The following is a 140,119-nucleotide window of genomic DNA, read 5'->3' on the forward strand; positions in this document are numbered from 1 at the left end:
TATTGATTGACATCTCAGAGAGCAAGGTTTTTGGTTTCAAAACAGGAAGACTGCTCAATTTTTGGGGTGGGCAGTGATTAGAAGGGGGCAAGATCGGAGTTCTTGGATTGTTCTGTTAATTGATCCAGTGTTATTCCTTTTGTCTGTGACTTGTACCTGTGACATAGCTTTACTATATGTACATTATACACACCTTGCCCTTTTCTTTTTTTGGTGTTGGGGACTGAAACCTGGGCCTCACGCGGTACATTTCAAAGGATTTTTTTTTTTTTTTTTTGATTTGAATTGACTGCTTGGAAGTTACTTTAAACATTTAAGACTTTGAGACTTGAGCAGCTGCAAGGTTCCGTCTGTTTTCTATTTTGATCATCCTGTTTTTCGAGATGACCACATCTTTCAGAGGAAATGAGTCAAAGCCACTCTGTCTTGCTTTTCCAGCTGAGCATGTTCAGTTTCAATGAAGTAATGAATGAACTTGGCCGCACCACCCCCAAGCCTACAACAGCAAACAGAGGGGCCTCGGCCAATCAGCAGGCACTCGAGATTTTCAAGTTGAGTTCGAACAGGCTCACTGGAGGCCAATCAGTGCACACAGCCCCGCCCCCAATGCCCGGCCTCAGCCAACCAGCATCCCGGATAAGCCAAAACACAGCGGCCGGCCAATACCGGGGAGCCCCACGGCGCTGAGCTCCGCCAATGGGCGCGGCTGGGTGAAAAGAGAAACAGTGCAGCCCGGCCGGCCGCAGGATTCGAATCGAACGTCTGTCTGAGAGTCGGACGCCGGCGGAGCGGCACGCCGGCCAATCAGCGGCGGCGGCTCGAGGCCCCCGAACGTTGGGACACCCCGGCCCCGCCCCGCGCTGTTGTTTGTGGTGTCGGCCGGGCCGCCGGAGCCGAACCACAACATTCGCCGGGCGGCGGCGGTGGCGGCGGCGGCGGCGAGCGCGAGCCGAGCTGCGGCCCCCGCGGCCGCCGAGCCCCGGATCCGCGCGGCCGACGCTGCCGGGCCTCGGGTCGCACCATGTCGGTGAACATGGAAGAGCTGCGGCACCAGGTCATGATCAACCAGTTCGTGCTGGCCGCGGGCTGCGCGGCCGACCAGGCGAAGCAGCTGCTGCAGGCGGCCCACTGGCAGTTCGAGGTGCGCGCGGGCCTCTGGATGAGCGCGCCCTCTCGGCGGGGCCGGTCGGGGCTCTGGGGGCGGGGGATCCGCTCGTGACGGCCTTGGAATGGGTCTGGCCTGGGCCGGGCCCGGGGACGCGGAGGGCCTGCGCCCAGTCAGTCCCCCGGGTGCGGAAGGCCCTAGGCCCACTTCCCGGGCCGGGCGGGGGACGCGGAGGCTCTGCGCTTAGGCCCCGGGACTAGGGCGCCCCGCACAGGCCGGGTTGGGGGCAGGGGTCGGGCGCGGGCCGGGAGGCTGGGCGGAGGGCCGGCGGCGGCTCCTGCGCTGCGGCCGGGCCGTGCTTATGCCGCTCTGCCCCGTGTTTGTCTACAGACCGCCCTGAGCACGTTTTTCCAAGAAACCAACATTCCCAACAGCCACCATCACCCCCAGATGGTAAGTGTCGCGGCGCGGACGCGGCCCGGTGGGGCCGGGCGGCGCGCTCGGCAGGACGGCGGGAGGCTGGCCCGGCGGGCGCTGTCAGCCCGGGTGACAGCCATGTTGCCGGGGAGCGCCGCGCCGCGAATGTAAACAAAGAGCCAAAATGTCTTCCTCGAAGGAGCGCTCGGGGCCGGCGCGGCCTCGCCGGACCTCGGGATCCGCCTCCTGGCCGCGGGACCCGGGCCTGAGGCCTGGTGCGGGGCGCTGCGCCCTGAGGGGAAGGGGCGGGTGGCGGCCCCAGGACGAGCGGGGGCTCCGGAGCCGGCGGGCAGGGGCGGGGAGGGGGCTGGAGGGACACCAGGCGGCCGGAGCGCCCGGGAAGGCCCGGGAGGGCGCCGGGAGTTGGGGTATTCGTGTGCTAATGAGGAGCCCGGAGCTTTGGAGCGCAGCCCCCTCCCCCTCCACACACACCCAGCGCTACAGGAAACGGGGAGGGGATAAATCCACCCACTCAGGAAGCCGGCTAGCCCTCCTAAAGCCCAAGGTATGCTGACCCCCCTAAAGCCCAAGGCGAGATACCCAGTGTGAGGAGGACAACAGATTTTGACCCAAGATAAGCCCAAGAATTTGCATTTAATATCAGTACGTTCAGAGACTTGCAGTCCAGGAAACAGAAGTGGTTCTGGGCCGGATTTGTTTTCTTTCCAACTTGGCCCCAGGAGGAAGCCTTTGCCCTCCTGGCCAGGGGGTACCTTGCTTTGTGAAGTCCCAGAATATCCGCTCTTCACCCCCACCCCTGGTTACCTATTAGCCCATTGGGTGGGAGGGATTGAGCTCAGTGATGGAGACTATAAAACATTATTCCTCAACGCTGCTGTGGCTTCAGGGTGCATTTTTGGCATTTTTTTTACACATGGGTGTCCTTGCCCATGGCTCTCTCCAGGGCATAGGCTGCTCCTAACTACTGCTGTGTCTTGTCCTTTACTGTTTTCATCTAGTCACAGAGGACAAACGGGTCTGCCTTGACTTTTTAAACTAGCTTTTCTCTTAGAGTGGCTCATGCAGAGGATAAATCACAGAAGAAAGGCATTGGAAGTACAATGGAAGACGGGTACTGGCTGCAAGGCTGTGGCAGTCCCTCTCCCCACCATAGTAAGCCTAGGAGGGGTTCATCTCCAGGAAACATACTCCTCTGCATCCAGCTGTGGAAGTCTCTGGGAGCTCCCTGCCTTTATCAGGTTCTCAAAAGAGCCTTGAGATTTGTTCCTTCCCACTTGTAGTCACTCTGAAATGCCCTGGGCCTTCAACATTGCCATTCTGAAGGGCCAGGACCTGGGATACTTGCAGGAAAGGGCCAAGACTGGTGTTCTGTTTGGTTTTTCCTTCCCCTTTGTCTGCAAATCCCAGGGGGATTGTAATGGCTTTTGGAAGCTTCCCTCAGGGGAGGCAGCAGGTTTTGTAATAGACATCATAATCAGTGTATCCATCAGTGACAAGTACTGGGCGCTTCATCAGGACGATCAGTCCTTGCCCTCAGAATTGGCAGTTCTTTTAGACAATAAATCAAAGGAAAAAGCGAAATAAAAACACCAGAGACTGTTCACAGAATTGCAATACCAGAAGTTACCAAGACATGAGTAATCTATAAATGATTGCCCTATAGATTCCTTATAGGATTGTTTTATAGATTCCCACAGTTGGAGGAAGATCCCCGGATAATAATGAAGGAGGTCAGTGAGACTGGAAGCAGGACGACTTTGACCTAAGGGGGAGGAGGAGGGGTGACGGGACACAGGGTTCACTGGAGAGCCTGGGGAGGGGGCTTTAGTACTCTGGTCCAAGCCCCTGGTTTTACTAAAGCAGAGAGAAGCTTCAAAGAGGTGCGGAAACTTGCCCAAGCTCACCTAGGCAGGCAGGCAGGCAGGCACAGGCCCTGTTAGCCATGGGGCTGTTCTCTGGAGCAGGGTGGCTGCTAGAGGAGATAGGCCCCACTGACTTGGTGAACTGGGGAAGTGGGTCACGATGCTGTGATGCAATTTGCCTCCACCCCCACCCCCCATTCATTGTTTCCTGCTATGGAGAATTCAGCCCTGATGGGGGGCAGGGAATCCCGAGAGGGAGGAGGGAAATGTCTGGGTGGGGCCTGGCTTCTGGCTGAGTTCTTTGGCCTCCCCTGAGGGCCCCTGGGAAGACAATGGTCAGAGTTCCCCTAGGAGCTGATGTGGTACCAGCCTCTGACCAGGGTGGGGTGGGGTCCCCCTCTCAGTTTCTGCCTTAGGTTTAACTGCAGAGCTGCAAGCCTTCTTCCTTCATGGTGAAGTCCTAGAGTCTTGCCCCCACCTCAGCCCTGTGCCTGGGGGTGGGGCCAGTGTTACTAAAATTAGGAGAAATTCAAAGAAGGACTCCCATGGCTTCCTGGGAAAGGGAGAAACGACTTTGAGGTCAGCCCAGTTTGTGTAGGTTTTGTTCTTTAGGCTGCCTGTTCCCTACCCCAAGGGCAGTGGCAGAAGACTACTCTTGTTGGACTGTTTGGAATTACCCCCATAAGAGTACTGGGAGGGGCTGTTTAGACTGAGCTGCCAAGCCTCTGGGCAAGGACAGGCAGGCAATGAGGCTGGAGACTCCAGACTTAGGGAGTCCAAATCTGGATGCTGCACTGGGAAGCTCTGGCCCAGCAGAGTGTGGCCTTCCCACAGTTAAGACCTTGAGCCAGCAGACCTGGGAGCCTGGAACGGGCCTTCTCCACTGCACCCTGCTTTTGAGTGCATTTTCTGTCATGACTTGACCTTTGAGCCTGTTTACTTGTTTACAATATGGAAAGAGTTCAGCCAACCAGGCCTCCTTGTGAGAAGTAAGATCTTGGAGGTGAGCGCTCCAGGGTTTTTTGACTGAGAATGTGGAATAAACTCAACACGAGAGTAGCTTTTCTGTAGCTGGCTGTTCTTTCTTACCCAGCACCCTGGGAACATCTTGAGGATGGGTGATGGAGGGAGCCGGCTGATTTTTCTGATACCCTTGGTGTCGTTTCCAAGGATGAACCTTTGGCTTTGGCGAGATTTATGTGTTTGCCCTGGTTTTTTGTTTTTATTGACTCTGGAGGAGAGAGAGGGTGCTTCAATCCTGTTGAAGCTGTGGGCTGAGCGATGGGAGTAAAGGGCTCTGGGTCCCTGCAGGCAGCCCTCCCCACACCTTCTTCTCTCCCTGCAGATGTGTACTCCCAGCAACACACCTGCCACACCGCCCAACTTCCCCGATGCGCTGGCCATGTTCTCCAAGCTCCGCGCCTCCGAGGGCCTGCAGAGCAGCAACAGCCCCATGACTGCGGTGGCCTGCTCACCCCCTGCAAACTTCAGTCCTTTCTGGGCCTCCTCCCCTCCCAGCCACCAGGCTCACTGGATCCCACCCTCCTCCCCAACCTCTTTCCACCACCTCCACTGCCCACAGCCCACGTGGCCCCCTGGAGCACAGCAGGGGGGCGCCCAGCAGAAAGCCATGGCAGCGATGGATGGCCAGAGATGAGACTGGATGCCTCCAAGTGCTGGGCTGGAGTGGGGGGCAGTCTGGGGTTGTGGGGACACAAGAGGGTCAGGGAGGGGGGAGCTGGGGAGGTTTGGGGTTTCCTGAAGATCGCACTGGAAGATTTTATAAAAGAATTTTTGTGGGTGGGGGGACAGTAAACTTCCTGGGCCACTTGGGTCCCTAAGGAGTTTCTCTTTGGGCAAGTTTTTTTCTCTTTTTAATATATAACTATAATATATATGAATATATAAATATAACTAATGTATGTGAGCATGAGGCGGATACACCTGAGGTGCGGGGGTCAGAGGGGAAGAGCCACGAGCCTCCTTCCCTGGCCAGCAGCTCTTCCCCCAGTCTAGTCTCTGGGCAAAGGGGTCTTTCAAAGTCAGAATTCATACCTGCCATCAGGAAGAAGATCCCAACTCTTCCCATCCTGGGGACAGCTACCTAGCAGCTGCAGGAGAGGTCCCAGAAGGGCCTTCTTGGCATCACGGGGCTCTCCCTGCCCCCTAGCCCCAACACTGCCATGCTCTTGATTCTTCCTCATCTCCTCTGCCACCCTTGTTTTGTGGCCCCTCTGGTGACTTTTAGCTGTTGTCACTATCTCCAGCTGGGTATGAAAGGCTTGTAGGACTAAAGAGCTGGCTTGGAAGGACAGGCTCTGCCCAGTGGGGGACCTGACTGTCCTCTGGTCACCTAAGCTTTCCCCATGTGTGTCCAGGGTTGGAGGAGCTCACCTTTGGGTGGAGTTCCTAAGTCAAAAATCTCATCTCACCAGAGTGAATTTTAATTTAAAAACGTAAAAAGACTTAAACTTCCCTGCTTTGCAGTGCCTTTATTTTCCTGGGTAGAAGCTATGCCTTTGGGGAGAGAATTGTGGGGACTCTGGTTGTGCTGTGGTCAGGGGAGGGGCCCCATTGAATTTGGCTGTTCTTTCTGGATGGCATCTGCATGGGGGAATTGATAGTACAAGCAAGAGTAGGGACAAGTCTGACTTGGATGTTGCAAGACTTGGTCCTTGTCTGTAGCTGGGAACAGCAGAACCTTTGGGCCTGGAGGGAAGCCATCCACCCCCAACCCCACTGGGGATTGAGCACAGCTTTATCACTGAGCTGCATGCATGCCTATCCCCTTCCTCAGCATCCCAAGGAGCTGGGCTTACAGGTGTGCACCACAGGGCTGGCCCTGGAAACCAATTCTTTTTGTTGCTAGGAAAGCTGGTGTCCTCCCAAATGCTGCTTTGCCCTAGGCACTCCCTGCATCTTCCAGTTGGGACCATCTTACTGTTCCTACCCTCAGCCTCCCTTGGGGAGGTGTGTCAATGAGTATGTATTTGTATGACTCCACAGCTGTTGGAGCCAGAGAGTGGGTGGGTTCCTGGAGACACTTGCTTCCATTTCCTCCACCTGCGCTGCAGTCCTCCAGGTATTAGAATGGGCAGCATTGGCTGTCCTTGGCCAGCACCTTTTCTTGCTGTCCTCCAGTACATGTTCAGGGGAGTGAGACAGGCTGAGAGTGAGTGACCTGCCACATGGTTGGAATTCCTCCTGGAGCCATGGACAACCACCATGTGGCAGCCAGTACCAGCAATGGTAGGGGCAGCCCTGCCTTGAGCTTTACTCCTTCCTGTGGCTTGAGGGGGACCAAGTGCTATTGAAAGGCAGAACTGCTGGGCTGGGGGCTGGAGGTTTTGGCCTAAAGTGAAGTGAAACTTAAGGGCCCCAGCCAAGTTGTTAACCACCTTGCCTCTGGGCCTTTTTGCGTCTTCTCACCCTGATTGGGGGCACCCCCTCCTTTAGTGGAGTGGAACAGTGAGCCCAACTGCCCTGTCTACTGCACGTGAAAGCTGGGTTTGTCCTTTCAGTTTTGTTTCCTGATTGGAAACCCCTGAGACTCCTCCCAGCCTCAGCTCTGCCCCTGCCCACCTGTGCTTTCCCAGGCTAGCAGGGGAAGCCCCTGGAAGGAACACGGGCTTTCAGGCTGTGACACCCCTAGAGGCTGCTGGGACCGGGGCTGGGGTGCACTCGGGTGTGTGCCAGCCTGGGAGAGGGTGGAGCGGCCATGCCCAGGTGTGGAATGGTGGGGGCCAGCCCTGGCAACTCGGGGAATGTGACTCCTGTCCTCTGTGGGTGAGGAGAGCTGACCTGCTCCTCCCTGCCAAGCCTGTGAATTTGGCTTCTAGACCAGGGAAACTGAGCTGACCTTGTGGCATTTCACTGCCAGGGTGGGGCTTTAGTGAGAGACATAGGAGCCAAGGGGGAAGGGATGACCTGGCGCTGCCTCCTGTGTACAGAGAAAAGGGTACTGGCCTGGGGTGCCCACTGTCCAAGCAGCTCTTCTTCCCACCCAGCCATGAGCATTATGTGATTACATAAAGATACATGGAATCTTGGGATCAGGAAGCAGGGAACCACCCTCAGGGTGCATCCCACCTCCCACAGCATCCCCCACCAAGCCCACTTTTGCCCACACCAGGCCAGGGGTGAGAAACCTATTTCTGGGCCATTTCCTGCCTCTCTTTCCTGTGTGATTCGCCCCCTCTTCTCACACCCCCAAGTGAGCCTCTTATCCGAGACATCCCTTTCCCATGTGAGGGATGATGGGAACTGGGGGTGGGGAGAGCCCCATCCTCCACTTTGGGCATTTGGTTCCCTCTGATGTGGGAAAAGACCTGAGGTAGAAACTGCTTTGATGATTCAGGCCTTCTTTGTCCCCAGCTTGCCTGTCTCCTGGGGGACCCCAGAATTCAGCCAGTGACCCAAGTTCGGGAGGTTCAATTGGGTGCTGGGGGCTTGTTCCTGGCAGCTGCTGCCGGCTCAATCACACAGTACTCCTCCATACCCTCCCACCAATAGCGGTGCATTTTTCCCAAAGGTTTGTAGGTTTGGGGCTAGTGAGGTGGTGACCAAATGGGCCAAGCAGCTGCCTGGAGCAGGTTGAAGGCTCAGCCTTGCACAAAATGCAAGCCATGCCCCTTGAACTCCTGCTCTCCATCTTCCAAGGCATTGGCCAGGGAAGCTTCTACTCAGCCCTTCTGCCAGGGGTTGGCCTTCAGGCTGTGGCTGGCTGTGGCCCACTCAAGGGCAGACAGCAGAGCATGGTAACCTTCCCAGGGACTGTGGGTTTTTGCTTCTGGTTCATGGCATTGCTTCACTGGGACCTGTGTGAGGACCCAGGAGCTGCTCTGAGCTGGCAGCAGGGTAGTAGCAACCAACTCTGCCCGCTACTCCAAGATACAGTTAGCACATCCACACCATGGGTCCAGGCCTATCCAGTGTCCTGGGCCAGTCCTCCACATCAGAAGGTAGGGCTGCATCCCTGAAGGCAGCAGCACACTTGGGCTGGCTGATGGGTGTGAGAGGAGGCCCAACCCAGGCTGCCCTGAATTCAACGGTGAAGCCCTCCAGGAGCCCCAGCACGCTCAGAACAGCTTCATCTGTGTGGTGGACTGGAGGTCTAATTCTCAGACTGAGAACCCTGGGGGCACCTGGGGCTGCCTGGCCAGCAGCAGGCACTGCCTTCTCACTCCATCTTCCCGAGGCAGGACTGACAGAGAAGCCTTCCCCAATATAAGCCTCTTTAACTTAAACATTTACTTAAAGCTCTATTCAGGGAGCAGTGGTGGACCGTGGTCCCCGAGTGGGCTCCTCTAGCTCCTCCTCAGGAGGTATGTCCATGTGCATTTCTGGTCCTGAACCGTTGTCCTGCAGGTGTTCCATCTCAGTGGGGCTGGGTGGATGGGCCATATCTGACTGGGAGAGATGTTGCCTCGAAGAAACTGCAAGACAGGAGGGCATAGATGGCTCCACCATGTATCCCATACCCACTAAGGCCCACTCAGCTCACCCAAAGCACACGGAAGTCAGGCATGGCCCCATTGGCCAGGCCGGTGGGGTTGGAGTATGCAGAGTACTTAGGAGCGCTGGAGCAGTTGGGGCTCCTTTATAATCCCTGTGAAGGAAAGTTAGTCAGTAAACATGCCCTCTTGTTGGGGCCAAAAGTCTGCCTCTTGGGTAATGTTAATACAGGACTGTTTAGGCAACATCACACAGATCATAAAGGCACAGGAATGTTTCCTAAGACTTCTCTGCGCCTTGGTATTCTCAGCTGTAACTGGGACTAACAATGGTCCCTACCCCTTAGTATTGGTGTGTGGATTAAAATTGTTTGTATGTATAAAAACTCCTAAATGCTGCCTGGACAGGAAGGCATCCCCAGTGAAGGCGAGGCACCATTACCAACAAAGCTTTCTCTTCTGTTTTCCCTTCTTCCTTTGTCACAGGCACTCACTGAATGTGGGAATGGAAGGGTGTTACAGAGCACAGAGGATTTGAGCCCTCAAGCTGGAGATGGGGATGGTGTGTGGGTGTCAGGGGATCCTTGAACCTCCTACAGATTTACTAGGTACTGAGGGTACGTGAGTATTTGATAAATGGAAGGTTGACACCTTTGTGACAATCTCACAGGGGCCCTAACTCTAAGAAGCATGCATCCAGCACCCCACCCCCTTGATGACAGATGAGGAAACCTAGGTCTGCAGAGGGGAGAGACCTGAATAGTTACCTGGTATTGATCAAGCCTTTTGGCCCCAGGATCCTAGCAAGGGACCCAGGCCCCTGTATGGCTAACCTTGAGGCCCTTTGCTCCCTGACCTTAAGATGTGATCTAGCTCCTTGGATGAGACCAGGGGCTGTGGGGGCTTTCTAGGCCTGGGGGTGGGAGGAATACCTCCAGGCAGCACCAGAGTGAGGGGTCCCTTGGGGCCTGATCATGGTCCCATGTCCTACAGGTGCTTGGATCCCATAAGCAGCAGCTCAAAGAGAATCCTGTTATGTGAGAAGGGAAGGATTGGGCTTAAGCCAGAGAAACCTGTGTCCTCTTGTATGAATCAGGAACAGCAGTAGTATCCACCCCATAGACCTGGCACATGCCAAGCACTCAGTAATTGACTTTCTCTTTTCCTTCCCATCCTACCCTTCAGCTCCCAGCCTTTCCTCTCTTCAGGGAAACAAAGGTATAAACTAGCTGGATAAGGGGGTGGTGGGGCAGGAAGGAGAGACCAGAGGACAGTGTTCAAGTCATATGGAAGGACACCTCATCCAGAAGAAAGCTACCTGAGTTGTTGCCAGCCAATAGGTGGGTGCTCTGAGGCCGGGAGGGCAGCTGTCCGATGTTACCCAGGGCCTGATGCCTGAGCAGGTGGGGCCGGGGCTGCTTGGTCTTGTGCTTTGACACTCCTGAGGCTGCAGAGGGCAGTGGAGGGAAGAGTCTTTTCTGAGACAGACCCAGGCACATGGGGAGATGGATGTAGGCTGCAGGTCACAGCCAGCCTCAGCGGAATGGTCAGAATTTGTAGATCTGCCCCTTCACCCTTTACAGGGACTTCACTCATTCACATGCCCACCCATCCACCTACCCCTGCCCCCCGCTCACCCAGCTCTTGACCATTACTCTTTCCACCCACCATCCATCTATGCATCTTCTATCTGTCCATCCTTCTACACTCACTCATTCTCTGAAAAACTACACACATCAGCTATGTGCCAGGTGTGGTGAGTTCTAGGTGCTCGCAGGGTTAAAATTAGGCACAATGGGAAGTGGTAAGCAGCCCGATTCAGATATGGGGAACTGGAAGCCAGCCTCCAGGGTCGTGGGAGATCACTAAGGGATGGTGTCTTGCAGGGTTTTAAAGAAGGGACCGGTACAGCTTGGCTGTGTTGAAGGGAGCAGCCTGAGGTGGGTCAGCTCAACAGTGGTGACAGGAGAAGACTAGCAAGAAAAGATGGGGCCACCACCTGCTGGGTGATTGGCTGAGGCAGGAAAGCTGTCTTCTATCCGTAAGCACTTACCTGGGGGCTTTTGGAGAGACCTGAACATCTGGAGGCAGGGAAATGAAGAAGGTGGCACCCACAGTCTGGTAGCCCAAGGCATGCTCAACCTTCCAGGAGATGGATGGTCCCTTAGGACTCAAGTAAGGACCCTGGGCTACCTGCATACTCACTGTCTTTGTTCAGGATGCCTGGCAGTCTCGTATCCATCCGTCCCTTGTAAATATGTCCATCTAGGCCCAGGATATCCACCTCGTCATGCTGTAGAGGCAAACAGTCTGTTACCACTATGACACCTAGACCTTTCCCTCTGCTCCTTCCCCTGTGAAGGCCTGGGGTGCAGAGCACTGTTCTGACTCCTGGTACCAAACAGTGTTTACAACTCTCCCTGTGGACCCTGGGCTGCACCAGGGCAGTGACAAGGTGGGAGGAAGTGGAAAGCACGTGGTTCTCAGGCCCTGCGGTGGCGGTGCCTGCTGGCAGAGCTGGAGTGGCAATCTTTTTCCCAAGGCAGGATGTAAAGAAGGGGCTTGAATCGGGTCTGATTAAGAAACCGCCCCAAGGCAAGGGGCACAGGAGGTAACTTCAGGTTGTTTTTCCAGAATGACTTGGAATCTGGGGCATGTCAGGACCTTCCTCCCTGAGGCTCCCTGGTAGGGCCCAGACCTTCATGGCTATCTGGATCTCCTCAGGAGCATACGGGCCCTGGGACAGGTGCTGCTGGCGGCTACGGCGGTAGGGGTAGGTGAGGGTGTGGCTTCCTCCACAGCGCCGGGGCACAGTGGAGTAGGTGTAACCCACCATCGCATCTGGCACCCTGTGATGCAGACAGCATGGAGTCACTGAGAGCTACCAAGAGTGTGACCTGGGACACACCTATGATGGGGCTAGCCAGAGACACAGAGGCAGCTCTCTTGAGGAGTCCCCAGGAGTCAGGGCAGGAGTAAGGGGCCAGGGACAGGTGGGTGAGTGAGCACAGCAACCTTGAGGCCACCACACATACACACAAGCATGTTCACACACACATGTTTTTACACACCTTCCCCTTTACCACAGTGGGGTGAGGCATTTGCTCACATGGTTGTGGGGTGGGCATAAACCAAGCACAGTCACCTGGACTCTGTCCCCTACCGTTTGTAGCAAGGGGAAGTGAGGCCCTGGGCCTGCAGCAGCTCGTGGATCATCTGACTGCTAGCCTTCACAGAGCCTCCAAAGTGGATCTGCACCTTCTCAATGTCCATCAGCATCTTGGAGTGCATGGTGCGCAGGCGCCCTGCACTCCGCTCCATCGGTGACAGGTCACCCCGACAGAAAGTGCTGCCTAGCTTGAGGCTGTGGGGCCCAGGTGGAAGGGAGGGTGGTCAGCCCAAGACAGACAGAGCCCCACATCCTCCATTCCTATACTTGGCGTAAATACTTCCTTACACCATGGGCCTTTATTCTGCAAAACCCTGTGCGGGCGGAGCTAGCACCCTTGAAAGGCTTGAGGCTTACAGGTTTGGGGCAGCTTGGTCCCAGGGCATCAGCCCTCTCCAAGGCACCCCTGAGGGGCCACACTTGCCCAGAAAGGTTTTCCCCAGAGGCTAAAGTATAAATGAGTCAAAGGGGAGAGAGCAGAAGGGCTAACAGGTAGTTCAGAACCCAACTGGTGGCAGGTTCTCACCTCAGGCCCTGTACAGTGCCCCAGGGCACCCTCTGGAGCCTTCTCTACCCCACCCTCCCACTCATCCTGCCCAGGACTCCACTGCCCCATACTTGCGGCTCTGCTGGCGGACCTGCTCCAGCTCGAATATTGTGTAGGGGCGAATGGACCGGTGTACTGGCAGGCCAGGACTCATAGGAATCAGAGGGATCATTCTGGACAGGGACACAGGTAGGGGGGCTCAGATTTGGACATTCCATCACTGGATCCACCTACCACTCCCATATTCCATCTGCCTAAAGGACCTTCCTAACCACCCCAGGCTAGCCAGGCCTGAGAAGGCGCAGGGTAGGAAGTAGGCCCAGGAGACTGAAGTAAAAGATAAGAGGTGAGGTAGGCAGATGGAGAAAGTGAAGCCCTGTATGCCACCCCACCATGGTCACCAGCTGCCCTGGGCCAGGTGTGAGCACTCACTGTCCAGTCACAGCTGTCTCCAGAGGCCGGTCACATGAGAGGCAGTGGAAATGAGCCAAGAGCTGCCTGTTGGGAGTGAGGTGCACAGAGGGGGAGAGCTCAGAGGGGTTGGCTGCCCACAATCCAGGCTGGCAGGAGGCTCAGTAGGGTGGCCCTGCTTTCGCACATGCCTGCTTCCACGCACACGGCCTGCACCTGCCATCCTTACTCAAAGTCAGCAGGGTCCCAAGGGTGCTCTTCATAGGCCTTGGGGCCCCTCTGGTGGCCAAGAATGGTAATCCTGGGCTTCAAGGCTACTACCACCCAGGTCCCCAAGAAACATCTCAATTCTGAGACTACAGACCTCTCCCTGTCCCAAGGGCCCAGTGCAACACACCTCACCAGGGAGTCTTAGCATCTCCCAACTCCCTTTCTCTGTGGTCATCTGAAGGGGTCTGAGCTAGAAGACTTCTTCCAGCTCTAAAATTTGTCCCTCCAACAATGGGACCTCTCTGGAAGATTCAGTTTGTTGGGGGTCCCCAGCCCACCACCTGTCCTCCCAGCAAGGTATGCCACTTCCCAGCTATCTCCGGACCTCACCTCCTCATGGCAGCTGCCTCATCTGCCTGGTAGAGTGGAGGACGCTCTTTGAGCTGCTTCCGGAGCGATCTCCACCGATCCTCCAGAAGCTGCTTCACAGGGTCTAGCTCCAGGCGGTCCAGCTGGGTGGGGGTGGGTTCCAGGTGAGACCAAGGCAGCAGATAGGGGTCTAGCCTTGAGGGCAGTGGAAGCCCCACCCATCCTGCAACCTTTCCTGCACTCACCTTGCTGTCCATCTGTACCAAGAGTTTGTCCAACATCTTCTGCCAGTCTTGCTCCTGCCCAGTCATCTTGGCCACCAGCTCCTGCATCATGTGGGTCAGCTGCTCTGTGGTGGCATCAAACTGGATACGGCTCACTTTGGCTGCTAGGGCACTCTTGTCTGCTTTCTGCATGAAGAGTAGGGGAGGCCCCACTTGGGAGAGGGCCATGACAGGGCCCATACCCCCCCCATGTCAACCCCTGAAGCACAGTTTTCCAAGAGCCCACATCTCCATGCCCTACACCACCAGCCCCTCACCCCTCTGGCCAGCAAGACCACCCTAGGGCCGAGGGCCCCTGGGAACTGGTGCTTACCACATGGATCTCCATCTCCAGGTGCTCCCTGTTGGCCTTTTCCTTCTCAAGCTTTTCCAGGCTCTGGTACAGCATCTGGAGGCCCAGAAAGTGAGAAATAAAGAACCAGCAGCTGAGCAGCAGGGGTGGGTGGTGTGGGCCTCAGCCTTGCCCTAGCTGCTCACGTTAATGTCCTTCTGCTTCTGCTGATGGTCCTCGATGAGGTTGCTGGTAGTGATGTTTAGCTTCTCGCAGTCACCCAGCACCTGCAGGATGGCGCTCTGTACATGGCCCAGCAGCTCCTCGTCCTGTGGCAGGGGGCACAGGGAGGATTCTCTGAGGCTGCTGGGTGGCCCTACACCACCCAATAAGGAAGCTCACTTCAGATCCATGTCCCTTTTACACAGTGACATTCAGTTTCCCACCAACAGTTGGGTCCTCAGCCAGACAGGGACAGCAATCCTCTACCTTCTCATGGATTTGCCCCAAGGTGTAGGGCCACCCAGCAGCCTCAAAGAGTCCTCCCTGTGTCCCCTGCCACAGGACAAGGAGCTGCTGGGCCAAGTACAGTGATCAGCAGAGGTGACTGAGGCTCAGGAGCATGTGCTGCTCTTGAGCTGCTTCTAGAGAGAGATCTCCACTGGTCCTACAGCAGCACTTCACTAGGTCTAGCTCCAGTGGCTGTAGTCTCTTCCCACCTTCCCTGATCTTGGATTCAGGATCCAAATATGAATTCCTGAGTCCAGGAGCAGGACTTGTGGAGAGAAATCTGGAAGGAATTGGGAAGATGGGCATGCCAGGGGAGTGGCTGTTTGCTCAAATGTGCACACACATGGCACTGCTCTACCCTTGACCAGCCAGGACCACCCCGCCCACTGAACCAGCTCTTCTCAGTCTCCTGTCCCCAGAGCTGACTCACAGCTACTCACGCTGTGACCCTGTGGAAGGATCAGGGAGTTTTGTAGGATATGGCTAAAGATGATCTCAAGCCTGAAGCTCCTCTTCTTGGGGAGAGCTGTCAGCTGACACTCTGCAGGGCCTCCAGGGCACTGGGAGGGAGGCAAGCAGAGACTCACCTGGCTCTGGAGCTTGGCCTTCTTGGAAGGCCGGGAGGCAGACAGGTTGCTGACTATGTCCTGGAGCTGCTCATAGCGCTGTACGAGTGTGCTGACCTGATGGCCCAGGTCTAGGCTGCAGGCCGGACAGGTAGCATTGGGGTCAATCTGGCCAGGTGTGAAGTAAGTCAAGGGCTTGTGTGGGGTCATGCTCATGGACAGTAGGGTGGAAGAGGAGGCCAGCATACTCTCGATGATTGTCCTCAGCTTGTCTAACTGGGTGAAGGAGAGACATGGGAGAGGGCAGAGACAGTCTCAGCCATATTCTGCCCAGACCACCAATGCTAGTGAGATGCTTCCTGCCTCTTCCTGACTGAGAGGGCAGTCACCACCAAGGCCTTTGGTGCCTTGCAGAATGTACAGAGTGTAGTAGGAACCCCATCTCTGTTGGTCAACCAGTGAACAGTGCTCTCCTTGGGGTCAGCCTGAACGCCACATAAAGCACTGGTGGCTGGATGTTGTGGCCACATCTGTCATACTAGGGACTCAGGAGCAGAGGAAGGAGGATTGCAAGTTTGAGGCTAGCCTCAGCAACTTAGTGAGACCTGTCTCAAGATGAAAAATTTTTTATTATTTTTTATATTTTATTTTTTAGTTGTAGTTGCACACAATACCTTTATCTTATTTATTTTTATGTGGTACTGAGAGTTTAACCCAGGGCCTCAAATGTGCTAGGCGAGAGCTCTGCTGAGCCATGACCCCAGCCCCCAAGGTGAAATATATATATTTTTTTCTTTTTTTAATGAGAGAGGAGGGAGAGAGAGAGAGAATTTTTTTTTTTAATATTTATTTTTTAGTTCTCGGTGAACACAACATCTTTGTTGGTATGTGGTGCTGAGGATCAAACCCGGGCCGCACGCATGCCAGGCGAGCGCGCTACTGCTTGAGCCACATCCCCAGCCCCATGAAATATTTTTTAAAAGGGCTGGGAATAGGGGCTGGGGATGTGGCTCAAGCGGTAGCGCGCTCGCCTGGCATGCGTGCGGCCTGGGTTCGATCCCCAGCACCACATACAAACAAAAGATGTTGTGTCCACCGAGAACTAAAAAATAAAATAAAAAAATAAAAAGGGCTGGGAATATAATGCAGTGGTAGAGTGCCCCTGGTTCAACCCCCTGTACCACCAAAAGTAAAAATTCAATTGAATAAAGCGTTTGCAGGTAGGAGGTTTCTGGACCTTTCTCCAGTCAGCCCATTGATCTGCTCTGGCTAAACCCTAAAGTGATCCATAGACATTCACAGGACTCTGATGACAGCCAGGTTGCTTGGGGGACTAGGGGTGTGAATGGTGGGCTTGCCCATGCTCTGTCCCACCAAGTATGTGCATAACTGACAATAAAGGGATGGGACAGTGAAGACAGTGCTGCAGGGCTCTCTCAGGGTTAGGGGGTATAAGCCCCTTCCAGGGACAGCTGCTTGGCCTGGCCCTGCTGCTCTCCTCTGCAGCCCCTTGTCCAGCTTGTTGTTGCTAATGACCGGGCCTAAGCAGAGCACAATTTAAGAGCAACCAACCTGGATTGGCCAGAGACCCTCAACTCACTGCCTGACTCAAAAAGGGGCACGGCCAACCTGTATCCCCATTCACCCATCCCCCAATTTGGTAGTGGGCAGAAAAGTCAAAAAACTACAGGGCTCAGGGCAGCCATTTGGAACCATGTGTAAGAGACAAGTTGCTTGGGAACAGAATGGAAGAGAGGTGGGGAGGCTGAGAGGGATGGGTGAGGAAAAAGACAAAGGTATGCAGAAAACCAAACATGGGGAAACACCCCAAACTGCCCGCTGTGGCCTAGACATACCCGCCTCCCAACTCTGTATATACTCAATGTGTCTCCCTTTTGCTTGAACAAACAGGACTTGCAACTGAATGGCCTTGGCTGAGGCCAGCACATAGCAGGCCTCTGGGATGCAAAGGGACAGAGTCATCCTCTCAAAGGGAAAAGGAACAGTCCCAGAAAAACGGGCATCTCAGTGATGCCTTGAAGAACATAAAGCAGCTCTCTGGGTAAAGAAGATCCAGGAGGAGAATTCCAGAACAAAGACAGCATGAGAGAGGGGGAGGGGGCTAAAAGACAGGCAGGAAGGCCGAGGGCTGGAGGCTGGACGTGAGGAAGGTTTGACTAGAGGAGAGGCTGCACAGGGAGCTAGGGCCAACCAGGGGGAAACTCCTTTCCAAAGTGTGGCCTGGGAGGTCCCTGCTGGTTACCAAGACCAGACATGAACTTTGGGCCAGCAGGTGACTTTGTACCCTCTCTGCCCCACATGGGATAATTGGCTCAGTCTTGAAATGTTACATGCCATTGCACCAACAGCTGGGAAGAGAGACCACAACGTGGCTCAAGGCACACAGGGATTCCTGACTAGAATCCCTGGGCCCAGTGGCTTTCCCTAGGTGGTCCTTCTGTGAGTGCTCAGGGGACTGCTCTAGGTCAGACACTCTTCACTAGGAAAACTAAGGACAGTGTCATTCAAGATTCAAAGGTAGACACTCACTATTGAGAAAGTGAGAGGCTGGGTTGTAGCTTGGTGGGAGAGCTTTTGCCTGGCCTGGGTTCCATCCCTAACACCACAAAAAAAGAAAAAAAGAAAAGAAAAGACAGCCTGCAGAGTGGGAGAAAATGTTTGCAAGTCTATACCAGATAAGCCTGGTATCCAGAATATGTAAAGAACTCGTGGAACTCAACAATAACAAGATAAATTACTCAATGTAAAAATGGACTAAGGATTTGAGTAGACATTTGTATCCCTTATCGATAAAAAACAAGGCATACAATTGTCAAAAAGCACATGCAAAGGTGCTCGGCATGATTAGTCATCAAGAAAATGCAAGTCAAAACCATAATGAGATACCACTTCACACTCTCTAGGATGGCTCAAATTAAAAGAAAGTAAATAACAAGTGTTGGTGAGGACAGGGAGAAAGTGGAACCCTCTCAACATTGCTAGGAGGAATGTCAGATGGTGTGGCCACTTTTGAAAACAGTCTGGCAGTCCCTCAAATGATAATTAAAGTTGTCATATGACCCAGCAATCCCACTCTTGGTATGTTCCTAAGAGAAATTAGAACATCTCCACATTAAAAACTTGTACAGGAATGTTCATGGCAGCATTAGTTCTAATTGCCAAAAGATGGAAACAAATCAAATGTTCTTCAACTGATGAATAGATAAACTGCGGTATAGCCACAAAGTGAAATTGTCCCGAGTAATAAAGAGTGAAGGACTGATACGTGCTGCAACATGGATGGACCTTGAAAACACTACTCAGAAAAAGAAGCCAGATGCAAAAGACCATTTATCATAAGATTTTGTTTCTATGAAATGAATGTCCAAAAGAAGACACTTCCAAAAGACAGAAAGCAGAAGAATGGTTGTCAGGGCCTGGGGCTTGTGTGTGGGGTCATGGGGTGTGGGAGAGAAACTGCTAACAGGATTAAAGCCTCTTTAGGCAGTGATGAAACATCTTGGAATTGGGTTGTTGTCATGGTTGAGTTATTACAAAATACCTGGTTCACTTTACTATCATTATTATTTTGGTACTGGAACCCCGGGGTGCTCTTCCACTCTGCTACATTTTTTCAAGTTTTAAGACAGGGTCTTGCTAAGTTTCTGAGGGTCTTGCTAAACTGCTGAGACTGGCCTCCAGCCTGTGACTTTCCTGCCTCAGCCTCCTGAGCCCAGGTATTAGAGGTATGTGCTACTGTGCCCGACTGTCTTGTTCACTTTAAAAGGGCAATTTTATAATATGTAAATTACATAATGAAAGAAGGACAGGGAAAGTAGATGAGTGGGAGGTGTACAGCACATCATCACCTTGCTCCAGGATGCCCATGCCTGTGCACCTGTGGCCCATTTCGGTTTTGCATTGGGAGGAGGCTGAATCCTAGACACAGTCACCTCCCCATACATGCTAAGGGGGACCTGAAAGCTTGGTCTCTGAGGAGTGAGAAGGCAGGCCTGTCCACTGTCTATAGCCAACTCTGAGAAGGGTGTGTGGTCCCTGGAGCTGAGGAGCACCAGTTCCTCACCTGGTCCTGCAGGTAAAGTGAGGCTTCCGAGACGGAGTTCTCCATGGCAGCCTTGCCTCGTTCCTGACTCTCCCGCAGCTCAGACAGCTCCTTCTCAATGTCAGCCACAGTGACTCTGGATACATAAGAGACCACCTAGTTCCAGGGCCAGCCCAGAGAACGGAGCCCAGTACTACCAAGCCTGGCCACCCCGGACGCAGGGGATGAGAGGAGGCTGGCTCTGTCTAGGGAGCCCCAGGTCCTACTTCTGTTCCAGGGGCTGCCCCATGTGTTGGCCTAAGGCTTCTAGGCGGTGATACAGGGCCCTGCAAAGAGGAGCTCTGAGGAGCTTGAGCTGCATCTCCCTGGGGACAGTGTAAAGAGCCTTGCACTCTTCTTAGACCTGCTAATGAGCTGTTTTAGGAACCTGGGGAACTTGTACCAGTTCCTTGAACTAGATCTGGCAACCTGAAGACTAGGTATGATCCAGGTCAAAGACAGCAGTCAGGTCAGAGCAGGAGGAAAAGTGAAGTCTGCCACCACCTTCTGGCTTGGGAGCACAGGACACCAGGACCGCAGTGCACAGGGTAGGGGCATCTCACCTGATGATGCCCAGCTGCAGGCTCAGCTGACTAGCCTTCAGCTCCTTCCCTGCTTCCTGGTCACTGTCACCCTCCAGGATTCTTTGTAGCTTATTCAGCTGCAAACCCAATGGAAGGGGAAGGTCAGGTAGGCATGCCCTCCCCCTTTCCTGCATGTGATCCTGCAGCCCCCACACACTCCTCTCCATTCTCTAATCTTTACCTAATGAAATCTAGGTCCTCTCTGGACATCCAGCCACCCATCTGCCTCCTGGATGTAGTCGTTGGCATTGAGAATGCTGAATTCCTAGCAGCCCCCTGCAATGACCTCTGTCCCCAGAAAGTGCCAAGCCTGCTTAACTCAGCTGTATCTTAATAGCTTTGAGGGTCAGGAAACAAACACAGTAACACCCAGGGTGCACTTTCTACCTGAGGGATGGCAAAGGTCCAATCAGATCTGAAAAAGGACTCTGTCACCCTCAAGCACAAAGCACAAGGGCTCTGACCCACCCCATCCAGAAGGCAAAGGAGGTTTACTCTCCCTTACATACTTGGGCTCTTTCCTGCCGAACTTCTTTGGCCAAGGTCTTTATGCTTTTCAGCTGTTCCTGCAGGTCAGGGGGTATGGTTTTTTGGACTAGGAAAAATGGAGACCTTAATGTCAAAAGGGTTAGATTCCCAGTGGGCTCCCACTCTCTATCCAACCCCACAAAATGAAGGACCCCAGAGAACACTGCCTTCCCTGGTGACTGGGGCGAGGAGATGAGGAAAGAGGGAAGAGGGTTGTCTTGCACCCATAGAAACCCCGCCCACTGACCCACGACTAAAATCTTACTTACTCCCTGGAACCTAAACTTGTGATTGGACCATTTTTCCTCCTATGCTGGGGATGGAACCCAGAGCCCGGCATAAGCCAGACAAGCACTCTTCTACTGAGCGACACCCCAGCCCTGAGCAAGTGTTAAGTTCAGTCCTCAGCATTCTCTCCCGACACCTGCCCCAGCTGCTCTCCAGGAGGACTGACAGAGGCAGAAGAGGCACTCTTCATCCCTCCCCTAGGCTCCATCAGTCCCGCTGGCCTGCCCCAGCCTTTGCCCGACCTGTTCATTTGGACCCTGAAGGCCTGTGGAGCCCAGAAGGTCTGAGAGGGACGCTATGCCTATAGTTGTGGCCAGGGGAAGGAAAGGATGCCACCGACTTAGAGTGAAAACAGTGCCCTCTCCTCCCCCACACCCCACAAGTGGTACCCACCCATCAGTGCGAGTAGGTACTCTATCTTCTCCAAGTCAGTCTGGCCAGCTTTCTCCTCATCCAGATCCTTTATTCTCTCCTTTAGCTCCACATAGAGACCGATCATCTCTCCCATCAGACGAAACGTTTCCACCGCTATGGGGAAGTTGGGGGCCAGTTTCTCCAGTGAATCATGTCGCTCACTCTGGACCTCACTCCTTTCGGAGTCTTTTTGACTCATGAAAGAGGGAACTTCTTGGACAGAGGCAGCCTGGGCAGGTCGCCCAGGTTGCTGTAAATCACTTGTTCTGCGTAGATCCAAATATTCCTGATCATGTGGACCAATACCCTCATAATCTGGGCCACCAGAGGCAGAGACAGAATATGCTCTATCTTGCTGAACTGCACTTGGGTACACCTGTTCTGGCTGATCTGGCCCAGATGATACCGAAAGCTGTTGATCTGGGGCTTGGTCCTGCTGCTCTAGGCCAGGATGCATCAAACTTTGCTGATAGGTTTCTGGTGGTGCCAAACCCCTCTGGTCTATAATTGGTGATGCCAAACCTCGACTGGGTAACAGTGATGACACCTGGCCACGTGGCTTTCGGCCAGAAGGTCCCATACCAGGTGGATATGGGCGAAGTGATGTCAAACCCTGAGGATCTCTCTGGAATGTTGGAAAGCCACGAGGTTCTGTGCCTGATGCCATCAAGCCTTGCCAATCAGCACTGGGTTGTCTCAAACCATGTTGATCCATTCCAAGTTGCACCACACCATGTGGATATGCACCAGCTTGAGCCAAACCTCCAGGATATGCACCAGCTTGAGCCAAACTGCCAGGATATGCACCAGGTTGGAAAACACCAGGTAGATAAGCATCAGGTTGGACCAAACCAGGTTGAGCTAAGCCAGACATGTATGCACCAGGTTGAACCAAGCCACGTGGCCCTGTACTAGGTTGTAACAAAACACGCTGACCCATTCCAGGCTGCCCTGTACCAAGCTGGACCAAACCACGTTGATCCATACCATATGGCACAAAGCCATGCTGAACCACCCCAGGTTGCACCAAACCACGCTGACCCATGCCAGGTGGTACCAGGCCATACTGATCCACAACAGAGGGTGCTACAGCACCCTGATCTGCACCAGGGGGTGCTGTAACACCCCTAGACTCTCCAGGGGGCGCTACAGCACCCTGATCCACACCAGGAGGCACTATAGCACCCTGATCCACGCCAGGTGTCACCAAGCCACGCTGACCAACACCAGGTGGTACTACCGCACGTCGATCCACACCAGGTGGGACCAAGCCACGCTGATCTACACCAGATAGTACTACAGCACGTTGATCCATGCCAGGGGGCACCAACCCACGTTGATCCACACCAGGGGGTACCAACCCACGTTGATCCACACCAGGAGGCACCAACCCACGCTGATCCATGCCAGGGGGCACCAACACACGCTGATCCACACCAGGAGGCACTAACCCATGCTGATTCATGCCACGTGGCACCAAGCCACGCCGATCCATTCCAGGTGGTACTCCAGCAAGTTGGTCCATGCCAGGTGTCACCAAGCCACGCTGACCAACACCAGGTGGTACTACCGCACGTTGATCCACACCAGGTGGGACCAAGCCATGCTGATCTACACCAGATAGTACTACAGCACGTTGATCCATGCCAGGGGGCACCAACCCACGTTGATCCACACCAGGGGGTACCAACCCACGTTGATCCACACCAGGAGGCACCAACCCATGCTGATCCATGCCAGGGGGCACCAACACACGCTGATCCACACCAGGAGGCACTAACCCATGCTGATTCATGCCACGTGGCACCAAGCCACGCCGATCCATTCCAGGTGGTACTCTAGCAAGTTGGTCCATGCCAGGTGGCACCAAGCCTGGCTGATCTATACCAAGTGGTTCTACAGCACGCTGATCCATGCCAGGGGGCACCAACCCACGCTGATCCACACCAGGTGGCACCAAGCCACTCTGATCCACACCTGGTGGTACTACTGCAAGCTGGTCCATGCCAGGGGGCAACAAACCACGCTGATCCACATCATGTGGCACCAAGCCACGCTGATCCACACCTGATGGTACTAAAGTACGCTGGTCCATGACAGGTGGCACCAACTCACGTTGATCCACACCAGGTGGCACCAAGCCACGCTGATCCACACCTGGTGGTACTACAGCACGCTGAGCCATGCCAGGGGGCACCAACCCACGTTGATCCACATCAGGTGGCACCAAGCCATGCTGATCCACACCAGGTGGTACTACAGCACACTGATCCATGACAGGAGGCACCAAGCCATGCTGATCAACACCAGGTGGCACCAAGCCACGCTGATCCACACCAGGTGGTACTATAGCACGCTTTTCCACTCCATGAGGCACGAAGCCACGCTGATCCAAACCAGGTGCCACCAAGCCACGCTGATCCACACCTGGTGGTACTACAGCACGCTGAGCCATCCCAGAGGGCACCAACCCGCGCTGATCCACACCAGGTGGCATCAAGCCACGCTGATCCACACCGGGTGGTACTATAGCACGCTGATCCATGCCAGGGGGCGCCAACCCACGCTGATCCGCATCAGGTGGCACCAAGCCATGCTGATCCATGCCAGGTTGTACTTCAGCACGCTTTTCCATGCCAGGGGGCACAAAGCCACGCTGATCCACACCAGACGGCACCAAACCACGCTGATCCACATCAGTTGGCGCTACAGCACGTAGATCCACGCCAGGGGACAACAAGCCACGCTGATCCAAAACAGGTGGCGCCAAGCCACGCTGATAGACACCCGGTGGCGCTTCAGCATGCTGATCCACGCCAGTGGGCACCAACCCATGCTGATCCACGCCAGGTGGCACCAAGCCACGCTGATCCATACCTGTTGGCGCTACAGCATGCTGATCCATGCCAGGGAGCACCAAGCCACGCTGATCTACACCAGCTGGCACCAAGCCACGCAGATCCACACCTGGTGGCGCTATAGCACGCTGATCCACACCAGGTGAAACCAAGCCACGCTGATCCACACCTGTTGGCGCTACAGCACGCTGATCCACACCAGGTGGCACCAAGTCATGCTGATCCACACCTGTTGGCGCTAGAGCACGCTTATCCACACCACTCGGCACCAACCCACGTTGATCCACACTAGGTGGCACCAACCCACGCTGGTCCACACCAGGTGGCACCAACCCACGCTGGTCCACACCTGGTGGCGCTACAGCATGCATATCCACGCCAGTGGGCACCAACCCACGTTGATCTACACCAGGTGGCACCAAGCCACGCAGAATCACACCTGGTGGCGCTACAGCACGCTGATCCATGCTAGTGGGCACCAACCCACGCTGATCCACACCAGATGGCACCAAGCCATGTAGAATCACACCTGGTGGCACTACAGCACGCTGACCCACGCTAGTGGGCACCAACCCACGCTGATCCACACCAGTGGGCACCAAGCCATGCTGACCCACACCTGGTGGCACTACAGCACGCTGATCCATGCCAGGTGGCATCAAGCCACGCTGATCCACACTCGTTGGCGCTACAGCACGCTGATCCACGCCAGGTGGCACCAAGCCAAGTTGATCCACACCTGTTGGTGCTACAGCACGCTGATCCACGCCAGTGGCCACCAACCCACGCTGATCCATGCCAGGTGGCACCAAGCCACGCTGTTCCACACCTGGTGGCGCTACAGCATGCTGATCCATGCCAGGGGGCACCAACCCACGCTGATCCACGCCAGGTGGCACCAAGCCACGCTGGTCCACACCTGTTGGCGCTACAGCACGCTGATCCACACCAGTGGGCACCAACCCATGCTGATCCACGCCAGGTGGCACCAAGCCATGCTGATCCACACCTGGTGGTGCTACAGCACGCTGATCCACACCAGTAGGCACAAACCCATGCTGATCCACGCCAGGTGGCACCAATCCATGCTGAACCACGCCTGTTGGCGCTACAGCACGCTGATCCACACCAGGTGGCACCAAGCCACGCTGATACACACCTGTTGGCGCTACAGCATGCTGATCCACGCCAGTGGGCACCAACTCATGCTGATCCACGCCAGGTGGCACCAAGCCATGCTGATCCACACCTGGTGGTGCTACAGCACGCTGATCTTTGCCAGGTGGCACAAAGGCACGCTGATCCACACCTGGTGGCACTGCAGCACGCTGATCCATGCCAAGAGGCACCAAGCCACGCTGATGTACGCCAGGTGGCACCAAGCCACGCTGATCTATACCTGGTGGTGCTACAGCATGCTGATCCACGCCATGTGGCACTAAACCACGCTGATCCACACCTGGTGGCGCTACAGCATGCTGATCTATGCCAGTGGGCACCAATCCACGCTGATCCATGCCAGGGGGCACCAAGCCACGCTGATCCACACCTGGTGGTGCTACAGCACGCTGATCTACGCCAGTGGGCACCAACCCACGCTGATCCACAACAGGTGGCAACAAGCTATGCTGATCCATGCCAGGTGGCACAAAGCCACGCTGGTCCACACCTGGTGGTGCTACAGCACCCTGATCCATGCCAGGGGGCACCAATCCACGCTGATCCATGCCAGGTGGTACCAAGCCACGCTGATCCACAGCTGCTGGTGCTTCAGCACGCTGATCCACTCTAGGGGGCACTAAGCCATGCTGATCCACGCCACGTGGCACCAATCCACGCTGATCCACACCTGGTGGCACTACGGCACGCTGATCCATGCCAGTGGGCACCAAGCCACGCTGATCCACACCTGGAGGTACTACAGCACGCCGATCCACGCCACGTGGCACTAAGCCACGCTGATCCACGCCACGTGGCACCAAGCCACGCCGATCCATGCCAGGGGGCACCAACCCACGCTGACCCAAGAGATGTGGTACTACAGCACGCTGATCCACTCCACGTGGCACCAAGCCACGCTGATCCATGCCAGGGGGCACGAACCCACGCTGATCCATGACACGTGGTACTACAGCACGCTGATCCACACCATGTGGCACCAAGCCACGCTGATCTATGCCAGGGGACACCAACCCATGCTGATCCACACCACGTGACACAAAACCATACTGATCCATGCCAGGGTACACCAACCCATGCTGATCCACGCCAGGTGGTACTATAGCACCCTGATCCAGGCCAGAGGGCATCATGGCATGCTGATCCATGCCAGGGGGCTCTAAGCCACGTTGATCCATGCCAGTTGTTACTACAGCACCCTGATCCATGCCAGGGGACATCAAACCACGCTGATCCACACCAGCTGGCACCAGGCCATGTTGATCTTTGTCAGGAGATACTACTACAGTACCCTGATCCACACTGGGTGGTACTACAGCACCCTGATCCACACCAGGTGGCACAAAGCCACGCTGATCCATGCCAGGTGGTGCCATGCCATGCTGATACATGCCAGGTGGTACAGCAGCACCCTGATCCACACTAGGTGGCACCATGCCACGCTGATACACACCAGGGGGCACCATGCCATGCTGATACACGCTAAGTGACACTAAGCCAGGCTGATCCACACCAGGTGGTACTACTATAGTACCCTGATCCACACCGGGTGGCACAAAGCCACGCTGATCCATGCTAGGTGGCACCATGCCACGCTGATACACACCAGGGGGCACCATGCCACGCTGATACACTCCTGGTGGCACCATGCCACGCTGATACATGCTAGGTGACACCAAGCCAGGCTGATCCACACCAGGTGGTACTACTACAGTACCCTGATCCACACCGGGTGGCACCAAGCCACGCTGATCCACGCCGAGGGGCACCATGCCACGCTGATCCACATCAGGTGGCACCATGCCAGGCTGGTCCATACCGGGTGGTACCATGCTAGGCTTACCCAGGGTGGTTGACACTATGCCAGGCTTATCCAAGGCAGGTGGTACCATGCCAGGCTTACCCATCTCACGTGGCACTGTGCCACGCTGGTCCACACTCGGTGGCACCAAGCCAGGCTTATCCACGGCAGGTGGCACTATACCACGCTGATCCTTAGCAGGTTGCACCATGCCAGGCTGATCCATGCCAGGCTTATCCATGCTGGGTGGCACCATGCCAGGCTTACCCACACCATGTGGCACCATGCCACGCTGAGCCACACCGGGTGGCACCAAGCCAGGCTTTTCCACGGCGGGTGGCACTATACCATGCTGATCCTTGGCAGGTGGCACCAAGCCAGGCTGATCCACACCTGGTGGCACTATGCTAGGCTGATCCACACTGGATGGCACCAAGCCACGTGGACCCACGCTGGGTGGCACCAAGCCACGCTGACCCATGTCACGTGGCACCAAGCCACGTGGACCCATGCGGGGTGGCAGCATGCCACGATGACCCTTATCAGGTGGCACCATGCCTCGCTGACTCATCCCAGGTTGCACCAAATCATGCTGAACTGTATCAGGTGATATCAAACCATGCTGATCCACTCCTGGCTGCACCAAACCTTGCAGATCTATGCCAGGCTGGGCCAAACCATGCTGACCTATATCGGGTTGGACCAAATGATATGGCTCTGCAGCAGGCTGCACCAACCCAGGTGGAAATGCACCAGGCTGCACCCAATCACTAGGCAGTTCCCCTAGTTGTGCCAGACCATACTGATCTACTCCAGGATGGACTAACCCACGCTGATCTCTGGCACGTTGCACTACACCACGTTGATCTGTACCAGGTGGCACCACATCAAGCTGACCTGCACCAGGTGGCACCAGATCATGTGGATATACACCAGGTTGGACAAAGCCAGGCTGAGCTGTTCCAGGAGGTGCCAAACCAGGCCTATGTGGACCAGGCCGGACCAAATCACGCCGACCTCTGCCAAGCTGCACCAAACCTTGTTGGTCTGTCCCAGGTGGTACCAAACCACCCTGATCTGCACGAGGCTGCACCAGACCACGCTGCCCTGAATCAGTTTGCACTAAACCAGGATGAACCATTCCAGGCTGCACCAAGCCAGGTTGATCTCTCCCAGGCTGGATGAAATCATACTGCTCGGTGCCAGGTTGTATGAAGCCAGGTGCTTCCAAAGTGGGCTGTAGCAAACCTTGTTGATCTCTACCAACTTGCATCAAACCAGGTGATATCAAATCATACTGATCTTTGAGAGGTAGAAGCAATCCTTGTTGATCTATTCCAGGCAGTACCAGTTGTTGCTGACCCATGCCAGTGGGTATCAGTCCTTGCTGATCCATGCCAAGTAGTCCCATATCACGCTCACGTATGCCGGCCTGTTCCATACTGAGTTGATCTGTGCCAGGAAGTATCATGCCATACCGATAGGCCATATCAACTTGGTCTATACCAAGTAGTTCCAATCTTTGTTGATCTCTGCCAGATACTAAAGGTGGCACAACACCATGCTGATCCATGCCAAGTGGTACCAAGCCCTGATAGTATATTTCAGGTGGTGGCTCACCAAGCTGACTCTCATGAAGCGGCACCACACCATGTGGATAAGTGCTAGCATATGGCAACACTGTGCCAGGTAGTCCCATGCTTTGCTGATATGGCCTTGCATAGACTTCGTCTTGGCTGACACGTGCCCCATGGCGCTGATCTGGATATGCATAATGCCGATCTCTGGCTGAGGGTAAGTCCTGTTGCGATGGGCCAGGGCGTGCATCTCGTTCATCTCTTCTTGGACGTGTTGAGGTCTCTCTACCTCTGCGGCGCTCTGGCTCTGCTTTTAACTGGGATGTAGCTTGGCGGGGTTTTGACATGCCAGCTTCATCACGGGCCCTTGCAAGGAATCTAGTAGTAGAGGGACCCCTGCTTCGTTCCCTGAGGGCAGCATCTTCAGAGGGGTATCCACTGGATTCTGATGACTGATCTAGGCCACCAGTGGAATCCTGAACCTGGTCAGAACTTGGATGCTTCAAAGAGGCTAGACTAGGAGCCTGATCACTCAATGTTAAAGCAGATGGCCCTCTGCGCTTAGGAAGTCCCATTTGGCCTAAGCCCTAGAAGAAGAAAGTCAATAACTTCAAGTCAAAAATACTGCAAGAGTCAAAAGGAAGGAGATCTGGGATAGCTAACTCTGGTGACTTAAAGCCCTTAATGAGAAAAACTATCTGGTCCTAAAAGCTAAGTTGGACATAAAGACTTTCACATTCTTTTTTAAAAATTTTATTTATTTTACTTGTTGACAAACCTTTATTTTTTATTTATACATGGTGCTGAGAATCGAACCCAGTGCCTCACACATTCAAGGCGAGTGCTCTACCACTGAGCCCCAGCCCCAGCCCCAAGACTTTAACATTCTTAAAGGTCATCAGGTTTTTGAGACTGCACCTGTGTAAATGGCATCTTAACATGCAATTTTCTTCATAAAAGATGGGAAGCTACAAATACAAGTGATCCTCCAGGCTCTCACTGAGTCACGAATAAAGGATGGAAGTCACTTGTTAAATTTAAAATCTAAAGTCTGCCCAGTTATTGGCCCATTGCTGAAGGTAGAGGCGCACACTGGAGATGAGCAAACCAAATTGTAAAGGATCCAAGCCTTGGGTTGGAACTCCACAGAAAGGGATTTTCTCTATGGACTGTCACACAGATGCCAGGAGGTATGTACAAAATGGAGCCTGCAGCCCTGCTCAGGGGAGAGATTATCCATACTTGGGGCAGACCCAGGTGGTGAAATACTATGAACCCACTCAAAATTAATGATGGAATATTTCCATTTTTAGCCAAGAGGGAGTAACAGAGACTGAATTTACCCTCTCACCTGTAACAGCCAAAACTAAAACATCGAAAAGTCATAACTAGGGCTGGGGATGTGGCTCAAGCGGTAGCGCGCTCGCCTGGTATGCGTGCAGCCCGGGTTCGATCCTCAGCACCACATACCAACAAAGATGTTGTGTCCGCTGAGAACTAAAAAAATAAATATTAAAAAAAATTCTCTCTCTCTCTCTCCTCTCTCTCTTTAAAAAAAAAGAAAAGAAAAGTCATAACTATGAAATAGTGGTTTTTCAAACAAGGGTAACAGGTAATGAAGAAATAGAAAATTCCTGAGACAATGGAGTGGCTGCAGTGCAGGGAGGAGGCTGGGATGGAGCCTACAGGATTCCCGGAGTAGAGACGGAGGCAACTCAGGTCCACAGGACAGAGTATCAGCAGGAAGAGAAATGCAGCCAGCACAGAAAGGATCCAGGTGAGGAGAGTACCAACCAACCTCGCACAGCTAGGAGAACAGGGCCCAGAGTCTGTGGGGCTGAGGAGGTGCCTGCTTTGTCCAGCCAGTTTGGAAAAACTCATCATTCAAGGGCACAGGGCAGTGTTCTCAGAAAAGGGTTGCCTCTGAGGTAGACAACAGTCTGCCCAAGACCGAACACTGCTACGGACCCACCTCACAGATCTAAAACAAGAGCTGAGAGGATCAAACTGTTTTTAAATAACTGCATTATGGTGAGGGATTATAAAAATGTTCAGCATCCCACCAATAAAATTCACAGTGACTAGCAAGCAATCAAAGATGACCAGGCATGGGCTGGGGATGTGGCTCAAGCGGTAGCGCGCTCGCCTGGCATGTGTGCGGCCCGGGTTCGATCCTCAGCACCACATACCAACAAAGATGTTGTGTCCGCCGAGAACTAAAAAATAAGTATTAAAAAAATTCTCTCTCTCTCTCTCTCTCTCTCTCTCTCTCTCTCCTCTCACACTCTCTCTTTAAAAAAAAAAAAAAAAAAAAAAAAAAAAGATGACCAGGCATGTAAACAGACATAAAAACATGACCCTTAATGAGGAGACAGTTCAGTCGATTGAAACCACCTCACAGTGACCCAGGGACTAGAATTAGCAGGAAAGGATACTAAAATAATGAACACAGCTATTAGTTGTTATGTTCAACAAGGTAAGTAGAGACATGGAAATTTTTTTGTATTTTTGGTGGTGCCAGTGATTGAACTCAGGAACTTGCATATGTTAGGCAAGTGCTCTGCTATTGAGCTACAGCCCCAGCCCATTTAAATTTTTTAAATTTTATCTTATTTTATATTTTGAAACAGGGGCTTGCTAAACTGCTGACGCTGGCCTCAAATTTATGATCCTCCTGCTTTAGACTCACGAGTCACTGGAGATTACAGTTGTGTACCACTGAGCCCAGCTGGAGGATATTTTAAAAACAATCTGAATTGAATTAAAGTCTGAGATGAAAAATAACTGGATGAGATTAATTACAGGTTAGGCATCACAGAAGAAAAGTTTGCCAAAATATAGTTTCTGTTGCTATATCTGGAGATATAGCAACAGAAACTATCTGAAACCAAATGAGAAATAAAAATTACAAAATGAAAAAGCATCAGTGAGCTACTAGGTAAATGTGTGCATGCATGTGCGTGTGCATGCGCGCGTGCGTATGCGTACACACACACACACACACACACACACACAAATTGGAATTCCTGAAGGAGAAGAGGGAGACGGAAGAGGAAAAAAAGATTTGAAGAATGGTCCAAAACTTCCCAAATTTGATGAAAACTATAAACCCAGAGATACAAGAAGCTCAATGTACTCAAGCACAGAAGACCATGACATGCCATGGCACACCAAAGCAGTGATGTAGAGGTAATCTTAAAACAGCAGAGAAAAGGAGGTGTACGCTGCAGAACCAAGCAGAGTGTGGTGGAGTGCTCACTGGGAAGAGGGCTGCAAGGAGGCAGCGGGTGACGCCCCCATGGGAAATAAAAGCTGTCCAAAGGCTGGGACACCATGGCACACACTGTAATCCCAGTGACTCAGGAAGCTGAGGCAGGAGGAGTTTGAGGCCAGCCTCAAAAACTTAGCAAGATCCTGTCTCAAAATAAAAAATGAAAAGGGCTGAGGGTATGGCTCAGTGGTAAGGCACCCCTGGGTTCCATCCCCAGCACCAAAAGAAAAACAAGGAGGGGGGATGCATTATAGTAGCCAAAAAAAAAAAAAAAATGGCTATACTAATATCAGACAAAATAGGCTTTAAAACAAATTTATTACTAGAGACAAAAAAATGTACATTACAAGGCTTTGATCCCCGGTACCACACACAAAAAAAAAATGTATTCTATAAACCTAAAGTTACAGCTAGTCAGACAACAAAGAAGGTAAAATGGAATGAAAAATACTCAGTTCAAAAGGGGGAGAAAAGAGGGACAAAGAAACAAATGGATCAAAAAAATCTTTTTTTTTTTTTTTTTTAGAGAGAGAGAGAGAGAGAATTTTTAATATTTATTTTTTAGTTCTCGGCAGACACAACATCTTTGTTGGTATGTGGTGCTGAGGATCGAACCCGGGCCGCACGCATGCCAGGCGAGCGCGCTACCGCTTGAGCCACATCCCCAGCCCCCCAAAAATCTTTTAAAAACCACTTGTTATAAAAAAATGAAACCACAATATTAATATTAGACAAAACTGATTTCAAAGCTAAGACTATTATTAGTATTAGAAGGTAATTACTGGGGCTGGAGCTGTGGCTTAGTGGTAGAACACTTGTGCGCGAGGCCCTGGGTTCAATCCCCAGCACCATATAAAAATAAATAAAGGCATTGTGTCCAACTATAACTAAAAAATAAATTTTTTTAAAAAGAAGAAGGTGGGCAGGAGGGCGTGTAGTTCAGTGGTAGAGCAGGTGCTTATTAGCATGCTTGGCCCTGGATTCAATACCCAGCACCAAAAAAAAAAAAAAAAAAAAAAGCAATTCCTTAATATAAAGAGATCAATCCATCAAAAAGACATCTGGGCAGGGCGTGGTGGCACACACCTGTAATCCCAGTGGCTCGGGAGGTGGAGGCAGGAGGATTGCAAGTTTGAAGCCAGCCTCAGCAATTTAATGAGGCGCTAAGCAACCCAGACCCTAGCTCAGTGGTCGAGTGCTCCTGAATTCAATCCCCTGTACTCCCCCGCACCCCCCAAGAAAGACATTTGTTCTAAATGTTTGTGCACCTAACAGAGCCACCAATTACAGGAGGTGGTGGATGAAGCCCCAGTCAGGGATTTCAATACCCCTGGTTAGAAGTAGGTAGAAAGTCGGGTAAGAACACTGCATGTTTCGTAGGGTTACCATAGCAAGTCCCATAACCTTTAATAGTAGAAATTTCTTGTCTCGAAGTTCTGGAGTCTAGAAGTCTGAAATGCAATAATGAGCGGGACTAGTTCCATCTGAGGCTGTGAGGGAGGTCTCCTCTTCTCTCCCAGGGCCTTATAGCCTCCAGCCTTTCTTTCTCTTATCATCACATCATCTTCCCCTGGTTCATGACTGTTCTATCCAGATCTCCCCTTTTATAAAGACGTAGTCCTATTGGGTTAGGGTCCACCGTAATGTCTTCATCTGAACTTCATCATCTGCAAAGCTCCTATTTCCAAATATGGCCATGTTTGCAGGTCCTGGGGTGTAGGATCTCAAGACTTGTTTTGAAAGGACAGTTTAACCCTAATATATATAAAAGATTTAAATAACACCATCAACCTGTTTGATCTGATTGACATTTGTAGAATATTTCACCCCAAACAGCAGAAGATATATTTCTCCTTAAGTTCACATAAAATGGTCACCAAGGTAGATAATAACTTTAAAACATTTCAAGTGCATAAATCAGAAACCAGTGACAGAAATATCCTTGGAAAATCCTCAAATATTTAGAAAAAAATGCAGATTTCCAAATATACCATGGATTAAAGAAGAAGTGAAAGGGGGTATAGAAAATACCTAAAAGGCCTTAGAAAGGCTACAAACCAATCACTGCAAATAAAGCAGAAAGGAAATGGCAGCATGGAAAGATTTTCAAAAGTAAACCTTTCAGAGACACCCAACACATTACCAGTGTCAGAAAAACACTCCAGAAGCAGGTGTGGCAGACTGTGTCCAGGTTTTCATCCAAATTTCAGAAACAAAAATAGCAGGAAAATGGCAGCAAAAAATTCAGGTACACTGTATATACTGCCTCTGGAGGATAAGGTATGTATGAGTATCCTACAGCTGCTGTAACAAAGGACCCACAAACTTGGTGGCTTAAAACAACATAAAAATGTTATCATTCTGGAGGTCAGAAGTCCAACTTGACTAGCAAAAGTCAAGGTGCCGGTCAATAGGGCTAGTTCCTTCCAGAGGCTCCAGGGGAAAATCCTCTTTCAGCTTCTAACAGTTGCCAGTGGTCCTTGGCTTTGGCCATATCACCTTTTCTCCTATAGGGCTATCTCCTTCTGCTTCCTTCTTATAAGGACCCTGGTGATGATATCACTGGACTCCCTTCATGACCAGGAGAATCTCCTACTCTCAACATCTTTCCCTTCACCACATCTGCAAAGTCCCTTTGCCATGGCAGATGGCATGTCCAGGTTCTGTGGATTATGACAGACATCCTTGGAGCTATTACTCAGCCACCCCACATCCAGTGACTAAAACCAAAGTCATGGTTCTATAGAACACTTTGAAATCCTGGAAAAATGGGTGCAACAGCTACAGAGATTGGGGGCGGGGAATGAGGTCCTAGAAGAGCTGGTTCAGTTCCTATTAAGGGCATCAGATGAGACCATTTCATTTCTGAGGACACTGGGGGCAAGTGCTGATGACCGAATGCAGACCACTCTTGAGAATTGTCCTTTAAGTATCCAAATGAACAATCAACAACTGTACAGGCTCTTCCCGGAAAGGAATCCTGGAGACCAGAAACACCTTCTGCGGTTCAGTCCCTTCCCCTGGCACTCCATGTCAAGGATGCAGAGTCAGAGACAGCAGGCACCCTCCACCTAGGACATTAATGCTGTCTGTCTCACCTTCTAACCCAGGCTCATCTCTCCCTGCCATCTCTGATCCACTAAGTCTATGATGGTAATATTTTTTAGAGCACCATTATTTTAGGTACCAATAGGAAAGATAAAACAGTTCCAATTAATGATGAAATGCCACCAACTCTTAAGACACATCCTGGTTCCACTAATGTTCATCTTAGAGTCAGTGGGTGTAGTCTGGTCTGAACCGAGATACATTTCTACAGAGCCCTCTTTCTCTGTTCACCTGTTAGGCTGGGGGCTCCTGAGCAATTAGGATGTGTGATGCTCCCCAAGCCTGAATGTGTCTAGCTGTCCCTCCCACACTGGGGCTGCATCCTGACTGTTTTAACAAAGACTCCAGCCCCGACAACCTGCTATTTCTGTGACCGCAGTACAATACAAAATTCTTATTTCTGTTTTCCTGGGAGGTGCCATGACATCAGATGTATTCATTTTGCCCAGTTAAGATCAAGTTAATTTTATGAAGCACCTTTCTGAATTCCTCCACTGGGCTTTGGGTCCCAAAGCCGGAGATATCCAAATGTTGATCCCAACCTAGCAGGTAGACAGAGAAGGATGGACTTAGGATAAATACAATTTGACTTGAAACATTGGTCCAAAATAAACATTTCCTCACCTAATTCCCTGCTTCAGGAATCACACTTCCAACTACACTCATTTATAAGCTCCCAAATCCTCAATATTCTCAAAATACATAATAGGTGGTTTTACTCAAGATCTTGACTCTGTTAATGTGGAAATATTACTTTGCAATCTAGTAGCTCATATCTGGCAAGTCCTGGAAGGCAAAGTCCCACCCAGCCCCAGTGCCCACCTTTGTCTGTCCTGCCTTCCAGTTTTTGCCTCCAAGCACCTGGGAAATTTGGACTTTGGGTTTCTCAAGATGATTAGAAAGAACAATGTCATTTCTGGCCATTTTAAACTTGTCCATGGTGTTAAAACTTTTTCTGTGGCCTTGTCCTCCACAGAGGCTGTGAACATGACTCCCTGTTTTTGCTTTCTGCTTTATTCAGCCTGTCAGGCCACCAGAGCTTCATAGAGAAGAGGTCCTTACCTCGGGCATACCATTTCTGCAAGGGAGCACTTGGCTCCAGGTCACTGGACCTAGTAAAAGGGTGGCTGGAAAATGATCAAACAATTCTGACCTCTCCCTCAGGATTGAGCTGTCATCTGGATTTATTGTCTTGGTTACAGGAAACTGAAGAAGCTTGGTCTCATCTTAAAAATAGGTTGTTTTATTTGGTTTTGTGGTACTAGGTCATATCCAGGGCCTTGCATATGCCAGGCAAGGGCTCTGCACTGACTATACGTTCAGACCTTTATTAAGCAGGTATTGACTATGCTCTGGCGTTGGATTTTCCTAGTTAATAAGATTTATTTTATTTTATTTTTTTGTCACTGGGTATTGAAACTGGGACACTGAAGCACTAAGCCACATCCTCAGCTCTTTTATTTTGAGACAGGATCTCACTAAATTGCTTAGTCCTCTCTAAATTGCTGAGGCTGGCCTCAAAATTGTGATCCTTCTGCCTTGGCCTCTCAAGTTGCTGGGATTACAGGTGTGCACTACCACACCCAGCCCAGTAACTCTTATTCTTTCTTATCATGAAGAAAAAAGTAGGAAGTGGAGAAAGAGCATCACCTTATCATCACCATCATCCTGTGGTACACAAAGTCATGAAGAACTGCCCAGCTGCCATTACAATATACTCTTGGCTGGGTACAGTGGGACATGACTGTGATCCCAGCAACTCAAGATGCTGAGGCAGGAGGATCACAAGTTCAAGGACAGCCTCAGCAATTTAGTGAGACTCTGTCTCAAAAAAAAGGGGTGGGGAGTGGTATTGGAGATGTGGATCAGTGGTTAAGTGCCCTTAGGTTCAATCCGTAGTAACAAAACAAAAGACAAAAATGGATGTTTCCTTGTCTCTGAAAAAGTAAAAATCTCTGAAGGTGTATAATTATGCTTAAGTCTTGGGGGTGACCTCTACAGTTACCCTGAGGAAATGTGTTGCTTGCTAAAGCAACATGGTAGTGGTACCCGTGTGATAAAGCTTCAACTTTATTTCTTTGTGGTACTGGGGATTGAGCTCAGGGGCTCTACCACTGGGCTACATTTCTGGTCCTTTTTAAATTTTTGAGAGGGCTGGGGATGTGGCTCAAGCGGTAGCGCACTCGCCTGGTGGCATGCATGCGGCCCAGGTTCGATCCTCAGCACCACATACAAACAAAGATGTTGTGTCCGCGGGGAACTAAAAAATAAATATTAAAAAAATTCTCTCTCTCTCTCCTCTCTCACTCCCTCTTTTTTTAAAAAAAAATAAATAAATAAATTTTTGAGAGAGTTTCTTTAAAATAAAAAAAAAAATTAAAAGCCACCTTTTTCCAAGGAACTCCATTTACTTTTTATTTTATTTTATTTTATTTTTTTTTGGTGCTGGGGATAAAACTCAGGACCTCATGCATACCAGGAAACTGCTCCACAACAGAGCCACATTCCCAGCTCCCTCTGGCAACTCTTTCTGAAGCTGTTTCCTCTGAGGATGGGCAAGGAACTCAGAAAACAGTCTTGGAGATTGGCAGGATGCAGATGGTATTTGGTATTCCCTAGGTGGCCACTGGGAGGCGCCAAAAGGCTCCTGCTTCACTCACTTCTGTGGGTACCTCAGGGGATCTGGTTTGAGGAGACCACTTGCAGAGTTGGGGGACAGAGAGCATGGAGACCAAAGGAGTAGCTGATCCTGGTCTGCGGGGACTGTTTGAAAATATCCAGGTGAAGAAAGGTTGAGGGTTTGAAAATGATTTGGTCTTCCCGTGCATAGAACCAGAACAGATGGCCACATGCCCATATGCAGAAGTCACCATCAGCAAGCAGCCTCCTGCAAGGGTATTATTTCCAGGGTTGGTCACCCTGTCCCATGAACAGTGAAGGGACTTGTGCATTTCGGAACAGCTTGAAAAACTACAAAAGCTATGAAAACAATCAAGTGGGTACTGTTTCCACCTAACCCATTGGCAAAGTTCCAAACATCAAGGACTGACACATGGGGTGGGGGTGTCATGAAATAAGTTCTCTCTTATGCTGCTCGTGGGAATCTAGGCTGGAACAACACCCATGGAAGACAATCTGGCAATAGCCAGCCAAACTCAAAGACACATTTCCATTTCTAGGAATTTACGCTCTTCACACATATGTCACCTGGGAGCACTCCTTATAAAATTGGGGAAAATATTTGTCTATAATATGGAACTTGTGAAATAAAGGATAGACATGCACACGGCAGAATCCCATTCTTGGTACAAAGAGAGGTTCTGGGGAGCCACACCCAAGACCACCACCAGGGACCCCAGTTTTTCACCATTTGTGAGCCTTTCCAGCCGTCAGCGATGGCTTGCTCCAGCTCTTCCCAGGTGACCATGGTGGCTTCTTCTGCACCAGGAACGGAACCCAGCTTCCAGTTTATTTGTTCCTGACAATAACAATAGTACACTTACACACATTACCCCAGGTTTGATCGTAGGACGGACAGCTTAGGAACAGGATGTGTGGGTCCATCCACAGCCCTAGCCCCAGGAAGAATTCACCATCCTTCAAGTGACCAACCAGTCTTGGGCAGCCAGTTCTTTGTCCCTTGTGAGTTCCCAATTGATGGTCAGGGATGGAAAGGATTTCCCCCTCAATCCAGGGGCACCACCCTGCTCTGGGGGAGTGGGGCCCAGTCCTAGAGTGAAGCCAGGCTGAGGACAGCCCCCCAGCCCAGAGAGCCTTTTCCCTAGAGCTCGCTCATATTACCAGGAGTTCATCTCGATCTTTGATTTGCTTCTCAAGGTCTTCAATTCGGTGGAGGACTTCCTGGAGACAGAGTTCAGAGAAGGAGCATCAGGCAGCTCTCCTGGAGCCCCTATGTGTGTGCACACACATGCACACACAGACACACTCACACACACTCCCAGTGACTCAGAATGAGGGAAAAGAAGGAAGGAGGTGTGTGTGGCTCTTAGGACAAAAGAGGGTTTCTAGTTTCTACCTGATTTTTTGCCTGGTCAGTAAGGCCAAGCTTCCAGGTCTTTCCCCAACCAACAGAGGAAGGGAAGTAGACAGCACTGAGGGTGGTACTGTGTGTAAGACATCATGCCAAGAGTCAGTGCCAGTGCAGGGGAGGGAACCATTGATCCTTGTTCATCTCATGCGACCCTCTATCAAAGCCTTCCAGCACTGCAGCAGGAGGTCCACCTTGCCTCACCAGGAGCAAGGACCAGAAACCTCGGCGGCGTATGCTGGCTGAGAAGAATCCTCAAGAGAATCCAAGCCAACTGCTAAAGCGTAAGTTGCACCATATAACTTGTGCCACCTCCAGGATCAAAACAAAAAGAAACAAACACACTGGATTTGAAAGTTTAAAAAGCAGAGAGAGAGGAAGGAGGGGAGGGAAAGGGGAAATAATGGGGAAAGATATTGGCCAAATTATATTGTTACATTGTGTGCATGTATGAGTATGTAACAGCAAACCCCATTATGTACAACCATAATGTACCAATCAAAAATGTGAAAGAAGAGCATATAGTTCTTAAAGTAAAGATGAGTGTGCTGGGCTCCCCGGGCCGTTGCTGGTGTGTAGGATGGCAGCAATGCCAGGCAGCCCTGGGGGCTTGGCTTCCTCCAGCCTTTCTGGCTTTCTCATTTCTTTTCCAGTCTCCCTCTCCCCCAGGCTTTCTTCCTAATTGCTCCTCCTTCTCTCCAGGTCCACTATCCACAACCTGACACATGCCTTGAAATAAGAGCATGTGTCTGTTATCACCTTTGTTGGAATTGCTGGGTGTTTCCTACCGTGCATCAGATATAGGCTATGCTGAAGCATTTACATATACTTCACCCTCCAGAAACCTGGAAGTCCAGCTGAAACTGACTGATCCCACATGCTGCAGCTCCTGTCTGTAACCAAGACATTGTTGTCTAATTCCTCCTCCCACCTCCCCTTCTGTGCACTGGCCTTTGGTCTTCAATGCCTGCCACCTGATTATTTAATATCAATCAATTTAGCAATACTAGGGATGGAACCCAGGGACGTTCTGTCTCGCTAAATTGTTCAGCTGGCTTTGAACTGCCTCAGCCTGCCGAGTTACTGGGATTACATGTGTGCACCACGGTTCTTTATTCAAGGGAAATAGGCTCTAAGAATAGTTGAGATGTTGTCCCTGCTGGGTCAGTCCAGAGACTGTGGGTGCCTGATAAGGGGTGGGTGGTCTCCAGAAACAAGGCTAAGGGAGGAAGAACTGGGGAAGAGGCCACTCTGTTCTAAGGTGTAGTCCCCAAGCACATTCACCTGAGGCCTAAACTCGGGAGACACCATTTTGTAGGCTTCTTTCAGGTTCTTCACATCTTCCACCACGTCCTGGAGCACGCGCATGACCTGCAAGGAAGAGCATGGGCCTGGTGGGACCAAGCTGCACCCAGGCCTGGTGAACCTGGATTGGCCTCTCCCTCTCTGTGGCAGCTCCCACAAGCTGAGGGCTGTCTGGAGGGACAGAGGGTCTGCAACGTCTGCACACTGACCTTGGGGGTGCTGCCTCCCACGGTGTCCTTCAGGACCTTCCCAGACCTTATCTGAGCTGTGTCCAAGGTTGGCATGTCCATCTCCTCCAGCCGCTCTGGGATGGCCAACTGTTGTGCGCTGATGAACTGCAAGTGGGTGGTGATGTCCTCCACCTTGCCGTCCATGGTCTTGAGCTGCTTGGTGAGGTCCTGCACCTGGTTCTCCAGCGCCAGGGAGAAGGACCTGCTCATACCTCTGCGTTTCTCTTTGGACCCGGGCGGTAACTGAGTGCTAAAGGAGCCCCGGAGGGACTCAAGTGAGCGGCCTGCCTCCGGGGACAAGGTCTGGAGGTCGATAAGAGTCTCTAGGATGCCGAGGTTCTTGAGTATGGCCAAGATGAGTGTGTGCAGGACAGTGAAGTTGACCGCGCCCACCTCCGGGGTGCCGATGGCCAGGTCGGCCAACTCCCGGAGGGAGACCTTGGTCGCTGGAATTGCGGGCGGCATCGTGCGTGCGCGGGTACGTGGGTGTGGGCGACCTGAGTCCCCTCACTGCTCGCCTCGCCTCCAGGGACTTTTCGGTCCTGCAAGGCCAAGGCGCCTGGGCCGCCCCTGCACCACACCTGGCCTCCTTTGACCTGGCCTTCCACAGTCCGCGCCCCACCGCCTCTGGGCGGGGTGAGGCCGGCGGCCCTCCCTGTCGGGTCTCCGGCCTCCAAGCTCCAGCCCGCTTCGCTCCCTCGCTTGGCCCAGGCCAGCGGCGGCCGTTAGGATCGCGGGCGCCTGGTTCTCCGCGGCCCCGCCCCCGCTCCGCGCCCGAGGGTTCCGTGTAAGAACAGGCCCCACGAGTCTGGGCGGGGGGCGCTGCTCAGACTCCCCCAAACCCCAGGGGAGCCCACAGGAAGGCAGCATTCGCATACCCCAAGCACCACTATTTTTTATTCCCAGTAAGTGCTCGGAGGAAAGGTGCGTGGGCGGCGCCAAGCCATGTGTACGACACCAAGTCTGGGGACGCGGTGTGGGGTGGCCTAAGGCTCAATTAGGCTCTGTCCATCCCCCTAACCTAGAAGGGCCCCCCACTTGTTCTTGAGGGATCGTTAAAACCCGAAAGATTTAAAGGGAATAGTAGCACCACGCTTTGTACCACCAATCGCCATTCCACCGCACAGGGCAGGGCCACAGGATGCAATCCTGAGCTTTGGCCCTGTGGGGCAGTTCCATTTTGTGAAACCAAAAGGCGACCTGGAAATTACCCACTACTCAGGCGGTTCCAGTTATCCGCCAGGTGGCAGACTTTCTCTGCCGCTTAACATCTCAAGACAAGCTTCATCTGGTCAAGTGCCAGCACCACAAGTTCATTAGGACCAGGCAAATCTGATGCAAATCCCATGCCAGTTTCTTCCAGAAGACAAGATTTTACCTGCAGTAAGGCTAAAGGAAGCCTATGGCAGTGTGTACACCACATCCTTCAACCATACCAACTCAAATTTGCAGTTAGTCTGGGTTGACAGTTTTTGAACAATTTCAGCACCCCCATGTTCCCAGTATCTAGTGAACAGCCCAGCCCCCATTGGTTGACAAACCTAAGAATCTTTTTGTAATCTTTTGTACATTTACACTGTTACCTTGAAAATTTAAGGCCAGATCACAAAGTTAAAGCCTTAGGAACAAGTGTGGGCTGCACGGGGGTTGTGGTGCACAGCGGGACCAGTAGGTCCACATGCTTATCTGCAACTTCAGGAATTTTCCAGAATGTTAGCAGATAAAATTACACTAGCTATAATCAGAATTGAAGTGTCCTCAAAAGCTCACTGTTGAGCCCCTGAGGCTTAGTATCTTTTTTCTCTCTAGTGGTAGGGATTGAACCTGAACTCTCCTACATGTCAGGCAAGTGCTCTACCACAAGCTACACCTCTACTCTCAGTATCTTGCTAAGGCATATTAAAACTAACAGTCGAGCAAGATGGTGCATGCCTATAATCCCAGCTGCTTGGGAGGCTGAGACAAGAGGATCACAAGTTCAAAGCCAGCCTCAGCAAGTGAGGCACTAAGCAACTCAGTGAGACCCTGTCTGTAAATAAAATACAAAATAGGGCTGATGTGGCTCAATGGTTAAGTGCCCCCCAGGTTCAATCCCTGGTACCCCAAACAAAACAACAACAAAACCTGACTAACTACCACACACCAAGGGTCAGAGTAGCATTTTCTAATTCTAGAAGCTATGATCTATTTTACTAATTACCTTTGCTAAATAAGTAGATTTGGAAATCTCTACCATTGGATACAGGGAAAGAAAAAAATGTTAACTGGAGATAGTTTTTAACCCCAAGTCTCCTTTTTCACAACTGAAGGCAGAGGCCCAGAAGGGGCCATCATCTGCCTACCCTTGACTAGTAAGAGCCAGGTCTCCCCCCAGCAGCCCACTGGCTCTTCCCTACCTCCATGCTAATTACTTTAATGACTGTCCTTTGCTCAAAAGAAGGGAACTTATTTGTGCTTAAAAAAGCAAATGTGGGTTGGGGACTTTGTCATTAGGAAAGGGATAAAGTCAAGGAAACTTTCTTGCAGAGAAATACAATTGTACAAATAAAAGAATCTTCCCTGAGGCCTCACAGAGCCAATTAGCAATTCCAGCTCATTTCCCAGCCAGGTCCTCCTTCCTGTGACAAGGTCCTGGGCTGGAGCAGCTTGAAGGCATGACAAGCTGTAGGAGCTTGCAGTGAGGCCTCCTGACAAAGGTGACAGGAACTTGGAGTAGTGATGCAGTTTAGAAGGGCCACGGCGTAAGAGCACAATCTATGGGGCATCATCATCTATCACAAAGGAAAGACAGTTCATTCTATTTCTCATTTAGATTTTAACAAGGATTCAACTTCAAGGCTTAGGAAGGAGATGGAATCTGCAGAGGGAGATACCTCTAGGCTCTGGACCCCCAACACCCCTCATTTTGTATCCACTGTCATCTGAACAGTCGGGACAGAAGTGAGTCACCACCCAGGCAGGAAACAGGGAGCTCTGCAGAGCAGGGACAAGACCAGTGAGACAATAAATTCTTTTATTTGCAACTTAGCAACGCAGATACCCAGGGGCAGGCTGTTCCTCTCCAACCTAACATCTGGAGGGGAGCAGTGACACAGTGCTCCACTGTGCAGGGGCAGCAGGCACAGCAGATTCTGAAAAAAAGATAGGGTTCTCTATAAAAGGCTTTTGCAAACTTGACTAGGGAGAGAACTGGAGAGAGACGGTGCCAGGGACTCAGCTCCCGACCAAGGTCAAAGTCACACTGCGCCCCAAAACTGAGACAACTGAAGGAACACTACAGAGCTAAGACTTCATCCACCTTGAACTCCTCTTCAGTATCAAGGAGACTCCTCAGAAAGCGGCTGTCATCCACTTATGGAATAGGGCTGACACTGCACGTTTAAGGCCGTGTTGTTATCTACTAGTTCTGTCTCCACTACTTAAGGCCCCTTTTCCACAGATCTTGGAGAGACTAGCTAACTCCACACCACATCCTGTCCTCCCTGCAAGGACACACTGTGTTCATAGCTGCCGGCACTGCTTGGTATGTTTTCCTTGGGAGTTCCAGGGCCAGGGCCACCATGAAAGCTAGTCATCCACTGTGATGTTTCGGAAAAGGTAGGCCATGGACTCTCCATTGTGGATTCTCCGAATTGCTTCAGAAAGAATCAAACTGATATCCACAGTCTTTATCTTGGGACACTGCAGCTTCTGGACCTCATGAGGGACAGTGTTTGTCACCACCACCTAGTCATATAGCAGAAGAAAATAAAGTTACCAAATGTGTGTGCTCTAAAATGGTTACTCAGAAAAGTATCTAGCATTCAGTACCCACAAGCCAAGTTCTAAGCTACAAAACTTCATTCTACTGAGCATGTTTTAAATTTTTTTTTAGTTGTAGATGGACACGATACCATTATTTTATTTATCCATTTTATGTGGTGCTGAGGATCAAACACAGTGTCTCACATGTGCGAGGCAAACACTCTGCCGCTGAGCCAATTCCAGCCCCCTCAGTACAGTTTTTACAAACTAAAGTTAACCAAGTTTCCACAAGGAAAGCTTACATGGCTCAGAAAATAAGACTCAGGCCCTGGGAATGTCACACTCTATACAGGGAGCCCCAGCATTGTGCAAAACTTTCCTATTATCAGGGACAAATTCAAGTCTCAAATGCCATTTCAGTGTCAAATCATATTAAAAAACTGAAACAAACATTTATGCAAATAGGCATATATTCTTAAATATGTTTCTACCCCAACAAGGCTGCTAGTCAGCAAAAAAGTACTGTTTCATAGGTACTCTAGAGGGATGAAGCAACTTAACACTGACTGGGTCATCTTATTATTCACAGAAACTACAGCAGCAGATCTTGACTCAAGCTAAATGTTTGAAGCCCTTTCTTTCTTTCTCCTTCCTTCCTTTCTCCTTCCTTCCTTCCTTCCTTCCTTCTTTTCTCCTTCCTTCCTTCCTTCCTTCCCTCCCTTCTCTCTCAGTCTCTCTCTCTCTCTTTTTCTTTCTTTCTTTCTTTTTTTTCATGGTGCCAGGGATGGACCCAGGGCCTCGTGCATGTCAGGCTAGAGCTCTACCACCGAGTCCGAGTCCTCCTCCAGCCCTGTCCTAGTCCTTCAGAAATAGACATACCTCGTCAATGGAGGACTCCTCAATCAGGCGGGGGGCATCTGCAGACAGGATGCCGTGTGTGGCCATGACATAGATCTTGTAAGCGCCCCTCTCTTTCAGGATCTCTGCAGCGGCAACAAAGCTCTCCACGTCATCAATAATGTCATCCTGCGAGAACAGTGTTAGTATAAGGAAGTGGCCTCTGCTCCCATCTATGGACACACAGCTCCCTGCTCTTTTCTGCAGTTGGTTCTGGAGGGTTTCCAAGTCTGGGCCTGAGTCAGAGATGGCAAGAGGAACACTTCAGCAGCACCTCGCACGACTGGCAGAAAGTGGTGAAATCTTCCAGTCAAGTACGTGTGACAGGAGAGCTCAAGCTGAGGACTGCCAAGGCTCCTTCTCCATTTTCAAATTCCTGATTCATCCCACAGAGCCAGTGTCCCACTTTTTTTCTTCCAGGAAAAAGTGACATATCAGGAAAACAGAATAAAGTGAGCTACCGTAATGACAGGTGAACCTCTTGCCAGCAAAGAAACTTGGAGCTAAGAGCCAACACGTCAGAATGCAGCGGGCAGGGGAACGGGGCTCTCTTCTCACCAGTGACAAGGGAACAGCACATCTCCAGTTCATCACATGGCCCCAAAGTATAAGGAGGATGAGGCGGCTGCTCCGGGGGAACTGGGGCCCGAGGTGAGGCTGCAGTGCTGAGCAGGAGGAACCATGCTCCTTTACACCTAAGGGTCATGTTCTAATCCCTGTTCAACTACCGCTGCTACTTCTCCTAAAGGAGTTGGGTAAGAAAGGATGGACAGACTCACTGAATCCAGCGCTGTGCTGGAAGTACAACCCAGAAGAGGACACCTTCTGGCTGAGTGCCAGCAGTGTCACCCATGCACCAAGGACAGCCACACGTCACCGTACCACTATAATAGCAATGCGTCCTCCAACATCCCCAACTACGGTGATTGGCGGCTTCTCTTTGGCCATCATCACTAGCAAAACAAAACAGATCACAAGACTTGTTAGTTATGTGTTGCTAGATAACTAAGCAATCCCAACCTCATCCCTGGGAGTGGGGCAAAAACCAGAGCACAGATGACGATGACAACCACCCATGCAGACTCCCCCCACCACGAGCCTGGAGTCTCAGAAACAGTTGAGAACAGCGCTGACCCATAGAAGTAGAAGGCAAGCCTGCAATGTAGCTTAAAAATTCCTAGTAGCCTCATCAAAAGTAAAAACAGGTGAAACTAATAATTTTATTTTACTCAGTATATCCAAAATGTCATCATTTCAACACATAATCAATATAAAACCCAGTTCTCAGTTGAGACTAGCCTGGTCTCAGGAGCTCATAGCCTGTGACTGTGGCCACATAGGGCATAGCACAGTGGAGAGCTGGAGAGCAGAGGAGTGGGATGTCACAGCGCAGAGAAGCAGCATCACTGAGAAGAATCCAGTGCTCCCAGTAAGTGCCACCCTGTGGGACACCCAGGGAAAGGCCTCCAGGTGGAGAGGCGGCTTAACCGCCTTTTTCTGTGTCACCTTGTTTTGATTATTTAGCCTCATCAAGTGACTGGCACCACTCAACCTCAAGACAGTCATTACAAGCCCCTCATCTTATCTGACTACAGAACCTGCATCTGGAAGAGGCCATAAGCGTACAAAAGGCAACTGCAGGACAGAGAAACAGAAATGGAATCACCTTCAAGAGGAAGTGAGGGAACTGAAGGGGGGTGCGGAAAGTCACAGAAGAACAACTGAGTATTCTGCTCTTTAGGGAAGCTTTTTATTGTTCTGAAATATTTTTATTAAAGTAGTAGTGGAGGAGAGGAAAGAACCCAATTCAAGGTGATTACACAGTTTAGTGATTAACAATCAATTCCAGCTGATCCTTACCCACAGGCACAGCTTACAGCAAAAGGCTGAGCTGAAACTGAGCACTGTTTTACTAACAAATTTTAATAGTTATTTCCTGACTTTCTATTTCAGCAACAATTTTTCCCTCTTTTTCTCGTGGCACTAGGGGTGGAACCCAGGGGTTTTCCACCACTGATCTACATGCCCATCCCTGTTTATTTTGTTGGAAGTTTTGTCTGAAGCCCCATTTGTTTATATTTGAAGTAGCTGAGCTGGTGTCCAGTTTGCAGTCCTCCTGAAAACGTGGGAAAGTCTTGTACTGAGCAGTGAAGAAGGCTCTGTGCACACCTCCTGAGGAGGGAGGGTGGGAGCCACCAGCATCAGGGCAACCTCCCAGGGTTCCAGCTTTCAAAGGTAAGGTTCAGACCATCTCAAGAGAAACCACAGCACCAGTTCTCCCTTTAAATTAAACCATTTGGGCAAGTGGTTATGCTAACCTACCCACTTCACAGAGATGTGGTAACTTTTCTTGAACATTTTTCTTTGAATTAACAGAAAAAGATAAAAGCAGATGACCCTCATCAGATCAACAGCAATTTGGCTCAGTTTGATAGAAAACAGGTCACAGTTTGTGTTTACTTTCTAAAATCCTCCCTCCCCACAAACACTGCTGGTGTGAAATGGAAACCCAGGTTGGGCTGGTGGAGCCTGCCCAGGCTGGAGAGGGCCCTTCTCCCCATAGAGGCCTTCCTCTTATGAACACATAATTTGATGGCTTCTCAAAAACAGAGATTGCCTGTCCTAAGGACAGGAACTGACACACACCTCACTACAGGCTGTTAAGGCCAACAATTCATAAGGCCCACCCAGAAGGAAACATGGAGTGCACGCCCTCCACAAGTCCATGCTGAAGGTGAAAGTGAAGGGACCTGAGACCAGTTATGCTTAAGAGTCTGCTCTCCTCCTGCATCGGGTCAGGCAGAACCTGATGGTCTCAGAATAAAACTGAGCTATGCCAAATCACTGAGGCCAGAAACTCTGTTAGCCAGGATACAACATCTTCAAAGGCTTCCAACGTTTTTTACAATAAGAGTAGGAAACTGCATTCCGCTTTTAAAATCAGCATTTTCCAAATAAAACAATGGCTTCATTTATAGGAGTCCTTAGTTACAAAAGGATGGAGCCCTTCCTCCAAGGCACAGCTCATCCACACCACTTCCCTCCTGCCTGGAGGAGCAAGACTGGGGTTTAACAGTGGTCCCTTCACCTTCTAAATACAGCCCTCATCGCTGGAAGACTTATTTATGTATTTATTTTAAAGAGGGAGAGAGAAATTTTTTCAATATTTATTTTTTAGTTTTCGGTGGACACAACATCTTTATTTTTATGTGGTGCTGAGTATTGAACCCAGGGCCCCGTGTATGCCCCGCGCATGCCAGGCAAGCACGCTACCGCTTGAGCCACATCCCCAGACCAAGACTTATTTTTTTAAAGAATGATTTTCCTCTCTTCTCCCCTTTTCCTCCTTAGGGAGACAGTGTTATCTTTTCTTCCCCTAATTAATTGCCCTTGAGCACACCCACTACAGGAAAGAGATGCCTGCTGAGGATCTAGGAAGTGAATATCTTCCAAATCAACAAGTGAATCCCAACAAGCAAACAGAGTGCCCTGGGACCCCCTACCAGAGCACACCTGGAATTGGAATGTAACCCTTGAAGAGTTCCTTTAAAAACCTCTGTCCCTCAGGATGGGGGAAGAGTCACAGCCTTTGGGATAGGAGGCCCCTGTGTTTCTCCTTTGCTAACAAAGCAATAAGCCTTCTTTTTCCTTTTTCTCAAAACCACGTACTCATTATTAAATTGGCATTGATTGGCATTGGAGACAGGGACTGAGCTTTAGGCTACAAATTCTGGCAACCCAGATGGGACCAGAGAGCAACCTCTACTCCAACTTTCTTGGACCAGCCTAGCACTCCAAGCAACTGCACTTCCATGCTGAGGATATAAGGCAACTTTTTGAGAGCTGATTAGAAGAGACCAGCAGGTGTGCCTCCAGTCACACACAGCTATTCCTGTAAATAAAGGAGGGACTGAGGGACTCCCAGCAGCTGCTCCCCTTGGGGAACTCTGGCCTTCCTTCCTTGCACTGTCAGGATTGCTCCATTTTGGTCTACTTTGAGAAAAAGGAAATTGAACGCAGTGAAGTGGTGACACCTTGGCCATTTGGTAAGTTCCTCCAGTATACACATTGAGACCCTTAATTCTACACTTCTGGTTCCCCTTTGTGGGAGCATCTGGCATGAGGCATGAGGACATCCGTGATACCACTGGTGTAGGAGTCATGTTAAGCGAGAGTTGGGAACTTGGTGGGGGAGATTTTGCCCCATCTGGTCTGTTTTAAAGGTTTCCCATCTATCGGCCATGGTTCGGGGATCCTCTATTTGTCCAACATTATGTTTTTTGGTTGTATTTGTTTCTGGCCCTTTAAGACATAGGCAATAGTGTGTTGATCCTATAGATTGTTTCTTGGGAACGATCTTGGCTGATTGAGCCACCTATAGATGTACACATGTCTAGGAAAAAGATGATGTTTTACTGTAATAATCTGGTCTTTGAATGGTTTTCTGAATTATTGTACAATCTTGTAGTTGGGAGTTGCTTTACTTAATAAGAAGCCTTAGCAGGCAAAAACTAAGTTGGATACAAAAAGATGCTGCCTCTAACATGTGACATAGCAGGACACCAAAAGAGGATCGAGGGCCAGTGCTGACAGTCTGGGCACCTCTTCTCAGCCTGGCCCCAAGCAACTGCAAAATATCCTGCTGTGGGTCAGGGACACCAGTCCTGGGATAAAAGAAAAACAAAAAAACTCAGGAAAAACTTTCCCTAGAAAATACAACAACAGGCTAGGGCTATAGCTCAGTGGTAGAGTGTCTACCTCACATGTGTGAGGCACTGGGTTCAATCCTCAGCACCACATAAAAATAAATAAAAAAAAAATTTAATAAATAACAACCACCACCACAACCCAGGAATAGCAAGCAATAAAAGGTAACTTCATCTCATTTTTTATTATCCAAACGCCTAATTTTTTTCTTCTTTTTTTGTACCTGGGACTGAATCCAGGGATTCTTAACCACTGAGCCACATCCCCAGTCCTTTTTATTCTGAGACAGGGACTCACTAAGTTGCTAAGGCTCGCCTTGAACTTTTGATCTTCCTGCCAGGCATGCAGCACTGTGCCTGGCTCAAACTCCTAGTTTCCACCACTGTGGCAAAGCATCAGCCATCTCTAGCAGAGGCACTGACATATAACTTACAATCTTTCCAAACTTGTTCCCTGTCCATCCTCAGGGAGGCAGCAAGTCTATTTTGTAAAATGGAAGAGCTTCAAGGTCCCACTCCTTCATTTACAACTTAACTTTTAATAAATCACTTTGTTGAAACAGGGCTTCTTGACCTTGGCACTGCAGACATTCTGGGATAAAGACTTGGGGTAGGGGGACGCAGCAGTGCCCTACCTCCCCTGCTATGACAGACTGAACCTGCTTCTAATATTGCAAAACATCTTCTGGGGACAAAATTGACCCTGGTTGAGAGTTACTGCTCTAATGAACAAGTTTCAGAAACATAATTAAAACATCTCTCTAAGAGCTGCAGACCCCAAGTGCAAGTGTTTGCTTTCCTCTGGCTTTGGCATAACATTCCAGTATCTTAATAAGTGAATCACTGAGGCATAAAGTACATTGAATTTGGAAGGCACAATTACATGTACAAGAAATAATGTTTTAAGCAGGGTGCGATGGCACATGCCTATAATATCAGCTACTTGGGAGGCTGAGGCGGGCGGATTACAAGTTTGAGGTCGGCTTCAGCAACTTAGCAAGACCTTGTCTCAAAATAAGATTTAGAAAGGACCGGAGACATAGTTTGGTGGTGGAGAGTTTGCCTAGCATGTGCAAGGTCCTGGATTCAATCCCCAGCACAAATAAATAAATCAGTTTTTCAGAATTCTCTTGGCAAGGACTGTGTGAGTGGGGAATCACAGGAGATAGCCCAGCAGCAACTTTGCGAGTTACAGGGAAAGCATGCCAGCGCCCCCTGAAGGGAGGCACTCTTCTAAAACGTTTCCACAGTTCATGAAGAGGACCAGGGAGGGAACATGCCGGCAACAGCAAACCTAACAAAGCAACATTCTTAGAACAGGGGTCCAAAGGATGCTCACCATGTAACACACCCTGGCAATACAGTGACATCCATCCAAACATCTCAAACCCGGCTGTTTTGTTTCTTGGTGCTACCCTGAATGATTCTCAATCACTCATGATGGACCTAAGACCAGGTGAGTCACGGGCCCCGGTGCCTGGCAACTGAACTTGTATACATGGAGCCCAAGGCTGCTTCTAAATACCTTCTCCACCAAAGCAACTGGAGATCCCTGGAGAAGTGGCTGATTCCAGGGCTAAGAAGGTACAAGAACATGGAGTGGGCTGGCACGGTGGTGCACACAGATAATCCCAGTGGCTCGGGAGGCTGAAGCAAAAGATCATGAATTCAAAGCCAACCTCAGCAAAAAACGAGGTGTTTGGGCTGGGGTTGTGGCTCAGAGGTAGAGCCTACCATGCATGAGGCACCGGGTTCGATCCTCAGCACCACATAAATATAAAATAAAGATATTGTGTCCACCTATAACCACAAAATAAATATTTTTTAAAAAACGAGGTTTTAAGCAACTCAGTCTCTAAATAAAATAAAAAAATAGGGCTGGGAATGTGGCTCAGTGGTAGAGTGGCCCTTAGTTCAATCCCTGATACCAAAAAAAAAAAAAAAAAGAACATGGAGCATCCAGATATACCAGGAAATAAGGAAGTATCGAAAAACAATGAATGTGTTAAAAGGAGGAGCTTGAAGAGTTTGCCTTGATCAAGTCCAAGATACTCTGAGCATGGAGAGAAATTACAGTATAACCCACTGAATTAAAGAGGATTCTATGGGGCTGGAGTGGTGGCTCAGTGGTAGAGTGCACGCCTAGCATGCGCAAGACACTGGGTTTGAACCTCAGCACCACATAAAAACAAACTAATGTTTCCACCTAAAATTAAAGATACATAAATAAATAAATATTTTTTTTAAAAAAAGAGGATTCTATGAGCCCACACATTCCAAATGAATGAACAGGGAAGAAAGGAAAGCCCACACTAGGATGCCAGCAGATAAACGTGAAAGGAACAAGGAACTTGGAACAGGACCACTGGTCCTGTGGGCCCAGCTACACAGAAGACTGCAGAGAGAGGATCTCCTGAGCCAGAAGATGGAGACCAGCCTGGGCAACAGACACTATCTCAAAAAATAAATACTTAAAAATTTGAAAAGACCACTTGTCAATAATCACAGTAATAATGGATTCAGGTGAGAATCTTCACTGGATGCTAAGTGCTAAGTTTGAGGATAAACGGGAAACAGGATATTTACAAGATCTTAACCTATGACACCACTAACTACAAAGAGAAGAAAGAGCATCCATCCAGGGGAAAACCTAGCTTAATCAAATGACCAAAATCAACTCTCCAGCAATAGATCATCATGTGCTTCCTGACATTCCTGCCAAAACCACACAACTTGAATCTCGGCATGAACACACAAATGGCCCAATTAAGGGGCAGCCTACAAAATAACTGGCCTGTGCTGTTCAAAAGCATCAAGATCACAAGGGACAAAGAACGGAGGAGCCATTCCAGATTGAGGCTAAAGAGAAATGACAACTGAATGCCATGTGCAACCCTGGATTAGGTCCTAGCCCCAAAAAAGTTCTTTTTTTCCCTATTTTGTTTAGGCCTGTGGATTAGACAATAGTACTGTAACAGCGCTCATTTCCTGAGTTGAGAATTATACTGTGGTTATGAAACAGAGCCTTTAGTATTTAGGAAATATATACTGAAGTCTTTAGCAATAAAGGAACATTATGTCTGCAACTCATTCTTTTTTTTTTTTTTTTTTTTTAAAGAGAGAGTTAGAGAAGAGAGGGAGAAAGAGAGAGAATTTTAATATTTATTTTTTAGTTTTCGGCAGACACAACATCTTTGTTTGTATGTGGTGCTGAGGATCGAACCCGGGCCGCACGCATGCCAGGCGAGCGCGCTACCGCTTGAGCCACATCCCCAGCCCACGCAACTCATTCTTAAATGGCACAAAAATATGTGTAGAAATGTGAAGTGTGGGACTCTTAGAGCATGGTGAACATCTGCATTCTTTACCTTTCTTCCATGTCTGAAATAAAAAGCTAAAAACAAGAGGCTGGGGTTGTGGCTCAGCAGTGGAGCACTCGCCTGGCATGTGTGAGGCCCTGGATTTGATCCTTGGCACCACATAAAAATAAATAAAATAAAGGTATTGTGTCCAACTACAACTAAAAATAAATAGCTAAAAACAAGCAAATGTGGCCCATGGAGCCAGCTGCCTCATCCCACAGCTGGTCCTGGCCATGTGACTGCTTCCTGGTCTGCAGAAGGATGAAGACAAGTCCCTGCAGGGATAGCTGTGGAGCTTTAGCACAGCTCTTGGTCTGCAGCAGGGGTCCAACAGATGCTCACAGTAACTGGAGCCTTGTTTTTCAAAGACTTAAAAAAATCTACACGCCTTTCAACTGTATTATGAGACCACCAGAATTATGATATCCATTCTATGGAACACTATGGAACTGCAAGAGACTGAGATGCCTTCCACTGTACATGCTAACAGGGAAAGAGGAACTGAATGAGAAAAGCAAGGGGCAAAATGAGGTGTACAACACACTATTATTTGTGTAGAAATGAGAGAAAAAGAAATACATATTTGCCAGTAAATGCAAAAAGTCTCTGCCCTGACACAGAAAACCAAGGTACTAGATATCCAAGGAGCTAGGAGAAGAGAACTTGTGGGTGGGGAATACTTCACACTGTGAAGAATTTTATACTTTTTGAATTTTGTAACACATGAATGTATTGTCTATTCAAAAATTTTAATTATGAAATCCTCAAAAAATAACATACTGATATCAAATATTAAACAAAGTATATTACTCTTATGTGAAAATCTTCCAAGTTTAAAACGAAGCAATGGCAAAGTTAGCAGGAGTAAAGGTTAGAATGCTCCACTGAGATGGGGCTGGGGATGTGGCTCAAGCGGTAGCGCGCTCGCCTGGCATGCGTGCGGCCCGGGTTCGATCCTCAGCACCACATACCAACAAAGATGTTGTGTCCGCCGAGAACTAAAAAATAAATATTAAGAAATTCTCTCTCTCTCTCTCTTTAAAAAAAAAAAAAAAAAAAAGAATGCTCCACTGAGATAGGAGCCTGCCTCGAACAAACCACCTGAGGCCCTGCCCCATAGCCCCTCCATCCCACCAACCACTGCGTGCTTCTGAGGCATTGCAAATAGATCTAGAAAGAAACTACCTGCTTCCTCTGAAAACTCTAAATGTATCTACACACACACACACACACACACATACACACACAAAGTATGCATGCACTCAGTGCCAAAGTCCATGGAAGTAAACAGCTTCTACACTGTTAGATGAGTAAGAGCAATTACTTGGCATCGGGTCAGAGAACTACATTCTAACATAAGTACTCAGAGTTACCTGGTGGCTAATACTCGGTGTCTGACTAATGGCTATTATCACCCATTTTACTGAACATAAAGTTTCAGATGTGACACCATTACACACATAACTCTGTTTTCTAAAGCTAAAATTATTTAACGCTGAATGCTACCCAGATCAGCTTAATTGTCCTTACACAGTCTGCAAATGTGTATAACACATGCAACCGCCTACAAAAGGGGAAATCGTGGCACTGCTATTCAATAATATAAAATACGTAATAAATATATGATAACAGTTATTTTGTGGTACCATGCCTGAATCCAGGGGTGCTCTACCCCTGAGCTGCATCCCCAGTCCTTTTTATTTTTTTTTTTTGGGGGGGGTACTAGGGATTGAACCCAAGAGTGCTGAGCTATATAGCTCCAGTCCTTTTTTTTGTGGTGCTGGGGACTGAACCCAGGGCCTTGTGCATGAAAGGCAAGCACTCTACCAACTGAGCTATATCCCCAATTCCCCCCCCCCTTAAATATTCTATTTTGAGACATGGTCTTGCTAAGTTGCCTAGGCTGGCCTTGAATTTATGATCCTCTTGCTTCAGCCTCCTGGGTCACTGGGATTACAGGTAAGCACCACCACACCTGGCCCATTCAGTTATTTTAAAATAGCAAGAGACCATGCACAGCAGACACAGGGGTTAACACCTAGCCATTCATATTAGCCATTAGAAATTTCTCCAATTTATAAATAAAATAAAAGTACAGAGCTAATCTTACACGGCAACTCCAGGCCCGGATGTACGGTAGCATTTTTGACCATTGGGGGAGAATGACGGCCATCATCCATGTCCAGCTCTGTGCACTGGGCTTCTCCATGGATCACAGCTAAGCCCAGACGCAGTCTCTCAGCATACGACTGGGCCCTACGAGAAGACAAAGGGAGAAGAACACCAAGGGGAAGAAGCATCACTCTACTACTCCACTTTCAGGAACAAAGGAATTACACACAGCAGGCCAGGTACAAATGCTTTCAGGGCACAGGAACTGGGTTCTGAGTCTAGATAATTTTGGTTCTATCCTTAGTCCAATTTTTTTTAATATACTCTTTTAAAAATACCTTTATTTTATTTGTCTTATTTTCATGTGGTGCCTGGGATTGAACACAGTGCCTCACGCACGCTAGGCAAACTTTCTACCACTGAGCTACAACCCCAGCCCCCAATATTTTTTATAATGTATTTTTCTTCTTGGCTTATTTTCTTTGTTTCGTCCAATATTCTAAAAGTCATTTTCAGGAGAATGAACTCTCTTTAAAATGGTGTCTTAAAAACCACTGCCTGAAAAACCCCACAGTCCCACTCTTTTCCTTCTGAGAACTTAGAGAACTCCGTCTTAGAGAAAAACCCAGAAACTCAGAGGCACCTTCCTTTGTGGCCTGGAGGCCAAGGCCAGGGGAGCTTGAGCCAGGGAGCTTGCTGGCCATGGGAGCTGTGGGTTCCAAACAGCTAATTTTGATCTCAGAGCACCCAAAAGGACTTCTCACCTTTTTCTTTTTGGAGACAAGGTCTTGCTGTGCTGCCCAGGCTGGCCTTAAACTCCTAGACTCAAGGGGTCCTCCCGTCTCAGCCTCCCAAGTGCTAGGACTACAGGTGCATGTCATCATGCCCAACTCTCAAGAGTTTGTTTGTTTGTTTTAAATAAATATAGGATTCATTTACCTTTTTGCAGCATCAGGTGACTTAGCTACAATGACGGCATTTCTGTAATTTGGTATCTAGATTTGGAGGAAAAATAGAAAATACTGAAATGTCATCAAAAAAACCCCTAGATGTTGGATAACACTTCTTCCTCTCATCAATGACCCAAACTAGCAACCAAATACGCCAGAATTTCATTTACACATTTAAATTTTTCATTGTTTATCAATTAACTTAATTGCAAAGGTACTGCTAGATCAAGAAGGTAAACAATATTTTAAAAAACCTTCATTCTACAAAGTGTAAGTGATTGCTAAAGGTACTTAATAGGAAATTCGCTATAATGTCTTTCAAAACTATGGTCCTGCACCACTAAATGCTGAATCTGAGGCTATGCGGCTGCCATGGGCAGTAAGTCTGAGAAGAGAGCATCACATGTGCCTTTCAATCATGAAATCTGGTGCCAGAGAAAAACTAAATAGGGTCTCTTTGAGGACAAAGGGGTGTTTGCTGGTGGCTCCTCACTTCTTCCTGGATATACTGAAGCAGGAAAGGTGAGGCTCTAAGGTTGTCCACGGGAAAGCTGAAAAAGCCTTGTATTTCCTTTTGGTGAAGATCCATAGTGATAATGTGAGTTAAACCTGAAATTTTAAAACAAAAAATTACAAAGTTCTCCCCTACAAGTTAATGGCCTCAGTGGGCAGATCAACTCCTGTTTCCCACCAGGAGGCTGAAGGCAGGAGACACTGTGAGCCAGTGCTGCAGTTACAGACTCGCTGTAAGACCTAAGGAGCTGAGGAGCTGTCCAACCTAATGCCAAAGAGCCTGCGCCCCACCATAGGACACAGCTAGGCTGACAAGTGTGCTCCTTCCACTCTGACTACTAGCCTGGTCCTGACTAGTGAGGGGAAACCGGGTGGAAGCAAAAATACGAACATGAATTAATAAATATCCAGGTAATAACAGATCAAGAAACAGACAGGCCTTTATTAAAGGACTGTGGCCTCAGCAGAAAGGAACAAGAAAGCAATGCAAAGGAATGCACACAGGAAGAAAAGAAATTCATACATCACAAGGATAAAATGCTAAAGGATGAGGTAATTTCTATATGTGATAAAATAACGGCTTAAGAAGTATTTTATAGAAAAACAATGAAAACATACTCAGAATAATCAACAGTGCTGAACAGAAAAGGATACATGTAAAGACACTGAGAATGGTCAAAGGTCAATGCAAAACCTCCAGAGTGAAGAACATATATATATATATATATATATATATATATATATATATACACACACACACACACACACACACACACACATACATACATACATACATATACATATTTGAATAGTACTGGAAATGGAACCCTCATACAAGGGCCTCATACAAGCTAGGTAATCCTCTATCACTGACCTACATCCCAACCATGCCCCCACCTTTTTTCCCCCTTTGAATTGGGTTTTACTAAGTTGCCCAGACTGGCCTTGAAGTTGAAATCCTCCTGCCTCAGCCTCCCAAGGAGCTGGGATTACAGGTATGTGCCACCATAACCAGCAAGGAACCAGTATTTTAAATAAATGTCAGACAAATAAAAATTCAATAAGTTTAATATTTTATTACATTTGAGTATAGGTCAGAAAGTATGCCACTACTACATAAGAAAAATAAAAGCAATAGAAATGGGGTGCTGTACACAAAGGCAACTGGAGACGAGAGGAGGGAAAGAGTATATAAACTAAAGAAGTAATAAAAGAAAAATAGTGTCTTAATTCTGTGAACATAAAAGGAACATGGCTAACTAAGGCAAATACACTCATCTAGACCCAAAGTTCAAAAGACTGTACAAGAATGCCAAGCCAGCCACTTTTGACTTGAAAATAGAAGAGAAGTGACAGAACCATAAAGCCCAGCCCAAGGTCAGAGAAAGCAGGAGCAAGCAGATCCCAAAGGCAACAGAGAGGAAGGTGGGAGCTGCCTTGCCTCACAGATTCCCAGCCCAGCCAAGCAACGGGAGCAACAGAGTAACCAGCAAACACCGCATAAAGAAGCAGGCCCAGACTAGACGCCCGAGGCAGGCTGCAGCCCAACAGCAGAGCCCGAGACCCTCCACCAGTGTCCCTGTGCGCTCACCTGCTTTGGCCAGCATGGATGCCAGCAGCTTGCACACGATGGACCCCCTCTTCCGCATCTTGCTCTGCTTGCTGTAGGGGAAGTAGGGGATGACGCCGATGATGTTCCTGGCACAGGATGTCTTCAGGGCATAAGCCATGATCAGCAACTCCATCACAGCTGTGTTCACATCTCTGGAATGGTTAAAATGCTTATTAAACCCTAGGAAGGATCTCAACTTCAGCAACATAACTTGGGCTGCCAAGATGTTGCCAAAGGGATCTTGTCACCATCCAGCTTGTGACGGCACCCACAAATGCAGGGAAAAGCAAGGCAACTGCTCTTTGTACAAGGTGGAGTCAGCCCTGGGTCCACTTGTGGTTACTTGAACCCACAGCACACTTAACCCACTCTCCTTTACCTGGATCTTCCATGTGGTGACAGCCCTTGCAGTGGTATTGGAGGCAGCTGCTGGTAGCCAAGGATACCTGAAACCTGCTGGCACTCTCCCAGAGATTCAGACTAAAGAATGCCAAGAGAAACCTGTCCTGCTATTTAGCTGTGGTTAACAGAAAGGATTTTGATCTCTTTTTGTTTGGTTTGGTACCAGGGCTTGAACCCAGGGTGTTTAACCACTGAGCTACATCCCTGGCACTTTTTATTTTGAGACAGGGTATCCTCTAAATTGCTGAAGCGGGCCTCAAGCTTTCGATCCTCCAGCCTCAGCCTCCAGATTTGCTGGGATGATATGTATATGCCACCATGCTCAGCTTGATCTCTTTTCTTTCAGGGCTTGAGGGAACAGGGAAGTCTTAGTGCCTCTCAAAAACCTCCTGTCAGCCAGTCCCTTCTTTCCCTGAGATGTACAGATTCCTGCAAAGACTACAGGAGGAAATATAGCCCCGAAAGACACTGGAGGGGAAGTCCCATCAGTGATGAATGTGGGCTGCTGCCCTTTGCCAAGGCTGATCAAGCCATGGTGGGCTCGGCCTTTCTGAGCACGAGAACCCCGTGGTCTGCCGGGATGACATCCCACATCCACCTGTGTGTCAGAATCCCTCCAGGGACTCTCCACGCTTCCTCAGAACCCCTGTCTGGGGTGAGGACTATTGCCCTCTTCCAGTAGCCAATTCCCAGGCCGGTAGGAGAGGGTTCTTGAGGTACCAGGCCTTGAATCCACATTCTGCCATTCACCCAAGAGGGACCTGGCCAATGATGGCTGAGAAGGTGGCTGGATGAAATACTGGTGACCCCACATCTCCTCCATAGGCTGCTATGACCCTAGAAACAATCAGAGCACTTCCTGACCCTCTACTGTGTGACACTGTGTGGTCCCCAAAAAATCTCCCCCTGGTGTAGCCTCTTGGGCTAATCCAGAGCAAGGATAGAGCTGAAGTTAGTTTAGAAAATTCTGGAAGAATGGTAGGCTTTTAGTTGGCTTTGGTATGGCATTAATGGTACACAACGGTATGACAGGTGAGTCTGCAGAGCCATCCCAAGGAGGCCCAGGGAGTGAGACATTACTGCATGAGACAGCTCCTGAGGAGTCTTCATTCCAGGGTGACTTGGCTTCCCTTAATGGCCAACTCCCCACACACAGGTTTCATTTTCCAGTTTTCCCTCTTCCTAATGACCTCTGCCAAGGAATTCAACATCCTTCTGCCTGAGGCTGAGAAGCTTCCAGGCCTCCACCCCCACCCCTTGCTGGGCAGGAAGGTGACAAAGGGGCCTTTGTCACACTGGTCTGACCCATTCGCTGAGAGATACTGGACAAATTGGACACAGGCGATGGTAAGTGTGAGCTGGATGAAGAGAAACTGGCTGGCAGACTGTGCTGTTTATCTGTACCTAAGAATGTCCAAGTACATCCTGGCTAGTTCGTGTAGTCTTTGCATCTAAGTAGGATAATCTTGACTGCTTTGTCAAGGGGCTTCCTCCCCTTGGGCAGTCATACCCTGTTCTGAACTCAGCCCCACTGCTCTAACATTTGAGGGCTGGGGTGCAGCTCAGTCGGCAGAGCCCTTGCCCAGCACACATGGGGCTCTGCATTTGAACCCCAGCACCCCCAAAAAAACAAACAAAACAAGGCGAGGTGAGCAGTGGACGCAGCAACACTGGCCATACTGCTCAGCACTGCAGCAGAGACACCAGCGAGTTGCAGTGACAGCAGCCTGGCGAGGCGTAGGGATTACCCCACCCCCAACTACTAATCATCTCAGCAAATACTTGCAAATGGTTTTTTGTTTTTTTGGTTTTTTTAGTTGTAGTTGGACATAACACCTTTATTTCACTTGTTTATTTTTTTATGTAGTGCTGAGGATCAAACCCTGGGTCTCGAATGTGCGAGGCGAGCGCTCTACTGCTGAGCCACAATCCCAGCCCCTGCAAATGGTATTTTAATAAGCTGTCTTACTTTGCATCAACAGGCAGAAACCTGTACATAAACATGAAACTTGTCTCTCAAAAAATGCCTTTAAGATTTACATTTATTTTACTTAGTTCCATGGCTCAGTGGATTTGAAATTTTGGTGATTAGCAGCCACAGTTCAATCACCAGCATACTCACTTCATTCAGAATGGCCTTCTGCCCTTTCCAAAAATTTAACGAGGAACAACCGAAAGCTTGCATTATTGGACTAGTCATAAGAAACACACTGCATGTCCTGAAAGCGGTTTCAGGAGTTCAAAAGCTATTCTGAGCAACACTAGCACTAAGAAAAGGGTTCACACAGTGCTCTCAGGATGAGCATTTTGCAGGAAATAAACTAATCTGAATGTCTAAGCTTTTGTTTAGAATCAGTTTTTTTTTTTTTTTTTTTTTTTGTACTGGGGATTAAATCCAGGGGCACTTAACCACTGAGTCACATCCCCAGCCTTTTTTTATTTTGGCATAGGGTCTCACTAAGTTGCCCAGGCTAGCCTTGAACTTTCTTTTTCTTTTCTTTTTTTTTTTTTAATACTTTTTAGTGTCAATGGACCTTTATTTCATTTATTTATATGCGGTGCTGAGATTTGAACCCAGTGACCTAGGCAAGTGCTCCACCTCTTAGCCACCACCCTAGCCCCTAGCCTTGAACTTTGGTCCCCCTACCTCAGCCTCCTCAATTGCTGGCACTGCAGGCGTGGCTACTGTGCATGGCTCTCTGTACTTTAACTTTGTTCCATTCTCAGGCAATAAAAATACTGGTTTATTGTGGCAAACCTAGTAACATTCACCCTCTTGGACCTTTCTCCAAGTTTTTCCTCATTTCTTCTATCCTGCCACCCTAGGACACTGCCAGGTAAGCCAGAGTTTGCTCTGATGCCACACTGAGCCACTGGGAAGAGAACTGTGGCTTCTGGAACCTCAGAGAGTTCGTGCGCTATTGCACCTGGGGGACTTAGGCCATCCTCAGGGAGACTCTGGCCTCACAGGCATACAGCCACACTCCTACTCCTTTCTCAAGGGGAAGGGTCTTCCATGTGTTGAGTCGTGTGTAGAATCCTCACAGCTGTTCTACAAAGTCCATCTGTGAACCCTTTGGTCCAAGTTTCTAACACTTTAGGTACGAGCAGAAAAAAACTGCAAAAATGTTTCCCCATTATTCATTAACCAATTTGCTTTTCCATGCTTCTCCGCTCCTTCCCCCGGAAGAAACCTGCTCATCAATGATCCTTCACTTGCAAAGTATGGCCTACACACTGCCCCAGGATCCTCTGGACTGCAGGCGTTAAATATTTATACTGAGCACTCATGACCACCATGATACTGAGACCAAGGACTATATAAAATGCAACCTTTTACCACAGAGGACGCCACAATGTAATGCTCCTACACTAACTGCAGCATTCTGGCTGACTAGCTTAGGACAACTTGGATACCAGGAAGGGATCACAGAGGATGCTGCTGTTAATGGTGAACGCTTTCTTGCCAAGATAGTAAACTGTGAATCTGCACTTACAATGACATGGTAAGGACAATCTGAGTTACAGTCAGGAATATCAAAGTACCAACTGGGGAAGGAAGGATCTTGCTGAGATCCAAGAACAGTACAAAAGGATCACAATTATCATGTGAAAATGCAGAAAAGACAGAGATGCAAAAAATTATGCAAAGTATTCATTAATTCACTCCACAAGAATTTGAGGGACTCGATATGCTAGTGACATAGGTCAAACCCATTCATTTCAAGGCAGAGAAGACAGGTGTACAAGGTTGTAGTGACACCTGCACACCCGCTGTCGTGTTCTGCTGGACTCAAGAGTGGGTCAGCAACGTCTGTTGTCTAGTGGGACCAGCAGTTTGTAATGGAGTTAGAACAACTGATCTTCTCAGATGACACCCAAAAGGAAGTTCCTATTCTGCCTGCCACCTGTGTGCTGCCCATCCCTTACCAGCCACTTCCATTTCCAGATTTACATGGTCCACAAAAACCTGTACCTCTCAGCACGTCCACAGCTAGCTACCCACAGTGAGGCATCTGGGAAAGACACACAGTAAGAGGCTTCCTCAAACAGGGTTCTGTGGGATCAAAACTGAGCAGTCAGCTGTATGAGACACTGGGTTCGATTCTCAGCACCATATAAAAATAAATGAATAAAAGTAAAGGTCCATCAACACTAAAATAAACAAAAACACTGAGCGGTCACAAAAGAAAGAATACAAGGCAGGAAGCGACTCTGAGACTGGAAGCATGCAACAGGACTGCCCAGTGTTTCCAAATTCAAGGCACTGTGTCTGGTGCTAGGAAGGAGGACAAGCAAAAGCAATGTGTCTGTCATCCATTTCCCTGGGTTTCTAGGCAGGCCCCCAGGTCTTCCTCATTCCAAGACACATGTCAAAATCAACTAAACAAAAAGAACCAGTCACCACGAGAGGAACATATCTATCAATACCACAGATACTGCAAATATCTATCAGTGCAGCCATATCTCCCCAGACACAAATGCACGAATCTTCCAAATAGCAATGCCACTTCTTGGAATCTTCCTATAGCTGGAAACAGGCGATGTGCTCACACACTGCTGAGTCAGCACAGGCGAAAGCTGGCCAAGACTGCTGGCTAGAACATGGCGCATCCACGCGATGCCATGCAACAGGACGACAGGAAGACATGGCTTCACCCCACCTCCCACCACAGATGTCTGACCTCAATCTCATCATCCCAACAGCAAAATGTCAAAATCTTCAATAAAAAGTCTTTAAAAATGTCAAAGTTTTGAAGGCCAAAGGAAGAGTGAGGATGAGTAGATCCAACTAAACACCAGCTGAGATTCTGAACTAGATCTTTCTGCTCCAAACATCACTGCAACAGTGGGCAGAACTAACATGGCCCGAGGATTAGACAGGAGTCACTTGTTTAATATTCTGATGGCCGTGTTGTGATTACAGAAGGAAAAGTTCTTGTTTACAGGAATTACACACTGAACTTCTGGGCTGGGAAGCCATCAGAGGGCCACATCAAGGCTGGGTAGAGCTCAGAGGGAGAGCACTTGCCCAGCATGTGCGAAGCCCTGGGTTCCATCACTAGCACCACATTAAAAAACAGAGATGGTAGTACAAGCAAGTTTCCTGTAAGTTTGATTGCTTCAAACTAAGAATTTTTAAAAGATGAGATAGCTCTTTTATACTGATATGCCTAGTTCTTTGTTTGTTTGGTACTGGAGATAGAACCCAGGGACACTACTACTGATCCATATCCCTAACCCTTTTGCCTCTCCTTTTTTTTTTTTTTTTGTACTGGAACTGAACCCAAGGTCACATAACCACTGAGACATAGCCCCAGACCTTTTTTAGAGATAGGTCTCACTGAGTTACTTGGGCCCTCACTAAGCTGCTGAGGCTAGCTTTAAACTCTTGATCCTCCTGCCTTCAGCCTCCCAAGCTGCTGGGATTACAGGCAGGCACCACCATAATCACCTGTCTGTATTTTTAGTAATTAACATTGTTATTGTTATGATCAGAAAGAAAGCATTAAAAATCAAATATTTGGGCTGGGGTTATGGCTCAGCGGTAGCGCACTTGCCCGATATGCATGAAGCACTGGGTTTGAGTCTTAGCACCACATATAAATAAATAAAATAAATAAAAAGGTCAATCAACAAATATTAAAAAAAAATACATCAAATATTTATTACCTGCCAGTAACACTGTGTAGGAGATTTGGTTATATTTGAGTGTATATAACTCCATGACCCTGCTGTTCTTGGTCTCCTGCAGACCCAGCCCTCTCAATTCCCTCAATGGCGGCAAAAACAGCTGTCAGGTAGCATTTAAGGATTAAACATGAAACACACAAAATGCCTGGACACCACAGGCACTCAGTGCCAGTCTTCTTTTTGGGAGGAGCGGGTACGAAAGACTGATAGGCCCATGCAGGGTGTACAGGGCTCTACCACTGAGCTCCATCCTCAGCCCTTTTTGCTTTGAGACAGGGCTGACTAAGTTACTCCCACAGCCTCAGCCTTCTGAGTACGCGAAGTCCAAGCGTGTACTACTACACCCAGCTTCAGTACCATCCTCAATGCTAACAAAGCCTTAGGAATGCAAAGGGGATCAAGAATCCCATTGTACAGGCAATGAAAAGAGAAAGAATCCCAGATGTATGACCACAGGCCACAGGCCCCTGGGTCAGCCCTCCTGTGTTATGGGAAGGAGTGATGATGCCGTCTGTAATAGAGATGGCCAGAAGAGGCAAACAATGCACAATAAAATGGTGTTCAGGGCTGGGAGGTGGCCCAGCCATCCAGAGCTTACCTCGAATCCAGGAGGCCCTGGGTTCAATCCCTAGAAGACCAAAGAGTAAAAAAAAAAAAAAAAAGAAAAGAAAAAAAAGAAAAGAAAGGCCATCTGTGAACCAGGAGCAGTTACAAAGCAGGTTCAACAACAAACTCTTCTACAGAGTGGAGCTGGCAAACAATGGCCTGGATTTAGTGCACCCAGAAACAAGAGATCTTGTCCTTGAGGTGTTTAACGCTTGGGAAGAGGTCAAGTACACTGGTACAGTATAGTGCAACAGTGTAGGAATTCTAGGAGACCAGAAATGTGTTCTGGGAAGTATTTAACATGCTGACAAATTTATAGTTTAGGAAAACCTTGACTTGCTCACATGGGAAAAAATGGTTTTTAGAGGAAAAAAAGAATTCATCAAATAGTGCTCTTACCTGGGTATTGTCTGTATAATGAAAATGTCTTGGCCACGAACAGATTCTTTTATTTCAACTCTTGTTTCTGAAAAATAGAAATGTTCTCAAGTTTTAACAGCAGCACTTCACAATGCAATGATTAGCAGCTGGCACTTAAAGGGAGCAAAGAAAACTCCAAATCAACACTTCAACTCCTAAAACAAAGTCAATTCCTGACGGACTCAAGAATGACAAACATACACATCAGGACAGTCAAGCTGGTGGGGCATGGGGGTGCTCCTGGGAGGCTGAGGCAGGAGGATGACCAGTTAGAGGCCTGCCTTGAAAACTTAAGACCCCATCTAAAAATAGCATTTATTAAAAGGGTTGGTGGGGAAGCAGAGATCAGTGGCAGAGTTCTTGTCTAGCAAAGTGTGAGAGCCTATGTTCAATCTCTAATGCTGTGCAAAAAAAGAAAGAAGTAAAGTCAAGCTAGGGAAAAAATAAGCCAAAAGTAGAAGATAAAACTAACCAGCTGGGCATGTTGGCACACACCTGTAATCCCAGCAGTCTGGGAGGCTGAGGCAGAAGGATCACAAGTTCAAAGCCAGCCTCAGCAATGGTGAGGTGCTAAGCAACTCAGTGAGACCCTGTCTGTAAATGAAATATAAAACAGGGCTGGAAATGTGGCTCAGTGGTGGAGTACCCGAGTTCAATCCCCAGTACCAAAAAAAACCAAAAAAAACCAAAAAACTAACCAACAGATTCACATGAAGTCTCTGTCAAAAAAATAAAAAAGAAAACCAATAAACAAAATAAAATGGAAATACCCCCAAAACTATCACTGAAATAAAGATACTTGTACATAAGATGCTTAGGAGGTTCTGCGGTTGTGGCTCAGCGGTAGAGTGCTTGCCTAGCACTGGGGTGGCCCTGGTTCGATCCTCAGCACCATGGAAGAAACAACAACTAAAATAAAGGTTAAATTCTTTAAAAACAAAAAGATGCTAGGGGAGTCTATAGCAAATAAAGAGATCAAAGGCTAACACCCTTATTTTCATTCAACAAACGCTGAGGTCCTAAAGTAGAGGACAAGGACCAAAAGGATGAAGACTGACCCGAGAGACAACTCAACACAAAGGCCAGCTAACCCTCCAGGCCAATGTGCTGGAGGCTCAGGAACACACAAGGAGGACGGGCATAGGAGTCCATGAGGAGACCAGGAAGGGGGCAGAATGTGCCAGGCAGATATATGGTCACTGTGGCCACTTGGAAAGCAGGGCAATTGAAAGAAGAGGTAAAGCAGGGGGCCGGGAAGCCAACAGAGGCCCAACCACATGGCACTCTGGCTTTTATTTTATGTGTAACAGGAAAGCAACTCCACTGGACAGTCTGAGGGTGGAAAGAGTTTGACTAACTTGTTGTAAAATGATGGCCAGCTACTGTGAGAAAAGTGAGAGGGCAGAAATGTCCTCAGGGAGGCAGGGAAGTGCACAAAACATGGTGGTGGATTTGAGCAAAGATCAGGCAGGTAAGGGGGCAGAATAGGATCCCAGAGGGCCCCGTGTGACAGCCAGGCAGACTGGTTGCCAGTCTGTGGGTTAGCACGGGTTGAGCAACCCTAACCCAGAAATCCATGCTCCAAAACTTGAAACTTTCTGAGTGCTGATGGTGCTCAAGTAGTTTTGGATTTTGGAGCGTTTCAGGTTTTTGGATAAGGGATGCTCAATAGTAAAGTCTATGCAAAATATTCCAAAATCTAAACAACTCGAATATGGAACACTTCTGGTCCCAAGCATTTTAGATAAAGTGTAATAAGGAAGGAGTAATAAGTCAACAATATTTCCATTTTAGAAATACCCTGGTGGAAATACCAGCTACTCAGGAGGCTGAGGCAGGTGGATTGCAAATTCAAGGCCAGTCTAAGCAATTCAGCAAGACCGTGTCTCAAAATAAAGAACAGAAAGGGCTAAGGGTGTAGCTCAGTGGTAGACTGCCTGCCTGACACACAGGAGGCCTGGGTTCAATCCCTAGCACCCTCAAAAAATGATAATAATAAATAACTACCAATAGAGGTGAAGAGAGTGGATGAGAGAGGCAGGAAATGAAACAGGAAGGCCACCGGAAACTATGGCTCCAGAAAGACCATGAGGCACACAACCCATCATGAGGGAAGGGTGGGAAAGGGTTTTCCTTACTCACCTTCTCCTCCCCAAGTGCTTCATCTCATGAGACCCCCAAATGTAACACTATGATTTAAGCTGGAGACTGCTAGAGTACTGGGCCCACCCACATTCAGCTTTAGATTTTAAATCTCTGAATTCCCTCGCAGTAGATAAAGTCCTAAAATCACCCAGTACACCATACCTATGCCTATAATCCCTACAGCTCAGGAGGATCACAAATTCAAAGTCAGACTCAGCAATTCAGCAAGATCCTGACTCAAAAATAAGAATCGAAAAGGCTAGGGAGGCTGGGGTTGTTGCTCAGTGGGAGAGCACTGGGTGAGGCACTGGATTCAATCCTCAGCACCACATAAAAAATAAATAAAGACATTGTGTCCACCTACAACTAAAAATATTTTTTAAAGTGGCGCTTAAGAATGTGGCTTGGTGATTAAGTACCCCCGGGTTCCATATCTGCTACCAAAAATAAATAAATAAATAGAGTCACCAAGTAAAAAGTTGCTAAGTGTAGAAGCCGGGTGAAAGGTGCCAGGTGGTAAATTAAAACACAAGTGAGGGCTGGGCTGGGGCTCAGCGGCAGAGCACTTGCCTAGCTTGTGTGAGGCACTGGGTTAAATCCTCAGTGCCACATAAAAGTAAACAAATAAAGGCATTCTGGTCATCTACAACCATGAAAAAACAAACAAACAAACAAACAAAAATCCACAAGTGACTTATCCACGTCTGGGAACACGTGCCTTCCACACAACAACCCACTGAACTCCATTCCATGTTCCTTCTGCAGTGCTTGGCCAGCTTAGACCCCATTGTCACTGTCCTGGTAACTCCTCCTCAAGCTACTTAAGTCAGTTATAGTTACATCTTAGAAAAAGAAAGGGAAGCAGAGAGTCATGTACCTAGTCTTTCAATTTTGTAGAAACAATCTCAAATTATTGTATACTAATTTGCCTTTGCAATTAATAGGAGCAGTATAGTCTGAAATACCTGGCCCCACGGGGACGTTTCTGATCCAGCACTGAGAGAACACTGGCCACCACAAAACGCCTTCAAGTGCTGTCAATTTTGTACAGTTCTCTGCACACCGGTGGGAAACAAAAATGGGTCACCAGCCCACCGTGAGAGTCTAGAAGACTTGAAAAAATTTAAGATGGAGCGAATTTAAAGACAACTTTTTTTTTAAAATTTTTTACTATTTATTTTTTAGTTTTCGGCGGACACAACATCTTTGTTGGTATGTGGTGCTGAGGATCGAACCCGGGCCGAACGCATGCCAGGCAAGTGCGCTACCACTTGAGCCATATCCCCAGCCCTTAAAGACAACTTTTTAGTAAGTCATTATACCTAGCACCCAATGGCTCTTGACGTCATCTGATGACAAATGAGACAAACGTAGAAAGTATTTATCAACTACAACCTGATGTAGAAGAAAAAACATTCTATGTGTCTCCTTGTTTTATTCTAAAACAACAGATGAATATTTACATCATCATGGAAAAAAAGGAAAGGAGACACTGTGGAAAAGAAGTCAGATCTCAAGGGAAGCACAGAAGGACAGTACGTATACCTCTGACATTGCCGTGTTCTACTCTCTAAAAACACGCCAGCTAATTCAATAGCTCAGGGAAGAAAGGATCTTCAGGAAACACTAACTTACCTCCGTTAGTCTCCTGATATACAACAGACTTCCCCAACTCAGCACCAAGACGCCTATAGCACAGATAAAACAAGACAAAAAGGCAATTAAGAATTCTCTTCCTAGGCAAATCCAGTTCATGTGTCTATTTTAACAGAAAGTAACTAGAGGGCACTAGAGGGAAGCCCAAGCTAAAACCCCACCCCTGCTCCCTAAGCAGAGTGCCATTTTGTAACAGTTTTATTGGAGAAAGCCCACAACCTATATTTAACATCAGGGTCACTGTGTTTTGTGGTACTAGGAACTGATTCCAGGAGGCTCTTCCACTGAGCTATATCCCCAGATCCTTTTACTTTTTTAGATTTTGAGACAGAATCTAAGTTGCTCAGGCTGGCATCAAACTTGCAATCCTCCTTCTGGGGTTGTGGCTCAGTGGGAGAGCACTGGGTGAGGCACTGGATTCAATCCTCAGCACATAAAAAATAAATGAAGACATTGTGTCCATCTACAACTAAAAATATTTTTTAAAGTGGGGGTGGGGCTTAAAAATGTGGCTTGTTGATTAAGTACCCCTGGGTTCAATATCTGCTACCAAAAATAAATAAATAAATAGAGCCCAAGTAGCTGGGATTACAGGCATGCACAACTGTGTTAGGTTTGGTTTTCTGATTTTGTTTGCAGTACTGGGAACTGAACCCAGGGTGGACTACCACTGAACTATCTTATCTCCCTAGTCTGTTTTATATTTTATGATAGGGTCTCACTAAATTGCCTAGGCTGGCCTAGGACTTTTTCTGTATCAGCCTCCCAGATAGCTGGGATTATGTGCACAAACCACCATGCCCAGTGATTCATTGTTTTTTGAACAATAGTTGTCTTGGAAAATCATTCCCAAATACATGGTTACCAGCAATGACTTCAAAAACACAGTCACACATAAATGCCTCAATTGTCAAAAGCATTATATATAGATGGAGTCTGGCATGACAATGCACACCTGTAATCCCAACAACTCAGGAGGCTGAGGCAGGAGGATCACAAACTTGAAGCCAGTCTCAGCAACTAAATCAGTCCCTATCTCAAAATTAAAGAAAAGAGCAGGGGATGTAGCTCAATGGTAGGGTACTTGCCTAGAACAACAAGGCCCTGGTTCAATCCCCAGTACCACACACACAAAAAAAGGTTTGTAGGGCTGGGCTGGGGCTCAGTAGCAGAGTGCTTGCCTAGCATGTGTAAGGCACTGGGTTTGATTCTCAGCACCACATGTAAACAAATAAAGATCCGTTGACAACCAATAAAATATTTTTAAAAAAAGGCATGTAGATGAAAAGGAACTTTAGTGCCATTAACCAGATATAGTATGAATCTTGCCTGGATATGTTATATGTCACAAGGGTAGAATCTATTTAAAACCACTCCAGCCAGGTTCATGCATACAACAGAACCTCACCAGCCTCTAGGATGAAGCTCTAATATGTGCGAAAGCACAAATGAAACTTGAAAAATACCCAAGTAAAATAAGCTGGACACAAAAGGATAGATATTGTATGATCCCATTCAATAGGCAGTACCTAGAACAGGCAGATTCACAGACAGAAAGCAGAATAGAGGTTACCAGGGGTGGGCTGGGGATATAGCTCAGTTGGTAGAGTGCTTGCCTTGCATGTACTAAGATCCTGGGTTCTAATCCCTGGCACCACAAAAAAGAGAGGTTACCAGGGGCTGTGGAAGGGGAGAATGGGAGTAAGTATTTCGTGAGCACATAAAGAGTGTGTTTGGGGGCTGGGGATGTGGCTCAAGCGGTAGCGCGCTCGTCTGGCATGCGTGCGACCCAGGTTAGATCCTCAGCACCACATACAAACAAAGATGTTGTGTCCGCCGAAAACTAAAAAATAAATATTAAAATTCTCTCTCTCCCTCTCTCTTTAAAAAAAAAAAAAAAAACTCCAGCCCCCTCCCCCCAAATTATAATAGTAGAACACATGTAAAAAGACTTCTAGTAGAAGCTGGATGCAGGGCACCTGGGGAGTAAGTACAACACACCTCTAACATATATTATGGGAATGTAAGGCACCCAACTCTTTGGCTGATTAAAGTGCATTAACCAAAAATCTGAAATTCCTTGGCTGGGCTCAGTGGCACACACCTGCAATTCCAGCTACTTGGGAGGCTGAGGCAGGAGGACAACAAATTTTCCAGCCTGGCAACTTAGTGAAATCCTGTCTCAAAAAATAAAAAAGAGCTGGGGCCATAGTTCATGGTAGGGTACACCAGGCCTCACTCCAGGGCGGGTGGGGGTGGGGTCAAAGATCCTTGGTTGAATTCAGAGCTGAAAATAATCAGGAAATAAAATATGATAACCTCAAAGGTCAGTCATCTTCAAACCCTGTTTAGTGGCAAAACTCTTTCTTCAAATAAAATGTTTTGGAGAGGATGGGGGTGTAACCCAGTGATAGAGAGCTTGCTTAGCATGTGGAAGGCCCTGGGTTTGACCCAGACCAAAAAAAATATTATAAAGTATATACACACACAATGTTACTAGAAACAATATATAGAGCAAATAAGTATTTGCAAATATTTGTTATTTACAGTGACTTCAAACCTTTCTAGAACATGGCAGAGAACAATCTAACATTAAAAACAAACAAAAACCACTGTCTTTAAATGTGCCCTTCTCTCTTAGCTTCTCAGGCAAGGTCATGTGTGGTAAATCTGACCCAATGTAAACAAACACAACCTTCAAGTTTAAAGTTAGTGTTTTAGTTGGCCTCAATAAGACAAATAATAGGGGCTTAGAAACAGAAGGTAGTAGACTGCAAAACAACTGTTTTTTAACACTCTTCCAATCTCAAAACTCCAACTGAAAAACAGCTGAAAAAAGTGTTAAGTTTTGTTTTCCTCTACAATTCCATCTAGAATTTTACAACATTATGAATGTAATTGTCCCCAGCCCTGAGAATTCACCCAGGAAACCTAACATAAACTGTTTAAAATGTGAAAATGACTGGGCCTGGGATTGTGGCTCTGCCATAGAGCACTCGCCTAGCACATGAGAGGCTCTGGGTTCGGATCCTCAGCACCACTAAAAGTAAATAAATAAAGGTGTTTAAAAAATGTGAAAATGACTAAATATTGCAAGACAAACTATTGGCTTTATCTTTATATTCCTAACAAGTTTGTTTGGAAAGGGTTCTTCCTGTAAGGTTCTTCCCATTAGAAGTCTGGGCTTAAATAACAGGTTATTATCAGAGGGCCACTAGGAGCCCCTGCTCTGCTATGTATCTGATGATCTTCATTATCACCGTCATGCTCACAAAAGCCCTGTCCAATAGACAGAATCATCCCTTGACAAATGAAGTTCAGGAAAACCAAGTCTTTTGCTCCGGGGCACAGAGTTGGTAAGTGGCAAGAAGCCAGGGAAGGTATTCAGAGCTGTCAGACCCAAAAGCCACTTGAGGCCACAGGCTCCGAAGGGCGAAGGCTTGACTTGAATGCTCCAACCTCAAGCCGCCTCAGAGAGCACGGTTAGGCCTATCTCTGCTCCGGCCAGCCCCGGCCAACGCGCTCCCAGAGCTGCCCCTTCTCCCTGCCCTCCGCACCCCCTCGGTGTGTGGCCCGACACAACCCCCACCCCGTCTCGCTCGGATCCCAGGGACAGCGGCGATCAGCTCCAGGGGGCAGCTCCAGCCGCGGAGCGGGCCGCGCCCTGACGCGCCGCGCCCCCGGGCTCAGCAACGCCCCCGGCGCCGGGGATGGGGAGGCGGCCCGCTCTCCTGGGCCGGGCTGTCACGCCGGGCGCCGAGGGGCAGGCAGCCGGCCCGCCGCGCGCTTACTCGGTGATGCGCTTGGCCAGCTCGGTGCAGGCGGCCGTGGAGTTGGCCGAGAAGACGCGGTAGCCGGTGCGGGCGGCGTTCATGGCCGGCGCAGCGGCGGGGCGGGCTCCCGGGGCGCGGAAGGCCGAGCACGCGGACAGTGGGGGCAGCAGCAGCAGCTTCTTGGGCATCGTCCGGCCCGAGGCGCGGTGGCAGCGGCCCACGAGGGGCAGAACCCGGAGCGGTTGTGACGGCCGCGGCGGCGAGTCGGCCTAGGGCTGCGGGACGCGCCGCGGAGCGCGCGGGAGGGGCGAAATCCCGCCCTCGGGCCGTGCTCCTTGGCCGCTCCCGTCGAGCCCAGCGCGCCGCCCCGCCCAGCCGGACGCCCGGCCACGCCCCCTGAAGAGCTCGCCCCAGCAGCCCGCGGGGCGCCGGCTAGAGCGCCCGCACCGCCGCCATATCTGGTGAGGGCAGGGCGGCGGCGACGCTTTGGAGCCTGTTCTGCCGACCGACGCATCACCGCTCTCTCCGCCGCTTGCTGTTGCAGCTCTCGGAGGAGCTCTAGCTCCCCTACCGTGCTGAGTAGTGCATTCAGGTTAATAATGTCCCCAGCTGTTTCAACTTTTCTGCCAGAATCAAAAATGTCTGCCCCCATGGAAGTAAATGACCTAGCTCCGCGTTGGCGAGGCGCATGCGCACAACTGAGATTTATTTGAAAAGTGGAGGGCGGAGTAAACGCCAATTTGGGGACTGGAATTCTAAAACGCCGCAAAGCTGGCCTGCTCCTGAGCCTGGCGTATGAGGTTTCCGCGTACTCTGACCTTGTACGTGCGTGTAAGGCAAGGTTCCCTGGACGTGTCAAAGGCTCCTGAGGGTCTTGGCTCTCACACTTGTCCCAATCACCGCAGCCCCCTTGTTCCCCTTCCCTGTGCTCCGGTCCCTCAAAGACCCCCTGCATCCTTATGCACCATCACCTCAACCACCCTAAACCCCCCAGCCCGCAGGCCTGCACTGCGTGTAGTGGCTTGTATTTTCATTTACCTTTGTGCACGTCTGTCTACGCACTAAGCGCAAGAGCAAGATAGGTATTGCTTACTGTGGGAAGCCATTCTGACACGTGATTGGGTGACTCCCATTAAGGGCCTGAGGCACTTTGGCTCTGTCGAAGCTTTCCCGACCCTTTCCTGATGAGAGAGCCCATCTGTGTGGGGGTGTGCCTGACCACTGACCCCGGGGACCCAATCACTGACCCTGACCTTGGAGTGCAGCCCCCCCCTCAACCTTCATTGGATGGAATTCTCCCCTGAATCTCTTGTTCCCCAATAAAGGGCTACTCCCAGGCGTGTTGGGGCGCTCTCTCTCTCCTGCTAGCCCTGAGTAATCCTCGCTGCCCTGCTGGGCGGCTAGAGGTGGGAACCAGAGAGGTGAGCTGGCTGGGACCTAGCAATATAAATAAGGTAACTGGTCTGTGTGTTTTATTTCTATCTCTTCTAACTAACTTTATGCCTAGAACCTCATTAATGAAACCACTGCGCAGGCCGAGTGGTAGAGCTTACTGCTTAGCATTTCTCCCGCAGGCTGTGGTGCTTATTCAGTACCGTCCAAAAGGAAAGGAAAGTGGAACCACTAGTTATGGCTGCCCCACCACCTGGAGGGGATGGAGTGTCTTGCTCTTGCTCATTGACACTACCATCTCTGAGAAGGTCAGCCTATTGTGACAGAGGACCTAAGGGAACAACAGATGATGACTCAGCCTGTCTTGACACTTGAAAATTTCGGGATTTGGAAATGGAAGGGCCCGGGGATCTGCTGCAACCTGGCCCCTATTTTGGCTGGGTCTCCAAAATTACTGTCCCACTCACCCCCTTGATGGAAACAAAACATGGTGTGGTCAACTTAGGCCAAATTAGTAACCATTGCAAACATGGACGCAGACATAAAGCTTGTTGCCTTTTAAAACCCGTGCACACACACACACACACTGCTGGGGATTGAACTCAGAGCCTTGTGCACGTGAGGCAAGCACTCTACCAGCTGGGCTACATTCCCATCCCTCATCTGAATGTTAATACACACTCAGCACCTACTGTTTGCCAGGGCCATATTGGGTGCTCAGCTTTTTCAGTGAAGAAAAAGACAAAAATCCCTACCTTTGAGAAGCTTTATAGCAGGGAAAAGATCAAAAAAATAACAATAATAAAAATAAAAAGTCGGGCTGGGGATGTGGCTCAAGCAGTAGCACGCTCGCCTGGCATGTGTGCGGCCCGGGTTCGATCCTCAGCACCACATACAAAGATGTTGTATCCACTGATAACTAAAAAAATAAATATTAAAAAAAATTTTTTAAAAAAGTCATCCTAATAAGCAAGTAAAATTATAAAGGATGTTAGAGGCACATCTATTTCCTATTGCTGCAGTAACAGTAACCACAAGGAAAATTCATGATCTTATAGTTCTGAAGGTCAGAAGTCCAAAAATCAGGGCTGGGCTCCTTCTGAAGGGGTGGGGTAGGGGACGGCACACCCTGGCTTTTTCCACTTTGTAGAAGCCACTCGCATTCCTCAGCTCATGGTCTCCACCCTCCATCTCCAAAACTTGTAGTGTAATAGAGAGGAGTTTGAATGTTTCCAACCCAACAAAATAATAAAGCTCTGAGGCGTGTTCCTGGAGAGTCAGTATCTTGCTACCTTGAGTGTGGCCTTGAAGCACTTGGCCACATGTTCTCTTCACCAGTCTCATGGCGGGAGGGGCATGCAGAGAAACTGAGGGGGCTGCAGAACCAAGGAGGTGGCAGAGTCCAGAAACCAGATGTCAAGAAACCAGACCAGGAGAGCAGGGGGATGCACTGGAATGTGCCTGACACTTGGGAAAAGTGTGAATCAGTCAATACTGGGACCACACACTGGCCACTGACAGAAGTGACCCCTGCTCTTGTGACTTCATTGAGACTCGTTACCTGAATGTGGAGATGAAGTTCATCAAGAAGTGGGTGACCATGTAGCCAACTTGCAGAAGACAAGGGCCTGGAATCAGGCATGACAGAATATCTCTTTGACAATAACAAGAAGAGCTAAGCCTTAGACCACCAAGTGACTGCCCTGGCCACCAAGGCAGTGCATGCTCCTCAGGGTTACCTTTTCCATCAGTTGTACCAAAACATCCATAAAGTCCTTTAATTTGTAACATTCCTTTAAATAAAGAAATTTAGTAGCCCCGAAAATGTCCAATATGATATATACACCAGTTGCCCTAATTTACACATTGTATTCTTCAAATGTTACATCGTACCCCATAAGTAAGTACTATCACTGTGTCAATTAAAAATAAATACAGCCAGGCACAGTGGCACACACCTGTAATCCCAGTGGCTCAGGAGGTTGAGGCAGGAGGATCATGAGTTCAAAGCCAGCCTCAGCAACAACGAAACACCTAGCAACTCAGTGAGACCCTGTCTCTAAATAAAATACAAAATAGGGCTGGGGAAGTGGCTCAGTGGTTAAGTACCTCCAGGTTCAATCCCTGGTACCAAACCAAATAAATATTTGTGTGTGTGTGTGTGAGTGTGTGTATAAAATTTTATTATATATATACTGTGAGATCAGGCAAGGGGGGCAGCAACCAAAGGAGGCAGATTTAAAAGGACCACCAAAAGAGGCTTTATTTGAGATATCACTCCTGGACAGAAATCAGTCAGACCTACAGAGTGGACAGGAGAAGGATCTGAGGAGAAACCACTCAGAAGCTCGACCAGACTGGAATTTCGTGGGGCTTAGGCAGGAAGGGAAGGTCTTGGGACAGGAAAAGGTGTTTTTAGAGTCCCTTGTCCCACTGGAGTTGGTCGGGGGAACTGGTTGAGATCCAGGATTGGTCAGGAGGTCTTGCTGATCGACAGGCGTTACCCAGGAGATCCCACTGATTGACAGGCTTTTGGTGCCTGATTGATGTTCCTTTCCCACACCGGCTGCTTTGTCCTAAGTCACTGCCACTGACCTGACATATACTTTTAAAAATAATTAGTAACAGACCATCATGCTCTGATAAGGACCCTTGTGCTACATTAGACCAAATTAGATTGTTATGGTTTGGATATATAATGTCCCTGAAAAGTTCCTGATTGACGGCTTGGTCCCCATTGCAGCAGTGTTCAGAGGTGGGGATTTTAGGTCTGAGCTCATTGACAGATTAACCCCTTGAGGACTTCACATTTGATGGCATTACTGGGAAGAGGTGGGAAGTGTAGACAGGGGAGCCTGCTTGGAGGAAGTAGGTCACTGGGAAGTAAGTGGGAGGAATATATCTTGTCCTGGACCCTTCCTCTCCCTCTCTCCCCTCAACCCTCGGCTTCCTAACTGCCCTGAGCGGAGCAGCTTTCCTCCACCACCCCTTTGTGCCATGATCATCTGCCTCACCTCGGGCGGGCCCAGAGCAATGGAGCCAGCTGACCAAGACTAAGACCTCTGAAGCAGAGAGCCAAAGTAAGTCTTTCTTCCTTCAGTTGTTTTTTTTTTTTTTTTTGTTTGTTTGTTTGTACTGGAGATAGAACCCAAGGGTGCTCTACCACTGAACCACATCCCCCCAGCCCGTTTTATTTTTTATTTTGAGACAGGGTCTCACTAAGTTGCTGAAGCTAGCCTCACACTTGCGAACCTCCTGCCTCAGCCTCCCAACTAGCTGGATTTCAGGCTTATGCCACCAAGCTGGGCCTTTAGGTTGTTTATGTTGGGTATTTTGGGCCATAGCAATGGAAAGCTAATCCATAGTAATCCAGGATAGGCTCCCCATCTCAAGATCCTTTTTTGGGAGGGCAAGATGGCCAGCATATCATTGGGGGGGTTCTTCTGCCCGGAGAAATCTAAGCCACCCAAAATAGCCACCCTAAATCTTAATATCTCAAATAATTAACAAATAATAAACACCAACACTCAGAAATATATTTACAAAAGTGAATCCCTGATAGAGCTAGTCCACATGGGTTCTTAAACTAGACAAAGACAGATTGGCTCCTGTAGTTTATTTAAGGGGTAACATCAAAGGCAGGGGTAAGGTTTTGAGGGCAGAGTCTTGCTTTGTGATAGCTCAGCAGTCAGCAGGTTGATTGACATCTTGGCCATTCACACCCATCTCAGGTACTGTGTGGGATTTCAGGCAGAGCTTGAGGCGGAAGTTCCTCTGCACCAGGCAGTCAGTCTCTGTGGGGAGTGCACCAGGGAGTTCCCAATGCCAGATTCATCCCCTCTAGAGGCTACTCTGCGCCACATAGTGCACCCACAGCCTACTGATGGCTGGTGACAATCCTTAACATTTTTTAAATAAAATTTATTTTTAACTGATGTCTGTATACATAATAATTAATGGGACAAATGATGTTTTGATACAGGTTTATATTATGTAATGTTTAAATCAGGTTACACATATCTATCTCCTCAAACATTTATCAGTTCTTTATGGTAAAAACTTTCAAAAACCTTTTTCTAGTTTTCAAAATGTACGGTACATTATTGTCATCCATACTCATCCTACTGTGCAATAGCACAGCAGACTTCTTTTTTTAAAAAATTTTTAATTGTAGTTGGACACAATACCTTTATTTATTTATTTTTATGTGGTGCTGAGGAGCGAACCCAGGGCCTCATGTGTGCTAGGTAAGTGCTCTACCGCTGAGCCACAACCTCAGCCCCCAGGAACTTCTTGCTCCTACCTTCCTAGCTATAACTTAGTACCCGTGGGTCAACCTTCCCCAGAGCCTCCCCCCCACTCCTCTGCCTCTGGTCCCCACCAAGATCCTGAACTTACACCGGCGAAGTTAGGACACCAACATCTTTCATCTCTGGGGGACCACTATTCTCCCTGACAGAGAAGGTAACAAAATAAAAAGGGGAGACAGGGCAAGGAGGTTCTATCATGGGTTAACAAACGGGTTTTGTCTCTTGTGCGACCCATCTCATCCCCTTCACCCCTTTGCAGGTCTCTTGCTAGGACCACCAGGTTCTCACTGAGGGGTTCTGTCCTTATTGACCTCCCTCATATAGGATCTCCCTCCCCTGCAGATGTGAGAATCACCTGGGAGACCTGAACCTATGTTCCTGACCATGATGATCCAACAGGTTTGGGAAATACCTTATGTCCATTCTGCACCCTTGGGCTGGAGTGAGCTCCACCTGCACAGAAACCCATTAGGACTCCACTTAAAACCCTGTTGCCTTTAGGATAAAAACAAAACTGCCTACAGGATTGCAAGGTCTTCGCTTGTCATCCTGTCCCATAGGAAAATGAAACAACAACAACAGTTTTCTTCTGCTGTAATCCACAGGGAAGACCTCTGTGACCTGAAAAGGTATGGGGTCTTCCCACCAACAAGCAAGCAATTCTGTAGTGGGATGTCCACTAACTCAATTCAATTCTGACACTGTCTAGCTGGAGATGGTGGCTGATCCTATGGAGAGGGCTTAGTCCCCAAGATTGCCCTTTCTTTATATGCCAGGCTATAAATCGGTGTTCCCTAGCATCTGACCCAGGGCCCGATACAGAGCAGCAACTCAGTACATGTTTGTGGGTTTCGCAAGTGAACCCACTTCTTTGTCCTCAGAATCATACACCTCATTCTCTGGATGACCGAAGGCTGATCCCTGAAGCCTGAATGTTCCAGGTTCTGCATCTTCTGGCCCACTTTGGCCAATAACAGAAGCTGGAAGGAGATTGGGGTGGGAGAAGAAGGGAACTGGGATATTTCTTCCTTTAATCTTCCCTGGACAATGTCCTGAGCATGAACTGCACCTCCCCCATGCTTTCAGCATCCTCTGCTTGACTGCTATTTGGCTTCTCAGCCTCTTCCAATACCTGTATGACCAATTGCCTACATTAAATTCCCTCTGTTCTGTGTTAAATACCCTGAGTGATTTCTCTTTTCCTAGTTGGACCCTGACTGGTAACTTTTCCTTTTCCCCCACTGAACTCTTTTTTTTGTTGTTTGTTTTTAAATAAATCTCATTGTAATAAAATAACTTGCAGGGGCTGGGGTTGTGGCTCAATAGTAGAGTGCTCACGTAGCATGCAGGAGGCACTGGGTTCGATCTTAAGCACCACATAAATGTAAAGATATTGTGTCCACCTAAAAACCTTAAGAATAAATAGTTTAAAAAATAAAATAAAAACAATTTGCAGGCCTATGTCTTATTTAGTGAAGGCCAAGGACAGATTGCAGTATCAGAAAGACCCCATAACATAGGGAGGACTTAAAGAACACCTGCGTTTCTTCTTTTGTCGAAGTAGGCAGGCTCTGCTCCAGGAAGTCATCCAGGGATCCAGGTGTGGGAGGCTCCACTGTTTAGGGCAGAAGAGGCTGGACCTTGAGGAATTAGCAGGTTTATTGGCTGCAGCCGGGTCCAGAGGAAGGCTTTTGCCTAAATCAATTCATTCCTCTGAATGCTGAGTGCAGAAATGTTTAGAACTTTATACTCAGTGTGTATGGGGAGAGGGAGCTCAGAGGCTCACAATCTGCAAAAGTCCACATAAAAGTAGTTTTTTTTTTTTTCAACTGTTCTGGGCAATCAACTCAGGCCTGGATTTCGAAGTAACCCAAGGACACCCCCTAAAAAAAAAAAAACCAGTACCTGGGAAAGGGAGAGTTCCCCTTCCTTTTCAGCCAGCTGGTTTCCAAGGAACCTAATTTGCACCGCTCACTTTCCCTAGGATCTACCTACTTTCTTTTGAAACATAAACACCTCAATGAAGGCTCCAGCCCAAGGCTAGAGGCCTTGTCCCCCTTACCTACCGAAGTCTGCTTTTGTAAACACACCTTCCGCCTGAAAACTCTTTTGCAGAAATTTTTGCTGATAGTCTAAGAACAATTATGGAGAGGGTCTCTGGAGAAGCTTAAGGAAGATTTTCTGTGGAGGAGGGGTGCCATCTCACCCTCAGCACACGCTTCCAAAGTGCCCCAGTCATCCCCCTTTCCCACCGTGGCAGAGGAGTTGGGAAGTGCCGAGGAGCCACAAATGACTCCTCTGGGCATCCCACTGCCAAAACTCAGTCCCTGGGTCAGCCTGGCTGCAAAGGAAGCTGGGAACCGCTGTCTCCACCTGGACAAGCCCATGCCCTGGAATAAGGGAGAGCATTTGGTCTCCACCACAGTAGTCCTTAAGCTGCACGAGAAGGTGCCATGTGACCCTATTACAGGGTCCTTGCCCACTAGAATACCCCCTCCCCCCGGGACATAGAAGTATGAGGACAGGCTTTCAACTATATTGGGATGCCTCAGGCGGGCTGATGATCATGGACTGGAGGTTTGTGTCCTTCCAGGTTGAAGTCCTACCTGGAATGTGGCAGTATTAGGAGGTGTGGCTGTTGGGAGGTAATTGGGGCTCAGTGAGGGTGGAGCCCCATGAAGGCATTAGAGCCCTTATGAGAAGAGGAAAGGACACCAGAGCTTCCTCTGTCTGCCACGTGAGAATACAGTGAGAAGATGGCTGTCTGCCACCAGAAGAGAGCCCTCCAGAACTGGGGAAAACAAGTTTTTGTTATTTAAGCTAGCCCGTCAGTGGTATTTTGTAGCAGTACAGACAGTCAGATTGAGCCTGGCTACAATGTCACACCTCTATGTTCTGTCTGACAGGTGGGCTTCACAGTGGCCTGGTTTGTCTTTCCCCAAGAGAGTCATGTCCTCATCCCCAGAAGCAGCTGATACTCAAACCACTTTGCAATACCTGTGCTGTGTGGCCCCCAGACAGCACCCCATTGCATAGCACCATTGCTAGGTCCCTTGGAGAAGAGACGATATAACAGCTCATTTCTCAATGCATTGAGCCTGAGGAGCAGCTACTCAATTTAGCTACAAGAAGAATTAGAAGTAACCTGAATGCCCAAGAATAACAGGGCAGCTGAATAAATATGATCCCTCCACACAATGCAGTACTTGGCAGTCATCAAAGTTAGCTTTTTAAAGAATCATTGATGACTTGTTCATAATATAACACTGACATGATTGTAATGTAACGTTGCATAAATAAAGTGATAAGATAACCTGTTTTAGAAATTATCTGAGTTGCATTTTCCTGCATGTCTCAAGAGAAAGAGAACACACACAGGGGCATGTCCCAGGGACTTGATATTTCAATTAAAGTCTAAATTCTCAGAGACAAATAACTGGAGTGTTCCTGGGTACCCCAGCTCTGGAGAGAGGGGAGTCTTCCCAGGTTGTAGGGATGGTGCAGATTGGCAGGTGGAGCACGTAGTCAGGGCCTGAGGACCCTCAGAGGAATCAGGAGAAGTGGAAGACCAGAGGCTCTTCCTGAAGCTCAGGGTTTGGTGGCAGGCTGGGTAGGGGTGGTGGGGGTGATGGGGCTCTTTTATTTATCAATTCTAGCACATGGGGACTTGGAGTCAAATGTAATTTTTTTTTCCAGGATGAACCTGGGATCTTGTGCATGCTAGGTAAACATTCTGCCAGACCTTTAAAAATTTTTTATTTTAGGTATGTTCTCGCTAAGTTCCTCAAGCTAGCCTTGAACTTGCCATCCTCCTGTCGTAGCCTCCTGAGTACCTGGGATTACAGGTATAGCCACTGCACCTGGCCAAATTTAATCTTGTTAAATAAAATTTATGAGAGGCTATTGTTTGGACAGAGCTTCTGCACTAGCCTCCAACAGACCAGACCAAAAACAGAATGTGTTATTTGTGTTATATAAGGAAACTGAGGGCTGGGGTTGTGGCTCAGCAGTAGAGCACTCACCTAGCATGAGTGAGGCCCTGGGTTCGACCCTCAGCACCACATAAAGATAAAGAAATAAAATAAAGGTATTGTGTACAACTAAAAAATAAATGTTTTTTTTTAAAGGAAACTTAACCTTAAAATAGGTCAGTATGAAGAAAGAGATAGCTAACGGGTAGGGAAGGGGGGGTGGTTTGTACAAGGGATTGAACCCAGGGACTCCTAACCACTAAGCCACATCCCCAGTCCTTTTTATTTTTATTTTATTTTTTTAATTTGAGACAGGATCTTGCTAAGTTGCTTAAGGCCTTGCTAAATTGCTAAGGCTGGCTTTGAACTTGCAGTCCTCCTGCCTCAGCCTCCCAAGTTGCTGGGATTGCAGGTGTGCACCACAGTGCCCTGCAAGACAGAGATTTTTCACAGCAACCAATCAGAAGGAACGTGGTCAACCTAAGCAAGAGAAGGAAGTGCCTTCTGCTTTAACACCGTAAAGAAAGTGATTTGAAATGATCACTCTGGCTTTTTGTTGTTGTTGTTGTTGTTGTTCCTTATTTCTGCTTTTTGCAGCCCTTTCTTTACCTATGAAACCCACCTCTTCTGCTCAACGGAAAACACCCTTCTCTTCCATAGATGGGACGCTACCACATTCATGAATCACTAATAAAACTCAATTAGATCAGGAACTAAACTTGCAGAAATTTAGTCCTTTGACAATCTGATTTTGACTAACAGAATAATGAATCATGTCATGAATTTTGAAGTATCCTGGAGGAAAACTGATGTCTATACAAAGGATTTTTTTTTTTTTTAATGCTGCTGGGAATGGAACGAAGGGCCTCAAGCAGCTGGACAAGCCCTGTACCACTGAGCCACATTCCCAGGCCACAAAATATTTTCAAAGTCATCCCCCAGTGCCTACCCTCCCATTTTGTCACCACTTCCACCCCCAGTGTTATGAATCGAGTTGCTTAAAACACAGCACACCCATTCATTGACGTATCATCTGTGACTGCTTTCGGCCTATATCAGCTGAGTTGAGTAGTTGCAATAGAGGCTGTCTGGCCCACAAAGCCTATAATATTTACTGAATCTTTGTAGAAAAGTTTTGTTGATCTCTGCTATATACAATGATCTCAATGATGTAAAAATAAAACGTCTGTGTGTGCGTGCACATGTGTGCATGTGTCATGTAGACAGTGGTGATCTCCGTGGTGGCACTGGAACCCATTTTTTCTATTTCTGTTTTTACACTTTTTCTGAAGTTATATGGGTTACCCATTCTTTATGAAGTTTATTAAAGAATGGAGCATCGCCTGGCGTGTCTGCAGTCCCACTGACATGGAAGGCGGAGGAAGGAGGATTGTGAGTTCAGGTCCAGCCTGGGCAACATAGGGGGAGCCTGTCTTAAAATAAAATGACAAAAAGGGCCGGGGACAGCACTTGCCTAGCATGCACAGGGTCCTGGGGTCCATCCCCAGTATGTCAAAAATACAAAAGAGAGAAGGAGAGGTGGGGGAGGGGGGGTGGGAGGGGGGGAGAGAGAGAGGGAGCCGGGGAGGGGGAGAGGGGAGGGAGACTGGAACCCAGCATCTGTTTTCCCTACTAAAGACTTAGTGGTCCCAACACCACAGATTCCCAGTGCCAGAGGGCTCTGAGGTGCTGGAATGGATGGGACCTAGAGCTCTTTTGAGCTGAGACAAGAGACTACCAGCTGACTCAGCAGGCAGTGATGCTGCAGGCTGATCCCAGTTCTGATTTCTTCTTCCAGCATTTTGTCTTCCACATTTTGGAGGGGGGAGGTTTCAACAAACCCAAAGGCGCGAAGATTTCTAGTGAACAGCACACGCAGCACTGGAAATCTATCGGCTGGACATATTCTGGTAGTGTCTTATCCCATCCTGGATTTTTTTTGGGGGGTGGTACCAGGGATTGAATTCAGGGACATTCGACCACTGAGCCATATCCCCAGACTTATTTTGTATTTTATTTCAAGACAGGATCTCACTGAGTTGCTTAGCGCCTCACTGTTGCTGAGGCTGGCTTTGAACTTGCATTCCTCCTGTCTCAGCCTCCCAAGCCTCTGGGATTATAGTTGTGTGCCACTGTGCCGGGCTCCACCCCTGGATTCTTCTTCTTTTTTTTTTTTTTTTTAAAGAGAGAGTGAGAGAGGAGAGAGAGTGAGAGAGAGAGAGAGAATTTTTTTTTAATATTTATTTTTTAGTTCTCGGCAGACACAACATCTTTGTTGGTATGTGGTGCTGAGGATCGAACCCGGGCCGTACGCATGCCAGGGGAGCGCGCTACCGCTTGAGCCACATCCCCAGCCCCCCTGGATTCTTCTTTACCCCTGCATAACCAGCTTCCCCCACCTCCCTCTCTCTGTCCCTAACTGATTGAATTGTTCTGTTATGGCTGCTGCACAAAATACCCCAATCTGGCAGCTTAAACCACAGAAATTTATTTTTGCACAGTTCTGGAGGTTGGAAGTCCAAGATCAAATCAAGGTATGGGCAGGATTGGTCTCCTCCTCCTCCTCCTCCCCCTCCCCCTCCCCCTCCCCCTCCCCCTCCCCCTCCCCCTCCCCCCTCCCCCTCCCCCTCCCCCTCCCCCTCCCCCTCCCCCTCCCCCTCCCCCTCCCCCTCCCCCCTCCCCCTCCCCTCCCCCCTCCCCCTGCCCCCTCCCCCCTTCCCCCCTTCCCCCCTCCCCCTCCTCCTCCTTTTTTTTGTACCAGGAATTGAACTCAGGGAAACTTGACCACTGAACCACATCCTCAGCCCTATTTTTTGTAGTTTATTTATTTATTTATTTATTTTTTTTTTTTTAAAGAGAGAGGAAAGGGGGGGGAGAGAGAGAGAGAGAGAGAGAGAGAGAGAGAGAATTTATTTATTTATTTTAGTTTTCGGCGGATACAACATCTTCGTTGGTATGTGGTGCTGAGGTTCGAACCCGGGCCGCACGCATGCCAGGCGAGCACGCTACCGCTTGAGCCACATCCCCAGCCCCTTTGTAGTTTATTTAGAGACAGGGTTTCACTGAGTTGTCTTGCAGTTGCTGAGGTTGGCTTTGAACTCGAAATTCTCCTGTCTCAGCCTCCCAAACCATGGGATTACAGGTATGCGCCATAGCGCCTGGCTCAGATTGGTTTCTTAAGGGCCTTCTCCCTGTGTCCTCCCATGGTCATCCTGATCTGTGTGTCTGTATCCTGATCTCTTCTTATAAAGACACCAGTCATACTGGGTTGGGGCCCACCCTCGAGACCTCATTTAACTTAAATATTTCAACCCAGGTGAAGTGGCACACATCTGTAATCACAGCTACTCAGGAAACTGAGATGGGAGAAATGGGAGTTTGAGGCCAGCCTGGGCTACAGCAAGACCCTGTCTTAAATACACACACCTATCTCCAAACACTCACATTCTGAGGTCCTAGGAGTTAGGATCTTAACATATGGATTTAGGGAGGCACACAATTCAGCCCATGACACTGATTATAATGAGGAATTGAAGTTTATTTTGAATTATTTCTCATTTTTATTGAAAGACATGTTAGGCTTCTTGCTGTTAGTTTAAAAATCGAGTTAGATGGAGCTGGGGATATAGCTCAGTTGGTAGAGCGCTTGCCTTGCATGCACAAGGGCCTGGGTTCAATCCCCAGCATGCGCGTGCGCGCACACACACACACACACACACACACACACACAATTGGGTTCTTGGAAACAAAACCCACACTTAACTGGACTTCCAAGTGCAGTCCCTGCCTGGCTTGGCCATGTGGCTTCCACTGGAGTCCAGTCCCCCTTCCAGGACAGGCAAGGAGGGCCAGGGAGTGAATGGTCAGCTTCCTAGCTGCTCACTAGGGGTGACTCTGCAGCTGCTTCCCACAAGTCCCCAGGGCTCCCCAGAGGGGACAAGCCTCAGTTTCCCACAACCACCTCCTGCTCCCCACACATCCCTCCGCCATCTTGATTTTCCTTTCTTCTCTTGCTGGTGCTTCCTGGTTCATTTTCCAGATTAACCACTTGTGTTATGGAACCCAGGGAGGGCCAGAGGCTCTTCCCACGGAAAAAACAATGTCTGAGATGAGTGCTGGGGAGAAAGAAGGGCTTTTTTCAGAGACTAAAGAACAAAGAACAGGAGCTATGCTCCCAAATCAGCCTCTTGGCTCCAGGGTGTGGAGGGATATAGACACAGGCGGAATAGTGAGGGAGAGAGGCCAACAGGAGAGGAGTGCCCATCTCTCTGGGAACAGGACCCATCTCTTCCAGGAACTCGGGTGCCATCTTTCTGAGTCGGGTGTTTGTGCTCATGGCAGCTGGAAACTGGTCCAGGTCAAGCTAGCCCTGTATTATAACGCTGGACAAAACATTTCTCAAATGAGCAACACGGGGCTGGGGATGTGGCTCAAGCGGTAGCACGCTCGCCTGGCATGCGTGCGTCCCGGGTTCGATCCCCAGCACCACATACCAACAAAGATGTTGTGTCCGCCGAGAACTAAAAAATAAATATTAAAAATTCTCTCTCTCTCTCTCTCTCTCTCTCTCTCTCTCCTCTCTCTCTCTCTCTCTCTTTTAATAATAAAAAAAAAAATGAGCAACACGGCTACATGCAGTGCTGAAAGCTGGCCCAAAGGTGGAGGCCGCGAGAGGAGACAGGCCCCATAGGAAGGCAGAGAGGCCCAGCCTCCTCATCCCTCCCAGTCTCCCACCAGTCAGCTACAGATCCAGGTGATCTTCAGGTCCCTGAAGAGTGAGCTAGGGCTGGGGATGTGGCTCAAGCGGTAGCGCGCTCGCCTCGCATGCGTGCGGCCCGGGTTCGATCCTCAGCACCACATACAAACAAAGATGTTGTGCCCGCCGAAAACTAAAAAATAAATATTAAAAACTCACTCTCTCTCTCTCTCTCTCTCTCTCCTCTCTCTTAAAAAAAAAAAAAAGAGTGAGCTAGGCAACCGACATCCTGATTACATCCGAGCTGTGACCTACGACACAGCCAGTGGGGGACTAATAATATACTGCCCAGCTGTGTGACCTCCAAAACCAGCCATTGATTGATTGATTGCTAGGATTGAACCCAGGGGCGCTTGACCACTGAGCCTCATCCCCAGACCATTTTTATTTTTAGACAGGGTCTTGCTAAGTTGTTGAGGCTGGTCTCAAACTTGAGATTCTTCTGTCTCAGCCTCCTGAGTCACTGGGACTATAGGTATACACCACCATGCCTGGCTCAAATTAGTGATCTTTAAGTCAACTACGAGCAAGTGAAACAGAGTTTGTTTAGGTGTCCCCGTAACACCTACACAGCATTCTTGCCTCAGTATCTGGGTGATCTCCGGCTGTGTCTAATAGTTTCTGCTGTTGTTTTCTTCCTAAGTGTAAACTCCTTGAGGTCTGTGACTGATAATTTTCTGAGTCCAATGGTTGGGTCATGTTGCTCAAATAGTTGGTTAAATATTATTCTGGATGTTTCTGTGATTTTTTTTTTTTTTTTGTGTGTGTGTGTTGCAGAGTGATTTTAACATTTAAATCAGTGAACTTGGAGTAAAGCAGATTACCTTCCATAACATGGATGGGCCTCATCTAATTAGTAGAAGACCCAGATAGAACAAAGACTGACCTCCTGGGAGCAAGAAGGAATTCTGCCTACAATGGCCTTCAGATTGAGGGTCTGGAACAAGGAGAAAGAGTCTTTAGCTCATGTTGTAAAAAGTGCCTTAAAAAATTTTTTTTTTTAGTTGTTGATAGACCTTTATTTTATTTATTTATTTATATGCGGTGCCAAGAACCCAGTACCTCACGCAGGCCAGGCAAGTGCGCCACTACTGAGCCCCAGCCTCAGCCCCAAAGTGCCTTTTGTTGTTGTTGTTTTTGAGACTCCACGTGGTCATTTTCAGATTTGCTTAGTTTTGTTTCTTTATAAAGCCAGGCTGATCCTTGAGCCTCCACGCTTGTTGGAGACCTGAAGGAACAAAACCAGCTCTGCCTGCTTCAAGGTGACATTCTCCAAAGGCAGCTGGATTTTAGTTTTCAAGTTAAAAAAAAAAAATCCCCCATTGTTAACCAGACTGCAGGCTCAGCATAAATTATGGAAAGATGATCCCTCCCTTCTAAAAACTCAATGACAAAGAGTGGCAAGGGTTCAGGCCTGGGAACAGACAGGACAAAACAAAGAGGGATGTGTTAGGATGGCTCCTCCGTCCCCAGGGACTGTTGGGAAAGCAAGGTCAGTCTTTGCAACAAAAAAGAACATTTCAGCAATAACTTGTTTTTTGATTTTTATTAATTAATTTACTTTTGGTGCTGGGATGGAACCCAGGGCCCCTCACAGGCTGAGCTCACACTGTACTGCACTGAGCTACACTCCTGGTCCTAATAATTCAGGAGTTTTGCACCCACACTACCTTACTCCAACTTGAACTTTGGAAAAATATGAGGACTTTATCTGCTTTCATTCTCTGAACAGATGATCTCTATTTCTAAAAATAATATCAACTTGGATCTCTAAGCTGATTCTCTCTATAGGATACCAGAAACCACGCTGGGGATGAGGGCCAAACACTGGGCAGAGGAGCCAGGCCTGCTGGGAGTGACCCTTCCCAACTTCAGCAAGGACAGTGGTAGAGAGTGGCTGCTGTCATGGTCGCAGGAAAATCCGGGGTGGACTCCCAAGGTCCAGAGTCCTCCACAGGACAGGGGTCTTGCCTGTGCGTGGGTCCTACTAGCTCCTGACAGAGGCCTCTGGAAGCATTCAGGGTGTCCCAAATACCCAGACATTCTTGAAGCCATCTAGGTTCATGAAAACCATCTAGAGCCTTTTAATGCACTCCAGAAACTCCTGCCAATGAGAACTGCTTCCTGGACATGTGGCTAGATCTACGGCAGCACTGACAAGATGGGACAAAAGAGAAAGAAAAGAAGGGAGGAAAAAAGGTCAGGACCATAGGGGCTGAGAAGGTAGGAGGGGAGCTGGGCACAGTAGCCACACCTATAATCCCAGCGGCTCGGGAGGCTGTGACAGGAGGGTCGTGAGTTCAAAGCCAGACTCAACTATGGTGAGGTTCTAAGCAACTCAGTGAGACCCTGTCTCTAAATAAAATACAAAATAGGGCTGGGGATGTGGCTCAGTGGTTGAGTGCCCCTGAGTTCAATCCCCAGTATCCCCCCCCGCCTGCAAAAAAAAAAAAGAAGGTAGGAGGGGAACTCAAGGGAGACAGGTTATACATCATGAAGCAAATAATGCAGGAAGGGACAAAGCTTGGCTCAAGTGTTCCAGGTTTGACGTGTTGTGGGAGACCCAGGTCCTAATAGCCAAAACCTCCAAACCATGAATGTACAATGACAGCCGTGGTCCAGCCATAAGCTGGAGTACTACGTGGTCACGTACTGCCATCCAGGGACACTCTGCGAGGCTGCAGGGCGGTACGTAGGAATGGTGTCTCCAGAGCTGGGAGCCAGCTCTTATCAGGCCCGTGACCTTGGCAAACAGCCCTGCCCTCCTGTGCCCCCTCTGCTCTTCTGGATGGTGGTAACAATCACTGCAATCCCACAGGGTTGTGAAGGCTGAGCACGTTAGGACTTACAGCAGGTCGGGTACGTTCTGGTCATTAGGTGGCGGGAGATGGAAATATTTATACCTATATTAGCCAGGGGCCAAGCAACCTCTTGATGTTGACCAATCATTTAATATAAGGAATTGGGCAGATGGAAATTGCAGGACAGAAACAGCAGGAAGCAGACATTGGGGCACAGGGGTGGAACCCCAACCCTGCAGCTGGGAGAACAGGGGAGCTGTTGGAGTTACAGGAGGGAGCAGTGCCCGGTGGGTCCTGGGATCTTTGGCACAAAATTCCAGCTCCATCTCCAGCACCGCAAAACCGAACTCTGGACACCAACACACATTCAGTGTGCCAGGAGGGACGCGTGTCCCTGAGGATGACAAAGCTTTGCTTTTGGGACCCTAGCAGACTTGGCTCCATGCGTCTCTCTCCCGAGTTTGGTTCTGGTTTATAGTCTCTTGTCTGATAAAACTGTGGCAGTGAATTCAGTGCTTTCCTGGGGGCCGTGAGACATTCCAGTGGATTTTTGGGCCTGCTTCGGGCAGTGGGAATCCCCAAATTTGTAGCCAACTGGGAAAAAGTGAGAACCCCTGATCTGCAGTGGCCGCCATCCTGGGAGGACTGTGCCCTTTACATGTGACACTTGGTCCAACTCCAGGCAGTTGGTGTTAGGAGTGCTTGTACCCTGCCCCCAGAGAAAGGGAGGAGGGCCATGAGGTCACATTTTGGGAGGCCAGTTGTCCATGACAGGAGGCCTCCCTTCTCCACAGGACAGGACTGGTTTTTCTTGAAACCAGGTGGGGGCTGGGGGCTGGGGACACAGAGGAGTCATTGTAAAGTGTGTGGGAAGATAGGCAGGAAGACCTTGTACCCATATGGTGTCTACTTGGTCACACACTGGCTGCTCTGCCCTGGGGCTCCTGAGGGTTAGAGAGCACTCAGAGCAGCTGGCACAGCGAGTGGTTATCCAAGGCTGAGGGTGGGCCCATCCAGGCCCTCAGAAGGTGGGTGCTGCACCCACAAGCCCCAGAATTGGGATCCAGAGCTGGAGAGAAGCCCAGATTCCAGGTTGGGGGTAACAATGCATAAGGCCACCTCCCAGAACCAGCAAGAACACGCGACTCAGGAGTCCTGGGCCAGAGTCTCGCGTCAGCTGCCCTGTGGTGCTCCTTGTTCCCACCAAGTATGTAGAGTGGTCATTCTCAGTTGGGGCAGGCTTGTCCCCCAGGGGTATCTGGCAAGGCCTGAAGATGTTTTGGGTTGCTATGACGTGGGGGCTACCACTGGCATCTAGTGGGCAGAGGCCAGCATGTTGCCAAATCGTCCACAGCACAGGTTCCCACAGAAAAGAATGGTCCAGCCCCCAAAGTCAACAGTGCTGAGGGGGTGAACCCCCGCCCTAAGGAATGAGCTGGGTCTTCAGTGGATGAAGACCCCCCCAGGGCAATGTCACCGCAGCAGGAAACACATCTGTTTTTCATTTCTCTCCTTCCTGCCTCCACCTCAGAGAAGAAAACACAGGGCAGGGGGCGGCCAGTCAGCAACACACAGGGTCCCCTGCTCCAGTGTGGAGCCTCTGGCCTGGCCCGTGTGGGGAAGATGGGGGAGGGGAGTCTTGGACAAGTCTTAAAGCCCTCTGTGAGCCAGGGGTGCCTCCACAGAAGCTGTGCCAATGTGGCAAAGGGGGTTTTGACCGAGCACAGCTGGTACAGTTACTAGAAAAACAACAGCTTTTCTTCTGGAAGCCTCTCACGTGGCTATATGTGGGCCCTGCCCAGCAGAGTGTCAGTCACAGGACTAGTGAGCCACGAGGTCGGCCACCGGCTCCAAGGAGGAAGTGGGGCATCAGTGGCCTCCTGGAGAGGGGCTTTGAGGATAGATACTGTCATGCAGGGTGGGAGGGCTCAGTCACAGCACCAGGACCAGGGGGGCATTTGGCCACCAAGGCCCTGGGGTTTCTGAAAACACACGCGAAGGGGTCTCCACTTACACTGTCCACTTCCTGCTTCCTGAGCTGAGAGCCTCCACCCCTCTCTGCCTGCAGGCCACTCTGCTCCTCACAAGGTGGGGAGCCTCACTTCTGCCCCTGGCATCTAGGCTGGCCTTGGTGATTTGCTTGACCAACAGAGAGAGGCAGAGATGAGGTTCTGGGGCTCCTGAGGCTCAGACTGGAGAAGGCCTGGATTGCCTGACTGGGTCTGCACATGACCACTCAGGAACACTCCCTCTCAGACCCCAGCTGCTTGTCACACAGAGGCCATGCGCCAGTTGACAGTCCCAGCTGGCAGGCAGCATCTCCCTCAGCATCGCGGGGAGCCATCTCAGATGTTCAGCCCCAGTGACATGGCAACCAGGCGAGACCCCAGTGAGAACGACCCAGCTGAGCCCCGTGGACCCACAGCCCACCGTGGGAGATGGGAAATGGTTGCTTCAGGTCACTGCATTTCAGGGTGGTATTACTCAGAAACAGATCATTTGGATGCTCCCTCGGGAGTCAAGTGCTTTCAGGAACATATGGTCCTCTCTTGGATGAAAAATGGATTTCTAGTGGCTCTCCAGGAAGGGTTCACGCAGTGCCATGTCAGGGCTGGTGGAAAGACACAAGCCAAGTGCCACCACAGGCCAAGTCCAGGTATGCACACAATTCTGACTCACCAGGCAGGTAACACCCGATACAAGAGCATCCCAGGGTCTCCCTACCCCCGTCCCCTGCCCATTTCTTCCTCCTTCCCCTGTCCTCCTGTCATCGCTCTCTGCTATTCCAAAGCGACCACCACCATGGTTCTCAGAATCCAATCCAGATCAGAAAATGGTGTGGCGAGAATTCAAGCCAGCCACGAGGGTGCAAGGAGGGAAGGCAAATTCATCTTCATTTGCTATCCAAGGGCAAATGGAATCCCCCAGTAATTAAAAGCCAATTAAATATTAAGAAGAAGCCTTTCCAAAATTGCATTACTGTTCAACAGGGACATCGGATGTAATTTAGCTTTTTAATTCAGGAGAGCACCTGGCGTTGACACCATCTAGTGGGAGGGACTGAAAGAGGCGCAGATCCGGGGATGGCCCCCCTTCCTAGGAGCCTGGGTGGCAGCCAGCTTTGTCACCATTCCCACATTCCCACGCTGGTGTCTGGGAGGAAGTGGGGGGAGATTGTAATAGTGTGTGTCATTGCTGCTACGCCTGATTCATTTCCAGATACGACATTGTCAGAAGACCATTACAGTCCGTGAGGCCCTACAAGAGTTTTCTGTGCATGCCCAGCGATGGGGAAAACAGGCTTCGGGTTCTCATCTGATGCTAAATTGGTCATTCAGTATATGCATTAAAATCTGATGTTGAACCAAAATTCTGGAGACCAAAGGATCTCTGAAATAAAAAGGTTTATAGAGCCATTACAGATGCCAGCTAGGAAAAGGACCAGGTCCCCAGACGGTTCCTGTAACTTCCAGCAGCAAAGTGAAAGAGCGGCTGGAAAAATGTCCACCAATGCTAGAACGAAGACCATTTTTGTGACAAAGAAACAGAGAAGGAAAGTACACGTTGTCATGATGAACCAGTGTTGGCTAAAGGGAACAGGGTAGCTGTGCAGAGCCAGGAAGCCTCAGGCTAGGACAGCCCGTGAGCAGGGGAGAGTGTGGGCACTGCAGCCTTAGAAACAATGGACATTGGTGCACCACAGAAGAATCAGACCCTGCCTGTTCCTCCAGGTCCCTCCCTAAGTTGCTGAGGCTGGCCTCAAACTTAAGACCCTCCTGCATCAGCCTCCTGAGCCACTGGAATTATAGGTGTGCACCTAGTCGAGTGTCTCATTTGAAAAAATATCATGAAACTAGAGCTGTGGTGAAATCCAACAACGTAAAATTGTGGCTGGGGTCACAGCTCAGTGGTAGAGCGCCTGCTCGCATGTGTGAGGCATTGGGTATGATCCTCAGAATCATAGACCAATAAATACATAAAATAAAGGTATTGTGTCCATCTACAACTAAAAGTATTTTTTAAAAAAAACAACATAAGGGGCTGGGGTTGTGGCTCAGCAGTAGAGTGCTCGCCTAGCATATGCAAGGCCCTGGGTTTGGTCCTCAGCACCACATAAAAATAAATAAATAAAATTTAAAAAAAACACATATGAAATTAACCATCTTAAGTAACAATTTAGTGGTATTAAGCACATTCATAATGTTGTGTAACTGTCCCCTTTATCCAATTTAAAAACACTGACATCACCCCAGAATAAAATCCCACAGCCACCGGGCAGCTACCCACACTCCCCTCCCCAGACTTCGCAGTCACCCCTCTGCTGTCTGTCTTTAAAGGTCTGCCCCTTCTGGGCATTTCTTAGAAATGGGTGCATAGGATATGCGGCCTTCTGCATCTGGATTCTTTCACTCAGCGGGACATGTTTGAGGTTTATCTACATTGTGATATGCATCTGGACTCCATTTCTTTTTGTGACCACTGTGGTTTAGGTGAGTGTCCCCAAAAGGCGCTGGTGCTACTGGGAGGTGGGAGAACCTTTAAGAGGCTGGGATGTGCCCTTGAAGGGACATGGAGACCCAGCCCCTTCCTCTTGCTCTCTTTCATTCCCTGGCCATGAGGTCAGCAGGTCAGTGGTTTTTTTCCACTACGTGCATCTATCATGATGTGCCACCCCAGGCCCTAAGCAAAGGGGCCAAGCATGGACAGAACCCTCGAAAACTGTGAGCCAAAATAAGCCTTTCTTTTTTATAAGTTGAGTATCTCAGGTATTTGTGACAGTAACAGGAAGCTAACACAGTGACCAAATAATATTCCGTTGTATGGCTATGTCACACTGTGTTTGCCCACTCATCCACAGAGGCGCATCTGGGTCGTTCCCAGCACTTGGCCATCGTGAATAATGCTGCCACAAACACTCCTGCCCCAGTTTTTGTGTGGACATGTGTTTTCATTTTTCTCAGCTACATACCTAGATTGTTGAGTCATATGGTAATCATATGTCTAATTTTTTTTTTTTTTAATGAGCAGATTCTTGCTGTGTTTCCCAGGCTGGCCTTGAACTTCTGGGCTCAAGCAATCCTCCTGTCTCAGCCTTCAGAGTAGCTGGGACTATTGGCATGTGGCACCACATCTGGTGTGTGTGTTTAATTTTTAAAGGATCTTTAAGTCTTTTATTTTAAGATCTTGTCCTCAAGGACGGGTTGGCACTGCTGGCTTAGTATCTGCCATGTTTTCCTGGTCAACATGCCAGCCTTTGTTAGATGCTCACAGCACACAGGGTCCTGGTGCAGAATTGGAACTAGGTTCCTGCTTTTGTTCTCAGGGGCCACAGCTCGTCAAACAAAGCTGAGACCTCAGAGAGCAGCCCTTCAGTGTCCTGGGGATTGCTGTGGCTCCAGGCTCCTGCTCGGCCTTTCCCTGCCAGGGTGTCTCCTGTACCACTGATGGCTACAAACTGGACCACAGCTGGCCCTGCCTGCCAAGAGCCAAAGGAGGCAGATCCGGTCCACGCTATCATTTTTTGCAGTTATTGAGTATTATTGAGCTCCCTTCTGAAGAGCTCCAAGTTCTCATTCTGAGAACCAAGGAGTTACAGATACTTGTCCCATGGCAATTGGAACTCAGCCTAAAATGGTTCGTGCTTGTTTGCAAATGCCAAGTTCTGATGCTATGGATTTTTCTAGGCCATGCAGGGTCAGGAAGACTGATGTGTCTTTTTAACTGTACATTAGGACCATCTGCCCGTCTGGAACCCCCCAGCCTGCCGTGCCCAGCTAGGAGGAGGTGGGGTGCAAAAGGTGCCCTTCCTGAGCTCACTGTATCTCTGTGGCAGCACTTCACATCTAGATGCAGCCTCGTCCCTGGGGGTTCTGTGGCATCTGCCAGAAGAACGTGCACCGGAGGTCAGTCTGCAGCGCTCTGCTTGAGGACTCCGGTGCAGGAACCTCCTGACTGCAGCGTTCCAGGCACCTATGAGCTCCTGGTTGCTCTAGAGCACTCTCCAGGCCCTTTCCGTTTTGATTTATTCATATACACAGATACACAGAGAGAGAGAGAGAGAGACACACACACACACACACACACACACAGACACACACACACACACGTATGTTCTAACCAGTCTGCAAGTCTTGAAATATCAGACATTAAAAAAAAAAAATCCTCAGCACTGAGACAGGTAACCAACCACCTGGCTACCCATTCAGTTTTGAAATGGGGGCTATCAGAGGAGGCTCCTGGGACCCTCAGAGGGTGCCTTGAAGGAGAAATGACATCTTAGCTCATCCTCAACATGACAGTCCTGTTGCGGTGATCAGGACTTTAAGGCAATGAGCAAAGAGAACAAGCAACTCCAATTCTAGAGAGGCATCCTGTCGGATCACCAGCACGGCTCCCCCTGCACAAAGGGTCGGAGCCACGGCACCCATGGAATCAGGCAAAGGCATCCTGTCCAGAACACAGGTCCCAGGCCCCAGCTGTCCAGCCATCCTGTGCAATCATTACTTCAGTAGCTAGGTTTGTGCTTGGAAATCATCGAAGAGCTTGACCTTCAGGAGGTGAGCCTCCAGGGAAGGGGAATTTCTATTTTCAGGATGTGGATAATGAGCATGAGGAGCAGGCAAGCCTCACGCCAGGCTCCCTGTCTCTTCCCAGCTTGGTGAAATAGGGCATCTATCCCTTGCTTGTCCCTGCTAATTGGCTTTGAGGAAGCCAGAGAGGCTGCTTGTTGGTGTGAAAGAGGAGACAGGTGTACCCGGGATGGCTACCAGGAGGGCCTCGCCAAAGGCCCCTATGCTGTCTGGGAAAGAGTGAGAAGGACTTCACTGCTTAGCGCAGGTCCACCCTCAGGTGGGTAGAAACAGCCCCAGACCATTGAGCAAAAGCATTGCCTGGCTGGAGCCCATATTCAACCTGCTGTCTGTTTGCTTTGGGAACTACCCAAGGACACATTTGAGCTTCTGAGATGTGCAAGTGGAAAACATTCCAAAACAAAAAGCCCCAGGAAACTGTGCACACCATCCCCAGCCTCTATGATCAGGGCTTGGCTGCTGAGATAAAAGCAGCTTTGCTTTCCTGTTCTGTGACTGCCAAAGCCATGTGACACACAGCCTTTGGGCTTCTCCTCTCTGGACCAGGGTCCCAGGATACCTAAGCAACTGAGCAACAGGTAGAGGTGGGTGGACTGGGACCTGGCTGTATCCTGGGCAGAAGTGTTCAGGATGTGGGGTTGGACATGGAAGGCCAGGCCAGAGCCCACTTTGGGCCTGAATCATCAGAACTGGTGGTCAGCAGGAGCCCAGGAAATGCTCCCAATGAATGACTCTTCCCTGGGGCAGCAGTGTCAGTGTGGCTGGCCGGATCCAGCCTTGCCACAGAGGAACAGAAGCAGCTGGACTGCCAGGTCACAGGACAGGAGCTGGGAGGGCCACACACATTTGCTGTTGCCCAGGGGGCTGTGCCTGGGGGCAAGCCCTTCCTGCAAAGCAGTGTGGGGAATTCTGCCAGGCTGCAAATGGATGGGCTGGTCCATTTCCAACACCTCCCGAGGTGAAGAGCTGGGGTTTTGCAATTCTGTAATTACTGCTTAGCAAAGATGCCAATTTCTCCCTCTTGGGTCATTTCAAAAAATGGAAATGAATTTTATTTGTGCTAGATGAGTCAAAGACCACAAAGTCTATAGAATCACATCTCGATCCCCAAAAGGATGTTTTTAGCCAAATCGGGATATGCTTATTTGGGGGAAAGCAAGGTCCTGGTAAACGTTCACTTGAGTAGAGCTGGGGAAGGGAGGAGGTACTGGAAAAGAAGGTTTTGGAGCCAAGTAAGGACACAGTTTCTGGATTCTATTCGTCTGTGGTTGGCAAAGTAATGGTCTCTAAAGGTGTTCCTGTCATAATCCCAAGAATCTGTGAATGAACATGTTACCTTATATAGCCAAAGGGTCGCTGCAGAAATGATGAAGGACCTGGAGGCAGGATGTTATCCTATGCTCTCTGGGTGGGGCCATTGTAATCTCAGGATCCTTACAGTGGGCACAAAGGCCAGAGAGAGACAAGAGACAACAACCCAAACAGCAGCCAGAGATAAGAAACAGCAGCCAGAGATAAGATCTGCTGCTGAGGTGCTGCAGGTCTAGGAGGTGGAGGAAGGGCCCTGGGCTGAGGAATGCAGGTGGTTCCTGGAAGCTAGAAAAGGCAGGGCTATAGAATCCCACAGGTCCACTGTGACTTCTGACCTCTAGAAATGTAAGACAAATTGATGTTGTTTTTTTTTTTAAATTTGTGCAGTAATAGGAACCTAATACACCATCCAACACAAAACTCAGCTTTGTTCTTCCAAGGCCTGGGGAACGAACCCATTTGCTCCAGAAACTGAAGTTGCCAGAAGCCAAGGTAGAAGCCAGGATCTGAAGGTCAAGGTAGCTGGGATAGTGTGGTAGCCTGGCTGTCAACAGATATCAGCTCCTCCCAACAGATGCACCCTGGCAACCCTAGGAGGAGAGCAGCCCTGGCTTTCAGACACCTCGTTTCTCCAGTACCTACAGAAGCATGTACAATGTACACTACTTTCCTCTTTCAAGATACCTTGAAAACATGAAGCCAGGCATAGTGGTGCACACTAGTAATCCCAGCTACTGGGGAGGCTAAGACAGGAAGTTGAGGCAGGAAGATCATAAGCTCAAGGCCACCATGGGCAACTTGGTGAGATCCTGTCTCAAAAAATTTTTTAAAGGCTGGGATGTAACTCAGTGTTAGAGCACTGTGGGTTCAATCCCTCTGCATTGCAAAATAATAATAATAATAATAATAATAATAATAATAATAATAATAATAATAATAATAAAATAAATATTTTTTTAGTTGTAGGTAGACACAATACCTTCATTTTATTTATGTAATGCTGAGGATTGAACCCAAGGCCTCACACATGGGAGACGAGCACTCTACCACTGAGCCCCAGCCCCAGCCCTACATAGCAAATTTTTTTTTTAAAAAAATAAAAAAGATGGGCTGGGGATGTGGCTCAAGTGGTAGCGCGCTCGCCTGGCATGCGTGCGGCCCGGGTTCGATTCTCAGCACCACATACAAGCAAAGATGTTGTGCCTGCCAATAACTAAAAAATAAATATTAAAAAATTCTCTCTCTCACACACACTCTCTCTTAAAAAAAATAAAGAAAATCTGAAATATTGGTTCACACTAGAGTCCTTACAACTTATTGATTTTCCCTGCCAGTCATTTGCATTTGAGAAAGAACATGCCCATAGAAAATAATTCCGAACACATCTAAATCTAGACAATGACTCTTGGGATATGCTTATTTGGGGGAAAGCAAGGTCCTGGTAAACGTTCACTTGGGTAGAACTGGGGAAGGGAGGAGGAAGAACTCACTGGTAGAGCACAAACTCAGTGTTGGCAAAGCCCCGGGTTCTATTCCCAGCACTGTGTGCACATCTGTGCATACACACATACACAAACAAATCTCAGCCAACTCTTTCAAAGGAAGATGGCACGTGAAGATGAAGGCAGAGATCAGGGTGATGTATAGGTGAGACAAGGAACATCAAAGAATGCCTGCAAACCATCAGAGCCAGGCTAGGCACACAGGACAGATTCTCCCTCACCGCCTCCACAGGACCAGCCCTGCCAACACCTGGAGCTAAGACAGTAAATTAGCTTGAGCCACCAGGGAGTGCATGCAGGTGCCTCCAAATGCTGGCAGGCAGCTAAAATGAGAACCGTGGGTATGAGTACAGTGGGTGGAAGCTGAGGTACCTGAATTGCAGTCAGGGTTGACAAGCCCGAGGATGAGGCTGTGTGGGAGGCAAGGCCAAAAGCCCAGCCGAGGCCAAGTCCCAGTCTCAGCAAGGACATCCGTGAGGACACCACCAAGGCTTGAAGTCACACCACCACACAGAAACAGAAACAAGGCAAAGCCCACAGTCCAGCAGGCAGCCAGGAATCCCGTGTGGCCAGTCTGCTCCTCTCGATCCCCACAAGTGGCACCCGGCACCACCAACAGCAGGCGTGGTCAACAGGAAAGAATATCTAGGGGACAGAATGGAAAGCCATTCTAGGGCAGTCCTAGAACACTAGTCTTAAAATAATCTACAGAGCTGGACACTTCCCTTCCCTCCCAACCTGCCAAGCAATAAACTACCATAAAAAAGGGAAAGAACCTGAGGTCAAGGGAGGCCTGGGGCCCTGCAATTGGAAAGCTGAACTCATGAAGGGGTGAGGTAGCAGGAATCTTCTCCTAACAAAAGCAAGTCATGTACCTACCACCTGGTCAGGTCCAGTGAATGCCTGCTTTTTTCTCTCTTAAAAAAGTGTGTGTGTGTTTGTGTGTGTGGGTTCCCTCAGGTGTGTCTCCCTGGGGAGGCTGCCCACAGGAGGGGGAGGCTGAGAGACAGTGCAAAACAATTCCTTTCACCTGTGAGACAGGTATGACCTGAGAGGCCAGTCCTGCATTGGCAATCAAGTCAGACCCCCCTGGCTGGCCCAAGCCTGATGCCAGGAGCATGGTGGGCCTTGCTGGACACAGTAACTGGTTGTTTAAACAGAACCTGGGGAGTGAAGCCAGAACAGGGCTTGGAGATGCTTCCTCTTTGGAGACTCTGCGACCACTGGGTTTCTGGGGCAGCTCTGTGGCAAGCAATCCACCAGGCCAACAGATGCCCAATATCCTGGAGAAGCTGGGCAGGGGGAGGCTGCCAGCCTATCCCAGTTTGGCCTCCTAGGCTGGGGGCAGGGCTGGGGGTTTGCTACTCAACTCCCCAGGGAAAGGATTTGGCTGCTTGAGTAAACCCTTTCAAGTTTCAGTTCCCCCAAGTGTCAAGAGCAGAAAGCAACTTGCTTGTGTCCAATCCTGTCTCTTGGGTCAGGAATGCGGATGGGTGAGTTTCTGAGAAGGGATGAAGTTCTTTAGACAGGCCGAAAGGGAAAGGGGTCTGGAAGAGGCACCGCGGTGGGGGGAGATGAATGACCAGAAGGAGGCGGGGCAGAGCAGAGGCTCTTAGAACAGAGGGGTGGTGGTGGGGAAACCCAGGCAGGACAGAGGAATCATTGTGTGGAATGGCACCGGGGCCAGAGGGCTTTGCCCTTTGCCTCTCTCCCACTGGGCCTTCCCCAGCTGAGAGGGGAGCTGGGCCCTCCGATGGCCCAGGGGATAAAGAGCCCAGCAGGCTGCCCTGCCTCCCTTTGCAAGCTCCAGCTGTTTCCAGTCAATCCCACCCCCTCCTCGCCAGTCCTAGGACCCAGAGGTTGCAGCCTGTCCCCCCACCCTCCGCCCTCCCGCGAGAGAAACAGGAAGCCCTGTTCCAGGCGGGCTTCATAACCCGGTGCCTCAGTTTCCCCTCTTCACCGCTAACAAGGGCGGCTTGTCAGGCCTGACAGAAGTGTTCTGAGCCAGGAAGCAGAGGCGGGAACCCTGGGTCGTTCTCCGCAGTTGGTCCCTTCCAAGGTTGAGATCCTGGGGTGCATACCTTCCTACCCGCGTCATCTAGGCTCCAAGATCCGGACCTGGACCCTAACGGGGAAGGAAAAAAAGGGGAGAAGGGAGTGGCGGGAAGACCTGGCTCCTGGCTCCCGAGCGGAGACCCTCCTCCAGCCGATGCTCGCGTCCCCGTAGCGCAGGACCGCGGCACTGCGGCTGCAGCGCTGCCCTCCCCTGCCTGCGCGGGATTCCCGGGGTCTGCGCCATAGGGGGCCAGGGTGCAGGACGCAGTCTCCGCGGATGCGCGGCGCTGGGAGTCAGTGATGACGCCCCTGCTCCTTCTCCAGTTTCTTGTTTCCGGGCGTTTCTCCACCCGTGAACGCGTCGCTGAGTCACCTTCTCAGGGCGCTCTCGGAACGCTGGGGACCCGGCCCGGGGCTGTGCCGGGACCGCGCAAAGCGGAAGCACACACTGCTAGGACGCGTGCGGACCGCGGCTTGGGAAGTCCCATCCTGACTCCCACGTGTTGGGAAAGGGGGTCGGGCTGTGGGGTCCACTGGAAGAGAAGACACCACCGAGGCGTGCCCGGATTCAGGGCGCCACCGGGCAAATCGGCTCTGCGTTCCTCCCGGGCCAGCCTCTTTAGGAAGCTATAGAAGAGAGGTGTGGGGGTCGGGCAGGGGCCGGCGAGGGACGTGGGCTCTCCGCAGCCAGGGCCTGGCCCGTCTGAATCTCCTGCGGGTCCCCCTCCCAAGTGTGGCCCTACCTGGTCAGGTTATCAGTTCGGCCTTGGCAACGTCTTCCTCCCAGTCTCCGCAAATAACCTTCCAGGGATTTAATTCGAGTTGTTCACGGACACGTTCTCGTCACTTGCCGCGGAATATTTCAGACACGGACACGCGTGCGGTTTGCCAATTGAAGCAGAAACTCCCTGGCGCGTTTGCGTCTTGGCGCGGAGCCAGCGGGAGGGGCGCGGGCGGCGGGGCCACGCCCTCCGAGCTTGCCTCTCGGTCGGGATCTGGACCCCTCGGCCTTCCACTCTGCTGGACCTCTCTCCAGCAGGCGAGGAACGCGGACCTGGACTGCTAGCTGCGGACAGCTTCTCTGGCCCAGGTGAGCCTTGATGACGTTCCCAGGGAAAGGTTCCAACTTTGGGGGTTGCTGACAAAGCTCCCTCCTCCCGACCGCGTACTCCGACGCGGAGCCCCAGGGCCAGTCCAGATCTGCTCGGGACGGCGCGCCCGGCTGCTTTGGGTTGGTTGTGGGTGTGTGGCCCAGCGGCAGTCAGGAAGTTAAAAATAGCCCTCCGCGGGAGACCTGGGGAGGAAGAAAGAGAAAGCCCGCGAGTGGCTGGTGAGATATCCCAGCTCGGGAGAATGGGCGCCTGGCGGGGTCCGGGACTTCGAATTCCGGGTGGGCGTGCGAAGGAGTCACGGCATCCTGGCTTCGAGCAGCGAGGATAGGTCTGCCGGTAGCGCTGGGGGCTGCGAAATCGCGGTGTCCAGGCGCAGTCTAGGGTCTTCCCAGAGCTCAAGATCACACGCGCCCGGTGCCCACTCAAACTCTGGGCACCCAGACGTATTCGCGCGGGGCTTGCACCTCGGCTTGTGCGGCGAGCTCACCTTCGCGCGCCGGGGACGCTGCGTCCGCGCCTCGCCGAATGCTCCTCCAGTCCCTCGGCGGCGCCACCTACTATGAGCGGCGGGAGCGCGCATCCGCATCCCAAGACTCTGTCGAGAACCTGCGTGTGGCGATGGGCGCGGACCGTGCTGGGGGTGGCGTGGTGAGGCCAGGGTTCTGGGCCCGGGTCCACATCGAGCTCCAGTTCCACCTCCGCTAGCTGAAGCAACGAGGGGCGTGGTTAGGCCGGCACCCAAACAGAGAGCCCTCCCCACGCCGCGGCGCCTCGCAGTGAAGTTGAGCGAAAAGTTTGAGGCCAGAGGCAGCGAGACCCGGGAGTCTGTACCAGCCCGGCGCTTCAGTTGTCACTCAGATGCGGGGCTGAGCCTGGAACGAGCCTCGTTCCGCCCCAGGCCACTATAGGGAACGGCGTTTTCGCCTTGCCAGCAAACCAGACCGACTGGGTAGGGCCGCCCGCCCTGCCCTCCCGTGGCTGGTGGCTCCTGGGCGGCCCGCCCTCGCGGGGCCCTGGGGAACTGGGCCACGCACCGCGAGGTCCTGTGCCCACTTGCGCTCCGGCAGGGCAGGCGGCAACTGTTGGCTCAGCTCCGGCTCGGCTCTCGCGCTACGAACGCTGCTCCCACCAACGCAGCGAGCGTCCAGGCGGAGCAGGGTTCTTGGAGGTGTGCCACGGCCCCAGCTTCTCTGAAACTCAGGGCCGGGGACGCGAGGACCGGGCTGTCTGGGACTGGGATCTTCGCTCCATACTTTGTGCCTCACGATGTCCGCTCAAGTTCTGGGATTTTTGCGCAACTGGACTCCCCTCTCCCTGGCAGCCCGACAGGGTGAGGAGCTGGTCCGACAGAGAGAGCCATGGGGCTCTGACTCATCCCTCGGGCCGGAACCCAAAGCCCCAAAGAGGAATGTCCTGGGGAAGAGACCCTTCGTTTCGAGGGGTTGGGGACTCAGTTGCTTGGTGACACCAGACGTCCTTCCAGAAAGCTAGGTCCCCACGGGCTTATGGCGATTCAGAAGCGCGCCACTCCTGAAGCGTGGTCCCGGCATCTGGCTGGGCGCCGCCTCCCGCACCAGGAGCTGCTGCCCTGGACTCCTCCAGCGCTGCCTCCTCTTGTCCCGCAGATCTGGCCGCTGCAGGGAATGACGCGGTTACCCCCACAGCCCCGGCTCCGGGCGGAGAGGGCGAGCCCCACAGCCAACCTCGCGACGCCCTCCTGGGCAGCACCGATAAGGAGCTGAAAGCACGAGCCGCGGTCACCGAGGGCAGCGCCGCAACAACGCTGGGGACCCCCTGGCAGCGGGAGCCGCAGGTCAAGGCTATGGATCCAGGTTTGTGGGAGTCTGGGAAGAGCTGTAGGGTTCTCTCCCTCGCCAGAAATATTGGAACTCCGAAAGAGAGGATCTGGGGACTCTGGAGAGAAATACTTTCCCCCTGGAGACTGGAAGCCTACCGGGCCTGAGCCAAGAAAAGGGGGATCGGGGCAGCGCGCCCCACCCCAGAATTCCCCTCGGGAGGTCGTGTCCTCTGGTTGGGCTCTATTGGGTTAAGTACCCGGGTATTGCTGGCGCTGCGTTTCCACCCCACTGCCCATGTTGCTCTTCTCGGCCCCCTAGTGGCCGGTTGGGGGCGCGGCTTTCTCAGGTTTGTTTTTGTAGCGAGTGGCCCCCGGAGCCTGCTCCCCCGGCCTTGCCGTGTGTTGGTGCTGCTGAACCCGCGCGGCGGCAAGGGCAAAGCCCTGCAGCTCTTCCAGAGCCTCGTGCAGCCCCTTCTTGCCGAGGCTGAAGTCTCCTTCACTCTGATGCTCACTGGTGAGTCTCCTTGACACCGGCCGAGACTCGGGCAGCATCCCCTGCCAGAACCAGCCCTGAGAACTGCATGTCTCCCACAGAAAGGAGGAACCACGCACGGGAACTGGTGCGGGCGGAGGAGCTGGGCCGCTGGGATGCTCTGGTGGTCATGTCTGGGGATGGGCTGATGCATGAGGTGAGGCCTGCACCAGAGGCTGGCCGGGGGTTGGGGCATGGGTGGGGTGGGGCTTCCAGGGCTGAGCCCTCATGCCAACAGGTGGTGAATGGACTCATGGAGCGCCCAGACTGGGAGACGGCCATCCAGAAACCCTTGTGTAGCCTCCCAGCAGGCTCTGGCAACGCTCTGGCAGCTTCCTTGAACCACTACGCTGGGTGAGAGCCCAGGGCCGGAGTGGGCCTCCATTTCCCGGGGTGCCCACTTCTGCCAGGTTTTCTTTTCTAAGTTCCCATATACAGGAGTAACGTCCACTTCACCTTTATCCCTCCAGGCTGGCTCTCAGTTCTGGGGCCTGCTCCTGGTGGGCCAAGCTGGCTGCATTCACCTGTTCTCTATCACTGCCCCTGCTAACTCTCTAGGGAGTGTGTGTTGCTGTGCCTGCAGGCAAAAGGGAGGAGGAAGGGAAGGATGCACGGGGTTCCTCCCCTGCCCCATCAGACCCTTTCCCCTGCAGCTATGAGCAGGTGACTAATGAGGACCTCCTGACCAACTGCACGCAGCTGCTGTGCCAACGGCTCCTGTCACCTATGAACCTGCTGTCTTTGCACACCGCCTCGGGGCTGCGCCTCTTCTCTGTGCTCAGCCTGGCCTGGGGCTTCATTGCTGATGTGGACCTGGAAAGTGAGAAGTATCGGCGCTTGGGGGAGATGCGCTTCACTCTGGGGACCTTCCTGCGCCTGGCAGCCCTGCGCACCTACCGGGGGCAACTGTCCTATCTCCCCGCAGGAAGTGCTGTTTCTAAGATGCCCACCTCCCCTGCTCAAATGCAGCAGGGCCCTGTGGACGCACACCTTGTTCCCCTGGAGGAGCCAGTGCCCTCTCACTGGACTGTGGTGCCCCATCAGGACTTTGTACTGGTGCTGGCGCTGCTGCACACCCACCTGGGCAGTGAGATGTTTGCTGCACCCATGGGCCGCTGTGCAGCTGGTGTCATGCATCTGTTCTACGTGAGAGCAGGGGTGTCCAGGACCATGCTGCTGCGCCTCTTCCTGGCCATGGAGAAGGGCAAGCACATGGAGTATGACTGTCCCTACTTGGTGCATGTGCCTGTGGTTGCCTTCCGCCTGGAGCCTAAGGATGGGAGGGGTGTGTTTACTGTGGATGGGGAGTTGATGGTCAGTGAGGCTGTGCAGGGCCAAGTGCACCCAGACTACTTCTGGATGGTCAGTGGTGGCTGCAGGGGTCCCCCACCCAGCCAGGAACCCCAGCAGATGCCACCTCCAGAAGAGCCTTTATGACCCCACGGGCTTGCTGTGCCTTTGTCTGCTGCGTGTAGGCTGAGCTTGGGACCCTGTCCTTCCCCCAGGACAGGGGACCTCTCCACAGCTTCTGGGGGTGATGGGGCCTCCTCTGGAAAAGGGTAGGAAGGTGGTAGAGGCTATGCTTTGGGAAGTTCAGGCTCTACCCACCACAGGTCAGAACAAGGCCATAGGCAGGAGCCCTGCTGGCTGGACCAGTTGTCTGTGGAAGGTATTTCTGTTTATTCTGGAGGCCCTGTCCCATGAATCAAATTCAAATAAAAGTGACATTCTTAGCCTGCTAGTCCTGTCCTGGGGACAGGGAGGGAATGGGGTCTTGCTCTGCCCAAGGCTACATAATTTAATGTTAACGATGCCTAATGGCAATCCCTGGATTGGATAGCACATGGCACGGCCACCTTGGCGTTGGGCACACAATAGACCACCCTCAGCCTCAGAGCTTGCAGATCACCTGACCTCACAACTGGGAAGATGGAGACTCCTAGCTCCAGCCTCTTGACTGTGGGCCACACAAGCAGCTGGTCAGCAAATGTGGCTGGACCCTTTTGTGGGTTTCACAGGAAAGGAAAAGCTCTTGTTGAAGGCATGGGGGAAACTCCAGGGAACAAGACACAAGGCACCCCGGAGGGGCTCAGCGTCCAGCCTCACTCAGCAGCCTCTGCCCTTCCCCACTGGTCCTCCTACAGGAGTGCTGGGTGGGGGTTAAAGGGAAGAAGCAGGGAGGAGCAGATACCAATCTCTCAGCTGGGCAACCATTTTGGCTTGCAGCCCAGGAGAATGACACCTGCCTGCCACCAGATGCTGTGATGTCAGCTCTCCCAGAACTGGAAGGAGCTGAAAGGGCCAGCTGGAGGCTGTTGGGGACCACAGCTGCTCAGAGGCAGACACTGCTGCTGAGAACTGGCTCTTGAGGAACACCACACAGGCCAGGTACAGAGCCCAGCTCCAAGGGAGGAGGAAGCCCCACTGAACAGGCCCCGCCTCCCAGCTGTGGCTCCTACCACTGGAGAGGCCAAGGGCCTTTGGGCAGAGGGAGCCAGGACCTGCTGCCACAGCCTTCCCTTCCAGGGAGGTAGTGTGTGAGGGACACTGGCCCGTGAGGAAGAAAGGCACCAGAGCTCAGATGAATGGCAGAGGCAGGTTTAATGGTGTCACCTTGTCTTGTTAATGAGCCAAACAAACAAACAAACAAACAAAAAAAAATGCAAGTAAAAAAAAAACTTTAATCACACAGCACTTTATACAGATATTGTAAGCAGTGGGCATTCACATCTCCACACAACCCCACCGGGAGCTGCAGCCCCACCAGACACTTGATGTTCTGAAGACACCAGTGAGTGCCTGAGTGTGGCCCAGCTCCGCCATTCCCATGGCTCTGCTGCCTGGGTGGTCCTCACAGCACAGGCGTGGAGCCCACTTAAGGCTGACAAGACGCATCATGCTTTGGCTTTTTTTTTTTTTGTCTTTTTTTTCTAATAAGAGTTAATATCTTTTGCTTTTGAGATTTATTTTTCCAACCTTAAATATTACATACATACACCAGAAATTACATAGCTGCAATGTGCTCAACAGCATCCTCTGAACCTGGAGCTTCACATTATCAAAAGCTTAGAAAACTTGTAAACCTCTGGGCCCGTCGCAGGAGGGGACTGAGCGCTGCTGCTGCCTCCCTCCTCCCTCTGGACTGCGCCTGCAGAGTTTCTAAGTGGGGGCTGAAGGAGGCCTAGATCTCATCCCAGAGAGGCTCCTGCCACCAGATGGGGCAAGGCCCTACAGCTCCTGCCCGCTCACTAGCGTGAGGCTGGAAGGCCAGCAGGTGTCACTGCAGTCCCCACAGGTGGACCTGGGCCTGAGCTGCTGGTGCCCCCACCAGCCACAGACAGGAAGCACAAGGCACCTACAGCTCTTTGTTCTCCACCAGCTCCCTGTCCTCAACTCCATGTTGGTGCATGAGGCCACCACCTCTCCCAGGCATCACCCTGAACCTAGCCTGTCCCAACCTCTCTTAGAGAGCAAGTTCAACAGGCCTAAAGGCTATTATGTGGCCAACGGGCCGGGCTGGGAGTCAGCAACAGCGCTTCAGTTCCCGTGGGATGGTGTCAACGCTAGGGGATGAGGGGCATATCCAGTGGCGGTGGCAGCAGGAGGAGGGTCTGGGACATGGGGAGGCTACAGTCCAATTGAAGAGGTTGAAAAGGACCGGGGACATTGCAGGAGCAGCCCACACTTCATGCAAGGCACATCCACTCTCCTGCCCCGCTGCAGGGTCCCCTGGCCCTGGAACACCCCGCCTCTGACCTGAGAAGGGAGACATTCTGCCTGGGCAATATGTGGAAAATCGCAACAAGGTCCCGATTTCCTTGCCACAGGGGACCTGCCCATGTATCGCTTCAGAACAGAAATGCAGCGTTTTGGGGCACTCCTTACACTCAGCATCAAACTTGCCTTGGGGAGCGGAGGGTTGAGGGGCTCACACGGGGGGGGGGGCAGGAGGGGAGGTTCCAGGGAGGGAGTGAGCAGGCAGCAGCTGGCTCTCCCATGGTGATGCTCCTTCCTTGGGGCTGGTGGCTACTTGTCCTCCGTGTGCTCGGGCATGCCTGCCTCCAGCAGGGCGGCCCGGAACTGCGCCAGGACGCCCCGGATGCTCTTGATGAAACCCTTAGAGAGTGGGAAGAGCGGGAAGCCGATGTCAGGGTAGCCACTCTTCTCAGGCAAGAAGCTCCGGTAGCTCTTCCTCCGCTTCTTTGGTTTGACGCTGGGTGGCACTGATGCGTCAGGCGCTGTCTCCGAAACCTGGTCTGTGTGGTCCCTGCTAGTTGAGGCAGGGCACTGGGCACCACCCTCCGAGTCTGAGCCCTGGGAGGCTTCTCCAGGGGCCAGCCCAGAATCCTCAGGTTCTTCACGGCCGGAGTCTGAGAGCTCAGCTGCAGCAGGAGGTTCTGGAGAGCCACTGTCCTTGGGGATGCCATTGGGCAGTGCCTGGGCCCTCTCCAGCAGGGCATGGGTTTCTAGCCAGGACTCCATGCGGTTCACAAGCCGCCAGCCACCAGTGCTGAAGTGCTGCCGGATCTCCTGCTCAAAGACCTCCGGGGGCCGTCGCACCAGCTGGGTCATAGACTGCACCACCCGGATCAGCGCCATCTCGTTGTAGCAGCGGCTGTTCTCGTAGCCTTCCTGCAGGCCCCGGTCACTGTCGAAGCCAGCTTCGTTGTAGTATGGCTCATTCACCAGGATCAGACCTGCAGTGGGCAGGGTCACCCATCAGGCCAAGCCTGGCCACTACCCGCAAGGAGCGGGCCAGTGGGCCACCTTCCACCACTCCCTGTCCACTGCCCAGCCCAACCGCACCTTGAATGGAGATGAGCACCTGGAGAAGACTGGATTTGCTCGTCCACCTCTCTGTCCCCTGAAACACACACAGCACCATGGAGTCTGTCTCCAACACCTGCTCCCATTCTCCCTGCACCTCCACTGGGATGCCGGCACAGCACTCACCTTTCCAATCCAGGTGCCCAGGAGGCTGACACACACCTTCCCATTGTCGTACAGGTTGGGGTTCAGGCGTCCACTGCACTGGGAGAGGTAGCAGAAGTGGGGGGGCACGGCTGGGTAGATGTTGGGGAGCTGAATGTCAAACAGGTAGAGGCCATCCTCATAGGGGGTTCGGGTGGGGCCCTTGATTAGGGCTGAGAAGAGGTCCTAGGAGGGAGGGAGGGAAGGAGGGCCAAGGTTGGCACAGAGGCTCTGGCTTCCCTCCTCCAGGGCCATGTGCAGATCCAGGGAGGAGCAGCACTCCAGCTGTGCAGGCACATGCCCTGGGGTGGGGGTCTCATTTCCAAGAGGATGGGTCTGAACTCCAGAGTAAATGCTGGGAGACCCCACAGAAGCTAGGTGCGGAGTCCTGAGGGTGTGTGTGTGTATCAACTGCCCAGGTCCATGATGTGGGTGAGTGAGGAGCAGGAAGGCAGAGAGGGTGAGGTCCCCTAACTGGAGTAACGGGATCCTCTCAGGCACAATCTGATCTGTGCACCCTGCCAGCTTCTGAGATTTGGGAAAAAACACCACCAACTAGTGCTCCCTTATTCCCTTAGCAGAGCTGAGACTGGAATTTTCTAAAGGAATTTTACCTAAACTCGGGAACAATAAAAGTGTTACTAAAATCTCAAGTCGCACTGAGCCTTGCTCCGCTGCTGCCGGCCAGCATGGGCCTGTGTGAACAGGGCTCCTCCTTCTAACTCTTCAGCTCCCTGCTCCTTTGTTCTATGGCCCTTCTGGTCTAGGACAGGGCACAAGCTGGGGCCTCCGACTCACAGTCAGTGTCTAGCACAGTGCCTGGCTCATGGTGGAGGCCCAGTCCTTACAAGTCTCTCAACAGGACTCAAACGCCAGGCCCGTCCAGGAGCAGAAGTAAGGCACGGAAGGCATAGAACAGAAGGCACATGCTGGGTCAGCTGAACCACGGGGTCAATCCCAAGAACCACGGGCTAAGAGAAGGGAGCCGGCTACAGGGCTTTAGGATGCACCACTCTGTGTGAACATGTCGTACAAGACACTGTTTACAGTGGCACTGCACAAGAATTACACATGTTCAAAAGAGGTTGTGGGAGATTGGCTGAGGTTCAACCTCCAGGAGTAGGAAAGGCCTAAGACCTGGGGGAAAGGAGGTGAGGACTGGTCCCTGGCAACTTTAGCTTCTCTGTAATATTCTGAGTCTTCAGAAAGAAGAGTAGACTCAGGACATTGTATGAATTTCTAGCTAATTTTTTAAAGAAAGAAGGAAAGAATGAACCACCTGGTCTAGACCTCTGTGGCTGATGACTCTGTGTCAGAGCTCACCTGACTGAGCTGTCACCTCCCCTATGAAAGAAGGTGGGTAGCCCTGGAGGTGCTGGCACCCAAGGCTGGGCACTAAGTGCCTACATGGCCCACCTGTGCTGGCCCATGCCAAGCCCGTGCTAGCCCACTTGCCATTCTGTCCTCGAAAGTCTTGACCATGATGCCATCAGGAAGGGAGGTAGCCAGCAGCGCCATTTCCTTCCGTACAGTGCTGAAAAACTTCTTGGCTTCTGGAGGCTGGAACTCAATTTTCTTAAAAGAGTGATTTGCTGCAGGGGAAAGAGAACAGTCTCAGGGGAGGCCTGCTGCACACCTGGCCGCTGCCTCGGGCAGTGTGGCCTGGAGGGAGAGTGGCCTGGTGTGCTCCAAGACAGACGGGTTGGCCCAGGTGCCTCCCACTTGCTCCTGGCATCAGGAGTGTGACCACTAGGAATGGCAGAAGTGGTGGCTGGGAGGGGACAGACCACCCGGCCTCCAGATGTCTGAACACAAATGGGAGGCCTGTGGTAGGCCCAAGGTGAAGGCCAGGGGAGGGCTGACTCACAGGGCGCAAACTCCAGCACTGAGAAGACCTCGCCCTTGGCACTGGTGAAGGTGACACCAGGTTTGCCACCACATTGCTGACACAGCACAGGGGTCTCGCTAGGCCACTCGGCCTTCACTGGTGACTGCCCCTCAGGCTTGTCCTCCTTGTGCTCTGTGTCAGGCGCGGCCTCCATCTTCTCCTCCTCTGCGATGGCCACATTGTCCAGGGTCTTCTTAAGGTTCTCCTGTAGCTTCTTGATATCATCCAGAAACTTCTTCTCCCGGGTTGGCTTCTCGGGCTCCACGGTGGGGGAGGTAGGGGAGCCGGTCAGCAGCTGCTCCACAGTCATGTTCTTGAGGCTCTCCAGGATCTTGATGGCTTCCTTTAGCTCCCGGAAGCTTTTCGGGGGACCGTCCTTGCCAGCCTTCTCCATCAGCCCCGCCATGGGGGCGGCCATGGCCACAGCTCCCTGGATGGCAGCTGTGGCCGCCTCTTCACTGATCACCACCCCCTTGTCCTCCTCAGGAGCGGCTGGCTGCTCAGCAGGTGGGATGGGGGGCTCCTCTATCTTGGGGTGCTCGTCCTCCACCAGCCCATTGTCTGTCTCCCAGCTGTCACTGTCGTCCTCCCACTCATCTGAGGACGCCCCACTGGTACTGCCTTCCACGGAATCGTAGTCTGACTCCTCGATCTCGGATTCAATGTTGTACAAGTGCTGGGGAGGAGGGAAGTGCCACAGTAAGACGGGCGCCCCCCACACTGCGGTGGCACCCCTCATTGCCAATGGACCCTGTGAGGCCTTGCGAGGGACCCCATTCCACTCTCCCCCCTCTTTCTGCTCTTCCCTATGTAGCTGGAGCCTTTCTGTCCCTGGGTCTCTGGGAGGGGCCTTGGCCTGTCCCACCCTGCCCCTCGGTAGGACCCAAAGGCCCAGCTGACAGCCCACACTGACCTCCTCTCCTTCTCTGTGCTCGCAGTTCCTAGCATCTCTACATGGCTGAAGGCCCAGAGGGAACCTCAGCAAACCCAGTCCCTCCTACAAAGACTCAGGCCAGCTGCATGAGGGCAGGATGGCCTTTGTGGTCTGCTCCAGGGCTGGGAAGATGAGCTAGGAGGGGAGGGCCAGCTGCGCCATGCAGGCTGCCCAGGTAGGGTTCGGGAACAGCAACCTCCCTGGCACTTAGCACCCAGCAGAGGGGCTGGAACTGGGGCCAGCTCATCTCCTTTTCCTTCCCTGTCTGTCAAAGATCTCTTGAACCCGCTAAAGCCTTTATTTCTTCTGAGGAGGAGTGTGGGCTTTCTCAGCACAGTGAGAGTCCCGCAGAGTCCTGGAGTCTGTGAGCACCCACAGGCACCAGGTGATCTGGAGGGCCTCCACCCCTCACCTGGGCTCGGTGGGGAAACACTGGAGAGAGCCAGTCGCAGACTCTCAGGACCACAGGTGGGCCAGAGTCGTGAGCTCAGAGGGTAGGTCTTGCCGTCTCACCTGGGGCAGGATGATGGTCTTTGAGTTGTCAGCCCACACCACCTCCACCTTGCTGCTGACGTCCACACGTGCCACCTGGCCCACTGATGGCTGCTGGGCGAAGGGGACAGAGTTAGGAGGGCAGCCTTCTGGGAGGGGCAAGGGCCAGAGCATGCTGAAGGAGCTCCAGCAGTGGGAGGATGGGTGAGGTTGTGAGGACTGAGAACAGGGGCACCTCTCACTGTCCAGGGCCTACTCCTCTGCCTGGCAGCGAGCACTTGATTCTCTTCCAAGCCCCCACTGATTCCTTCCCAAATGGCAGCAGGCAGGCCTCTCTCGGCTTCTCTCCCTTCCTGGTGTGGGGTTTCCCGCCTCCACTTTTGCTCCCACTGTTCTGCCTGGAACCTGCCATGACCCATCCAATGTTCCCACAACTTCCTTTAAGTCTGGCCCATGCTCCACCTCCCAAGTCTCGCCTGTGTTATGAAGCACCTGGCTCTGTGCTCACGGAGTTTGTGACACAGGGTCAGGAAGCCTTTCAGGTCACATCTCCTGGAGCCACCTGGTGGCAACACCAGGGACTGCAGTCACACACAGGCAGGAAGCAGCAGTCCAAAACTTGAACCTGGAAGTATACCTCATCCTCTGTGTGGGGAGCCCCATCCTCAGTGTTGCCAATGCGGATGACTATGTCAGTTGTGCGGAACCGAAAGTCAGGATGGTCAGCAATGTCATAAACACTCACGTCTTCCTCTTCTCCAATGAGCTGTGGCAGAGGACAGCTGTTTTGAGTCAGGGGCCCTCCGTCAACCCCGGAGCCCACCTGAAGGAAGCAACAGGGCCGCACACACTCACTTCCACATCGTCCCCACTGGGTCGCAGCTTGAACCACTTCACCATACAGGTGCGGCCAATGTGGTCCCCAGACTGCACCACGCCATAGACTGCAGGATCCGGGCAACTCTGGACTAGGGAACCAGAGGGGACATAACCAGCTAAGGATCCTTGGTGCCTTCCACCACTGTGTCTAAAACCAGGTCTCCCCCATCCTCAAAGGGCAGCCTCTGCTGACCTCAGCTTAGCCATGACCCTGAGGCCCCCATGCCCACCCTTCCTAGCACCCTCCGAGGCCCTGTGTGCAGCTGCCTGCTGGCTGACCCCACAGCTGGCACTACCTCGCTTGTCCACCACAAAGTCTCCAGGGCAGAACTCATTGTTGTCCAGGTGGTGCACTGGGAAGAGGTCGTTTGAGCGGATGTTGCACTCCACGGAGCCATCCTGCCACATCACGTCAGCAGAGGTCATCGTGGTCACCACCTCCACTGCCACCCTGCCGGGTGCAGGCAAATAAGCCAGACCACACACAAATGCATCTCTGGGGAAAGGGCAGGCAATCTTTCTGCCCCTTCCCTGCCCCAAGGGGCTCGGAGCTCCAAGTTCTGAACCCCAGGTGGGTAGGAGAGAGTGCCTGGTGGACACAGGACTCACCCATACCCCAGTGTTGCAGTCCCAGAAGACCAGGTGTGGGGCCACTGCCACTATTCCATGCTCCTGACCATTCCCACTTTCCCTGTCCACCAGGAACCACCCTGAGCACAGCATGTCATCTTGGGTGGACACCCTGAGCTGTTAGGAGGCTCACAGACCCTATGTGTTCCCGTACACCCAGGAGCTGAGGCCCTGGGGCTTGGGGCTTGGTCTCAGGCTGGATGCTGAGGGCTAGGGCGAATTTACCTGTCCCCTGGCTTGAAGTCACGAGTTATTTTATTCTTCTTCCTCTTGTGTTTTCGCTTTAGATTCTTGATGGACAAGGGGATGCTCTTTTTGCGACCTGTGCCGCTGCCGCTCTGGGAGGAGGTGGTGGAGCTGGCAGAAGAGGTCACTGAGCTGGTGTCGTCTGTGTCATCGGCAGCCTCATCATCTGCATCCTGCTCTGCTGAGTGCAGCCCATTGTCTCCACCCTCCTTCAGCAGGAAGGGAGGCAGTGCCTCGCCTGACTCATGGGGCTCTTCTGAGCCCTCGTCCTGCATCTCTACTGGGCTAGCAGACCCGTCAGGTGGCTCCTCGGGGCTAGCAGACCCTGTTTCGCTCTTGGTTTTGACGTCCCCTTTCTTGTCTGGGTCCTCCATGGAATGGTCCCTGGAACACTGGATGTCCGGGGAGCATGACATGATTCTCACAACCTGCTTCTTCAGCAGACGCTTCACCTGCAAGGGCAGAGCAGGGAGGACTGGTGCTGTAGAGAGCAGTAGGCGCTGGGCCCTGCCCTGGGCTTGTGGGATGCCTGGGCTGGCCAGGCCCCAGGCTGCCTGAGGGATGACAGCTATACATGCCTAGTGGCCCTCAAGGGTCCTGAGGGCTTCCCCCCAAGGCCTAAAGCACAGACCATCCTTCCTGGCCATGGAATTGGCTCAAGGCCAGTTCCTCAAATGCCCACCAACCCCAGTCCAAGGACATACCTTCTTGGCCATAGAGCCCTCCCCCTGGGCGCAGTTTTTTTCTGGACATTCCCAGGCAATCTTGGCCGGCTCTACCTTGGCTGGGAAGACATACAGACAGCGCTCCCCAAGCTGCCGCTGAGCATGGTCAAAGCATCCGAGACGCTTCACCCTGGGGGCAGGAAAGCAGGGGCTGGGCTGGATATATGAAAGACCAGGGGTGTTCTTTGCCCTCCCATGCATCTGTGGCTGGGGCCCAGGGGCTTGCCCAGGGGGTGCCCTTGGGGTGGCCAGTGATTGGGGCATACTCACCTGCCTAGGTTTTCCTGAGTGATGACAGAAGGTGGGGGGCTGACGCTGTCCGTGCCTCCGGGGCAGAAACTCTTGGTAATCCAAGTAACTTTCAACTCCACAACCTGCACCTGAGGACAGCAGGTGGCACAGGGCCACTGTCAGGGCAGGATCTAACAGTGCGTTCTTTCCCCAGCTTCCCAGAGTCCCCGGGACATCCTGAGTAGGAAAACACCACATGAAGACACACTGTAGCACCCCATGCTGGTCAGGGGCCACTGTCCCTCGGTCTGTGTAGGGGACGTAGAGGGACTTCTGCATACTGGCCACTTCCTGAACAGACCCTGGGCTCCCTTTATCCTTATTGGCCCTTTCAGACCAATAGGGTCAGATGCTGAGCAGCAGGCAGGAAGCGGCAGAAGCTTGGCTCCAAGGGGCGGAGGCTGACTCCCGCCCTGCCCCCACTCCCTACCTCCTCCACCACCACGCGGAACTTGCTCTTGGTGCTGAGCACAGGCTTGACCCCTGACAGCCACTGGACACTGGAGAAGATCTTAGCAGGGCCGATGAGCACCTGGCCCGGGTAGAAGCCATAGGAATCATCAAAGAAGAGACCCTGTGGGATTTAGGGCCAGGGAAAGTCCTTGTGAGAGGGGCCTCCTTGGGGACAGTGTTCTCTGTACCTGCCTTCTCCAGCCTTCACTAGCAGAAGCCTTCACTTACTGAGGCTCTCACACTCCCTACAACAAATCCTGCAACTCAGGAGCAGAACTTCGCCAGTCCTGGGGGCAAACAAATCACCAAGGATCTTGTTAGAGGGTTGCTGCAGACTACTCTCTCTTCCTTACTGGCTCTTGGGCACTGTCAGTGCTGCTGGGCAGGGGCCACACTTCCAGATGAAAGCCCTAGAAAGCAGTGGTTCCCCACCTTGTTTAACCGAGCAACCCCCACCCCAGTACAAACCATATCCACACACTACTGTGCTAATAGGTCCTATTGGACCAAGTTTTTCTACAGATTAAGACAGAGATTTTAAAAGGACGAGATAAAAAATGAACATGGATGTATATAAATTCTGATACTTCCTGCCTACGCCCAAACTTCCAGGTGCACTGGTGTCTACTTGCCCCTTCTCTAAGAACCCACTTTTCTTAGCCAGGGCCAGCTCTTTCTTCAGTAGCCCTCTCTTCTGTGGGCTGGAGGGCTGAGGAGTGAGAGAAGCTGCTCCGGCACAGCACACCTACCGAGTCGCTGACATGTGGGCAGACGTCATACAGCTTGGCGCCATCTTCTGTGTTCATGGAGCACCTGAAACAGTGAATGGAGGCTTAGTACCCCCCAGGAACACAGTGCCTGAGCAACAAACGGTGGTGGTACAAAGGTGCCAAGACATCCACGTGCCTACCATAGGACCATTTATCTTCCACCAACAGCTCAGCCTCTGAGAAGGTCCAAGACTCTAAGCCCCACCTGAGTGCTCACTGCTATTCAAGTGTCTACGTAAAGCCTGGTTCCTGGCAGACATCCTAAAGGAAGATGTTTCACCAAACCAAGATGGACCAGCAACTGAGAGGGAATGAGGTCACCACAGATGTGAAGACCTTGGGGCTTAGCCCTGAGACACAGGCCCTGACACCTGCCACTGCCCTAGGTCACACCTGTCACCACAGACCTCACAAGAACACACCTTCCTGCGCTCCTTCCAGCAGGCTGCTCTTCTCCAGCTGGTGGCTCTTTGGTGGGGATATACTTACCTGGCACCGTTGGATAGCTTCAGAATGATCTGGTTCTTCAAGTCATAGACCTTCCCCAGCCAGCAGTCGTAAGCGATGTAGTCCCCATACATGAAAGGCTGCAGACCAAGGGCACAGGGACAGTAAGACAGCAGACACTGCTGATGCCAGAGGAACAATTCCTCTGTGCCCCACTAAGACAGGTGGGGAAGGCTCTCGACAGCTTATTGTTTGGACCAGTCGGCTGCTGGCTTAACAAGTGCCATCAGCAGGCCATTAGCAGGCCATCCGCCGAGTTTCAGGCTGTATCCCGACCCGCTTCTCAGTGAGGCGGCTGCAGTGGTGTGGGAACTGGGAGAGTCAAGACAGGCAGGGGAGACAGCCATACAGCTGGGAGGTTGGCTGAAGTGTTCAAGTAGGTAAAGGGCTGGAGTAAACAGGTCATACATTCACAATATGAAAAACCCAGTTTCTCACCACTGAAGGAGGTGCTCACCACAAAGGGGAGGAGAGAAGGTCATCAATCATACCAAGGTGTAGTGTGCATCTCACACGTACATTGTATACACATGTGCATTTCATGGTATGTTCCTAAGAGGGCCCAGTAGCCATCAGCACACCTAACATCCAGATCTTAGCTTCTTGGGTATCTTCTATTGTTTGTTTGGTGCTGGGGATCCAATCCAGGGCCTTGTGTATGTTAGGCAAATGCTTAACCCCTGAGCTACACTTCCAGATTCTGCTTTTTAAAATGCCATTCTTCTCTGAAAGGAACCAGGCTCCTTGGAGAGAAATGGTTGATTGCTGGCTGGATGGGGGATATTTTCACTGTGCCAGAAAATAAGAAAGTGCTTTAAGAAAAAAGGAACATGGGAAAAGAGCACCACAAAAAAACTGGGAGTAATGGCATGTGCCTGAAATCCCAGCTACTGGGGAGGCAGTGCAGAAGAATCAAAAGTTCAAGGCTGGCTTGTGCAACTTAGTGAGGCCCTGTATCAAAATAAAATAAAAAGAGCTGGGGGTACAGCTTAGTGGTAAGGTACCCTGGGTTCAAGCCCTAGGAACACCACCCCCCGCAAAGGACCACAAAAGTCAGCCTGAAGGAGCTTCCATCAGCCAAGTCTGGGACAATTTAGGCAACAAAATAAGTAATGGTAGTAATGGATTACAATCAACTGAATAAAATAGAGTCCACACTGATACAAAAAATGAACAAATAGGTCTGGGGATAAAGTTTAGTGGGAAAGCATGTGCTTAGCATGCACCAGGCCCTGGGTTCAATTTCTAGGACTGCTAAAACAAACCAACCAACCAACAAAGACAATAAATAAATAAATAAATGGGGGCAGTAGGTGAAGTTCTTCAATAAAGTAGAATGCCAGCTGGTACAAACGAGAATGATGGCCTCCAAATCACCATTTAGTAACCACTGGAGTGGCCGCTGGTTTAGTGGGAATTGTTCCTCAGGCTAAGGCTGGTGGAATTGGAGTTTAGCAAGTACCAGGTTACTGACACAATCTTAGAATATTTCCCTACAAGATATCACCACTTAAAAAGGGGCAAATGACGACTGTATGGTGGAAAGAACCGGTGACAACCAATGTGATGGGAGCACAGTGAACTCTCCCAGCAGTGCAGCAACCAGACCTGGACTGGATCAAAGCTGGCAGTGGCAGTCGCACTGCGCATGCCAGGACCAGGCTAGTCATGAGACAGCGTCACACAGGCCCAAGGTGAGGGTCACGGTACTAAATGTATCACTGTCCAGGATATGAGAGAGAGAAAGACTGGGGTGACGGAAGAGTTGACAGCTAAATGCAGTATGTTCCTGGTTTTCCAAACCAGGATCGGCACAGTGAACAGGGTCTGAAGATGGAAGTAAATGTCAATGATGGAGCCGGGTGCAGCTGCGCACGCCTGTAATTCCAGCAGCTCGGGAGGCTGAGGCAGGAGGATCATGAGTTCAATGCCAACTTCAGCAACTGCGAGGCGCTAAGCAATTCAGTGAGAGACTTTGTCTCTAATAAAATATAAAATAGGGCTGGGGATGTGGCTCAGTGGTCGAGTGCCCCTGAGTTTAATCCCTGATACAAAAAAAAAAAAAAAAAAAAAGTCAAGGTTGGTCTGTGTGGTGGTTACATGGGAGTGTGTCCTGGTTTCTGGAAAACATATTGTAGTGTTCAGGGGTGACAGGCATTATGTGGGTAGCTTGCTATCAATGGTTCAGAGAAGAAACACTGGAAATGGGGTGTGTGGGGCAGGAGGGGATACATGATGGAGCCAACGGAGTGATGCGCTGTTAGCCGAGGAAGCTGGATGAGGGCGGCACAGGAATCTATACCTTTTTTAAAGTTTCAAATCATTCACAAAATGAATATTGAAAAGAAATGTTTGCTTTTTTGGTAGGAAGGGCTAGAGGAGAAAGAAGACCAGTAAAGACAACCCCACTGTCAACTGTGCTGGGGCTGGGGAGACATCTCAACCGGGGTCTGGGTGGCAGGCAGCTACCACGAGACTGCCAGGAGTCGGGTGGCCCCAGGCTGTGTCTAGAGGTCGGTGAGCTGGCACACAGTTGTTGCGCTGCTGAGAGAACCACAGAGCTGAGAGAAGTCAGGGAGGGGCCACTCACCCAGATGTGCTGGAGGTCCTTGCTGTTGACGGGGTAGATGATGCAGTTGGTGCCAATGAGCTTGACAGCACAGTCGATGTTGACGTCTATCACGGTACCACACTGACTGTCCTGGGGGAAGGCAGAAGGTGTTCAGAGTAAGGCCATCACAGAAGACCCTACCTCAACCATCCCAATCAGCCCCCACTAGAGCCAGGCAGCTCTCTGGCACAGAGGCTGGGCAGGGAGGCCCAAGTCTCCGAGGCGGCTGCCCTGAGGCCCAGGCTGGGGTGAGAAGATGGGACTCACAGTGGAACGCATGTGCCGGACCACATCGCGGGGCACCACAGAGCGGTCCTCTAGCTTCAGCTGTAAAAGAGGAAACACGGGTGTTAGAAGAGTGCCGGGAAGCCTCCACACAATGCATGTTTCTTCCAGCTTTTGAAGTGCACCACCGGCACTACAAAGACACAGGCCCAAGTGCCTGGCTAAGCCAGCTCCCAGGTCCACAGAGGGACGAGTCCCACCCAGTAGTCCCAGTGCAGTATAGTCACCATTATTCCACCAAAAGCAAGTACTAGGTCACGGGAGGTGTTCTCGATCTTTAAGTGTGGCTGAATGACAGACCGCAAAAGGCCTCATGTTAGTGCAAGATTTAACAGGCTATCCTTCCGAGTGAGCCATGCATGGAACCCTCTTCTACCTCCTGCAGACACCCCACCCTTTGATCCCAGTGCATCAGGATGACGAGAGCAGGAGGGGGATGGGTCTGACACTGAGCTGTGGTGGGTTACCCTGAGGCTGGGCTGTCACTACACCATGTTCTAATCTGGGTTATCCCTCCTGCCCAGCTGCAGCCTGCTCCTTATCTACACGCCGCAGAGCCCTGAGGGCTGCTGAGTAGCCGCAGAGCCCTGAGGGCTGCTGAGTAGCTCTGGGGATGGCTGGATGCAGAAGCCTGGCCAAGTGTGCAGGCACCTGACCTTTCCCTGCAGAGCCCTCAGCTCCCATCTCCTGCTGTTGCAAGCTGCTGGATCCCCCTCCAACAGCCCATGCAGGGGTGGGTTCTCCACTAGACCAGCCTATCTTTTCTCTCTGGGTCCCTGAACCTGGGCCACTCCTGTGATGCTTCCCTGACTCACAGGAATAGGTGGGCCTCTGGATCTGCTCACTTCCAAGTTCCCTAACCATGGGATTTGGAGGGCTGTTGCCTCAAATGCCACCTTACTGGACAGCCTCTAACAGTGGCCTCTGCTCTCAGCTGCTGGAGCTCAGAAACATGACTGCCACAAAAGCTAAGCCAAAGAAAGACTTTTTTAGGTCTGTCTTTTCAAGATCACTGAAATTTTGGCAATGACAAATAAAACAAACTCTATTAGTAGCATGTGACTTACAACAAAGTAAATGGAAACATTAAATCCACCATCAACCAGTAGTGCTGAAATTTCCACAGGGAGCCCAAGCCTTGTGATGAGACTAAAGTCTAGATGATGAGACTAGTGGTCCAACAGAGCCCTCCTAGCAGATGCTGAGGAACCTTGGGGTGACTAGCTCCTGTCTGCAGCCACCACCCTGACAGGCCAGGTTCTTCTTACCTCTGCTCCAAGACACACCCACTATAAGGGCATGTTGAAATGCCAGTGTCCGTTTCTAACTAATATGGTGATGTTTTATGCAGTAGCACTGTGCACCCGAATCTCTGCTCTGGGGCATGACACTTTTTGCACTGCCCTATCTCAAACCCATGCCCCCAATTCAGATATCAAAAACCATAACTGGGGTCCAAACTGTCACAGAGAGAAACAATCCAAGGGGAAAGGGATTGTGTTGTAAGGGGCAGGAAGGTGCCTTAGGGGAGTGCCCAGCTCATTCTGCAGATCACGTCCCCTGGGGGCTTTATGCCCCTGAGAAAGCTGCCAGAAAAGGGACAGCAGCCAGGCCCCATCCTGGACCACTCTGAGCTCCCACATCACATTTGGTCCAGCCTCATGTCCCCAAGGGCACAGAGGAAATAGGCTCTCGTTCCCAAGCAGGAACACAACAGTGGGTAAAAGCTGGCAGCAGGGGGAGGCAGTGGCCCGTGGGGCAGGCAGAGCATGTTCCCGGGAGGAGCTTGCAGCAAGCGCTGCACCCGTGGGACTGTCAAGTGTGGCTGGGCTCCACCTGGGAGCGGTCTTCTAACAAGGCACTGCAGTTCCCCCATGCTTGATGGTGCTGAAGCAGAGAGAGGAGGAGTGACAGGGAAGGGGAGGATGGCGCCACCATGTTGGCCACAACACCCCGCCCCCCCCCCCACCGGAATCCCAGGAGGCAGACACAAGGGTTTGGCAGGGCTCCCTGTCCTTGCTGGCATCCCATCCTCACTGATACACCCAACACTGCACGCGCTTCCTACACTGTGCCTGTGCTGTCCCACCCATGGCTGCTGCACTGCACAGCAAGATCCCCAGGACCCCTTCCCATCTGTGTCCCTGTGTGCTGCCTGCTTCCCTGCTCTGCAGTGGCCTTTCAATGTCCCCATTCAGGAAGGAACCACTGTGCAAAGCTGGGGAGCTGGCTGTCCTCTGCCTAATGCCAATACCAGGTGCTTATTGTGACCAGGCAGTTTTCTAGGCACTTTGTAATCTTGTCTACGGACTTGACACTTGCTATCATTATGGTTATTCCCCATTTTAAAGATAAGAAAACAGAGACAAAGAAAAAGCAAAAGCAAGCAACCTGTTTAAGGTCACACAGCTTGTAGGTGAGCCCTGGTCTTGAACTTGGCAGCCTGGCTCAAGAGTCCTTTCTCTTAGACACATTAAAAAAAAAAAAGTTACCCTTTAGGGCTGGGGATACAGCTTGGTGGTACAGGATTACCTAGCATGCACGAGGCTCTGGGTTCAGTACTCAAATCTGCACATGTGTGGGCGCGTGCACGCGTATACACAGACATACAGAACCTCGTTCTACCCTCAGAGCTGCAGAGATAAGAACAGAATAAAATGTATTTCTGGAAGGTCCACACATTCTTAGAGAAAGTGGGTCTTCTGGTTATAAAGGTAATAAAATGTTTCTGGGGCTATTGGAAGATAGTTGTGGCAGCCTCTGACAGTGGATATCATCAAGGCCCTGAGCAGGGGAGGGTTGGCAATTTGCCCTCCACTTTCTCTTCTACCCTAAAAGGTCAAGTATGGTACCCAAACCACCAGTGCCAAACTGTGCTGAGAGGTGAACACTAGAGGGCGCCATGCCTGCTCTAGGAAAAAGAGGTTCTAGTGCAAAACCACGGCTGTGAAACAAACCCCTAATCCCTACATTAAAGAGCACCCTGGATGTCCTTTTTAAAACACTGTTACTAGGGAGGGGAGCTGAAGTGGGAGGTGGGTAGATTTCAATTGTCACGGCTCTAGAATTCTGAACAACATCAGAGCTGAGGAACTACTGTCTACCATTTCATGGAAAGCCACAGTGATCAGAGGGTTCTAAATGGAAAAAGGACAAGACAGACACCAAAATGCTAATATTACCTCTATGTGGGAAGGGCCCTGGGTGGTTCAAAATGCACGTGGATCACTCTCAACAGGCAAAATGGGGCTGCCTGGTGGGGCCTTGGGACTGGCGGCCCCTGATACCTCCTCCTCTGGAAGCAGGGGAATCTGGCCTTTGCTGTGGGAAGCAGAACTGAGTCTTAAGGAGCTCACTGTCTGGCCAGTGCTGATGGAGCACTTCATGAGCCAGGCGCTGGGGAGACCAGCCCCTGCTCTGCCAAGCCCCCATCCCAGCACAGGGCGGGAAGCGGACAGATGCAGGTCAGATGGTGCTCAGAGCTGTACAAAAAAAAAAACAGGGCAATATGGGGAGGGGAAGGGGACACAAGGGAGTTACTTTAAATAAGTGGTCAGGAGGGGACACCCTGAAGTGACATTTGACCAGAGAACTGGGTGAAATAAGGGAGGGATCTTTCCAAGCAGAGACAAGAACAGCCACAGAGACACTGGGAAGAGTGAGCACGTCTAGAGGCCTGCAGGGCTTCAGGAGTGGGAGAAGTGTGCAGCCAGGTCATTCAGGCCTTGGAGATTCTGTTTTGAGCAGGTGGGAGCCCCTGCAGGCCTGAGCAAAGTAAAAGGGTCGTCTGGCTGTCAGGCAGAGAACATGGAGAAGGTGCAGGGAGATCAGTTTGTGCAATGATTTTCAACTGGTAGCCATCATGCCCCCAAAGGACATTTGGAAATGAAAACATTCTAGGCTGTCACAACCGGGGGCCAGGAGTGCTGCTGAACATCCTACAGTGCACAAGGTCATCTGACCAGAGTGTTAGCACTGCCCAGGCTAGGCGCCCTGAGGCTGTTCAGGGGCAAAGGTGCCAGCACCAGTGCAGTGGCTCACAAGATGGGCTAATGGACCTCCTCCTCCTGGATACATTCTTTTGCCTTTCCCTTTATTTTTTTAGTTGACACATAAAAATTGCATGTATTCGTGGGTTACTGGAGAGATTCTGAGGCACAGCAAAAAGGAGCTTAAAAAAAGAAAGCAATCCAATGGCAAGGGAGTGGTAGAGGACAGTCCCAGGGAGAAGGCCACTGAGCAGGGCACATGGGCACTTCTGTCCTTCCTCCATTTGAACTATGAGCTCACCAGATGGCTGTCCTGTCAGGGTACCAGCTTCCTTCTGAGGTTCACACTGATTCTGAGAGGCAATCTCGAGGCCTGACCCTGACAAGACACCAGAAGAAGCTAGCCTGTCCTGTAATTCCTGGCCCAGACCCTCACTGACTTTGGCTGACCACAGCAGAATTGAAATTTATGTCTATGTTCCAAGAATAGAAAAGGCAAACCAAGTTTGATAACAGGTTGAAAACAGAAGGAAGTAAACCAAAAGTCCACCTGAATTGTTCTTGAACATCATGGGAGTGGGTGACCCTCAGGCTGGCCTGCTGAGTGGAGGTCAAGAGCTGCCCTGGGGAAGAAATAGCCTTGTGCCTGGTCACTAGCACCAGCATCTGGAATGCTCAAAGAGGGAACTGTAGGAAATCCAAAGGAGAAGCTCTAGTGGGGCTGAGCATATATATCTCAAGGCTGGGAACCCCAGCCACACCACTGTCACCCCCTGTGTCAAACACCAGGGAAGGCCCAGAGATGTGGTGTCCTTCAATCTCAGAAGGTAACCACCCACTTTTCCTGGGGATCAGTGATATTATCAGTACCACATCTTCATCTTACAAGTGGGAGTAGTTACAAACACAAAAGGCCCAGCAGCAGACCAAGCCGACTGCCAGCCCACATCCGGTCCCTGGAGATGGGTTAAAGGACCTCCTTCTGGAAACTTGGGAACAGTTTGCAATGGCCCCTAGTTTGGGTTTTGTTCAAAGAGTGAGGTTTCACCTTCACTGGACTGAGCCAGGCCTTAGAACTTGGAAACTCACACGAGGAAAGAAGCTGTTGACCCAGGAAGCCTGAAGCCCAAAGGGAACACGAGACTGCACCCACACTAGGATTCCTTATTCCAACCTGCTACTTCCTAAGGTAAAATCAATCAGAGAAACATTACCTCTTCTGCCTGTCCCACCCTGTACGGTCTGAGCCCTAGACATGCACAAGAAGAATGACATAAGACAATGGTGAATGGGCAAGGAACAGCTTCCTACTACCCAGAGGTCCAACCAGACTGCCCACTCCTCTCCCACCTCGCTGAGGCTGTGGGCACTGAGAAAGGTCCCCACTACACTGCCTGCAGATGGGTGTGGCTGCACTATAGCACAAGTTGTGGGGCACTGGTGTTTCTCTGACTGAGAAACCCAACTCAGCATGGACAGGCAGAGGGAATCATTCAATAGGAACGTGGCTGAAAACTAGGCTCAATCTAGGTTGTGCCTCCTGTGCCTCCCACAGACTCCAGGCTCGACAAGAACACAAGCACCCAATAAGCAATGTACCTTGTCCATGGTCTTTAAAGGATTTATAAGAATCTGGCATACCACAGGGGTGGGACATTCACCCCCATGCCCCAATGCTCTTGCAACATGGTGGTCTGAGACGTTTGCCACTCTTGCCAGATCAGAAAGTTTTATCCTGATGTGGATTTCTGAAAAAGTGGTGGAAATCCTAGAATGGAACAGCCTCTGAGCAACATCTTTCAAACCATGGGCCATGTCCCTTTAGTGGGATATGGGATGGTGTTAGCAGGCTGTGACCAACACTGAAGAACAGGAAGCATCTGCAGTGCTCCATGTATGCAGTAAGGCAAGTGTACTCCAGAGACCTCCTCAATTGTATCCACCATGTACACATGCCCTGGGTCACCTTGGGAACTGTTTATTTTACTGTGGGTCACTGTCAAGAAGTTTGAGAATCCCCACCCTGCCTAGGGATCTGCCCGGCCCTCATGTCCTGCACCAATAGTTCTCGCTGGCTAGGGTTCCATCCCGTTCCACCAAGGGAGAGAGAGTCCCTCTCATCAGCACCAGACCACCTGCAGGCAAGGACACACAAACCCAGCACCTACACACCCACACCTAATCACTTTTGTAACTGTGGCCTGACTTCAAATGTCACTGTGTCAGCCAGAACAGTAACACCAGGAGGGGCAGAAAATGGGCTTTCCTGTTGGAGCTGGGCCCCTCTTATAGCTTCTTGCAAACTGCAGTTCACACAATTGGGGTTTGGCTGGTCAGGAATTCTAGCTGGTGCCAGTGTAAGGACTTTCTCAGAGCAGTTGACCATCATGTGGCTGAGCTTCTGCTAACCCAGCAAACAGCACCAGCCCACCTGAGGACAGAAGCCTTTCACAAAACATGTGGCCAGAGGGCCTCACATACTTGGAGGAGGGGAGGTAGGAAGTAAAATAAATGGTACCTCTAGCCAGAACATTCCGCCAATCATATGCTCCAGAAATTAGCCCCCAGAAGCTCTGAGAACGAGGCCCATGGAGTCCATAGGATTTTGAGTATTTCCTACAGACTCACAACAACATCACAAAGACATAATTGGGAATGTATCTTGGCTTTAGAGAACTTTTTTTGGGCGGCGGGGGAGAGGGCAAGAATGGGGATTGAACTCAGGGGCACTCAGCCACTGAACCACCTCCCCAGCCCTATTTTGTATTTTATTTACAGACAGGGTCTCACTGAGCTGCTTAGTGCCTCGCTTTTGCTGAAGCTGGCTTTGAACTCTTGATCCTCCTGCCTCAGCCCCCCAAGCCTCTGGGATTATAGGCATGTGCCACTGCGCCCAGCTAGAGAACTTATTCTAGATGGGGAAGACAAAATGACATTTATTCACAAGAGACAGCTCCCCTCCCCTAGTACTCTCATTTCCCAGTGACCCTCTTGCTCCCACGCTGCACGCTGGAAGCCTGCAGTAGGGCATGATGCAGCACAGCGCCATCACTGCCTGGTAACTGTCCCTGCAATGCCAACTTGCTGGAATGGCCAGGAGGTGCGGCCTGAAGAGGACAAAGAAGGGCCTGAGTCCAGCTGCCAGCTGAAAGAGGGGAAGGACAGGGAGCTGCCCCCACCCCGCAGGAGACCAGCAGGAGGCCTGGCAGTGCGGCTGGTTTCTGCAATGCTGTTTGATATGTGTACAGGTGTGCGGTGGCAGGAGCCAGGAGTGAAAAATGGGCATCTTTAGGAGAAGCAGGCCTCCCCTCCTCAGGGAGGAAGTACTAGCAGAAGGTAGAAGGAGAAGAGCATGTTTTCACGAGGTATTTCTGTCCAGCCTGAATGTGCTATCAGCACCTAACCAGAGGGCCTGGCTGGACCACTTTACAGGTGACAGGCTGCTGTCCTGTGGCTGCCAAGGCATCCCTGGGAGTAAGCAGGGGCTGGCCAATGCCCAGGCACAGAGAACACCCACTGCCTCTGGGCACTGCCCTCCACAACCCACCCTGCCTGTCTGATGTCATCTAGGTGGTAATCATACAAATTAATCCTTCTAGAACTTGCACTGTGCTAGGAAAGACTATCTCTCTGCCTCTTCTGATCCTCGTGAGGGAGGGGCTGCTCGGAGAGGTAAGTGACCTGCCCAAGGTCACCTAGGTACCAATCAGAGCCCTGGTTTTGCTAATCTGCCCTTCATCTGGCAATGTGTGACCCCTGCCTGGCAACCCTGCCTCTTCCTGACTTCTTGGGAAGTAAGCCTCTCAGGCTCCGCCTGCTGCCTGGGAATCTGCGTGTCTTCAGGTGTGCGCACGTGCGCGCGCGCACACACACACACACACACACACACACACACACACGCCCCTGCAGCTCTAGCAGGTGGGTAAGGTGGGGGCTTGGTAAAGGCCTTGCTCCAGGCTCACTGCTCACTTGTTTCCAGCACAACAGTCTGAAAAGAAGTATCTGGAAAAAGTTCCTAAAGTGATCTTGACACATATTCTCAAAACCTGGCCATCTGGTCGGTGCTTAAAAGACATCGAGGGAGGATTAAGGAAATTGCTGAATGGGGCTACATCCTCTGAGCTGCTTCTGGGAAATCCTAGTTTGGGAGAATCTGCATTTTCCTGCAGCTATGCTCCCCAGGGGAAGGGAGACCCTGGAGGGGCAGTGTTCTAGTTCAGTGGGCAGGGCCTTTCAGTCATGAGTGTGGAGAAACAGCCTCTACTGGCTTCTCAAACACCTGTAGTTACTATTTCCAGGGAGATGAAATGAATATCATCAAGAGTGCTGGCGTCACTGGAGCACCAACTGGCCTGGAGGCCTTAGGACTGACCAAAATGGCTCCTGGGCATTGATGTCACTTCTTGGTTGGATCATCAAGTTCAAGAACCTTGACTGCTCACCCTGTCACCTCCACTTCTCCCAAGGCACACCAGCAACAAGCAAAGCATCTCAGGACAGTGAGCCAGGATGAAAACACCAACTAAAAAGTACAATCAGACTGGAGAAGAGGTGCCACAGATAATATGCTACAGCCAACCACAGGGAGGCTACCCTCACGGGGGACAGAGATATGGAGAGTGGCACACAAAGGAACCAGGTTCCGAGCAAGGCACATAAGAGCCAGGTCCTGCTGAAGCTGCCACTCTCTAGCTGCATATGCTGAGGATGCCATCACCCCCTGGGCACCAGATGCCTTATCAAGGATGGGCAGTACTGGGCTGGACAAGCTCTTCCATATGTGATCTCAGAGCTCCAGGGGCCTCGACTACTACCTGCCTAGCACCCGTTCCTACCTCAGGCCACATCTCTGCCCTCCACCTGTGGGCTGTTCATTTGGAGTTGTGTGTCCCCTGAGATCTCCAAAGCTGGCTGACTGAAAGGAAAAGATTTCTTGCCAGCATGGCCTGAGGAGGTCCCTGGGACAGAGCACCAGGGCAGAGTCTGGTGAGGCCCCAGACCATTTCTCTCCCAGGGAACTAACAGCTCAGCTGGAAAGGCCAAAGACATAAGGACTAACAAAAAGAGCAGGACAAGACACAAAGATGAACACAGGATGCTGGTGATTCAGGTGCATCGTGACACTGAGGGGTCTTAGGCACACCAGGGGAGCTATGGGAAGACAAGTCCCAGGGACTCTCCATAGGATCACCCACCTTCTTGCTTATGTGTCAAAATTCTCTTACCCCTACCTTTATGAGCAGGTATTGATGGGGTACCAATGATGGGGTACAGGCAGGGCCTGAATCAGAGTGCATCAGAGTACGTGCAGAAGTGACTGATCACCAGCACGACTCAGCAGGGAGCACCTCAAAAAAGGGCTCTCAGCCACAGGAACAGAATGTGCAGGCCCCAGTGAGAGGGAAGAGTGAGCTTCTGCAGCTTTGTGGGCCCCACTGGGCACCTCAGGAGAAGGTCCAATCTGCACTAAGGGACAGGAGACACGTATAGGCAGGGGGGACGGCAGAACGAAGTCGGCCTGGAGTGAGCCTCACACTCAGTTCCGCTCCTGAGATGGGTACAGACACCAGCACAAGACACCAGCACCAAGCCCCGGGACCTAGCTTTCTGATGATTTTTCCTATACAATTATGCATAAAATTTCCTTCCTCTGGGAGTGCATGACCTCCAGAGCGCTCTTTGGTCTCACACAGGAACTCTTCACAGACCTGGCAGAGGACCCGTGTCCTTAGAATGACAGATACAATTTACTTTTTTTTTTTTTTTTTTTTAAAGAGAGAGTGAGAGAGGGGAGAGAGGGGGGGGGGAGAGAGAGAGAGAGAATTTTTAATATTTATTTTTTAGTTATCGGCGGACACAACATCTTTGTTGGTATGTGGTGCTGAGGATCGAACCCGGGCCGCACACATGCCAGGCGAGCGCGCTACCGCTTGAGCCACATCCCCAGCCCTACAATTTACTTTTAACTCTCCCACTTCTGGACACCTGCTCCTGCCCTGAAACCAGCAACTGCAAGGTGGTGTTTGGATGACCATATGCTGCTATGCTGGTCTGTGAAAGGACTGCTGGTGGAAACCAATAATTTAGCCCCATGAAAATAGGGAGGAGTCTAATCGTTTGATTTAGCAGTGTTGGAAAAGCAAGACTCTGAAACAGTGAAAAACGGAGGCAGATGCAAAAGGACCCTTGGAAGGATGAGCAGATTTTAAGGAAGCGGTTTATAAGAATCCCCAGGGGAACTGCACTGTTATTGTGTAAGATATTAGAGATTGAATCTAGAGACTCAAACATGATAGGTAAGTGCTCTACCACTCAGCCACATCCCCAGCCCTACTTTAAATACTTTGAGACACGTCTGGCTAAGTTGTCCAGGCTGGCCTGGAACTTGTGATTCTACTGCCTCAGTCTCCTGAGTCTCTGGATTTTACAGGTGTGAGTCACAGCTCCTGGCTATTTTTAATTTTAAAAAGTTTAAAAGAAATCTGTGCACCAAGGTGTAAAAGCACAATGGCTTGAAATAACCAGTACAGGGAGACTCAGTTGATATCCACTATTCAGTATTCCCAGACAGAATTTTCTGGTGGCTTAGCCCTTGGGACAGATACACATGTAGCAAGCCCTCGAATACATGTGGCTCCAACCCCAGTCTGGGCCAGTTTCCAAGAAGATACCAAGAAGAAAGCCCAGGGTTTGGGGGCACCTTTAGGCTCATGACCCTGTCAGATGAAAGAAAAGTCTGACCTAGGCTAGTTGCTACCAAGCTCTGCCAGCACAAATTCTTGGAGCCCAGGGGATATGGTTTTGCCAATTCACAAACTTGCAGGTGGGAAGGCTTAGCCTCCTGGGCCCATGCCACACAGCCCCGTGTTTATAGCTGGGTACTGGACAGAAGCAAGCCAGCCAGCATGGCAAGTGTGGCATTATGTCCACACAAGAATCCCAAAGCTGAGAAAGCATGCCCTGGCAGAGGGTCCTCAGCGACAGCCCCCAGGACCCTGCCTCACAGGCTCTTGCCACTTTCTACCACTCCCTTGACTTCAAACCCACAGAATGACGCAAGCCCTGGCAGCAAGGAGCTGTGCTCTTCCTGCAGCAGGCAGAGACTCAGCCTCACCTTTGCCTGGGTGGCAGCAGCTCCCTTCCGGCCTGCTGCAGACACTGAGAACCGGCCACTAATCGATAGCCACGTTCTGTGAAATGCATCATCCTAGCTTCCTCGGCAGACTCACAAGGAAAAGGGTTCACTCAGCACTGCTATTTTTAAAAATGCAAATATGGTAGGAAAAGGCAGTAAAAATAATACATGAGAGCCTTGATCCAAGGCTGTCTTTCCTCAGGGCCAGGTTCCCACTGAAGGGGGCTGGGCACAGGGGCTGATCTACAGCATTCTTGGTCACCTGTGTCGTTTTGCTTTATTTCTGTGATTTCAGATCAATTCCAGTAGCCAGGGAAGCCTGTTCCAGACCTCTCCCAGACAGGTACCTGAGCAAACCCCAAGTAGGCAGGGGAAACCACACCAGAGAACAGGCAGGTTTCACGACCCACTGGAACCACCATGTCACAACAGGCTGGTTCTCCTCCTCCCAGCATCCTGGCAGGACAGGGCAGTGAGCCACCACCAGTGTTTCTATTCCACAGTAAGGGTACAGAAAGGAAAGGAGGAGGGGACAAGGCTCCTGGAGGGACAGCAACCTGGGGTCTTGCATCACTCGGTGATGGTCCCAACAGCCTGAAAAATAGGCCTGCCCTCATTGCTGACAGGCCCAGCCATGGGAGCTCAAGGACAAGCTGACCTTGCTGAGTCAGCAGACAGTTTTGCTACTCATCCTCCTGGTCTCCCACCACTGACCTTGATGTAGTGTCTTCCCTTCCTTCAGCTCCACATCACCATAATAAGGTCAGAAAGGAGTAAAATACTTGCCTTCTAAGCCAAGATTCCAGCAAAATTAAATTTAAATATGAAGCAGCTCACAGTGACTGGCCCAGCTGGGAAAGTGAAAAGACTCACCATCACCAATTTTGAAACAGAGGTGGGAGGAAATACCCATTAGTACAGCACATTTGTCTCCAACAGGCCCTTTTTCTGATAAAAATGGGAAAGGCGCAGGGCTACCAGTTCCCTAGAGCTAAGCCCAATGGTAGAACACTGAGAAATGAAGCGACAGCCTGCGCTAGCTTGTGGCCAATACCACACAGTCTCCACCCTCCAGAAAAGGTTCTGAGAGACTATCTTCTACTGTCCCAAGGCTGGAGTAGTTAGCACCTCTGAGATGCACTAACAAGTTACAGCTGGTGGGTGGGATGGCAACCGCTAGCTGAGAAGGGCCATACTTTCTTCTATGGAGTAAACGGCAGCTCTCCTCTCTCCTGCCTGGGCTGCCTCTCCTTCCCTCAGTCCCTTGGGTGGGGTCTGAAGATGACCAGGAGGCAGTACCAGACTACACTGAAGTATTTCTTCCTCCTCCAATGAACCAACACCTAAATGCTCCCAAGGACCACAAATCCCAAGTGCAGAAAGATGGGAACACATGGAGATGTCTCTGCTATATCCTTTAAGGGAAAACCATGCCACGGGAAGGTGTAGGCCCATGGCCAGGGCTTCTGAGTTCTACCCTGTGTGCTAAACACAGAAACATGGTCCACAGTGGGTAAGCCATAAAGTTTCCTCTTGTCCCCTCCCACATGCCCATGTGTCCCTCATGCCTTCCTAACTATTTTAGAGTTACTTATCAGTGGTGAGAGTTGTCCTGAAAGGCAGATAATGTGCCCCAAAGTCCAGCTGACATGGGGACAGAGAGTCTGTGAGCAGGAGGCGTCTACCATTTAAGCTGGCAGGTCCTGGGCCTGAGCTCATCTCTCTTCCCCCAGGGGCTTGTCAGACACATAGCTGCCCTGTAGGAAGTCCAGGCTCCCAATAGTTGTCTTCTTCTTATTTATGATATGATGCTCACCTGCTCTGTAGTTAATCATCTATTCAGTTATTCAGTCACTCAATAAATTAGATATCTACTAGGTTGCTATGCCAGGGGTAATGAAACATCAGGAAACCACAGTCAAGAGCAGGGTGGGAGGACTCATGCCAGCCGAGGAGAAGCCTGCACTGCCTGAGACAACAGTCATGGCATTTCCATGGACCACAGCCAGATGCATCTGTGTCTGCTCAGAAGCTGGGTGTGGTACCTTATGCCTGTAATCTAGTTACTCAGAAAGCTGAAGCAGGAAGTTCAAGGTTACCCTTGGCAACTTGGCACAACCCAAAGAGCTTGGGGTGCAGGCCAGTGGTTGAGCTCCCCTGGGTTCAATCCCCAGGTACCACAAAGCCAAAAGAAAGAAGAAGTCATCCCAGAAAAACCTTCTCTGACTGCCCCTTACAGAACCGCTCCTCGTTCATTCTCTTCCCACCCGTCATCTGCTTCTCCATAGTGCTTGCTGTTCCCTTTCCTGTAGTCCCTCTGTCTCTCCGGTCTGTTCCATGGGGTTTAGAACGTGAGCCCCACAAGGGTAGGCACTGCTCGCCACACATCTCCAGGAAGTTCCTGGATCACAGGATAGACTCAAGGAGTCACTAGAGACATGCTGGAGGAAAAGCCCAGGCATGGAGACAAGTGTCAAGGAAGAGTGGTCAGCAATGCCCCATGCAACTGAGAGATCCAGTGCCCTAAGAATGACAACACCCCTGGTGACCTTGGCTCAGTGGTCCCAGAAGCCTCATTGGCTGTGGTGTGGGGGATACTGGGGATCGAACCCAGGGGTGCTTTACTACTAATCTACATCCTCAGCCCTTATCAGTAAATTCTTTAAAAAGAATTTACCCAGCTTAATTTGGTGGAATTTTTTTAAGAAGTTTTGGGCTGGGGGTAGCACACTCGCCTGGCAAGCGCAGGGCGCTGGGTTTGATCCTCAGCATCACATAAAAATAAAGATGCTGTGTACACTGAAAACTAAAAAATAAATATTAAAAAATTCTCTCTCTCTTAAAAAAAAAGAAGAAGAAGAAGAAGAAGATTTTTCCCCAAACAGTGAGGAGTTCTAATGATTTTTCACAGCTGTACCCGAAAAGCTACATGATAAAGACTTCACAAGGATCAAACTACATAACACTGGGTACACATGCTTTACAGAACTTGCTACATTGTACATCTCTTCAAGTAAATTAATATTTCTACAATTCTAGGCAAAGTGACTTAAAACATTTGGGGTATTTTTTACGCCTTTGTAAAGACACTACCAAGAAAACACTTAAACATGAAACTGTAACTAATGAATACATGTTAACAATATTATACATATTATTCACCCTCCTTCTTGAAACCATGTTTTTCTCTAGATTCAAATATTCAGAACATTTTTCAGAATTTGAAATGGCAATTTTTCTGGCTTCATTAACTGTAGTCTCAGGATCTCCATCGAAGGCTTCTTCCCCACCGTCTCTCACCATCTCTCCTCTGACGTGGTAAACCTGATGTCAGGGTTGCAAAAGCAAAGTCTTTCTTGGGTTCACTTTCTCTGCACGGGGCAATGTCAGGACTAGAGAAGAAGTAAGCATTAGAATGCAGTACAATTTGCCTTGGGTATCCCATGGGTGGGTAATGATTGTGTTTAAATTGAAGCAATTCGATTCTGGTCAGCCCACGGCATATTTGACTTTCATTTTGAACACAACAAAGATATCAAAAGATGTCGAAGAATGCCAAATTAAGCTTAAAATTGTTTTTTTCACGATCTGTGAGGACTGGGATTGAGGCTACAATGGGTGTTAGCCAATGTGAAGTAAAGTATATTACTTTGAAATCCACCCATCCCCATTTTTAAAGAAAAATTTGAGATAGGGTCTCACTAAGTTTGAGGCTGGCCTCCAATTTATGATCCTCTGCCTCAGCTTCTTGAGTCACTGGGATTAGAGCTACCACGCCTGTGTGAACCTACTTAATTCTATAAAAGTAATGTACATACAAATTAAAAAAAAAAATCATTACAAAAAATAGCAGTCCCTCATCTTCTGCCTTCAACCAGGCTGCCCTGAGGCAGTGACCTCCAATACCACAGCTGTCTGAATGCAGGCTGAGGATCCCTTGGACAATATCCTGGGGCAAAAGTACCTCTGATTTTGGAAAATCTGCATATACATAATGAAGTATCCTGGGGACAAGAAATTCCCAAGTTTCACCTAGGACTTACATACGTAGCCTGAGGCGATTTCATACAGTGTCTTGAGCGCATCTGCATTTCCCTATGACTGGTCAAGTGTGGAGGTTTCCCACTCATGATGTCACGGCAGTACTCTAACTTTCCAATTCTGGAGCATTTCAAATTTATTATTAGAGACGCTCAACTTGCATTTACCTCCACATTTACAAACAACATGTTTGCCCTGTCACTCCTAGCTAATTACAGATGTTACCTCTGACACTTGTTTCGCCTTGACTCCATCCCTCCAATGATTCTGCTGCATTGACTGTGACAACAGCAACGTTCACGCAGGTGGGCCACGGCAGACCAAAGAGCTCTGCCAACACTGCCATCCTCATACCACTTGCACATACACTGGTAATTTTGCCAAATACCCATCCAAACTTTTCTAAACGTCCCTCAGTTGATTGCGGTTTTCTGGCTTTGTCTCTTCCTTTGGAGACCCTCTCCTGTAGAACTGCACTCTGCTTCTCTAACCCGGACGTTACTTTGCTGCTCACCTGGTCAGACCCCAGTTTCTTGAGAGAAACTCCTGGACATTGATGAAGAACCTGCCCTCCAACCCCCCAAGACAGGTTCACAGGGGCCCCTTTCTTCAGTCCCCCAAGGCCTGAAAAGGACTTGTTTCTGCTCTTACTTGCCTGGTGTAGTGGCTGGATGCAAAACTTCCTCAGAGTGTTGAGGGGTTTTCTCAGCTGTCCTCCAGTCTTGAGAACCATGTCAGCTGGCATATTTAGTCTGTATTCTTTGTGATCCACGTGGATTTATTTCTACATTTAGGGCTTTCTATCTACCACACTCTTTCTTTGCTCTTTCTTTATATGAATGATCTGGGCTTTTAATTTTACATTTTTTCCCTTCTGAGGGTTTGAAAGCTTTGAATTCCACTGCTATTCTTTTAGGGATCCCTTTAAACTCTGAACATGTCTACTTGACTCAGCGTCTCAAGCAACTAGATATCCCTCCCACTCTTGACAGGGGTCAAAGATCTCAGAATGCCTGAATTCAAATCAACTACCCTCTCATTTCTACTAGTTGTCAGGGCTCTAATCTTTTTTTTTTTTTTAAGAGAGAGAGAGAGAATTTTTTAATATTTATTTTTTAGTTTTCGGTGGACACAACACCTTTATTTTATTTTTATGTGGTGCTGAGGATCGAACCCAGCGCCCCGCACATGCCAGGAGAGTGCTCTACCGCTTGAGCCACATCCCCAGCCGCAGGGCTCTAATCTTTAACCTTCCCCAATTTACTGACAGTCACTTATCTGTGAGTGGTGCTGTTCAGACCACCCACTCTCCAGGTTTCTTCCTCCTCCAGCGCTGAGGTCCCTTCTCCTGACTACAGTGAGGGTCTGCTGGTGCACGGGCAGCTTTTTCTCTGTGTAAAAATGTTTTTATTTGTCCTCAATGCCACATAATAATTTAAGCTAGTTACTTACTGAAGCCAACAACTCATTTTCCTAAGACTATTCCATCATGGTCTGGCCTTTGCTGTTAATAATTAGACGTCTGCTGAGTTATTAAACCTTGGGGCAATCTGCCTTTCGCTCTCAAAATGCTTTTAAGACACACACACCCCCTTTGGGAGATCCCGTTAGACACCCACTGGGGCCTGTGATTCTGATTTCTCTTCCTGACTACCATCTCTCCATCTCTCTGTGTAGGATCCGAGTTAGCGTCTTCATATCTACTTACCAAATCAAAAATTCTCTCTAGAGAATTTATGCTACTTGCTGTTTAACTGGGCTTTTAACTTAATGATTACAGTTTTCATTCTAGAAGTTTTGTTTGGTTCTCTTAAAAAAAAATCTTTTTTTTTTTTTTAAATATATTGTGTCTTATTCTTTCCTTTGATTCCATTTCTTCTTTTGGCCACTGAGTCACTTTAAACATCAAACTGTCGTCTCTTCTATTACTGAGGTCCTTATGCTGGACACCTTCCTGTTTCTTGTGGTGGCTGACTCAGGCCTATACTTTCTACAAGTTTGGTAATATCCAAGGACGAGTCACCATCTGCAGGACTGCAGCACTCCAAATGGCCTGCATGTGGAAGGGTCACTCTACAGAGGTTTTGCCTTATTTCTGCAAAAAGCTGCAAGGAGCTGCAAGGGCATGGCTAGCTGCCCTATTGGGGATTCCGGTAACATGCGGCACCACGAACGACTGTGGACTTCAAACTTGGATGTTCCCTTGCTCACAGAAGACTTGTGCAGCCCCATCCAGAGTGTGGCACAATGGCACACCCCCTTTGCTTTTTCTCTGGTCTCCTTGCTTTTTCATGGGGGAGATGTTCTTGAATTGTTTTCACCTGGGGATGGCTGTTTGAGGGGAATTCCAGTTCAGTTCCAGGCTTTACATGTTCACTAAAAGCCAAGCCTCTATTGTAGGACCTATGTGTCCATCAGTAAAGACCCCCAGCCACCCACTCTACTCTGGCTTTAAGCTCCTGGTTTGATTTTTGGTGTTGACCTCTTTCTTTCTGATAAGCTACATACTTCAGGTCTTCCCATCTATCATCTTCTACCATGGCATGACTACGTGACAACAGGAGGAGTGGGTCTACTGTAGCTCCTTCCACCACACCACTGTCCCCTGATTTGCCTCCAGAGGTCTGCTCCCAACCTTAAACATGTGACCATTTCCTCTGTCTGGAAGCTTCACCCCAGTGTCCTCTAACCACACCCCCACCACAGATGGACTACCTTCCAGTCACCACTTCAAAATCTGTGATTGTCATTTCTGGAAGCATTTCTACTTCTTTGATATGTTCCTATCCTTTGTTTACCCTTTCTCTCTCTACAGACCCTCTAGATTTTGGATTTTTAATTCTATTTCCTGGGAATCTTTGTCATCTTGCTTTTCAAAAATGTTTTTAATTTCTAGAACGCTCTCATTCTGGCTTTTTTTTTTTTTTTTTTTTGGTACTGGCTGTTGAACCAGTCCTTTTTTATTTAGAGACAGGGTCTCATTAAATTGCTTAGAGCCTTGCTAAGTTGCTGAGGCACCTTTGAGCTTGTGATCCTCCTGCCTCAGCCTTCCAAGCACTGGGATCACAGGCGTGGGCCACTGCACCAGCTCATTCTGACATTTACACTGTCCTGTTTACTTCTTGGATGAAACAGTGGCTCTTATTTCTCTGAGAGTACTCTCCACATGCTTTCTGGGTTTCTCCTCCTTGAAGAATCAACTGTTTCCTCTGAGATACGTTCTTCTTTTTGTTTTGACATCTTCCTTTCTTGGTGAATGTACCCAGTGATCTTGGCTGCCCACTCTTATTTAAAAGTAAGGAAGAACCTGGGCACAGTGGTGCAGGTCTGTAATCCCGGAGACTCCAGGCTGTGGCTGAAGGATGGTGAATTTGAGGCCAGCCTGGGCAAGTTAGCAAGAATCACCCCACACTACCATCAGAGAAGGGCACCCTCCTGATCTGACATGGGCTATACAGAGGAGAACAGCATGAGGACCAGGATCCAGGGGACATTCGATGTGGAGGAAACACCCTATCTTGGGAATCACTGGGCTCGCATGTCTCCCTGGAAATTGTAAAGGACAGTATAACCCTACGACTACAGCTGTGCTATGTGAGAAGCATCTCACTGGACTCTTAATGAGGTTAATTCCCCATCCCGGGAAAGGAAATAGAACCTGCTACATAGGGCCACAGTTTGCATCTGCCTTCTTTTTTTCTTTAAATATTTTTTTAATTGTAGATGGACTTTAATTTTGTTTATATGTGGTGCTGAGAATCGAACCCAGTGCCTCACACATGCTAGGCAAGCGCTCTACCACTGAGCCACGACCCCAGCCCCACCCCCCATCTGCCTTCTGTAAGAAGCTCAGGGCTGGCTCTAGCCTGAACCCTAACCCAAGTGAGCAATCTCAGCCAGGGCGGAGTGCTGAGAGGATGTGGAAAGGCACTTGGGAATGTTTCTGGGAATACTCTTTTTTTTTTTTTGGGGGGGGGGTTGGGGGAGTACCAGGGATTGAACTCAGGGGCACTCAACCACTGAGCCATATTCCCAGCCCTATTTTGCATTTTATTTAGAGGC

At 50.3% G+C, this 140,119-nt stretch overlaps 5 protein-coding genes and 2 long non-coding RNA genes across 11 annotated transcripts in view; 3 read left to right on the forward strand and 4 right to left on the reverse strand.

The window, feature by feature from the left end:
* The first annotated feature begins 798 nt into the window (after nt 1-798).
* Nucleotides 799-5,327, forward strand: UBALD2 (UBA like domain containing 2). The gene is made up of 3 exons (XM_081271717.1): nt 799-1,141; nt 1,496-1,558; nt 4,751-5,327. The coding sequence occupies exons 1-3, from the start codon at nt 1,022-1,024 to the stop codon at nt 5,060-5,062; spliced, it is 495 nt and encodes a 164-aa protein (XP_081127843.1). The 5' UTR covers nt 799-1,021; the 3' UTR covers nt 5,063-5,327.
* Nucleotides 5,328-8,676: 3,349 nt separating this feature from the next.
* QRICH2 (glutamine rich 2) lies at nt 8,677-41,964 on the reverse strand. Its single transcript, XM_081271794.1, has 18 exons — nt 40,292-41,964; nt 38,942-39,029; nt 38,707-38,766; nt 38,189-38,383; nt 21,091-29,113; nt 20,391-20,476; nt 19,861-19,958; nt 19,280-19,394; nt 15,217-15,471; nt 14,326-14,448; nt 14,162-14,236; nt 13,586-13,974; nt 13,007-13,072; nt 12,646-12,747; nt 12,022-12,222; nt 11,557-11,707; nt 11,064-11,151; nt 8,677-10,305 (listed from the first exon to the last, which is right to left on the reverse strand). Exons 1-18 carry the CDS (start codon nt 40,951-40,953, stop codon nt 10,136-10,138), a joined length of 10,947 nt encoding a protein of 3,648 aa, XP_081127920.1. The 5' UTR covers nt 40,954-41,964; the 3' UTR covers nt 8,677-10,135.
* A 1,523-nt stretch (nt 41,965-43,487) lies between these two features.
* Nucleotides 43,488-73,442, reverse strand: PRPSAP1 (phosphoribosyl pyrophosphate synthetase associated protein 1). Its single transcript, XM_081270508.1, has 10 exons — nt 73,099-73,442; nt 69,287-69,339; nt 65,486-65,552; nt 58,364-58,536; nt 56,753-56,868; nt 56,249-56,304; nt 55,308-55,453; nt 46,012-46,082; nt 45,112-45,258; nt 43,488-44,214 (listed from the first exon to the last, which is right to left on the reverse strand). The coding sequence occupies exons 1-10, from the start codon at nt 73,266-73,268 to the stop codon at nt 44,056-44,058; spliced, it is 1,158 nt and encodes a 385-aa protein (XP_081126634.1). The 5' UTR covers nt 73,269-73,442; the 3' UTR covers nt 43,488-44,055.
* A 327-nt stretch (nt 73,443-73,769) lies between these two features.
* Nucleotides 73,770-75,420, forward strand: LOC308635767. The gene is made up of 3 exons (XR_014019259.1): nt 73,770-73,901; nt 74,449-74,534; nt 74,655-75,420. It is a non-coding gene; the product is annotated as an uncharacterized lncRNA (long non-coding RNA).
* Nucleotides 75,421-100,132: 24,712 nt separating this feature from the next.
* LOC308635766 lies at nt 100,133-104,040 on the reverse strand. The gene is made up of 3 exons (XR_014019258.1): nt 103,915-104,040; nt 101,884-103,585; nt 100,133-100,358 (listed from the first exon to the last, which is right to left on the reverse strand). It is a non-coding gene; the product is annotated as an uncharacterized lncRNA (long non-coding RNA).
* On the forward strand, nt 102,730-106,926 carry SPHK1 (sphingosine kinase 1). 2 transcript variants are annotated; one of them, XM_081270507.1, is made up of 6 exons: nt 102,730-102,858; nt 104,545-104,712; nt 105,040-105,192; nt 105,273-105,367; nt 105,449-105,564; nt 105,864-106,926. In XM_081270507.1, the coding sequence occupies exons 2-6, from the start codon at nt 104,703-104,705 to the stop codon at nt 106,645-106,647; spliced, it is 1,158 nt and encodes a 385-aa protein (XP_081126633.1). In that variant the 5' UTR covers nt 102,730-102,858; nt 104,545-104,702; the 3' UTR covers nt 106,648-106,926. The 2 variants fall into 2 exon arrangements, with proteins under 2 accessions (XP_081126633.1, XP_081126632.1); XM_081270506.1 differs by lacking the exon at nt 102,730-102,858 and adding an exon at nt 104,077-104,210 and having other exon boundaries at nt 104,506-104,712.
* Nucleotides 106,927-107,871: 945 nt separating this feature from the next.
* The window catches only part of UBE2O (ubiquitin conjugating enzyme E2 O), a 52,988-nt gene continuing 20,740 nt past the window's right edge, over nt 107,872-140,119 (reverse strand). Inside the window, exons 2-18 of one of the 4 annotated variants that reach the window (XM_081272178.1) lie at nt 120,875-120,934; nt 120,587-120,697; nt 117,979-118,076; nt 117,469-117,532; nt 116,697-116,840; nt 116,246-116,355; nt 116,030-116,105; nt 115,230-115,702; nt 114,671-114,825; nt 114,351-114,463; nt 114,133-114,261; nt 113,517-113,609; nt 112,049-112,745; nt 111,637-111,773; nt 110,164-110,367; nt 110,017-110,074; nt 107,872-109,907 (exon numbers count right to left, since the gene is read on the reverse strand). In XM_081272178.1, the coding sequence (XP_081128304.1) occupies nt 109,237-109,907; nt 110,017-110,074; nt 110,164-110,367; nt 111,637-111,773; nt 112,049-112,745; nt 113,517-113,609; nt 114,133-114,261; nt 114,351-114,463; nt 114,671-114,825; nt 115,230-115,702; nt 116,030-116,105; nt 116,246-116,355; nt 116,697-116,840; nt 117,469-117,532; nt 117,979-118,076; nt 120,587-120,697; nt 120,875-120,934 (3,393 nt within the window). In that variant the 3' untranslated portion in view covers nt 107,872-109,236. Of the gene's footprint in view, nt 109,908-110,016; nt 110,075-110,163; nt 110,368-111,636; nt 111,774-112,048; nt 112,746-113,516; nt 113,610-114,132; nt 114,262-114,350; nt 114,464-114,670; nt 114,826-115,229; nt 115,703-115,954; nt 116,106-116,245; nt 116,356-116,696; nt 116,841-117,468; nt 117,533-117,978; nt 118,077-120,586; nt 120,698-120,874; nt 120,935-140,119 lie in introns of all 4 variants that reach the window. The other 3 variants (XM_081272179.1, XM_081272177.1, XM_081272176.1) reach the window with 3 other exon arrangements.

The sequence above is a fragment of the Spermophilus citellus genome, assembly GCF_964194105.1.
Source record: "Spermophilus citellus genome assembly, chromosome: 17".
Lineage (NCBI taxonomy): Eukaryota > Metazoa > Chordata > Mammalia > Rodentia > Sciuridae > Spermophilus > Spermophilus citellus.

What these genes read in the sequence shown, in the direction of transcription:
- SPHK1 (XM_081270506.1), top strand. Translation starts at nt 104,147, where the DNA reads ATGTCCGCTCAAGTTCTGGGATTTTTGCGCAACTGGACTCCCCTCTCC. An exon ending in GGGATGGGCTGATGCATGAG is followed by an intron (nt 105,368 to 105,448) that starts GTGAGGCCTGCA and finishes TCATGCCAACAG; the next exon opens with GTGGTGAATGGACTCATGGA. An exon ending in TCCTTGAACCACTACGCTGG is followed by an intron (nt 105,565 to 105,863) that starts GTGAGAGCCCAG and finishes TTTCCCCTGCAG; the next exon opens with CTATGAGCAGGTGACTAATG.
- UBALD2 (XM_081271717.1), top strand. Translation starts at nt 1,022, where the DNA reads ATGTCGGTGAACATGGAAGAGCTGCGGCACCAGGTCATGATCAACCAG. An exon ending in CGGCCCACTGGCAGTTCGAG is followed by an intron (nt 1,142 to 1,495) that starts GTGCGCGCGGGC and finishes GTTTGTCTACAG; the next exon opens with ACCGCCCTGAGCACGTTTTT. An exon ending in GCCACCATCACCCCCAGATG is followed by an intron (nt 1,559 to 4,750) that starts GTAAGTGTCGCG and finishes CTCTCCCTGCAG; the next exon opens with ATGTGTACTCCCAGCAACAC.
- QRICH2 (XM_081271794.1), bottom strand. Translation starts at nt 40,953, where the DNA reads ATGCCGCCCGCAATTCCAGCGACCAAGGTCTCCCTCCGGGAGTTGGCC. An exon ending in CTGACCAGGCAAAAAATCAG is followed by an intron (nt 38,767 to 38,941) that starts GTAGAAACTAGA and finishes CTCTGTCTCCAG; the next exon opens with GAAGTCCTCCACCGAATTGA. An exon ending in AGGCATCCTGAACAAAGACA is followed by an intron (nt 10,306 to 11,063) that starts GTGAGTATGCAG and finishes TGCCCTCTGCAG; the next exon opens with CCTCAGGAGTGTCAAAGCAC.
- PRPSAP1 (XM_081270508.1), bottom strand. Translation starts at nt 73,268, where the DNA reads ATGCCCAAGAAGCTGCTGCTGCTGCCCCCACTGTCCGCGTGCTCGGCC. An exon ending in CTGGCCAAGCGCATCACCGA is followed by an intron (nt 69,340 to 73,098) that starts GTAAGCGCGCGG and finishes TCTGTGCTATAG; the next exon opens with GCGTCTTGGTGCTGAGTTGG. An exon ending in ATATCAGGAGACTAACGGAG is followed by an intron (nt 65,553 to 69,286) that starts GTAAGTTAGTGT and finishes TCTATTTTTCAG; the next exon opens with AAACAAGAGTTGAAATAAAA.